A 144,179-nucleotide genomic window follows, 5' to 3' on the forward strand; every position below is an offset into this window, starting at 1 on the left:
CCCATTCAGGCCCTGCTTTGTCAATCACATTCACACTGTCCTAGCTGCCTGTGAAGTAATACAGGAATAACCTCAACTGAACCTTTTTTGTGAGTATCTGTGTGCGTGCTTGCGTGTGTGCGTGCTTGCGTGCCTGCGTGTATGTGGAGCTCAGACAGGAAGACAATCGGGACACTCTCAGTCGGTAGTTTCAAAGAAATGCGTGGAATGCTTTTGTGTGTGTGTCTGCTCGTTTCTGTGTGAATTTGTGTGTGCTCTCTAGAATATATAGGTATTGTGCAAAATGCAACCAAGTAAGAACAGTATGACAGTAAGAAGCTGCAAATCTTGCAAAACAAGGAAAGATTAACATATTGTGTTTGGCCTTCATTTTCTGTAATTAATTAACACGTGTTGTTATATTGAAACATTACTCACATGTTTTGATATGTCCTGCATCTGGTGTAGAACCCATTATTAATACTGCTATTCTAAAGTCTCTCTTGTTCTGAGGCACACTGAATTTTAGCCTGACTAGTGCTGTTGATGATTTGCATACGTTTAAACGCTCCTTCTATTATGATTAAGGGCCTGTTCCCAGCAGATCTTCCACAACCCTCTATTAGCACATCCAGATGTTAATCTGCAGATTAGGGTGACCAACTGGCATTGGTGCAAATTCAGGACGGTGAGTGTAAAAATTCAGGACAAAGGGTCAAAATTCAGGACACAAATTCAGGACAGGAGGTCAAAATTCAGGACAAAACTTCAGGACAATTGGATACGTTTTACAGACACATCAGAGGTCACGCAATAGTATATAAGTAAGCCCAGCCATATCTAGACATATTCAGCCATTTGCAAACTTATCCATCATGTATCCTTCCATCTATCATTTCACTCATCTATCCCTTCATCCATCCTTTCACTCATCCATCCATTATCCATCTATCCACCCTTTCACCCTATCCATCTGTACCCTCATCCATCCACTCTTCTACCCATCCATCCATTCACTCATCCATCCAGCCATTTACCCTTTCACCCATCCAGCCATCCTTTCACTTACTCATCCATCCACCCAGTCACTCATTCTTCCACCCATCCACCCTTTCAGTCATCCATCATCCTCCCTTTCTCTCTCCATCGACTCTTTCACTTAGCAATCCTTCCTTCCATCCATCCACCCACCCACCCATTCATCCATCTGCTCATCCGCTCATGAATCCATCCATTGACCCTATCACTCATCCATCCTTTCTCTTATCCATTTATCCTTTCACTCCTTCACTCATCTATTCATCATTTTGTCCATCTACCCTCCCTTTCACTCACTCATCCATCCAATCTTTCACTCATCCGTCCATCCATTCACCCTTGCACTTATCAATTCATCAATCCATCCATCATTTCACTCATCCATCCACCCACTCATCATCCACCTTTTCACTCATCCATCCTTTCACTCATTCATCCGCCCTTTTACCCATCCAGCTACCCTTCCACCCATACATCCAGCTATTTCCCTTTTCTCTCTTCCATCCTTCCACTCACTCATCAATCCATCCATCCTCTCCCATTATCCATCTATTCAATCTTTCATTCATCCATTTACCCTTTCACTAATTTATTCAGCCACCCCTTCACTTACTCACTGGCCCACCTTTTCATATTAATTTTAAGCTGAGCCTTTTTGAGAAGAGGCCCATCAAGAACTTCCCCCTCGCTGCAGGGGCCGTTCCAGGAATGGGACAGAAGCCACCCAGGGCAGAGACAGGATCCATCGCAGTGGGGGGGGGGGGGGGGGCTGGGGTCACCACATGGGGGAAACAGCATCCACCAGGGTGGGCACAGGGGTGGGCATGCAGTATTCTAGTATCATCTTGGTCTCTTCCAGGGTGGGGGAGGGCTCCTCACCCCCTCCTGGACAAGACAATGAAAAGACAGGCTGCGTTTCCAAAATGTTAATTTTGCCCCCCCCCCCCCCACACACACATGCTGATATACAGTACTGAAAGGAGATACTCCAAGAGAACTGATTTAACTGATTGTCCTCCATACTATGTTAATCAGTGTGGGTGCGATTGTGCCATTTCTTTATTTCATTACAAATTTACAATATAGACTGCATATTTGAAGAATCAGGTTTGTTTACAAGTTAGTGACTAATTAAGCTCTGTGAAGGGAACCACGTGCTGCCTCGGCCGGTTCTAAGATGTTTGGGGCCCTGGGCAGAAAGGGGGAATGTCTCACACCAATTGCAGATACAAGACGCATTCAGGGCTGTTTGCATCTGAATAGATGCCCCTGCTCCTGAAGCTGCAGTCCCCCCCACCCCCCTCACGCCTCTCAGTCACATTCAAGCACCTCTTAACAGCTTATCAAGGGCTGGAGGTGTGAAGGCTGCCATCCCGCTGTGCCTCTCCAGTGCTGCCAGGTAGCTGAGCTTTGGTGCAGCATCAGAGTCTGTCACACCCGACCTCAGCAGCATTAGTCAAGAAGGGAGGTGGGGGCCAGCTGTGTGACCAGTTAAAATTACGGACAAATGGCGTCCGTTAAAGAATCCTTCACGGACAACGGACAGACGGCCAAAATTACGGACTGTCCGTGAAATTTACGGACGGTTGTTCACCCTACTGCAGATATGGGAAGCTTAAAACTAATAACGGAAATATGGATACTCGATGGAAATGTCGATCACCATGTTTCGCCCCGCCTCTAGCCCCGCCCTCTAGCCACGCCCCTAGGCCAATTTAATGAGTACCTGCACTTATTTTTCCCCATTTAAAGCACTGGCTGAAATGTAGACTTCCGTTTTTCTCCCCTTCTTAATGCTGATTCTACCTTTCACACACTGTCTCCTCTCCTCCGCTTTTCTCTATACCATCATGCCACATCCATTTCTCTCGCTTTGTCTTTGTGCTCACTACTGATTTTGCTTCCCTCCCTCTTTCTCTTTCCACTCTCTCTTTATCGCTCATTCTCTTTTTCCACTTCGATCAATTGATCGCTTTTTCTCGTTCCCATTGTGTCTCTAATTTCTTCTCTTGTCCATTCTCTGCTGTCTTAATCTTCACTATAACTGCTCTTCCTAAATAATTTCTCTTACTCTATCCTTTTTCTGCCCCGTCTATCTTTACCTATTTTTTCTCAATCTCGGTTTTCTTTATTCCCTCTTTCCACTTACCTTTTTCTTCCTTCTGTTTTGCTCTCTCCCTTCCTTTACTCCTATTTCACATCCATCCTCATCTGTTTTCTTTCTATCTTATTATCTCCAACTTTCTCTCCCATTATAACTTTCCTCTGTTTTTCTCTCTCACTTTATCTCGTGCCTGTCTGCGGCTTTTCAACACCTTTTGGTATTTTTTCCACTCTAAGAAGCAACAAAGCATGCCGGCATTCCATTTTACAGAATCCCCATCACCTGGAAATCTAGAAGCATGCGCCTTTCTTCCCAGCGCCAGCCTTCGTGAGCCCCTCACAGATCGACAGATGACGAGTCCGTGTGAGATCTGAAGTCCCCTCAACCCAATTAGCGAAGTTGCTGGGGAGACAGGTCAATAATTTCAAGAGGTTAAAAAAAAAAGTGTGCAGACAGCATAGTGGGAAAGCAAGCAATGCTATGATCACAGAAACACATTTAGAGCCTTATTTAAAAGGTCTTTGTGCCACAGCACTTTAAAAAAAAAAACATGTTTATTGGCATTTTTCATCTGCAAATCAAACATCAAGCATGTCATTGTCGAGCAACACACCCATCCCCCCGCCCCCCAACCCGCTTTCCTTGTCTCCTGGTCTGGTCTGATGTTCACAATGTCCAATAGTGCATTTACGCATCCCATTCTAGTCCCTCCATCAAGCGCCCTGACCCCCTGTTTCATTTGGTTTCATGGCGGTAAAGAGCCCACCCTCCCCATGTGGCACACAACCCTCCATCCAGCCCATGATAGCGCCTCCACTTACCCCACACCCTGCCAACTTTCTTGGGACATCCCCTTGCCTTATATGTAGTTCGCTCAGCAGCCATATAGAGGTCCATCCCCCTTCTCCTTTCATCTAGCTGAGGCGTGTCTGGCGCCCCCCACTTCCTGGCCACATCTCTCTTAGCCACCACTAAGGCCAACATCAGAAAGATCAACAATGGTCGAGCCAGATCCACATCGTTCGTCATTCCTAGCAGGACCAGTTTGGGATCCAAGGGTATGATGGTCTCTAACACTTCCCCCAGCTCTGCCAGGACCGCCCCCCCCAAAAAATTGAATATGTGGGCATGTCCAGATGGTATGATAGAAGTCCCCTACACCCGTGGTACATCTCAAACAACTCGGATCTGGTATCTTCCCTATCTTGTATATATCGTGCCCTGTCAAAATAGGTCCTCTGGAGGACCTTAAATTGAATCAACCGCAGCCGAGATTTGACCACTACCTCCCTGGGATGCATCAACACCACCCCCCAGTCATCTTCATCCATATCCCCCACTTCTCGTTCCCATGTGGCTCATAGGCTCCCTAGTTTATCTGTCCGATTATTCATTATTTTTTTATAGGTAAGGGACACTGCCTTGCTAGCAATCCTTTCTTGTAGTAGGCGGCCCTTTAGAGGAGCATATTCTGGAAGCGCCTCCGTTAGGGCTCCCTCCGCCATCCAAGCGCGTCTTAGTTATATATACAGCATTTTGTAAAGTGCGAACAGCTACCTCGCGAGGAGGTGTCCCGGCGCTAGGAAGAACACAGTTAACCCAGAGAACTGAAGTGAAGGAGTTTAGCGTGGTTGGGCAAAAAGCCAAGTCTTTAGCAACCGCTTGAAGCAGTTTTCAGAGGGGGCCTGCTGAATTGCTGGGGGCAGGGTGTTCCATAGTGTCGCAACATTAGCCGAGAAAGTACGACCCCCCAACCGAGCCCTTTTAGCTCGTGGGACGGCCAGTTGAACGCGGCAGTTGGAACGAAGCGCACGGACTTTCAAATACTTAGGACAGGTGCCAAACAGAGATCTAAAGGCCAGCGTGAGTGCCTTAAATTTGATTCTGCTGGCAACTGGTAGCCAGTGCAGTTGTCGAAGATACGGAGAGACTGAATGCTTAAAAGGGATCCGCATTAACAGTCTCGCAGCCGCATTTTGGACCAGCTGAAGTTTTTGAGTACGGTATTTAGGTAAGCCAAGATAGAGGCCGTTGGCGTAATCCGCCTAGATGTTACTGTGGCATGGATTACTGTTTTCCAACAACTCTCAGGGAGAAGTCTCAGAATCTTGCGGAGATTCCTCAGCTTACTCAAGCAGCTGCCGACTACTTGTTGAATATGCGAGGTGAAGGACAGGCTGTCATCCCACCGCACTCCCAGACTTTTTGCCGTTAGGCTGGGTGAGGGGGCTTGACCCATCTCCGCTGGCCACCATAGCTCTGAAGGTGGAGGAGGGCCCTTACCAAAAAAGATCACTTCCGTTTTATTAGCGTTTAATTTTAATTTATTCGTATTCATCCAACAGGCCACATCTTGGAGACAGCCCTTGAAGCTCGAAAAGGACTCCTGCGACACCTCTGAATACGGAAATACCAATTGGGTGTCATCGGCGTATGAAATTGCCTTGACACCCCAATTGGCAATCAACGTAAAGAGAGGAGCGAGGTAGATGTTAAACAAAAGGGGGCTGAGTGCCGACCCTTGCGGGACGCCACAGCTGAGGACTTTGGGTGTTGAGGAGACAGTCCCTAGTGCCACCTTCTGTGTTCTCTGGGACAGATACGAATGTATCCACCCCAGAGCCTGGTCACGGATGCCTATATCAGCCAGTCGCATCAAGAGTCGGCAGTTGCATGTATTTGAAGTATTGTGTGTGGTGGAGCCCATAGTCTTTGCGCAGTGAGGGGAAGGATTTCAATACCCCATTTTTCATCACATCTCCCAAGGTCGACATGCCGATAGCATCCCAACTTCGGAACCCCTTCAATTTATTAATCTCCTTGAGCCAGGCACACTTCCACAATGGAGTCTGTTTGGTTAATCTATGATCCCACCCTATTGCTTGTATCGCCCTCATCCATATCCCAAGTGTAAGTCTCATGGCTGGTAGCAGTCTGGCCCTTCCTTTACCCCCATACAAGTAATGTAGGCAAGTGTGTGCTTCCATGGTGTGTCTCTCCAGTGCATATGTGGGGTGGGTGGCCGGGGCATGCATCCATTCATTAATGGCGACCAGATGTTCCGCCCAATAGTAGGCCTCCAGGTCAGGTAAGGAGATACCCCCATTATATTGATGCCGTTGTAGGGTCGAGAGCGCCACTCTAGATTGCTTCCCGAGCCATAAAAAGGTCCGGAGCTCCGCCTGGATATCCTTGAACACCCTGCCCTGTAGGGGAAAATATTCATTCTGGAAGGCATACAGAAACCGGGGGAGCGTGATCATTTTAAACATTGCCGCCCGGCCCAGGAGCGTCAGGGGCAACAGCTTCGATCGTGCCGCATCCTCAGTAAAGTTGCGCAGCACGCGCCGAATATTTCTCTCAAAAGAGAGCTCCCTATTTGTCGTGATGAACACCCCAAGGTACTTGAACCCCTCCGACGTCTTTTCCAGCCTCTCCGGGAGTATGTATCTCCCCTCCCATCTCTGGGGGTCATAGAGAATGGATTTATGCCAATTGATCTGATACCCTGCACGTGACCCATAGCGATCACGTTCGAGGAACAGTTCCGGTATGGTAGTCTCCGGTTCTGTGATATACAACAGAAGTTTTTCCGTAGAAATGCCTGTCGTCTGTATGCTAAATCCCCTGATAGCCATGTTCTGTTGAACCGCGCAAGCCATTACCTCTATGGAGAGCGTGAACAGCAGTGGGGACAGGGGGCAACCTTGTCTGGTACCCCGCCGTATGGGGAAGTCCCCCGTAGAGTGTGCCATTGACCCGGACTCTCGCCCTAGGATTGGTGTAGAGCAGTCCTATCTTTTTTCTGAATTTTGGGCCAAAGCCGAATCGATCGAGCACCCCTTCCAGAAATGGCCAGTGGACCGCGTCAAACACCTTTTCGGCATCGAGGGAGAGGAACCAGTGGGGGTCTTCTCTACTGCATACTTTCATTAGCCAATTATGGGTTCTCCTCAAGTTGTACCTAGTCGCCCTCTCATGGAGGAACCCTGTTTGGTCAAGATGTATTAGACTTGAGATCACCCTCCGGAGGCGAAGGGCTAGGATCGTAGCGAAGAGTTTCGCCTCCACATTAAGGAGGGAAATGGGGCGGTAAGAGGAGCAGTCATCAGGCGGCTTGCCTTCTTTAAAGATTGGGATAATCGTAGCCTGACGAAGATCCAACGGGAATATCCCCTCTGACTCCGCGTCCACAAACAGTCCTAATAAATGGCGGGTCAGGAGATCCGCCGTTTTCTTGAAGAATTCTGCCGGGAAGCCATTTGGTCCCGACGCCTTCCCCGCCCTGAGTTTAGCCATGGCCACTCTAATCTCCTCTACCGTAATGTCAGCTTCCAGATCCTGTCGATCTGCATCATCTAGGGCCGGTGAATCTATATTCGCCATGTAGTGCAGGACCTCTTCCTTTGTCCCCAACGCCCTTGCCTCATAGAAGGTTTCATAATAATATGCAAAGGCATTGGCTATCTGGTCATCCGCACTAGACCAGTTCCCCTGTCCATCTCTCACCTTCTCCACCCACCGCGCATCCATTTCCTTCTTGCTCAGCCACGCAAGGAGCCATCTGGACTTATCGCCCACATCATAGAGCCGGTGCAGGGTCGCCAGGGCCGGCATCCTCACCGCTCCTGTTAGGAGGTGTTTATAGTGGACTCGTATGTCCGACAGTCGTCTCAGTGTTCCTGGGTCTCTGGTGGTTAGATGCTCCTGCTCTAGAGCAAGCATCTGCGTTTCCAGGGCTAGCACTTCCGCTTGGTTCCTCCTTTTGCCTTCGGCTAGTCGCGCATGAGCCCTGTCTCGCATTTCCACTTTTATTGCTTCCCACAACGTCACCCTGGAGGCCACCAACCCCTCGTTTTTGGCTATACAGACCTTCAGATCTGCCCGTAGGCCTTTCAGTACGTCTGCATTTTGGAGGTCCCATGCCGTCAGTCGCAGCACCGTGGGTCGGCGATCTCTCAGGCCTCCCACCCTGAGTAACAAAGGCGAGTGATCCGAGATGCCCCAGGCCTGGTACTCTGCCACATCTGTGTGACACAGTGCGTGTCTAGCCATAAATATATAGTCAAGGCGGGAGTACACTTTGTGTGCCCCGGAAAAAAAGGAGTATTCTCTACTGACTGGATGTAGCCATCTCCAGGCATCGACCAATCCCACCGTTTCCATAGTGGAAAACAGCGAGGTCGGGATAGCAGGCATATCCCTGTCTCCTGTTCTGTCTGCCCTGTGGTCGAGCACGTCATTAAAGTCCCCTCCCAGGACCTGGATCGTGTCAGACGTGTGGAGGAGTATATCTACAATCCCCCTAAGCGTGGCTGCCTGGAGTTTGGGTGGGGCATATGCTGATATGAGCGTATATTCCTTCCTTTTCCAGTGGCCTCGCACCCCAACGTAAGTCCCTTGTGGATCGATCCAAGTCTGTGCTATGTGCATGGGTGGGTACTTTTTAATCAGGATTGCTACCCCTCGTGAGCCAGATGTGAAGCCTGCATGGGCCAGTACTTTATATCGGCCTCTCGCCAAGAAGGCGCAATTCGTGCCCTTCAGGTGCGTTTCTTGTAGGAGCAACACCTCTGCCTCAGACCTCTTCACATTATTGCTCACCAACCCTCGTTTGACTTTACATCCCAGGCCATTGACATTCCAAGTGAGGACCCGTAGTTCATCTAAAGACCCTTCCATCCCCTCAGGGTTACCGCTGCACATGTCTTGTAGTAAAGGTGTTTTGTGGCCAGTGTCCCGCAGACTGGGTTATCAGGTCTCGCGAGCGTGTGTTCAACATGACAAGCTTAAACAGACTCCCTCCACACCAACCCCTCCACCCCCACCCCGTACCTACCTCCCCCCTCCCTGAACCATCAACCAAATAACTGCATGTAATCCCCTCTCCTCCCCTCTCCCCACCTCCCCCTGCCGCCAGCCCTTCTCTGCTGCTAACATAGCTAGGGACTTTCGGGTAGAGAAGGTCTATCGCCCACCCTCAATAAACCGCTAACACCCTATCTCCCGGACAGTAGTCCAAGAGCAAACAGAACTCCCTTCCAGCTGAAAATCAGGAAAAGCAACAAAACACATCAAACAGTCGTGAAAAGAAAGTTTGTAGGGGGTGTATCAACTTGCGTGCACTCCTGCCAAGCCAAAGAGTTCTCGTCCATAGTACCCCACAATCACGAATGGGAGTCCTGGGTAGCGTCCTGGGAGGCCCCACTCTCCCAAGTTGCATCTTGTTCCATCTCTTGGATCTCTGCCACCAACGGGTGCACAGACTGCGTTTCAGTGTCCTCTTCCCCAGAGGTATTTCCGGTCGCGTTTTCTTCGTCCTCCGATCAGGCTTTCCGCTCTAGGCAGCGATACCTGGACCCCGCCGCGCCCCCAGTTTCAGGGGAGGCCGATTGTCTCTTCATGTGGGTGGTCTGATTCAGATTCGGAGAGGAGGTCGCCGTCAGCCTCCTGCGGCCCCGCGAGCCCCGCGGCCTCCGCGTCTTCGGTAGCTCCCACGAGGTCTCCATGTTCCGGGGCCTGTAGGGCGTCTCCCGTCTCTCCCTCATCTGTCCCTGCCATGGAGGCCGCTCCTCCAGCCACTGCCATGCATCATCAAGGTGCGTGAAGAAATATGACTTTTAACATTGCTGGGAAGAGCAACATGTACTGTATTTGTAAGTCCCTCAGTTTCGCCTTCACCGAGTCAAAGGAGCGTCTTTGTTTCTGGACTTCTTGACTGTAATCCGGGAAGATCATGATCACTGCATTCTCAAACCTTATTTCACCTTGTTTCCGGGCCTCCCTCAGAATAAGATCATGGTCTGCAAAGTTCAGGAAGCGGGCAATAATCGGTCGGGGTCTGGCCCCCTCCGGGGGCTTCGCAAGTAGAGCCCTATGCGCCCTCTCTATAATGAAGCAGGTGGAAAAGTGCGCCTCCTCCGGGAGGGTCTTCTGCAGCCACGTGTGAAGGAAGGCCGCCACGTTATTCCCTTCGATCCCATCTTTAAATCTCACAAAGCGCAGGTTGCTGCGGCGTGCCCTGTTTTCGGCATCATCCACCTTCCATTGGAGTTGTTTATGCAACGCCTGAAGGTTAGCCATGTCTCTCTTAAGTGTGGTGAGCGCATCCTCCGTTTCTCCCAGCCGGTTCTCTGTCGCGGTTACCCTCTCCGGTAGATTGCGAAAATCCTGTCGTAATAGGGTAACTTCCGATCCCACTTCGCCAATCTTCACCTCAAGGGTGGCCCTGGATGCCTTTATGTCATCTCGCAACGCCTGGATGACTTCCATCAGGAGCGCCGTATCTGAGCGTGGTCCCTGGGGTTCCGGCCCTGCGGCGGGAGGCACCGACGCATATCGATCCAAGATACCCTGTCTCGGGGTCCGGGCGGCCACCTCCTTCTTTCTCATGGCGTATCTGCCTGTCTCCTGCTGGGCTCAGGCCTCCCACTGGTTACTGTTATGGTTCCCAGCTTCAGGCCTCGTCTCAGGCCTCAACTGCGGAGCAATGTACTTCCCACCAGTCACTCACCGTCCTGGTGCGGGGTCTCGGCCCCGGGACACTCTTGTCGAGAAGAGGGGGTGTGGGTCTCTCCTGTTGTCGTTACCCCCCCCCTTGGTGCAGGCCTGTCACTGGCGACGGGATCAAGGGAGGCCGCAGGCGTGTCGAAAGCGCCCCGGGGATCCGCAGCGGGCTCTCCTCAGCAAATCCTGTGTCTGTATGAGGCGAGGGTAGCTGCGACCACCAGGATGGTACGTCTGGCCCCCGGCCCCCGCTGTGAGAATCACCGTCCTGTCCTCCCGGCCATGGGGCCCTTCTGGTAAATTGGTTGCGGGTCCCGCAGGCGAGCAGATCGCCCCCCCGGTGCCAAGGTGGTGGAGGCAGTATGACGGGGTTCCGCCGATCCCGCAGCCAAGGCCCCCTTCAATGGTGACACTCCGGGTGCATTCCAACCTCTGGCTCCCGCTGCGGCATGGGCAGTCCTGCTCCCTATCTGGATGTCCTTGTGGCGGAATTGCTCCGGGTCTCCCAGCTACTTGTGGCGCCCCGCAGGACCGGGACGGCGGGGGCTGCGCACCCGGGCTCCGAAGGCTCCGCGGCAGGATCGCGGGGCCGAACCTCACCACCACCAGCCGCACCTCGGCAGCCCCCTCCGCCACCGCCACCATTCTTTGGCCAGGGGCGGCGGGGCCAACGGGTCCCCAGGGTCGGGCACCCCTGCAGGCGACGGGATCTCCCCCGTCGGTCTCCTCTCTGCCCCGCCGATTACGGCGCGCCGCGTCGTCCACCTCTTCGGCCCGAGGGCCCGGTGCCGGAACTCGTGGTGCAGGGATTCGCCCTCCGGGCGGGCGGGTGACGGGAAGGCAAGTCCGATGCCCCGGCCGCCCACAGTGGCTCTCCGGTCGTTTCCCCCGGCGGCTGTTCTGCACTGGGCTGATCTCTATGAGCCGCGGCTCAGGGCGCAGCCATTTTGTGAGCCCTGGGGCGGTCTCCACGCTGCAGCACAGCGCTCCGTATTTTGCAGAGCTGCGCCTGTTCCCGGTCAATTTCGTGTTCATGAGGCGCTCCCAGCCTCACCATACCCAGGAGACTTCCCGATGCAGCAAATCAGGGTCTATGGACATCATTAAACGGCGGATCAAGGGTAGCTCGGCGGAGCTCACCGGAGGCACAACCTAGTCGGCCATGTTGCTGACCACGCCCCTCCACAGCACTTATTTTGACATACCATCGGCACATGTATAAGGCCACGTAAAGTCACCCTGCATGGACCCTATGCATTAGTCTGCGTAAAAAGGGAAGTTCCATGGGTGTTGCCGTGTGTTCCCACGCGACATCCATGGAACCTGACACATTCCCAGTGGCGCAACAAAAAGAAATACTTTTATTTTTCCTCGTGTGCTGTATTCTGCAGCAAACATAGAAAGAGTAAAATGCCATCAATTATTGTTTTTGTGCAGAAAGTTGTCCCTTCCTGCACAAAACAATAATCTCCATAATGCAGACACCTTGGAACATGACACAAGGGTGGCCACACTGGCGCATGGCTGCCAATTGTGCGCCAGCTCAGGGGAAAGCACACAGATGCATCATATTTTTGTTAATACAATGCATCCCTGTGCTTTTAAACTGCAGCTCGGCACAACAAAATGGCTTGCGGTGACACCCTGCTTCATTTTTGGGTAAATTGGGTCCCCAATATCAAGAGAGTTTCATGTTGGAGACCAAGTGAGAATAAGCTTAGCTTGTTTCATGGAGAAAGGGAAGTGTTGGTGAGCGGCAAGCAAATCTGTGGCTACTGCTAACTGTACGATTGTACAGAAAGGTAGATATTTGAACATTAGGTAGGATTAGGAAGCAATGTAAGATGATGGAAGAGGATGTGTCAGCTAAGTATTAGCATGGCAGGGGTGAAGTCCTTGTACTTTCAGGTGTGGATGGCAGCACAACATGACAGGGTCCTGACTTGCATCTGCAAGGCATACCTGAATGAAGCAGAGAATGGAAATGGATGTAGGTCTGCAGTGTGAATACTGTGGTACCCTGGTCAGAGGTCTTGATGACTGCAGTGTGTGACCAGGACTGTTCTCTGATAATAGCTGGAGAAGTTGAAGGTTTGAGCTTGGCTGTGTGAGGTCACGTAGGTGGTATGGTTACTTTATTGATACAACTGAAATCCATATTTGTTTTTATTTAATTTGCTTTGCCAAATGAGTCAGGCGGCAAATGTGTTGTGTTGGTGCTGTGTGCTGAGTAGGCGTTCTTTGTGTTTTGTCCCGTTAGCTATAAACATGGAGTCTTGTCTAATGATGCTGGTTGTATCTCTATGAAAAATGACTTTGTGCTGTTGAGAAAGAGGGTACCCAAGGAAATGGTGGCAGGTGGTGAGAGGATGTTCACTATTCAGCAGAACAATAATATACAGCCTTTGCTACAGTGCGGCAATATGAACGGTTCATTAGTTGAGTTACAGTTCATAAGAGCTAGTGCATTCCAGTAAGTGTAGTAAATGAGTCAAGTAACTGTTGTTATATTAACAAAGTAATTTCAGGGCAAAAACAACTCTTGTAGTTATTGACTCATTTTTAGTTTCTAATCATCGCATTTGAGGATTTCTAAGGCAGCTTTTACTTTCTTTGGTATGGAATGTTGTCTGTGTTCAGGTTTACCAGAATTAAAAAGGGTATGCACTGTGTTCTCACAGTATTGAGCATCAAATTGCTGCTTTTCAGATTCCTCCTGCTGCCAACATCCATGTCATGTTGAACCAAACAGGGGGAAGATTCCCCGAGCCACAAATGATGTGAGAGAGCAAGCTGAGACTCAACTGCATGTATCTAAATGGGGGTATGCTAAACATCTGGCATGGATCCAGCCCTCTAGGACTAACTTTGGAGAACCCTGGTTTTCAGCCAACCATGTATGCTGAACTGTGTTTTGAGACTCCCCTCGTATGTTTATGTTTATGTTTGGGGAGTTTTATATAGCGCTCTATCGCTCCGAGGAGCATCTTGGCGCTAGGTTCAATTTGTGTGGTTAGTAGGCAGAAGGGAGATGTAATAGCCCTTAGAGTAGATATTAGACCAGGGTTTTGCAGGTGGAGGCAGTTAGGTTATAAATCCAGGTTTTAATGGTTTTCCTGAATTTGCTCTCGCAGGAGATTTCGCGAATTTGAGGTGGCAGTGAGTTCCAGGCTCTAGAGCCTTTGACCGCCAGGGACTTTCCCCCTCTAGTGGCCAATCGAAACTTTGGAATGGTCATTAGGTTGGCCGTAGCAGATCTTAGTTGACGTCCGGGGTGGTAGCGATTGAATTTGTTAGTCAGGTAGGTAGGGCCTCTTTTGTGGAATGCTCTGAAAGAGATGATCAATAGTTTGAATAGAATTCTCTTTTGAATAGGGAGCCAGTGGAGGGTGTCAAGTGCTGCGGATGCTGAGGATTTTCTTGGCATTTTTAGCACCAGCCTTGCTGCAGTATTTTGCACCATCTGCAGCTTATGTAGGAGGGCCTTGTTGGCACCCACATACAGTCCGTTACAATAGTCCAACCTAGATGTGATCAATGCCACCGCTACCGTTTTCCTTGCTGGTAGGGGGAGGAAGTCAAAGAATTTCCGAAGGCTTTTTATGATATTAAAACAGGAGCCAGCCACTTCACTGGTCTGTTGTTTGAAGGATAGTGCCTCGTCAATTTTAATTCCTAAATTTCGGGCGCTCTTTATGGTACTAGGAGGGGCTTCAGCATTAGGTGGCCAGCAGGTTTGAGGAGAAAACAGATTATTCTTCCCAAAGGGTAAAATTTCCGTCTTTGCAGTGTTGCATCTCAGGTGGTTTGTGTTCATCCACTCGAAAGTGGCCTTCAGACAATCTCTGAGGGAACGTTCAGCAATTGCCGCGTCCTCATCTAGGATTACAACTAGTTGAGTATCATCGGCATAGGCTATTGAGCTGATAGCAAAAGAGGAGATAAGTTTCATTAGGGGGACCATATATAGGTTAAACAATATAGGGCTTAAGCTAGAGCCCTGAGGTACCCCAGATTGGACTTCTCTTGCCTCAGAGTAATGCGGACCTAGGAGAACAGTCTGTTTTCTTTGTCTGAGGAAGTTGGTAAACCATTTCAACACGGTGCCCCCTATGCCTGCACTGCTCAGGCGATGAAGTAAAATATCATGGGACACCGTGTCGAACGCCGCAGACAGATCTAGTAGGATCAGGACGGCTCTTTTGCCCTGATCCAAAGCGGCCCTGATAGTTTCCGTTGAGAAAATTAGGGCGGATTCAGTTGAGTGGTGAGAGCGAAAACCTGCTTGATTGGGATGTAACAAATTGCTGTTCTCTAGATATGCTGTGAGTTGTTTATTTACACATGTCTCTGTGAGTTTGCATAGTGCTGGGAGAAGTGATATAGGTCGGAGGTTTGAGAGTGTCGTAGGGTCCTGAATAGTTTTTTTCTGAAGGGGTTTGACTACCGCAACCTTCCAGCATGCGGGGATATCTCCTGTTTGTAGGGAGGAGTTCAGGATTGAATTTATGATTGGGTTGACCTCATCTTTTATAGCCTTGAGCAGTAGGGGTGGACAGGGATCAAGAGGGGAGCCTGAGTTCAATTTAGAGATAGCTTGAGCAGACTCGGTTGAATTAATCAGAGTAAAATTATCCCATGTGGTAGTACAAGGTGAGTCTATTTGGATGGTAGGGTCAGCTATGTTTAATGCTGGTTGACTGATCTGTGGAAACTCTTTTGTAAAGTTTGTAATTTTCTGTTCGAAATATTCCGCTATTTTGTCACAGAGGGCTTGGGACGGTGGAATTTCCTGTGATAGTATTTTGGGTTTTCTGAAGCCATTGACTATTTGGAATATTTCTTTTTGATTGTTGTTGGTCGATTCTATCAAGTTGGTGTAATAGTTAGTTTTTGCCAGCTTGATCGAAGTATGGTAATTCCTCCTAACATTCTTATAGTTTTCCCTATCTTCCTTTTTATAATGGCGTCGCCATTTTCTTTCCAGGAGTTTCACTTCTCTTAACGTGGCTTTTAGGGATGTAGTGAACCAGGGAGCGGACTTTTTCCTTTGTATTTTGTTTGATTTGGCTCGTACAATTGCCTTTAAAGCAATCCCTCATGAAATCTGATTTCAAGAATGAGACGAAAGTCACAATGAGTCTCACTTACCAGTGACTGGGACTGTGGCACCCCCAAGTGGTCTTAGAACCTTTGCTCCACAACAAGTTGTTGATTCAAGGCTAACGTAAGAAGGAACACCCAAGGGAAGCCAGAATCATAGCCCTGAGGTGTAGAAAAGCCGACATCAGGAGCAGTAAGTGTGAAAAGGTTGGGCCCACGATGCAGAAAGTGATAAGGGGAATCATACACCCTATCTGGAAGAAAGCTCCGTAAAGGCAAAAGCAGCCTTATGGAACCCTATAGGTTGTAACTGAGACAAGGACACTTGAGGCAGAGGCAGTTTAGAAGGATATGCACAGAATCTCTTCAGGCCACCGTATTTCTCTCCACAATCTCATCACAGAGAACTCAATGCACAACTATTATGAAGCATTAGGTGAGCCCAAAGCAATTGAGGATGCTTCAAGGAGTGCAACATTCCCACATGGACTCAATAAAGGGAGGAGCAAAATTACCTAAGATAAGTTCTTCAAAAAGCTTGGGATTGCTGCAGTAAATTGGGAAGCCACTGGTGCACAAGAAAATGAACAGGATTTTCTCTGCTACTTATACATTTAGATGAAACCGAAAGGCTTAAACAAAATCATCTTGGTAGAATTAAATATACATATGTATGCAGGAAAGACAGCACACGTGCTCGGGACTATTGTCTCAACCAGCATCAATATCAACACAAGAAGTAATTCCGTTGCTGCCTCTACACCAGCCATTCTTAAGCTATACTCCATAACACCTACTCAGGGGTTTTGCAACTGTCTAGGAAATTAAATATTAGTAAATTAATGAAGAACACACACATAAAAAAGCAAAATGTAAAAATACTAATTTTAAAACGCTCTCTAAATGTGAATGACTTTTCATCAGAAGCTAATAATTAAGTAGATATTAGTTTGGTTCATGGGAGCAGAGCAAGTGCAGCTAAAAGTATATAATATAGACAATGGTGGTATTAAGCAAAGCACTGGAATGCACCCAAAAAAATAAGCATGCACTTGGAGCAAAAAATTCAAAGGTATATGCTAGAGCAGGGGTCCGACACCCCTTAAGTAGCTTGTGCCGGTAGCATCTCAAGTTAGTAGCAGAGTAACATCTTTAAAATATTTAGGCTTTTTTTTATAGGCGGCGTTTGAGGGATGAAAATTAGGTTTTCTCATATATACCGGAGTGTTAGACATGTATATTGTGTTAGCATGATGTATCTATATCCTCTGTGCTTCATATGTATATAACATAATCCACATATGATTTATTTGGTAGCAAAAGTGTTATCCTTCTTCAGTTTGTCCCATTAATGGAGTAGGCCGGGAACTAGACAGACGCCATCTTACTGTGATCACCTGTTACTCTCCAGCAGCTGTCAGGTCCCAGTACATGTGAGTTATTGAGAGCAGCTGAAAGTAAACTGTTCTCCTGCTCTCCGGAGACTCAAGGTTGCATCTGGCTTTGGGTGCGATAAGCACATTCCTGGAGGCACCGTGCCTACACTTCCGGGTACAGAGACAAAAGGGAGTCACCCTTCCTGCCCTCCCCAGTAATAGATAGCTATGCCTTTGTTCCTATCCAAGCTGTGCCATAGATGGTCCCTTCCTGGAGCTAAGGGGCCAAGTGGTGTTTTTCCATTTACGGTGACTTCATGTGTTGATCTGAAAGTATATCTGCTCTGTTCTGACTGTAAGTCTTCAGTCTTCTCTGCGCACCGGATGGGTGAGGAAAGAGAGGCTCCTATATAGAGTATTTTTGCTTAATAAATGATTGAACTTTCTTCAATGCTTTCCCCGACATTGTTGGCCCTTTGGTCGCAGACTGTGCCAACTTCTCCATCATGGGTGATTTAAATCTGCATTTCGACACCCTCTCAGGTCTCACAGTGCGATCCGTTATCTCTGACCTAGAGGCCTTTCAACTTTCCCAGTTGGTCTCCCAGCCGACCCATACGGGGGGGCATATTTTAGATCCCTTTTTTACTAATTTACCGGAGATTAAAATTACCTCTATCTTACCGGTAGAATGGACAGACCATTTTTTGGTGTCCATTCTTTGTCCTGTCTCAGCCACCTCTTCCATCTCTTCGGCTAGGCGGGTACCGAGGAGAGCTTGGCATAAACTCAGGTTAGAAGACTTTCATCTTCTTCTACTAGAGGAGCCGCTGGGTCCTTTGACGGCTGTAGAAAAGGGGTATGACCTCTTTTATTCCTGGATTACCAGGGCTCTTGACTCTCTGATACCTACTGTATCGTCTAAAGTTAACTCTAGAGAGTCAAGTCCCTGGTACGATGGCGCCCTTCGTGCCCTGAAGGGAGCCTGCAGACGGGCGGAGAGGGCTTGGAGGAAGACCTATGGGGCTGATTTAAAAGCTGAATATGCCAGGTCCGTAAAGCTCTACCATCGGGCTATTTGTCGAGCCCGTGCGGCTTTTTATGCCGCAGAATTCAGGAACAGTGCCAATCCGGCTAAGGCCATTTTTAAGGCCGTGAAAGATCTTATGGCAAAGCGGACGACCCCCTTGACTGTAACCTCCCTTTCCCACTGTGAATCCCTTGCTTCATACTTCTTGGGGAAAGTCCAAGCTATATATCGGACATTCCCTAGCATAGGGTCCGGCTGGGAAAGTACCAGTGGGCCACCTCATCAGACTACTCTGCTTGCCTTCCCCCCTCTTACCATGGATGGGTTTGACAAACTTGCGTTGCAGATCAAATCTGGATCTCCTTCTGATCCAGTAAGGCCCGCTCTCTTTCGAGATCAGGCTTTTATGGGACGCTCAGCTGTGCGGTCCCTTGTCAACCTTTCCTTGGAATCGGGTGTAGTTCCAGCTAGGTGGAAGCAAGCTGTGGTGTCCCCAATCATTAAAAAGCCCTCACTGGACCCGTCTAAGCCTGAAAGTTACCGTCCCATCTCGTTGCTACCCTGGCCGGCAAAGATCACAGAGGCCCATATCAACTTGGCCCTGTCTGAACATCTTGTCCAGACCAATGCCCTCGACCCCACACAAAACGGCTTCCGTGCTGGTCACAGCACGGAGACCGCGTTACTTGTGATGGTGGAACATCTCCGTGCAAGGTTGGATGCTGGTCAAACGGCGGCGCTTATATTGTTAGACCTTAGCGCCGCCTTTGACACGGTATCTCACAGCATCCTCCTGCATCGGCTTGAGGAGTATGGCATTGGCGGCCTGGCGTTGCAATGGTTCCGCTCCTTTCTTGATGACCGCTCCTTTTGTGTTGCCATTCCTCCCTTCAAGTCCAAAATCCAACCGCTGGCCATGGGGGTTCCGCAGGGGTCCTCGCTGAGTCCCACGTTGTTCAATCTTTACGTGAGACCGCTGGCTGATGTCGCTAGGCAGTGGGGCCTAACTTTGGTCTCATATGCCGACGACACACAGCTGGCGGTTACTCTCAGCGGGGACGCGGAGACTGAGGCCCCTAGGTTTCAGTCTGGACTGAAGGCGGTGGCCAGCTGGTTGACAGGTAACTGTCTCCAGCTAAACGCCACTAAAACAGAGGTGATGGTTGTCGGTAAGGGAGTGGAGCTGTGAGGCGACCAATGGTGGCCTTCAGAGCTGGGACCCACTCCGACCCCGGTGTCGGAGGTGAAAAATCTGGGGGTCTGGCTGGATGCGGGCCTCACCTTTGTAGGGCACACCAAAAAAACTGCTGCCTGCTGCTTTGGTCTGTTAAGAGGCTTGAGACCCGTTCTCAAGTTCTTCGACGCCCCGACCAGGCAGCTGATGATCCAGGCAACTATCATCTCTCGCCTGGATTATGCTAGCTCTCTTCTGGCCGGGGCCAACCAGGCCGAGTTAACTCGCCTGCAGCGGGTTCAGAATGCTGCGGCCAGGGCGATTGTCGGCCTGCCCAGATTCTGTTCGGTGACAAATGTTCTGCGCTCCCTACATTGGCTTCCTGTAAGGAAGCGTATCCTCTTTAAGGTTCTGTGTCTTGCTTTCAAGATCTTGAGAGGTATTGGCCCGGGAATTTTATCCAGCTGTCTTTCCTTTTATGTTCCCACCCGTACCCTCCGTTCCCAGGGTTTGGCCCTTGCTGTGGTCCCCAGATTCAGACTTAGCCGTATGGGTGGCCGCTCTTTTAGTGTAAAAGCTGCAGCAGCTTGGAACTCCCTCCCTGTGGAAATTCGCCTGTTGGAGGACCTTTTGACCTTCCGGAGGGCTATAAAAACATTCCTGTTTTAAGGTGTTTTTTTCTGTATCTTCATTTTCTTGTTGTGTTATGTACTACCTTGTCTCTGCGCCGGGACGCTCCTTGGCTGGAGTATCTGCGCGCAAAATAAATCAATATAACATAACATAACATAACTGCCAACTGACTGATTATTTAGTAATGGGATTTGGGCTGTTGGTAGGTAAAGCCCTTTATGTTATTTTTGCAGTACTTCACGTTGGCTTCCCTCACCCAAACCAGCTGCTCAGATTGGCTTAACTGAGCTTAGCTGGGGCCAAAGAGGATGACGTTGTTCCTTCCTGTGCCACCTGCCTTTCACACCCTGGAACCACGTGTTTCATCCTGTGCGACAAGTGCCGGTGCGGAGCAGCAGGTGTCTCAGAGTGGAGTAACTGGTGCAGGAAAGCGTGCAGGTGCCACAAGTAGTATTGAATTCTATGGCAGTCCAGGGAGGCTTCGGATTATGCTTCTCTCTCTTTACTGAATAATAACAGCAGCCAATAAACTTTAAATGGCATGACCCCAGAAGGACAACCCCCTCCATTGTATGCACAAATCACATAATCCACACAGGTATAAATGTCTCTTCACACAATACTACTTCCTCTTTCTTTGCTGCTGCAGCAGGGAGGTAAGTCATTTTCTAATTTTATTCATTGTGAAAGTTTATTGATATGCTGATCGGTTGATTGTATTTATTGAAAATACTTTGGGAATTGACACACGTTAATGATTGTTGGCACTTTGGCGTGCATTGTGGCAGCGTAAATGTGTGGAGCGGGAGCGGGACAGATGCGCAGTCCTATTTTTGTTGCCACAAGGTTCGCGTGTGCACAAACAAACGGATCGGGTTTTCATTATCAATCAGCTGCCTGCACATATGCGAGTCTGTCTATATGATCCTCGGTCCCTCCTGAACGCCTGACGGGGCGAATAAGCGTTTTAAGACACTGCCTTAGGAGAGAGTAGGGGTGGCTCTAACCACTGCATATAGGGCCTGAATTTTGACATTTTGACTCCTTTTTGAGCAATTTTAAGTCAGTGGCAGGGCAAGTGGCTGCTTTGCTAAAGTTAGGGACAAACTAGTGAGGGCATCAGGATTACATAGTAATACTAATTAACCCTTATTGTTCAATTTGGCCTCAGGGACACCCCTGGGCTTCTCTCCGCCCTGAATCTCCTCCACACCTCCATTAACAAGATGGCGTATTACACTGAGGAGGTTGACCAGTGGGCAGATTACGATGGTTATGCTAATTTGAAGAGGTGCCCTATGAACACCAAATAGAGGAGCAGCTGGTGGAAGCCCTGGATACCAATGTTCAGAGTTCTGTGAACAGAGCGCTGATCAGGGCTCTACAGCCATTTACAAAGCCCCTGCAAAAGTATGGAAAGCACACATTTAAGGCATCACTGGGTGAGTCATCACTACACTCCTCTGCAGAGGTCCTTTCACAAGTGGTGTCCAGTGTTATCAGGGACCATGGGTGTGGCGGCTCCCTCCCTTCTGGAAATTCATCCCTTTTGACTCCAGGGAAGATGGAGGAATCTTCTCCGGCCGATCCGGACACCTCGGACTCAGAGCAGGATACAGAAGAGCCAAAAAAGGTCACTAAAAGAAAGCGCAAAATGCATAATGTGAGCAGTGTCTCAACAAATAAAAACCTGCTCTTTGACCCCAGAAATGTCAAACACCCGAGGTCTACTGAATGGGTCCCATTTGTGAGAGTTGCACACTATGTACAGGAAAATCTCCGCAAGGCTTTGAGCGTGAGGTGCGCGCTACTTTGAGGTCTGAATGTCCTAGATCAGCCTTATTGGGCCAAGACCCTAATATGGCAACATTTCTAAAAGAGTTTTCCAAGAACCCAAAAAAGGGGTAGGACAGGGCCTGGAGAGGGTGCCAGGATAAACTACTAGATGTCTCCGGCCCTCTCTCGAAAATCTTCGATGCCGTCGTACAAGCCAAAGATTCCAATACCCCACTAGACACAACAGGGATATTGGCATGGGCGCAGAGGGCACTCTGTTTTCTGGGCAATGCCAATTGCGCACTATCGACTGAGAGGAGACGATTTTTTCGAATGAGGATCAATCTGCAACTTGTGGACATGGCCACGACCGAAGCTAGAACTCTGGCAAATGGGTTATTATTCGGTGACAAATTTGTAAAAGAGTTGGGGAAGTATGTGGTGACATTCTCGGCACTGAACAAGGCCCAAAGCAATATCAAGAAGGTTTTCCACACTGGCCTTTTTACCAGGGCCGGATGCTTTAGGGGTCGAGCTACCGGCCGTGGATTCAATCAGACTTCCAGAGGCTTCAATCAACGAGGACATGGGGGATCCCAGTGGTCCAATTTCTATCCCATCAGAAACTGCGGTGGAAGAGGCAGACATCAGAAGGGAGGCTATTGAGGACAGAGTAATGACAGAGATGCCTCCTATTCAGTCAAACCTGTTTCAGTGTAGGGATGTCAAAGTGGGGGGTCCGATTGCCTGATTTATACACGGGGGAGAACCTGACGCGTGACCCTTGGGTACTTCAGACAGTACAGGGGTTTTAAATAGACTTTTACGCAACCCAAAACAGACTCACAGACCGCATCCACTACATTTTTCTGATGTAGAGAGGTCTTTCATTGACAACGAAGTGGCATCTCTGGTGAAGAAGGAGCAATTGTAGAGACAGAGCCTGACAATCTCAGCTTTATCAGCACTGTGTTTTTATTTCCGAGAAGGATCAGGGTTTCCGACTGGTGTTAAATCTCAGGGAGTTCAACTTTTGAGTAGTGTATCACCCCTTCAAGATGGAGGGCATACCTCTACTTCGAAATTTGCTCTTAGAAAGGGATAGGATGGTGCATCTAGATTTAAAAGACGGTACCTATTTTCCCTCCCCACCGGAGATTCCTACAGTTCCAATGGGGAACCAAATGGTACGAATTCTCCCGAGGCCAGTTCCGGTCCCAAGGACCCTATCCCCTGGGGCCTGGCCTCACCGTTGGGGACTGTGGGGGGGCACCCCAATGCCCCCACAGTCCCGCAGGCTCCCGCGTCATGTGGGAGCCGGCATTGCTTTTCCAAACAGGGAGCTGCTGACATGCACATCCCCATGTGGAAAACCAATCAGCTTTGGATTTTGGAAGCGAGAGCAGGTTTCCCAGCTCCCGCCCTATCAAAGCAAACAGCAGTGTCCCGGGGGTGGGCACCCTGGGACACTGCAGGAGCCAGCCCTGGGGGGTGGCGGTCCCCAGGGCCATCACTGACTCCAGGAGGGGGACCACGCAGGCATCCCTCCCAACATGAGTGAAGCCCCAAGGAGGTGATGGTCCCCGGAGAAATGTCCCCTGGGACCTAGCCCACATGGGGTCCTCATTAAAATAAAACAGGGGAACCAGCGCTTCATTGTTTTTAAACAATTTTGGCAGAATTTGCAACCTCAGCGCGTATCGCGGCAATAAATTAATTTTTGTATTCTTTGTTTGGTCCTGGGGGCCCTTCTGGGACTCCATAAGCAGGCCTAGGGCTTCAGGGTGTTTCTACCCTGCCCCCTTCTCTTGTTTTACATCTTTATTTCTAAGTTTTCTGGTGACTCACGTCTATCGAGTCACAAGATGGCTGCCAACACTTCCTGGTTTGGAGTATTGGCAGCCAATCACAGTGTAGCTCGTGCTCGGAAGTTAGGCTCTGCCCAGATATCAAAACTTTTATTTTTTTAGGCTTTCATGAAATCGGACCCTGATGTTGCAGCTCTAGACAATCCAGTCAGTGTTTTTATTTGAGCTACTGAAACTTGCAATAACAGCAGACTTCCCTACGAAATGAATAGCGCTCATGGCCCTGTCTGATTATTGTCATCCAGGGTCGATATTTTGTGGTAAATTTGGAACTGAGGTACTGCATTAACATGAGACACCAAGGTTTGAATGATTTATGTTTCACATACTACTAGTGCTTGAAATAGTAGAACGGTCTAAATTGGGATGAACTGCTGGAGTGATGATGTGCATTTTCTATGTTTATTGTTTTACATATTTAAATTGAGCACCAAAATGGCGTTTTGTAGATTGATAAAGGAAGATGATCTACCGAAACATGTCTCTCTTAGTTGCCCGGTCGAGGGAGGCCAAACACATTAAACAAAAGCTTGATTCTGCAGTCTTCATGTGCATGCTCTCTTCTTTCCAGGAAGTTGGGAGTTGTGTGGATGGTTAGCAGGTGTTGCGGTTGAAGCTATTACAACCACCACCAGTTCAACATGGGATCTGTGCACACGTCAATTATTACAATATACAGTATTGATAGGCAAATCATGCACAATATAAAACCAAGTCAATAACGTTGACATGATCTTGATTGTTGTAATCTTCAGTTCAGATTTTATTTGCAACGCCCAGCCAACACGTGTTTCGTCAGGGTAGTAAACCCACGACTTCCTCAGGGCTCCAAATGGGCAGTGGTGTTTCAGTATACGTTGCGAGATCTCTACGCTCTCCGCCGGTTGTGTGAGGACGCGAGCCGGCAGCGGTACTGGAGCTGCGGCGTCTACTTTGGATATTGGTCGTGTACACACGAACGGTGCCTTACAACATAAGGACACCAAACAGAACGTGAGCTGCTGGAATTACGCAGTGTTGATTTTTACTCAGTTTGAACCCGACAGCCGGGACGGAAGTACAACCGGCGGAGAGCGTAGAGATCTCGCAACGTATACTGAGCCCTGAGGAAGTCGTGGGTTTACTACCCTGCCGAAACATGTGTTGGCTGGGCGTTGCAAATAAAATCTGAACTGAAGATTACAACAATCAAGATCATATCAACGTTATTGACTTGGTGTTATATTGTGCATGATTTGCCTATCAATACTGTATATTGTAATAATTGACGTGTGCACAGATCCCATGTTGTATTGTATCTAAGGGCCTAGGTCCACGTGGGGGTTTCAGGCTATTCCTCCTTTCTGGGGCACCGTCGTGAATTGAGTGCTAATAACTAAAATACGTGACACACGGCAGCCGCCATAGCTGGTCGGTCACTTCAATTAGCCTTGTCGCTTGTTGCAACCACCACCAGTTGTTTGGGTCATCGATGGTAACCTCAAAAATGGGGGTGGCATAACAAGTGCTAGATTGACGAGACCCCAGACTGTGCATTGGGAAGAGGCAGCAACGGCAAGGTCTAGGGTGGAGGTGAGGACTCGGCACGGGGAAGTCTGCTGATTTTCAGCATGGGGACCACGTCACTCCACTATGGACCTACAGCCTCACTCAGAATGCCGGAGGAGATCTGGTGACTGGGCACCGTATAAGCATTGCTTATGGGAAGGCCTCCCCAACTTCGCAAACTACAATCGCTGTGCTGCTATGTGTGGAGGAGACTAATTACCCATGTGGACCTCAATGAGGCATTATGGGACGGGTAGTCCTGTAAATTGTTCATGAAGCGCTCATTGGAGCTGAATGTGAAAATACGTTATATTCTCCTGTGCTGCCTGATATTGAATTTTGAGAAACACTGTGAAAACTTTGAGTTTCTGGGTTGAACAGAGGCCCTTGATTGAAAGGCAGCACCAGCTGCTGAATACAAGCCCTTGTTGAGTCATTTTGTATCAAAACAACCCACTGGAGTAGTCTCAATTGTTGTCAGCAACCACTTTTTTCAGTTCATTTTGAAAAAGCTTGCATACATTTTACCTAAAACATTTAACAAATGAGTGAACAAGACTCCTGTCTAGAAGGAAGACATGAGAATGCATGCTCCTGTTACAGAGAAATGATTTAATGACAAATATCACCATTCCGAAAAAAAAATGAAATCTCATTGTTGCACTCAGAAATGAAATCATGTTACTTTGCATGTTTTTAGGAACTAGCCATGTTGCTTTTCCTTTCCAGCCTTTGAAACCTTTACAGTGAAAATAAAAGGAAAGCTGGCCTCAAGGGGATTCGTTTACCAGCTCGCATAAACAAATGACTGAATGATGCCGAGGAAGCAGTTATCAATTATCTGCTACCTGAAAAGTGTGTGCGCTGTAAATCCCTCTGTGCACGGCATCAAGAATGGAGACGAGCAGCTGCACGAGCGTGCCTCCGAGTATATCCACTCCCAGGTGTTTGAATGAAAGAAAATCACATTTGAATGTTGAGATTTCACAATCTGCGTGGGTTAATATTGGACTTGGCCTTCTCAGCAGGGTCAGCCACAACGTTTTTTCCATAACCCTTCTGTATTCTGAACCTGATTTTGTGGACTTTTAGGGCTCTGCACTCTTTATTACTGCTAATCAGTGCTAAAGTGCCTTCTTTAAAAATGGTGAAATTGTATTACACCCAATTGGAACATTTAATTTACTTGTAAGTCCCTAGTAAAGTGGTACTACATGTACCCAGGTCCTATAAATCAGATGGTACTAGTGGGCCTGCATCACTTATTGTGCCACCCATTTAAGTAGCCTTTCCAAACATATTTCAAGCCAGCCTTTGCAGCCCATATGTAGTTTTAAACTGCCACTTCGACCTGACAAAATAAACATTTTGCCAGGCCTAAACCTTCCTTTTTAAAACATATGTCACCCCTATAGTTTGCCCTAAATAGCCCAAAGGGCAGGGTGCATTTTATTTAAAACGTTGGACATGTGCATTTAAGTTTTACATGTCCTGGTAGTGAAAAACTCCTAAATGTGTGTTTTACTATTATGAGGCCTACCTCTCCCATTGGATAATATTGGGTCACCTTATTGCATTAAATAAGTGATATATTTCGTTTGGGAGCAGGTGGGAATGTTGTGCTTAACCATGATTGGTGTCTTAGGGACTGCAATTTAAACGCTCTTTAATGATAAAGTCATATTTTAAGTCACTACCCTGAAAATGCCACTTTTAGAAAGTTGCCATTTACTTGACCTAACCATTTGGTGCCTGTAGGAAAGTAGAGTATTATGTGGTGATGCTGGTTAGGCTTCACCATGCATTACTATCACAAACCCCAAAGATGGTCCTTGGTTTCACAATAATAAATCCTTAAGTCAGTCCTGGTAGAGTGGCAAAGAGCATTTAGGCTTAACTAGAGGAACGTGCATTAAGCATTTCATAGTACCAACATGGACGATAATGAATTGAAATGACTCAAAGGATATCCAACGCCAATGTATAAAAATAAACAGATTTTTATATTAATTTAGACACCGAAAAGAACACTCTCAGATACATATAACCAGAGTTATGGATTTTAGAAGGAAACAAAAATCACAGCAATTCAATACTGCAGAACATTTGCATTGCGGTCAATTGGGAAAAGTGGTAGTGACAATCAGTCACCTGCAGGTCGAGTTGTGTGGAACCAAAGGAGGGAAAAGGTGATGCGGGTTCCCAGGACTAAGTCACTGCAGTCAGTTTGATTTTACCTGGCTTGAGAAGCCTGGGTGCAGAGTTGTCCTGACTATCCTTGGTGCTGTGGTAGGAGCTGCAGGAGAGCTGATTTTACCACTAACACAGTGCTGGTGGGGAACAGGGTGCAAAAGTCAAAAACAAAGCTACTGCTGATGTCAGAGGAAGGTTTTGGGGTGTTCCCTCGATGTGCAACATTGAGTAACGGGGGTTGATGCTGGACTGGTGCCCAACAAGCCTTTACAGAAGTAAGCACAGCACTAAATGATTTTGACTTCTAGAGGTCCTAGGGAAAGACAGTAGCTGCCTGAAACTTCATGGTGGTCAGGACTACGTTTCTCACAATGTACTGGACCATCTACTACTGGGCAATCCCTTGGAGGGCCCAATGGCCAGCAATTCTTCGTATCCGGTACACTGTTTTTACCTGCGGTTACAGAGGACAAGTGACACTAGTCCAGGGGAGTCTGGTGATGACTTTGACTCTCAAAGGGCTCCCTCTGTCTGGGGAACGAAACTTTGGTCCATGACGGGCAGTGCCTGTGCAGTTCCAGGAAGATTATCACAGGTGGAATGTATCATGCCTTTGGTTTGTGCAGCTCCTGTGGTCACAGACGTTTTGGACTTTTTGTGACCAGGAATGGGCCAGTTCATGTCAAAATCTTGCCGCTCAAGCTGCTCGCCAATGCAAAGCTCTGATGAATCAGACTCTTCATGTTACAGCAACAGCCAGTGACAACGGTCAACCCAGATCTTCACTTCACGCTAAGCGGCAACTGCCCATGATGACCGCCAATGAAAATCTCTTGCACCTACAGTCCGTGATGCTCAACAGGATCTGTACACCACAGTGAGACCATCAGCGATGTTCTGCCCGCTCTTCACCCTACAGTGATGACCATCCATGACACTATACCTGCTCCTCGCAGCTTCTTCCACCTCAAACTAGACACTTTGTGCTAGCCTTTAGAAGGTAACTTTTTCAGTTGGACTGACCTGGTCCCTGTGTCTGGCTCATGCTCCATCACAGTAGATCTGAATTTGGGACTTTCACCCTGTCTTGCATGACCAGATAATTGTGAGTGGCGTTTTGTGGTTTTAGGCACAATACGTACCTTAAATCTTCAAAATTGCATATCTCCTGTTCTACTGATTGGATTTTTGTTATTTTGGTGTCAAATAATTTATTGCTGTTAGAAATTGGATTTCTGGTTTACTGGGGTGCAAACTCTGGCCAAGCAGTGAACACAATCCTGGTCAGTGTAAAGCACAAGCAAACCCCAAATGAACCTGTGCTCACCCTCTGGTAGCTTGGCACAGAGCAGTCAGGCTTAACTTGAAGGCAATGTGTAAAGTATGTGTGCAACACTTCAATCAGTAAAACAGTGAAAACACCACACAAAAAGATCCCACATCAGGTTTAGAAAAATGATGCTTAAGTTTTATTGCGTTGTCATCGAGGATCTCGTCAACGGGCTTGTGATGCGAAGTCCTAGCGTCGGGGATGCAGCTTGCAGCTGGAGATGCGTTGTACCTAAGAGCTCAATTGCTGCGATGAGGAGTGCAGCATCATTGCTGAGGCTACCTTTGACAAAAGGTGCGAGAACGCAGGCCGGAGGTGCGCTTCACCTTCGGCAAGTCGTCGGTTCTGAGGACTTCCAGAGCAATGCAGGACTTATGCTCCGGGTCCAATCCATGCAGCAGCAAAGATACGTTGGTTCTGCTTGTGGATGAGTCCCTCAGCCGAAGGGATGCGTTGGTTCAGCTTGGGCAGGCACCGGTCACCAGGGAAGATACGTCTGGTCTGTGGGCACCTTAGGTCAACTTCCAAGGGTCCAGGACTAAGGTGGCACCACTTGGCAGTGTAGACTCGCAGATGGCAGAGTCCAGGTGCAGATGCAAGGTTGTTGAAAGCCAGACCAGAAGGCCCGCCAACTAGCCCTTGGAGTTACTCTGTGTTCTGGGTTCAAGAGATGCAAGTCCAATCCTACTCACCCAGGCAGGTGAGCAGCAGGCCTGCACAGCAGAGCAGGAGCCCAGCAGAGTGGAAGTCTTTTCAGCAGGCACAGGAGTCCTTCCTGTCAGAGTATCCACTGGTCCAGAAGTATACTAAAATGCTGTTGTCTGAGATCCAGTTCTTATATCCAGTAGTGCCTTTGAAGTTGGGGAGACTTCAAAGAAATGTCTTTGAAGTGCACAGATGTCCTCCCTTCCTGCCCCAGCTCCAGACTCAATACAGGGGGGTATGCAGCCCTTTGTGTGTATACAGGACACATTCAGGTGTAAGTAAGGCTGTGCCAGCTCCTCCCTCCTATCCTGCCAGAGATTATGACACAGCTAAGCCTTCATCGTGTGTGGCTGTCAAGGAGGAATACACAAAGCCCAACTGTCAGCTACACCCTTTCATGTGATCAGAGATAGGATAGAGGCACCAAATGTCGAAAGCAAGAAAATGACAACTTTCTAAAAGTCACTGTATTGAGATTGACCTGCACTCCTTTGATAAACCAATTGCACGTGTGTGCTCTTGTTAAAACTATTTTTAGGAGCAACCCGGTGATGAGTTGTGCCCACAACTCTCGAAAACTAGCCCTGTCGAGGCCTGGCAGCAACCAGGTCTATCCGGGAGCTCACCCTAAGTCCCTAAGGTTTCAAAGCATATAAATCAACTTCTACATAAATGGTCTCAAATCATTATCAAAGATAAATTACATTATTCCATACATTTCCGCATGTGTTTCAAAAATTTATTGACTGTTATTCAGTATTAGTTATTCAAGCTGTACTCAATATATAAACAAAAAGGCAAACAGTGGTAAATTCCGCACTGTACATAACATTGAAACAATTAAATCATTCACAAAGCAAATTCCCAATGCATTTCGGGTCACTTTGACCCTTCTTCAGGGGCATATAACTCAATCTTGAAAATAATATTCATTCCGATGACATGTACGTCAGTTCCTTGTCAGGGCACTACAAAAGTAATATAATATGATATCACCATCAATGCTCTCATAATGTACATGTTGAAAATTTAGGTTTAACTACAATTTCTCCGTGCGTCTAGAAATGACATTATGTGCTGAGCAAACGGCTAACATCCAATGGACATCTAAGGCTCATGGACCTATACCAGTGTTCAAAAGATTAAGTATAAACGTGAGTAAACAAAACTCCCAAATCTAAACCATCAATATGTTGTCTTAGCAAACACCCAAGTGACTCCCCACGTACACCACAAGTGTCTAAACTCCAAACAGTACCCATTATATAGATGTATAAATGGTCATCAGACCACTCACCATGCCCGTCTAGTTCGAAAAATAAGTGAAACGCTATCCACGTCAGTCGTATGCTGCAAATGGCCAGAAACGAAGTAGATACAACTGTTAGTACCTAAATCATCATTTAGTGGGGAATGTTCAATGCATCAACCTCAAAAACGCTTACCCCAATGCTGGCGGTTCAACCTCTGTGCTGTTATTCAAATGTATGCATCTCAAAGGGGATGCCTCCAAAAAGCCGTCTGAACCAACTGCAAACCAATGGGTCCGCAAAAATCAGGTTAGTGTGCGCGTTATCGTTGTTTAAGTTGGGACAATAAACGACTCTGAAATGCTAAAGCAGTAGTTACCTAGCGGTCGCGTACTGGCGTGCCTGCAGCCCTGGAACGAGTGTCGGCGTCTGCGTCCGGTCCGTCACCGGTTTCTACTATCGGCAACCTAAAAGCTCCAGCTCTCATGGAGCTAGAGATGGGACTAATCGAGTTACGCGGAAAGCCCATAAACGTGTGCTTCCCTATGGACCCCGTGTAAAACCAAAATGTGTTCGACAATGATGTGAAACATTGTAATACGTGCATCGTCATTAATACCATTCAACTGTGCAACAAATAATTTAAACCATAAGACTCGAAAATCCTATGTTGATCTCTTCATGATAACATATCTATATTTGGGGCACCCTCAATGTCAAATTGCGAGCAAAGAAATTGTAGTTAATCCTGTACAAAAGGGCATTAATATCATATTTACAACAATGGCTATTTCTCACAATCATTAGGAGGTAATCAGTTATTGGAATGACCTATAAAGGGATGAGAAAATGCTATAATTGTGGTCAATGCAACAACGTTACAGTAGGCAAAACGTTTCATCATCCAAGTACAGGAAAAGACATAGCGCTTAAACATAATGCTGATTGTAACACTACAGGTGTGATCTATGCGATCACATGTCCATGCAGTTTAACTTATGTGGGAAGGACGTCGCGAAAAATAAAAACACGTATCATCGAGCACAAGAGCACTATTCGCAATAGGTCATCCACTTCCAGTCTAGCAACGCACTGGACCAGGTCCAATCACACAATTCCACAAATAAGATTCACAGTATTAGAAGTAGTTGAGAAACACACAGGCAAAGATCACAACACAGCATTAGCCCGACGAGAAACATTTTGGATTAAAAAATTGGGGACCATGACACCTGGTGGGCTCAATGATCAGTATGAGATGCTATGTTTCCTTTAAATGTAGTGACATTAAGTAACATGATGGGGTAGCATGTTGACCTCTAGTGATAATCCCTGGTAATTTATGTGAATGTTTTGTGTACTTAAAACCTAGAGTAAACACTTTGTAATGCATGAGATCATTGTTTTACACTTAATTATTATTTTGTGTAGAGTGTTTGGTTCGCAAATTTAGGATCCTTAACCTTGATTGATCGATAGCTGTTCATCACACAGGAGATTGGAATAATCTCCTGGTACAACAGTTGAGACTATGCATGCAACAACAGAAGATAATGACGCATGTCGATAACCTATTTTTTTTGATGGTGTTTACAAGACCAATAACTGATTACCTCCTAATGATTGTGAGAAATAGCCATTGTTGTAAATATGATATTAATGCCCTTTTGTACAGGATTAACTACAATTTCTTTGCTCGCAATTTGACATTGAGGGTGCCCCAAATATAGATATGTTATCATGAAGAGATCAACATAGGATTTTCGAGTCTTATGGTTTAAATTATTTGTTGCACAGTTGAATGGTATTAATGACGATGCACGTATTACAATGTTTCACATCATTGTCGAACACATTTTGGTTTTACACGGGGTCCATAGGGAAGCACACGTTTATGGGCTTTCCGCGTAACTCGATTAGTCCCATCTCTAGCTCCATGAGAGCTGGAGCTTTTAGGTTGCCGATAGTAGAAACCGGTGACGGACCGGACGCAGACGCCGACACTCGTTCCAGGGCTGCAGGCACGCCAGTACGCGACCGCTAGGTAACTACTGCTTTAGCATTTCAGAGTCGTTTATTGTCCCAACTTAAACAACGATAACGCGCACACTAACCTGATTTTTGCGGACCCATTGGTTTGCAGTTGGTTCAGACGGCTTTTTGGAGGCATCCCCTTTGAGATGCATACATTTGAATAACAGCACAGAGGTTGAACCGCCAGCATTGGGGTAAGCGTTTTTGAGGTTGATGCATTGAACATTCCCCACTAAATGATGATTTAGGTACTAACAGTTGTATCTACTTCGTTTCTGGCCATTTGCAGCATACGACTGACGTGGATAGCGTTTCACTTATTTTTCGAACTAGACGGGCATGGTGAGTGGTCTGATGACCATTTATACATCTATATAATGGGTACTGTTTGGAGTTTAGACACTTGTGGTGTACGTGGGGAGTCACTTGGGTGTTTGCTAAGACAACATATTGATGGTTTAGATTTGGGAGTTTTGTTTACTCACGTTTATACTTAATCTTTTGAACACTGGTATAGGTCCATGAGCCTTAGATGTCCATTGGATGTTAGCCGTTTGCTCAGCACATAATGTCATTTCTAGACGCACGGAGAAATTGTAGTTAAACCTAAATTTTCAACATGTACATTATGAGAGCATTGATGGTGATATCATATTATATTACTTGTGTAGTGCCCTGACAAGGAACTGACGTACATGTCATCGGAATGAATATTATTTTCAAGATTGAGTTATATGCCCCTGAAGAAGGGTCAAAGTGACCCGAAATGCATTGGGAATTTGCTTTGTGAATGATTTAATTGTTTCAATGTTATGTACAGTGCGGAATTTACCACTGTTTGCCTTTTTGTTTATATATTGAGTACAGCTTGAATAACTAATACTGAATAACAGTCAATAAATTTTTGAAACACATGCGGAAATGTATGGAATAATGTAATTTATCTTTGATAATGATTTGAGACCATTTATGTAGAAGTTGATTTATATGCTTTGAAACCTTAGGGACTTAGGGTGAGCTCCCGGATAGACCTGGTTGCTGCCAGGCCTCGACAGGGCTAACTTTCTAAAAGTTGCATTTTCAGAATTGTAATTTAAAATCCAACTTCACCAAAAAGTTAGGAATTTAAATTAGGATTTCAGAGACACCAAACATGAACATATCTTCCCATTTGGGAATTACACGTATAAGATGTAATAAGGTAATTCCAATGCTATATTATGGGAGCTCTAGGTCTTGCAGTTGCGAAAAACAAATGTAGGAATTGTTTTACTACCAGGACAAAACTTATAAGGATATGTTCAACTTTATAAATACACTGCATGCTGCCCTTAGGGCTGTCTTGGGTCTACCTTAGGGGTGATTTGTATGTATAAAAAAGGAAGGTTTGGGCCTTGCGAAATAACTATTTATCCAGATTAACATGGCAGTTTAAAACTGCACACACAGGCTCTGCAGTGGTAGGACAGAGACATGTTTAAAGGGCTACCTATGAGGGTGGCACAACTAGTGCTGATCAACTGTGTGTCTTTTGCTTTCTCTCCCTAAGTGCGCCGGGTATGCCCAGACGTGGGTCCTGGGCTCGCTGGCTCACTGGCTCACTGTGTCACCAGATTCAAGCTATCCTGGCTTATGAGGGGTGAAACCCTGAAACCGGTCCTAGGATGCTTGTTTCCGGGCCAGGGAGGACCTGGCTTGGCAGTTCGGTCTAGAATGTTCCCATGAGGCACAGGGTCAAGACTGATTTGCATACGGCCAGGTCTAAACTGGTGCGGCATGGTGAGCAAAAGAATGATGGAAATAACCCATATTTCTTGATTGGGGGTGAATGTTTGGATTTTTTCTGCATTCTGTCCATCAATTGTGTTTCTTTTGCAAGTCCATTAGCAGCATTTAACATACAGGCCCTGTGCACATGTAGGGCACTTTACTGGTGACTTGTAAGTAAATTAAATATGCCATTTCAGTATAACCCAATATTACCATGTTTTATTTTAAGTGCACTAGCACTTTAGCGCTGTTTAGCAGTGGTAAAATGCAGAGTCTGAAGGCCAACATACACCAATTCTTCAAAACGTAGAGGAGGAAGGCAAAAAGTATGGCGGTGCACCTGCAGAGAGGGCCATTTCCAAAAATTGCATTTCGCTCTATTTTCATATTAGCATCTAATGTCAGTTGTATGAAACTATTTTAGTTACACGAGATATAACGAAGTCACCAGGGATGGGTTACCCATTTCTGGATCTTTAAAAAAAGAAAATTACATCCATGAGCGCAAACACATCAAACCTGTTAACTCACCTTCATGAGCACCAACCTTTATTCTTTTTTAAACACAGCATATTATGAGACTCAGACACCCCCTTCTCGCTGCTTCCGTAGCCGCAGCATCACCCTCTGCCTCTAAGGTGCTACTAACCTCTGCGCCCTATGTGACAAACATTTCTCACTCAGTCTCACACAAAACAGAAAGCTGGTCTGACTGACTGACAGCGACTTGACTTTAATTTACCACCTGTTGAGTTCACGTTGCTGATCAATGTGTTACGCTCTGTTGACAGCGACGCCACTAGCCCTAATCATCAAAATGTAGCAAGGTCGTGGAGGACAAACCTTCGCGTCTTCCATCACTGTCAGAAAGTCCTGATTCAATCATCCTACAACTATTACTCAATGTGTGATGAAACCATGCTTTAGAAACAGAAGGCATAAGACCTGAAAGCGTATTTAGAAACGGAAAGCTGCTGGTGTTCATTTGTATTCCAATAGATATGGTTCAGTACTGCATAGGTTATAGAAAATGGGTATGTTAGTTCAATCATTCTGTCTAAAAATAAACGTAAAAAATTATTATAGCGTGTCACGCGTCTAAAAAGGAAGGTAAAAAAACAACTCATTTTTAGACAATGCAAGACTTGTGTACATTGTCACAGTTGACAGATCAAGCATGAAACACTCGTCAGCTAAATTCTAAAACTATATTGATTGAGGTGCTTAGCTATAATATAAATCTTGGAATACCGACATGTTCCATATTCAACAAAGCAGTAAACGTTGTCAGATTCAATGAAAAAGGGCGGGCGAGCTATCCTTTCAGCATAGAGCACAGAACACAGTTAGATATTCAGATTCTGCCTTATTTAAAGACAGGTTGTGTGTGAACATACAACATGATTGTCAGCTTCTTAGAATAGCAGCAGGTGCAGTCTTTCAGCCGATCAAAACCTTTGGTCGAAAGACAATAAAATGACAAAATCCGAGAAAGAGATTTAGTACTTGGATCAATGCTACCATTTACACATTCTCTCACTGGTGATTCATGTCATTACTTAAGACATCAGACCAATATTGAATGATTGATTCTTTAATTCTGTAGCCAGTAGTTCTGGAGCTCTCCCACTATAAAGAAAAAATGGAAAAAGCTACATCAAAAGACATGAGATGCAGGCAATAATTATTCAAATCAGGACGTTGCTCAGTATCTGGTCGGATATATGTGAACACAAAGCATGTCTTTACCTCGCCTGGTAAGTAGTATTTTTAAGGCAAGTGATATATATATAAATATATATATATATATTTCATTTTCTTCTTTTCTTTTTTTGGGGGGCAACACCCCAAGCACTCCCTTTAATTTTATCCAAGCCACCCCATAGCCCTTAATTTACCCTTATCACCCTTTACGACTAACCACCCTTAAACCAGTAGATTACGTTTACAACCTTTTCCACTACTCACCCCTAAACCCTAAAAAAAATTACCAGCGCAAACACTTAAATTACCATTACCACCGTTTAAGACTACCCACCTCTAAACCCATCTATATTAAATATAAAATCAATACTTACCATCAATGTTCCCTCTAATTTTTATTCTCTATGTGTGGCAGTGTTGGGTCTCTGTGCGCTGCGGCCAATGCTGTGTGCGCCAGGAACAAGAACGCACTTATGGGTGCAGTGACAAATATCAGTGCAAACATCACTCCAAACTTTTGTTTAAAAAATGAAAAGACGGGGCGTGGCTTGGCGGCGGCTAAGATGGCCGAGTAGTCTCGAGGCTCGTCCGAGGGTCGGCGAAACACCCCCAAAATCCGGCCATTATCCTGCCACCACTCTTCCTTCTGCCACGGATCCTGACAGCGGGAGAGCTCCTACGCCAGGAGGGACTGCTCTGGTCCCTCTCCGCCCCCGCATAGCGTTGCGGTGTGGCCCAACGGCAGCGGCCTAGCCTGGGCCTGGCTCTGGACTGTGGATAAAGGAAAGCCCCGGCCTAGAGTGCGGGCGAGGCCGGTTTTCAGCAGGCCGCCCGCAAGAGACGGAGAGCGGGCCCCCTCCCCTCTTGGGTCGCCCCCCCGCTGAGGCCCCGGAGGATTGCTGGGCATTGAGGGAGACTCAACTGGGTGTGGCGCGGAGGGAGGACGGCTGGAGGCACCAGTGGGCTCCGACCAGGGGAGCTGCTTGGATCCTGGGCCACAGATTAGCGGACTCGGGGACAGGGTTGGACGCTGACCCCAACCAACAGACGGCTGAGGCAGATTGAGCGGCTGGGTCCAGGGAGTTACAACAACATATATATTGGAGGGTCTCAAACACAAACCACGCTCGGTATTCCCCAAAAAAAAAAAAAACTAGAATAAACTCAAACCAATGTATCTAACAAGGGTCATCCCTACAGTGGTCATGGAAGGATGCCCATCAGTCACCACACGGAACCGCCCTTCATCATTTGGGATTCCATCAAGACCATGCCAGAGACGGCCATTCAACTGTCACGGTCGGGGGTCCAGATGTTAAAAAGGAGCTCCTCCGCCGGTCGGTAAGGTCCAACTACGGTCTTGCCACTCATGTTTTGAGGATTTTAATATAAAAACCAGGGGGGGACTGATGTTTGCAGTGCTCAAAAAAGTGAAAACTAAAAAATGATACTATGAAAAGTGATGCTAAAACAGGATGGAGAGGTTACTTATAACTTTATTCTAGTGTTCCCTGACCTCCTGATCTAAAAGAGTAGTCAATGACAGTCACAGATTATAGACTGTCTGAATGTTTAAGGTGGTCGACATGTTTCAGCAATATAGCGACAGACTCGTCATTGCTTTCTTTAGGACCAATCAACTAACGGCTACTGCAAATGTGATGTGAGAAAACAAATAAGTGCTCAAATCAAAATAAGATACAGAGATCACCTGATTTCACTAGGTGTTCATCTCCCTCTTATTCAAGTTCTGTTGAAAGAAGGAAACAAAAAAATATAAAGCTTAAACCAGGAAGTATCATGAGATAAACCAGCGCTTTTCATTATGTTCATATTTATGGATAATAACTGGAATCCTAAATGTCTCCATGCATCACTACATATTAAGTGCTCTTGTGTTATCATCGGGCCCATACCTATGACTCACAATGAAAGAAACGAAAAAGCCCATCTTACCATGCTAGTAAGAGGTATAGACCTCACCCCACCTGGCCACGGCTCAGGGAAAGGGGAAGCACCGCTCTATGGTGGAGAGACAAAAAACATATACCAACAGGTTATTATTGTCAAATCCATCATCCACTTGTACATATCGCCACAGCCTACCAGACCGAAGCATCTCTCACCACAAAAACACGGCAACACCAAACCATGTTTATAGGAAATCAAACGGAATCTACGATGTAATCCCAATAGAAGGCTTCCCGAAATGACACCAACTCGTGTCGCACATGTTATAAAAGAGACCATCATTCGAAAAAAAGCGCGTCGGGCTGTTGTTAGTTAGAGTTTTAGCAGCATAAGAAGTATTAACGGCAGTTAAAGTTAGATACAGCCGTTCAATATTTTGCTTACACTGTCATGCTCGTCCGCGCATAGAAATCCTCACATCCAAACAGTATGCCCACACAGAGCGCTCAGATCTAATGAGTGTGCCCGCGAAACAAAATCTCTCTTACCTATCCGTCGGTACCTCAAAACCGGCGTCCGAGCCGATCGGGGAGGTACCGACGGATGGAGAGACTGCCAAATATAAAGCGCCGCGTGAGTGGCCAACCTAACTCACGTGACGCTGCGAAGTTCCGTGCTCTCTGATAGGCTGCAGCAAGCCAGACTCCAGCCAATCAGGGCGCATCGTTCGTAAAACGATACTGCGTCTTTTTTACTCCACAAGAACCGGTCTATGAGAGCTTGCAACTTTATTAGTTACATATACTTAGAACACAACTGGCAAAACGAGCGAATGCAAAAAAATGATGTTTAGCAAATCGTCAAGCACCAGATGTTCAAAGTTTTTTTAAACATTAGAGACTATATTAGAGTGCTCAGGGTTCACTGTAAATTGTCACAGGCACACTACTAGAAAACATATAAGGGTGTTTAAAAATTATTGAAATCTTGAAATATTAGGGTGTATGACAATATTAAACTCTATCACCACTATCATTATCCGTGTAATGGCTCATCTATATTGAGGAACAGAGTTCCATGACGGAATGATAATGCCCAAAATGGTACTAGGATGTAGTGTGTTGATATTTAGCCCATTACGTGGTGAGGACATAATCATATGACCAGTCACATTTAATCATAGGGTCGACCAGGGTATATCGTCGTTCAGACCCACTCGATTCCAGGGAGTGCCAGCAGGAGTGCAGAAGGCCCACACAGTGGCTCCAGTGACGCTGCAGATCGGCGGTAAGGGCTGGGAATGATGGCGCCGGGAGCGCGTGGCCGAATTAATGGCGGTGAGACCGAGGGCTCTGGCAAATGGGGTGGCTCCATAAAGTACACCATAAAGTGGGGTAAGATTTAATGCCGAGGTGGTCTAGGTCTTGTTTGTGAATATATAATTATAATTGAGTGGAGGGCGAACTATGACTATTGATTTCCCTCTTTGCTCCTTGTTGTTAATTACAGTGTGAACGGCGGCTCAGCCGTGAGAGCTTCATTCTTTTGCCCAGTTGACTTCCTTCCCATGGTTTGATTTGTCATCTTTCCTTATTGTTTGAGTATCCTCCCACATTCAGCACCCATTTTTGGTTGATTTAGACTATGGACAAAAACTGTCTTGCATTCACTGACGAACAGATAGCCGCAATCCTTGCAGGACCCTCACTCCTCTCTGATTCCCCACTACTAGGGAATACATCAATCAGAGAGGAATGGGAAAAACTCAGTAACCTAAAAAAGAAACAAGTTAGGATTGCCCTTCATGGGGCATTAATGTCTGAATATTATACATCAGGAGCTTCACCAGCGAGTCTCCTGGTAAGAATAGAACCAAGGATTTTTTTGGATGACAAAAAGTTCAGGCTTTACTGGAGCTATATAGCCAACAAATGCACCAGGGATTGGTTAATTCTTCTTATTAGCACAGCGCAACGACTGAGCGAGGACCTTCTGAAGGAAATCTTAGAATTGGAGGAAAGTATCAGCCGTGATAACACCCTAACTAATGCTAAAGAACATCTGAGTGAGATACAAGATGACCTGAACGAGTATAAGACCTACATGATTAACCAAAAAAAAGAAGAAAAAAAAAAGAAAAATTAAGGGACTCCAAAGAAATCTTCAAAGATACACACATGAATGGGCTTTTCCCTATGTTACTGACACACACTACCAGTCAGGGCCAGAACAAGCTAACCAAAGTGGCCAACGTAGAGGGTGGGGTGGCAGACAACATCAAAAACGCACCCCCGCGAACTGGACATTTGACAACACGTCCAGCGAGGACGAACAAGACAGGCCCCAAGCTAATAGAGCGAGGTTCAACCCCCAGGAACAAAACAACGCAGACCTGGGTGTTTTATTACGCTCTTTTTTAGGTCAGGGACAGGGGAACAACAGAGGGACAGGACAAGCAGGAAAGGGAAGAGGGCGTGGTAATCGACAGCCACCACAATGGCAAGCATTCTCCCCACGGCAAACCCGGAGCAGGGGCAGACAACCCCTATAAATACATAGTGGTAAACTTGTCCAATCATACCTTGTCTGAGAACGAACTAAGAGTGCTGAATAAAGGGCTAGGCTTCGTCCCAACTCCCACCCATGACTCTTTTAAGTGCAGAGTAGAATTCTTTGAGACTATGCGGAAGATTAAATTAAAAAGATTTTTTGCTGGTCAACCGCAGGAAAGTCAGAAAGGGTTCAACACCAACTTAAGGAAACCTTCCACATTTGTACCAACAGGTGGGTCCTTGGGTCCTGAGATTGCGGTCTTTGAATCTAAAGTGCTAAATGACATTGAATCATTAGAGACCAGAGAATTGCACAATATTCACAAAAACATGTCTAGGTCAGATTGGGAAGCCGTTAAAAGCTTGCAGAACAACTGTGATCTGACCATAAAAAGTGCAGACAAAGGGGAAGCAGTAGTTGTCCTTAACACCTGTGACTATGAAACTGAGATCTACCGTTTACTCAATGTCCGTGCTAATTACCAGCCACTAAACGAAGATCCCAACCCTGAATTGCTCACCATCATAAAAGGGCTGGTGGGGGAGGCCAGGGAAAAGAATTAGATTTCTGGGAAGGAAGCAGAGTTCTTGGTCAATACCAGCCCTAGAACTCCTGCGTTCTATATCCTCCCAAAAATACATAAGCCAGCTAGGCCCCCCCCCGGGCAGGCCTATCGTGTCCGGGATACAGGCGGTCCTTGAACCACTATCGCAATTCGCGGATTACTTCCTGCGCGAATCGGTAGTCACACAGAAATCCTTTGTTAAGGATACTATGGACATTTTAAACACCATCAATTACATGTCATTCGATCCTTCTGCAGAGATTCTGGTAACAATTGACATTGAGTCTTTGTATTCTTGTATACCCCAGGACGCTACGCTGGTGGCAGCAGCACGCGCCCTGGGTTCACAGAAATGGTTTTACGATGCACCACAAACTTTCGTGTTACAGTGCATTGAATTAGCCTTGACCAGGAACTTTTTCAGCTACAAGGACAAGCTGTTCTTACAAACCACGGGGACATCAATGGGGGCCACTATGGCTGCTAGCCTAGCATGTATATACGTGGGCCAGTTTGAGGAGCACGTCGTCTACCCCACCACCAATCCCTTCAGAGGCCATTTGCGCCTCTGGAGGAGATATATAGACGACGTGCTCTGCATCTGGACTGGGGATGAACCAACTCTTCTGGAATTTTTCAACTGGCTAAATGCGCCACCAGAAATATGCCTACAAATACAAATGTGAGCCCTCGAAAAGAGCAGTGTGAAAAGCTTTGTGCTCTAAGTGTACACTGTGTGTGATACTTTGCTCAAACGAACAACATTTTTTTTTACATTTTTTATTTCGGGGGTTGAAATCACCATCAGCGATATGCCTTCAAATGTAAATGTGAGTCGCTTATGACTGCGTTGGGATACCAGAATTGAAGGGGCATTAACACCCTCCTCTCCCCTTTCCCTTCAGGGCATATAGGCTTACTATGGGGTGTTGGTATTATGTAGTAGATCAGAGGTAACCACACAGAGAACATAATTGAAATATAAACATTTTGTTTTGCAGTAACTATACAGAAAGACAAGTAACTCACGTTTGGTGTTACACTGAAACCTACCAGGGGTTGAACCTCTCGACTGGTATGCGACATGGTGGTCGATTGAGGGTAAATAATGGATGTTGTCTGTGGTGCGAGTGCTCTTACTTTCTAAAGCAGCCTGTTTGGGCTTTGTTTACAAGGAAGGATGACAATGACACATACAATTTGGTGTGTGTTTTTATTTGTTTTTTTACAGTTGTGAAGACAAAGCATGTCCTAATGCAGTGGCCTAACCTTTGATGCCCTGAAGAAATTGCCTGAATTTGGATTGGCAATGAAACATGTCGGCAAGTAGAGTAGGGCTAGATAGGTATTAGCCTTCCTCTCCTTTTTAGCTTCCCGCAACCAACACTTAACTAACAGAATAAAATTAAACTTTGTGTTGTTTGTGTGGCTTTTATATGTTTTATGTTTGACACATTCCTCTGTGTTTTTGTCTGTTCTCACACACTGCATTCTTTTACAAGCACCGTTTTGTTTGTTTTTTGGACACAAGTTTTTTCTTTTGAGCTTGATGGTGCCAATGATGAGAACAGGGCAATCCTGGTGAGTACCTGCCATGTTCCCGTTGGTGGTTCGCCCGTGAGGCGCCATCTTGCTCACACACACTTTTTTCTATCCATCTTAATTTGACACCTAAGTGTGTGTTTTGTTTGTCTCACAACTGTTGTTCACCTTTTCCATGGGACTGGGCAGATGTTTTAAATAAGGCATAACCTGGATGTACCTCCTACCTCATTTACCAAAAAAAGAGGAGTGGTTTGCAAATGATTTGCATATGATGGTACACCATAAAGTGGGTTAAGATTTAATGCCGAGGTGGTCTAGGTCTTGTTTGTGAATATGTGGCTCCATTGGCGCCTTGGGTCTCCCTTCTAAGACTGTTTTCAAACCCAAAACCTCCACTGTCACTCAGGCCAACACCATTGACACGTACACGGCCCGACGGGTGGAGGGGGTGATGCTCACGCAGGAAAGGTGGCGGAGGGGTCTGAGCCGTCTCTGGCTGCCATTATGCAAGGCATACAGTCACTGGGCACGACGCTGGAGACGAAAGTCGATAAGGTGGCCATCGAGCTGGCATTACAGCGAGCAGACCTCAATAAAACATCAGAGACAGCCACTCAGAATGTTGCAGACATTGGCGACCTCCAGCGCACCACCAAACAGTTGCAGCAGCAGGTCCAGCATCTGACCCACCAGCATAAACTGACTACGGCACGGCTGGAAGACCAGGAAAGAAGGGCCCGAAGGAACAACATTTGGGTGGTAGGTGTAGAGGAGAAAATTGAAGGGCCCAGCATGGATCTGCTCTTGGAGGACCACATTTTGAAACACCTTCAGCCCAAGGGACTTTCCAAGTTCTTTATCATCGAACATGCACATCAGGTTCCGGTCCCACTGCCTCGCCCGGGGGTCCCTCCAAGGACTATCATCACCCGGATTCTCAATTTCCGAGACCGGGACGCCATTTTGCAGGCGGCACGTCAACATGGTGACCTCCGGATATACAATGCGGTGATAAGGTTTTTTCCTGACTTTACGTTCAAGGTCCAGCAAGAGCACCGCTCGTTTGACGGAGTTCAAAAGGAACTCCGAGCACTGGGTCTCAAGTACATGGTGTTCTTTCCGGCGCACCTCAAGATCTTGGCAGAGGGCAAATCCTTCTTCTTTACAGCCCCTGAGGAGGCCATGGCATGAATTGAAGAAACGGAGCGGCCCTCGCAGGGTCCACGCCAGGAGGGAGGATGGCGGAATACAGGGGCCCAGTCCCCAGCATCTTCGCTGGTCTCCGTGGGAGGTGAATCACGGAGGCAGGGCGCTCCTCGGACGCGGGACAGAGATGGGACACGCAGCTTGTCGGCCTCACCGGACTTGGGCTGACTCGGGTGGGAGAGGACTGGTGCGAGAATATACTTAGGAAACGTGCCCTCCTGGCGGACTCCCGTGTGGGTCTGATTGCTGCATTGTGATGGACATGGGGTGACCTACCGCGAACAAGAACTGAGGGGGGGCATCCTGCCCCGGGCGGACATGTGGTAAAGTACTGTGTGTATGGGGGGAGGGGGAGATAATTGATGATGGGAGATGTATGTGATGCTAGGTTTTCAACCGGACACAGAGGGGTGGTTTGAGCTTGTGGAATGGGGTCGGGCAGCAACCTCGGGCTGGCCTTCTGGTTGCCACTCTTACCCCTAAGTGTTTCGTTGATTGGGCGACAGGCGCTCTGCTTGTTGGGGTATGCTGGGCCCGTTTGGCCTGCGAAGCAGGGTAGCAGGGTTGGGGGAGGGATCCGGGGGTTGGGGAGGGAAGGTTGCACGTTTGTTGATGATATTAATGTTGGTTTTTTACCAAGTTTCATTGGCTCCAGAGGCACGGTTGGTGGGCAGGTGGGTGGTGGGAGGTAGCAGAGTTCTGAATATCCCTTTACAGTTTGTACTGATTTACATTTCTGATGCATATGGCGAAGGCACAGTCCGTCACGGTACTATCCTGGAATGTTAACGGCTTGCAGAACTAGATTAAACGCACCATGGTCCTTCAATACTTGCATAGGCACGGCCCGAATATAGTTTTGCTTCAAGAAACGCATCTGATAGGGAATCACTATAAGGCCCTCAATAGATTTGGTTTTACGCTTAGGGCGCACGCCGGCTTTACTACTGGCTCAAGGGGCCCCGGGATCCTGATTAAAAATTCCCTCCCTCTGGTAATTGGGCAACAGTGGTTGGATCCCGTGGGGAGGTACGCAGCTATCACTGGACAGTGGGAGGGTTTGACCCTAAATATTTGCTCACTTTACGTCCCTCCAAGGTTGCATGGCACCACCCTTCCTGACATAGGGAAACTGCTCCTAGACATGCCGACTGGGGTCCTGCTCCTAGGAGAAGACATGAACAATGTTATGGCAGGGGACATTGATAGGTCACCGGGCCCATCCCCTAGAGGGAGGGTGAGCCACCTCCGGGATTTCGTGCAGGCACTGGGCTTGGTAGACCTCTGGAGGGCCCATAACCCCCACACCCGGCAATACACACATATATCTGCTGCACATGGGTCGGGGTCCAGACTGGATTACATATTCACACAAGTGGGTGGCATGAACTCCTTCCATAGTGGGTGTCATAAGGCAGGGGGCATCTCGGACCATTCTCCGGTGGAGGTGCAGCTGCGGGGCCCCGGGAGGGACTGGAGTGCTCCCCTAGGCTGGACACTTTCCTGTTTCAAGACCAGGAGTTTCAAGCACAGTTTAGGGAGCGTGTAGACCAATACTTTATGGACAACGTCGGTTCGGTTCGGTCGCACAGCATAGTATGGGAGGCCTACATGACTGTAGTTAGGGATTTGTGCAAGCGGAGGTGGGTAAACGGAGAAAGGAGAAAAGAGAAAAGTGTCCAGATAGATAGACTTGAATTGGAGTTCCAGGAATTAGAGAAAGAAAGAGAGGAAACGCAAGAGCAACAGCAGGATAGGCGACATAAACTCCGACTCCTGGAGAAAGAAATGTGTGATGTGCTTTGTCAGCAGGCAAGATCACGAGCACTAGCTACCCAGAGGCGTGTGTAAGATCTGGGGGATAAGGCCAACAAGATGATAGCCTGGCTGGCGAGGAGGGATAGGGATCGTAATTGGGTGCCTGGGATTCGAACACAGACGGGGACGATGCAGACCTCGAGTGTGGACATAGCGGAAGAGTTCGCTTGTTATTACGAAACGGTCTATTGGTCCCAAACTCAGCGGAGCGAAAGAGAATGCGAGCAATTCTTGGCCCCTCTACAGATGCCTGCGTTGGAGCCAGCAGATAGGGACATTCTGGACTCCGACATCACAGTGTCAGAGATAGAACACGCCATGGGCGACTTACAGGCGGGGAAAGCGCCGGGGCCCAACGGATTCCTGGCGGAGGCGTTTAAGTGTGTCTCCAACAAAATCGCACCCCATATGCTGAATATGTACAAGGAGGCTCAACAGGTAGGGCGGCTCCCGAAAGATCTCAGATCAGCTACGATTGTAGTGATTCATTAATCCGGTAAGCTGCTGGACATGTGCAGCTCCTACAGGCCAATATCCCTCCTAAACTTCCAAACGAAAGTCCTGGGCAAGATTTTAGACACCAGACTTGGGAGCGGTAGTACCATCTCCGATTCACCCGGACCAGTCCAGTTTTATGCCAAAAGAAGCATGCGGCATAATTTGAGGCGTCTGTATGGGGTGCTACAGATGACATCAGCCCGACCGAACACACTGGCGGCCCTGCTCTCACTGGACACTCGTATGGCTTTCGACAGCACGGAGTGGCATTACATCTAAGCAGTCTTGGCCAAGATGGAGTTTGGTGACAAATTTCGAGCGTGGGTGAAACTGCTATACTCCGACCCACTGGCTAGAGTTAGGGTTAACGGTGCACTATCTAGGGAGTTTCAACTAGGGCGGAGCACGAGGCAGGGCTGCCTGCTCTCTCCGACCCTGTTCGCCTTAGCCATGGAACCATTGGCAACGTGGGTGCGGGCGGACCCCCGAGTGTGGGGTATAGATCTAGGGGGAAGCTGGGAGGAGCGCATTTCATTATACGCCGATGATGTCCTCCTGTACGTTCAACGACCAGCGGCTTCCATACAGAGACTGCTGGAGATTCTCCATAGGTTTGGTACCTTCTCGGGGTATTGCATCAACTGGGATAAATCCCTGGGTCATGTGTTAGCGGGCCCGGCCCCTTGCCTGACGCGTGAGTGCGGAGGACTGGTGTGATAAGGAGGTCTTTCGTGACCTGGGGATCCGGATAGCGAAGACGGAGTCAGAATACATGCGTCTAAATGTATCGGCTCAGCTGGAGCACCTATGTGGTGACGTCGAGCACTGGAGGACTCTTCCTCTGTCCCTAATGAGGCAGACGGTCCTATTTAAAATGATGGCCCTCCCCCGTCTGCTATATGTGCTACAGAGCGCACCGTTCATGGTAATGGAGCAATTCTTTCGAGCGATTGAATCGGAGCAGCGCTCTTTGTTATGGGTCGGGGGTTGCCCGAGGATCACTCTTAAGAAATTACAGAAGGGGATGTACGAAGGCGGGATTGCATTCCCAGATGTCCATCTGTATTACTGGGTGACCCAGCTGGTCAACGTTAATGGTTGGGTGTTTGCTCCTTTGGAGGAGCCGGCGTACAGGGTGGACCGGATGGTGTTCGGGGCTGGCACCTATCTGGCAGCCCTCTACAACAGAGGCAGATGCAACAGGTCTCTCCCGCCTCAAACGGCTGCAGTGGTGGGGGTGTGGAAACGAGCAACAAAGTTGTTGGGGTGGGGGGCGAAACTCACAGCACAGACCCCATTGTGGGCCGGGAATTTCTTCGGGCGGTGGAAAAGTTAAAAGACCTCCACGCATGGAGCCTTATAGGCATTGACAGACTAGGGGACTTCTGGAGAAGGGGGGATGTGGTGGACTTCACGTCCCTACAGGCAGAATTCCAAATGAGGAACGGGGAGTTCCTACACTATCAACAGCTTAGGCACGCGATTCATGAACATCTGCTGGCCGGGGAACGACTCACGGAATATGCCCCACTGGAGGACAGACTGTTAATGGACCCAATGATGGACAAAGCAATCTCCCTGACGTTCAAAAAACTTATCAATAACCTGGCTGATCCCCTGGGCCCCTGGAGAAATGGGAAACGGACGTAGGGCTATTGGAGGACGACGACTGGAGGGAGGCACTGCAAGGCCCGCGAGAGGTGGCTATTCGAGCTAGGTTTAGGCTAATCCAACTCCGTATTCTACATCGCTCCTACACCCCACACATGACACAGTATAGGATAGGTTATGTGGATGTGAAATTCTGCCTGAGAGGTTGTGGGGAGGAGGGCACGTTTTTCCATATATTGTGGGATTGCACCAAGATCAGGGCCTATTGGTCCAGATTATCTGATATCATGGCGGAGTTAGTGGGGTCAGAGGTCCCCCTGGAATCTCGATGGCACATCTTAGGGGTTACGAGCGATATCACATGGCCAAAAGGAGACAAGATCTGGTTGGCACTAGCCAGCAGGGTTGCAAAGCGGAACATAGCGAGACTGTGGGGGAGTGAGGTTGTACCAACAGTGGAGGACTGGGAGAGGGACCTGGATTGGTGCCAAAGGGTCATTTATAAAAGTAGAGGGTGCCCCAAAAAGGGGGAGAAAGTGTGGGCGGCATGGAGACAATATAGAGGGGAGCTGGTGAATACTCAGGAAATATCATAAGGAGCAAAGCAAGTTTTCCCTCAATGGCCACACAACTTTTATCACATTTGTATTGCTAATTAATCACATAATATTGGTGACAAAAATACAAATATTCTTTTTTATTTCATTCAAAAGGTATCGTTTTTATTTCATTTTCTCTAAGTTATCATTACTCTTTTATGCAGGAATATCTTTCCTTATTTTTTCACAAGTAAAAAATTACCATTTTTTGCAGAAGAAAGTTTTTTTTAAAAGTGTAATTTTTTTTAGATTTAAGCAGAGATAGACAAACATAAATACATACAATATAAGACTATACACAAAAAAACTATATACTGTTGTACACTACATTTAAATCAATATACCCCTGGTTGAAAACAGTCTATCGCAGTATTCTAACACATACACACCCTACTACATTCATCACCACGCCATCTGAGGGGGAGAACCTGAATCATAGAAGGCAGGGATATTCTGCCAACATTTATAGGTCTCAGAACTAAGCCTAAGACCCCGCACTTGGTCGACGCGCGTTTCGGCGGCACGGAGCCACCTTCTTCAGGACCTCTTTCAGATCAACACTCCAAATTTCCAGGGGACCTACAATTTATAATAACAGATTGTCACCAAAAACACAAAAGACTTTTTAATTTATATAAAATCACCACATAGTTACTTTATTGGAATCATCACTAAATACTCCACGTGACAGAGCAACATATCAGTGTTAAAGAAAGAAAGAGAAGAGAATACAGAGGTATAGAAGATGTGACATTGGCATGACAGCCATACTTTACACTGCCCCTATTTGGGGCATAAGGTACACTCATAAATAGGGCTAATTAGTAAGTATATTACAAATCCAAATTCGATTTTTATAAGAGAGCCGTAAAGAAATATATATACTTACATTGGTTATAGTGCATCTATAGGTTTAGGGCTTCTGTGATTGTACCTCACATATGTTCAGAATTTCTTGAATTCTGCAGCCTTAAAATTGATTTACTGAAATAAAAGGACCAAATACTAAACTATAATGTATGTCCTCTCATCTTATTTAAGAAAAGGGTACATATATAGAAATCTTTCTTACCCCTAGAAAGGATGCTGTAACGTGTAACACAGTATCTTCACCAGATTATGTCTTTGTGATATCCTCAACTAAAGATAAGGAATTAGAATTAAATAATGAAAAAACCACCTGTGATGGTAAAAACCTGTATCATGTCTGGGTATCTAATCAATTGTACCCACCTATTCATATGGATCAAAGTATTTGTGGGCCTGATGTTTTCTGTTCGCAACTTCTTATCCACTATTCCGAACATATGTGAGGTACAATCACAGAAGCCCTAAACCTATAGATGCACTATAACCAATGTAAGTATATATATTTCTTTAAGGCTCTCTTATAAAAATCGAATTAATTAGCCCTATTTATGAGTGTACCTTATGCACCAAATAGGGGCAGTGTAAAGTATGGCTGTCATGCCAATGTCACATCTTCTTTGGACTTAGGTTCATGTACAAGTGTCTTCTATACCTCTGTATTCTCTTCTCTTTCTTTCTTTAACACTGATATGTTGCTCTGTCACGTGGAGTATTTAGTGATGTTTCCAATAAAGTAACTATGTGGTGATTTTATATAAATTAAAAAATCTTTTGTGTTTTTGGTGACAATCTGTTATTATAAATTGTCGGTCCCCTGGAAATTTGGAGTGTTGATCTGAAAGAGGTCCTGAAGAAGGTGGCTCCGTGCTGCCGAAACGCGCGTCGACCAAGTGCGGGGTCTTAGGCTTAGTTCTGAGACCTATAACTGTTGGCAGAATATCCCTGCCTTCTATGATTCAGGTTCTCCCCCTCAGATGGTGTGGTGATGAATGTAGTAGGGTGTGTATGTGTTAGAATGTTGCGATAGACTGTTTTCAATCAGGGGTATATTGATTTAAATGTAGTGTACAACAGTATATAGTTTTTTGTGTATAGTCTTATATTGTATGTATTTATTTTTGTCTTTCTCTGCTTAAATCTAAAAAATGTTTACACTTTTAAAAAAAACCTTCTTCTGCAAAAAATAGTAATTTTATACTTGTGAAAAAATAAGGAAAGATATTCCTGCATAAAAGAGTAATGATAACTTAGAGAAAATGAAATAAAAACGATACCTTTTGAATGAAATAAAAAAGGATATTTGTATTTTTGTCACCAATATTATGTGATTAATTAGCAATACAAATGTGATAAAAGTTGTGTGGCCATTGAGGGAAAACTTGCTTTGCTCCTTATGATATTCCTTTCCCCTCTTTTCCCTGGCCTGATCAAATTTTGAGGGGGTCCCATCATATTTGCTGCGGATACTCAGGAAATGTCTGAGTCTGATTAGCGGCGGAAAAGCGTCTGAATGATGTTCCATACCCCGAGGAGTAGGGGAGATGGGCGGGGTGTGTGATGGGGGTGGGGCGAAAGTGGTTGTGGTGCCGTAACTGTGCCAGCCGGAATATCCGACGACTGAAGTTTTGCAGTAGTGGATTCCAGCGGGATCACTGCCAGCGCTGGGATGTATACTTGGGGTTTGATCTTTCAATGCAAGCCGAATTATTGACATGAAAAAGTATGTGGCATTGTCTTTTCTGTATTACAATCCTACTGCTGCTGACTAGTGCGCGAATGTATGGAGCTTGTTTATACAATAAAAATATTTTTTTTTTTAAATGAAAAGACAGTGCATTCCACACATACAGCGCCACATGATGGCTCTTTAGGCCGGTTTACAATTTACATACACACACCATGACATGAATTGGTTACATTGGCAAGTACACTTCTGCTTTAGAAAAGCACAGGACTCCAACAGTGGTACCAATATAAGATTTCACTAAAGATTCTCAACTAGAGCTCTGTTCATAGGTCGGGGAAATGTCTGGTAGAGTGAAATATGAAGTAGTTTGAGTGGCGGATATGATATTCAGTTATTTGGATAGAGAAGGGTAGGTGGCGGGATAGAAGAGGGAAAGAGGTTTGTATTTATATAGCGCTTGCTACCCCTGATGGTGTTTTGAAACGCTTTTTTGGCAAGTAACACGCTACTCTGAGACCCATAAGGATTAGTGTTGAATTAGTATGGTGAAACATGAAATTAATTTGAGTGGTGGATATGTTAGTCAGTTATTTGGATTGAGAAGGGTTGGGGAGGGTTGGAATAGGGAAAAAAGGTTTTCATTTATATAGCGCTCGTAACCCTGATGGGGTGTTGAAACGCTTTATTGGCGAGTAGCACACTACTCTGGAACCCATAAAGGTTTAGTGGTGATTTAGTATAGTTGAATATGGAATTTGAGAAGTGTACATGTTAGACTGTTATTTTGATTGAAAATGATGTTGGAGGGATAGAAGAGTGAAAGATTCCTTTTTTTTAGGTCATAGTAGTAAGAGGAGGCTTTTGGATGAGTAAAAAGGGTTTTGGGAGGGGAAGAGTTTAGAGAGGTTTGTTTTGGGGGATCGGTATAGTAAAAAAGAGGTGTCAGATGATGCAAGGAGGGGTAGAGTAGGAGAGAGTCTAGAAAGGGTTATTTTGGGCATCATAGTAGTGGTACTGGGTTTGGGATACATGAGAGTGTGGATGCAGAGGATATATTGATAGATGTATAGGGTGAGAGATAGGGAAGTGCATTGGAAAGGGTAGTAGAAAGTAGTTTGAGAGGAGTCAGAAAGTTGGGCTAGCAGATATATTGAGAGAAGTATAGGCTGAGAAATAGGGTAACGCATTGGAAATGCCAAATTAGAAGAAAGTGATACATATATAGATCCATAAGTACATTGAAAGTATATAGATGCATAAAGCGGTAAGTATATGAAGATTAAAGATATTGAGGTACAGGATGAGAAATATGGTAGTGCATTGGATATGCTTTTTCAGGTGAAAAGTAACAGACATACAGATCCAAGTACATGGAGGTACATAGATGCACAATGGAAGCAAGTACATGTAGACCAAAAATGATTTTTTTTAAATTTTTTTTTAAATCAACATAATATTCAACATGTTTATACAAAGCAATACACAAAGATAGGTACATATCTATAGTGAAAATAAATGCCTATGTACAGAGGAATATGCTGTAAATTTCTGTTTGCGTATGGTGCTTATGTGGGGAAGAGCCAATTCTTGAGTAGTTTTCTGAAGTTAAGGTGGTTGTCGGTGAATCTTATGTTGGGGGGTAAAGAGTTCCATAGTTTGGCTTCTTAAACAGAGAAGGACATGCCATCCATGGTTTTTTTCTTGTATCTTAAGATTTTGAGGCGACACCTGCAGGAGCACTGGTTTGAAGTTCACGGATCCAGACTGACATCTGGGGAATTTTCACAAGATGAGGCATCTGTGGTTAGAAGTATCAGTCAGAAGTACCTTCTCTGGGATGTCAGCTAGGTGTGCTGAAATGGCGAAAAAGTGGCAAAAGAGCTGTGACCACTACCTCCTGTAGATTTTTTATTATTTGCCTTTTGCTGACACTGTACTACCCGCTTCCATTTTCTTGCTAGCACTAAACTTGACACCAGACTGCTCCACTTATGATTGGTACATCCCCACTATAATGTCTGGCATTGCAAGAAATTCCCAAGTAACCTGCACAGCTACGAAAGTTTACATTTTTTGCATCCGTTCAATGGTCGAATGTGCATTTTCTGTCCCTGCACCACCTAATGCCGTCTTTATTTTTATTTTGACTATGTGATCACCATAGATGCTCTGGGAGTAAAAATCAAGACATTCAGAGTGTGTATTTTAGTATTTATGCTCTACGGGTGCTAAAGGGTCTGTCGTAAACATCATGACAGGGCCCGTTTAAATATTTTCTATTTTTCATCATCAAAATACTTTATTTAGTATTTTCCAACCATAAACTTACAAAGATAGCAACATAAAGGTCATCAATCCATGGAGATGAAAACACATAAATAATACAAACAAATTTCATCAACGGTAGCAGAGCAAGCTTAGGCCAAAAAGTGCACATATATCTAATATTGTGTGAAAAAGAAATTATGCATTCTGGCATCCATAAGACAGGTATAGGGAGGAAGATAAAAAGTGTAAAAAAAAATGATGTGCATAAAAGAGGTTTAAAATATAGTAGCACTATCATATGCAAACGTTTCATAAAAAGTGAATGAAAGTAAAAGCTCCCAGATTATTCAAATACTTAAAGCTTAGGCCACCACTTTGGATCCGATAGATCAATTCCCGAGAAAGTATTTAGATGCTGTGCAGAAAATCATCTTTGTTGACTCTGGGCACAAGAGCCGTAAAGCATCCAGGAGTTGTATACAGCCAAGTGGTTTGCATGGCGGAATGATCCATGCTATTCTGAGCCAAGCGTATAAAGGACAAAAAACAATTAAATGAGCCAAGGTTTCCTCCACTTGCTGACATGTTGAACATATAGTGCTCATAAGGCTACAGGGATTCCGCTTTGCTTTCAGAGACAATAGGAGTATGATGATCTAGCGACATTTAAGGCATAGCATCCTTGCAGCTGTGGATGATGAAATATAATCTAAAAAAAGGGCTCAAAGACCACCTCAGGCTTAGAATCTAAGAACTTACAAATTAGAGAACCTTGTATGGCATTCCTCAATTCAACATCATGGATGTGCGCTCAGTGTGCATTCTTAAGGGTATCCCTAGAGAGAGAATTCATATTGGGAGGGAAGGATCACAGTTCACATGGGCCTACTTTAGATAAAAGATTTTTAACCTTACATATCCATATAATTTTGCATGAGTTGTCACAGCCACATCCTGGAAAGAACTATAGTAGTCCACGAGGTCCAGCGAATACTTCACCCTTTCACAGAACAGTAGTGGTTTTAGTCGTGGATTCTATGGCCAAGTCTTGTTGAATCGGTATTAGAGGTTTTTGGGGGAGAGATTAGGTAATGCTCGTTAGAAACAGCCAGGGCCTGTGGAGGGAGTTTCGGTGGGGCGGAGAGGCGGGGTGAGGGAGGGCAGGGTGGGGGATGTTAAAAACCGGAGTATGGATAATTGAAGGTAAGTAAACAATTTAATAAATAAAATGAATTTCGTAGCGCGCCCTGCATCGTAAACTGTGATGCAGGGTGCGCTACGAAATTAGTTTTATTTATTAAATTGTTTACTTACCTTCAATTATCCCTACTCCGGTTTTTAGCACCCCCCACCCTGCCCCTCCCCCACCTCTCTGCCCCACCGAAACTCCCTCCATGGGCCGTGGCTGGTTAGAACCCATTCTCTGCCACCCCCAGCGAAGTCACTTCAGCATTGCCCCACACTACGCTCAGCCTTGACCCTATCGACCTGCAGAGCTGGGATAATCACCTTGTTTGTTATGACCTATAGAATCTGAAACTAGCAGCAGACTTCTAATAGAGGTTCAAACTACTCATCTCAAACTGGGGCAGCCAAGACATGGATCAAGTTAGCTTGATTTCCAGATAAATGAATTCAGAAACGTTGTCCAACAGACTACACTTCAACAGTATCAAGCCCCTGAAAGACTTGTGGGATCTGATGGCCATGAACTTTGCTTAGGAATGGGTAATCACCAGCCCCCGATCAGAGCAAAGAGCTACACACATATCCACTAGGAGTTGGAGGCAACTTGGAGTCTTTGACAACAAAGGAGTGTCATCAGCAAATAACAGGAGGGGGATCATGTGACCAGCCATTTGGGGGGCATCGTTTTGGGTGTCCTCTAAGTAGGTGGCCACATTGCTGAGGCATAAAGAAGAATAGGGTTGGTGCGAGGACGCACCCTTGGCACACTCTCTTTTGCATAGTGATTTGTTCAGTGAGCTCCCGTTCCCATTTGACTTGGGTGTATGTATTGTCAGTAAGGTGAATCAAGACATCCAGGAGTTCATGGGGAACCCCCCCTATTCTTGAGGACCTCCCACAGCTTTTTGTGCAGTGCAAGTTCAAAAGCAGATTTAAGGTCTACCAAAAACAGGTAAAGATGCGCCTTTTATGAAAGAACTGTCTTTCAGTTAATAAAAACCTGATCAATTGTAATAATCCTTTTTGGAACCCTGCCTGCTGGGGGGAGAGGGCAGAGTGGTCCTCAATCCACCCTTCCAGGTTCCCAAGAATTTGCCTAGCAAAACCCTTTTGAGCAACATCAATAAGGCGGATCAGGCTATAATTTAGGGGAGAGATCTGCACACATTTGTAAAAATTTGAATAATTTCAGTACCCTTCCAGCTAGATGGAATACTAGCCCCCCTAAGAATAAGGTTTGATAGTACATTGAAGTACGCAGCCCAACCATCAATATCTGCAAGAAAAAGATCACCTGGGACACCATCCGGGCCAGCCGCTTTAGCCACCGCTATAGCTCCAATTACACTGGTGGAATCACTCAATTCTATCTTAAGATACACAGGTGGGAAAATGGTTTACTCCTGTAAAAGGAGATCTCCACCAACATCCTCCCTGGGTCGCTGCTTGTAAAGACTCTATTTTAATTGTGTGCTTGCCTGTAGAATGTTATCTCATTGTATTAGAAAGATTGAAGTTTTAACATGCACCGACGTGTTAGCTTCATGTGTGCCTCCTATTATAGCTGACATATTTTGTTGTTTATGTTATGGTCACTGCCACATTTATATGGACGTTTACAGTGGAGAGTCTCATGTCTACATGTGAATTGAGATGACATACTTATTTTATCTTGGGACTTTAATGTCTCCAAACTTATGAACATGAGATAAAATCGGTGATCAGATACTCTTAAAACTCAGGTATCTGACCATTAATTGGAGAGGTTTTGCAACAGAACTATCAAGCCAGAGGTCATGCGGGTTTGCTGCAAAAAATTAGCCCCAGTCTACTCAGGAGCTCTGAGAAGGGGAATATAGTGGCCTTAAGCCCAGCACTGCTTATGATTCCAGGGTAAGGGCTGTGAAAGAGAACATCTATTTCCCACTGAGAAAAGGTGTGCTATGTAATCCATCTTAAGAAACTCGATGTATAGGCTCTCTATTTTATGCTTCTACTGAGTTTTAGAATAGCACTTTGAAGCAGCAATAGGGTGCCTTGAGGTGTCTACCCATGTTAGGAATGTTAATATTGTTTTCTCATTCTTTGTGGTTACCATTTATATTTTATGCCCTAAAACTAGGTTTTAGAAATAAACATTTTAAGGTTTTATCCCATCTCTTAGTGCTATTTAGAATGTGTTATTCATTTATGAAAGTCGGTCTGGAATTATGCTGTGTCCCTGAACCTAGAGGGGCTAATTAGTCCCTCATCTAAAGGAGCTAATGATGACGAGAAAACATCAAGTGCACAGCACTGCATCGTGGGTTGTTTATGGGTCTCAGTCCAACTGGATTTACAAATCAAGTTGGTACATTTAACTAATTTCTTGAACTACACAGTTTGAAATTTGACCCCTGCGGTCTACGGGCAGGGCCCAGATCGTGAAAGATCCTCTTATTGCCTGTTCCTGTGATTTACAGGTTGATTTTTCCTTTTGCTAATCAACATTTTCAAACTTTATATAGGTATGTAAGCAGATTTCTTTGACACTCCTATTGACTGCTAGGTAGAAGCCCCAGTACTGACAGAGTCCTTTGGAAGGGCATGCAAATGCAGCCGAGTTGATCACGCTCATAGGTGCAATTTCGGACCAACCTGTGATAGGTCCCTATGTATCCTAAGGTGGCTTCATTCTGTGTCTTACTGTGCTGGGGTCACAGCGATCTCTCAGTTCCATGAGGCACCATCCTGCTGGGTGTGGGTAGGGCCCTGCTAGAGGGCACCAGACTCTACTGACATGGTGTGGGCCGGGAAGGCAAAGCCGGACCCATGAGGGGCCCACGATGAATGCCTCCCTCAGGTTGGAGCACCAGGATTCTGGTATGCCCACGGAAAGGTGCTGAAAGTCAGCGGAAATATTAGCAGGGGATTGGGCAGCATGGATAGAACCTCCCAATCGGAGCAAAGTGCTTGGCGAATGGGGGGGGGGGGGCGGTTGGTAGCTGGACCACACGTCATAGTCCGTAGATGGCCGGGCTTCCTGTTGAGTGTTCTCCCCAGCCACAATGCTTCTCGTGTTTGGCCGCTAGTCTCCTGTAGGTCCCACCTAACCTCCTCACATCAGGATGTCCCCGCAATGTTCCGCTTCCTCCGCAGCCCAACTCGTGAAGCTGACAGACCCCTCTGCCACCCTATGTGCTCAGACCTCTGGGGCTGCATGTGGGTGTGCGGTAAAGGTGAGGGTGTCTATTCTGATGAGTCAGTGGACTTGGAGTTCTTCAACCACACTGCGGTGCCATCTTGGACTTCTTAAAGGTCTTGCTGCTGCTCTCGGTCTCAACAGCTAGGATACGGCTCTTCCGAGGACAGTCCCCAGCGCTTCGCCACAGCACCCAGTGGGCGATACTAGGGGCAATAATCCCAAGGTGGAGAGGTCAAGGTATGCCCAGGTGCTGCCCTTGGCCTTTTTTAATCTCTGATCTTCTCAAAGCACCTTACTTTGATTGGAGGGTTCATAACATGCCACCCAATTGCCTGCTACCATTTTCGCAGGCTTACGGCAAACACTGAGCGCACAGCATTGCTTGTTGGGTGTGTATGGGTCTCAGTCCAGTTGGATTTCTAATTCAAGTTGGTGCATTCAACTAAGTTCTTGTACCACACAGTTTGAAATTTGAGCACTGCAGTCTAGGGGCAGGGCCCAGACCAGGAAAGATTCTCTTGTTGCCTGTTTCTGTGATTAACAGACTGATTTTTCATTTTGCTAATCCATATTTTCAAATGCATAGGCATGTGGGCAGATTTATTTAATTCTCCCATTGGCTGCTAGGCAGAAGCCCAAGTAGTGACAGGGTCCTTTGGAGGGGCTGTGCATAAGCAGCCAAGTCAGTCACGCTCATGGGTGCAATTTCTGACCAACCTCTGCAAGGGCCCCGCGTATACGAAGGTGGTTTCATTCTGTGTCTTGCTGTGACGGGGTCAAATCGATCTCTTAGCTCCATGAGGCACCATCCTGCTGGGCGTGGGTAGGACCCTACTAGAGGGCACCAGACTCTACGTTGGGATTGTTGCCATCACAGGGTGCTGCGGGGAGCACTGCGGACCCTCGTTGCAACAGCCGTATCCTTGCTGATGAGATCGGGAGCAGCAACATGACCTGTGAGAATTCCAAGATGGCACCATGGTATGGTTGGGGAGCTGAGTCCACCAATTCATCAGAATTGATGCTCTCACCTTTACCGCACAGCCATATGCAGCTCCAAGAGGTTTGATCACACAGTGTGGAGAGGGGTCTGTCGGCTTCACTAGTTGAACCGCGGAGGAAGGGGAAATCCTGCTGTGAGGAGATTAGGCAGGCCTATGGGAAATTAGGAACCACACACAAGCGATAGCGCGGCTGGGGGAGAACACCGAGTGGTGAGCCCAGCCATCTATGGACCAGGACGTGCGGTCAGGTTTCCACCCAACCCACCACCCTCCTCCACCACCAAAGGAGAATGTCGAGCAAGGGCAGAGAGGCACGGGAGCACCATCGGCCCGCCCGGTACTGGGAGGAACAAGAAAGAGGTCAGGGGGAGGTCGCAGCCCAGCCTGAAGAACTCCAGAGGGTTCATGACCGAGGGGGGCGGGGATCCCTAACTAAATGAGGATCTGGAGGTATTGTTAACCAAGGTGCGAAAACTGGCGGCAAGCCGGGGGCACAAGTAGGTGAGCCAGCAGGTGATCACCTAAGCTGGGAGGCGGGCATGCAAGACGCCCAGCCTCATTAAGGCCTCCCAGCTACAGGTCACAGAAGAGCACAGAACCCTGGTTGCAGGACCAAGTCGGAGGAGGCGTGCAGCCAGAACAGTGGCCTCCCCCAAAGCCACGGAAGACAAATTTAGAAAGGTGGCGGACAACATGGGGGAGCCCAAAGGAAAGGCAGTGAGTTGGACAAGACCAGAAACAGAGGACATTGTAGAACAGTAACTCCCTCTAGAAATGGGTCCAGCAACTTTGAGGGCAGCTCGGATGAAAGCAAGGAGGAGGATAAGAGGGTGCAAGGAGCCTGTGTGATGATGTCTGAGAAGCAAAGAAAGTCGGGTGAGGCTGAAAATGGAAGAGCAAATGGTGAGCAACAGGCCCCAACGGTACAAAGGGGTCATCTGGGCATGTAGAGAATATGCAGCAGTGCCACGGGGTGCAACAAATATTCCAAATTATGGAAAACATGTGGGGTTCTGGAACTTCGCAACACAGTCCTAGTCCGCTTACAACCAGTCACATATAGGGTCTCCACAGGGATCCTTCAGAAGAGCAGGAGGCCACTGGATCACAGGTGCAGTATCCAGCACCCTTTATAGGCTCACCCATGGGCCCACCTTGGTGGCCTTGGGCCAGGAACCCCTTTGCCCCCAGATTACCGAGCATACTGCTGGGTGGGCATGTATTTATGGCAGGGCTACGGTGCAGGGGGGACCCAGAGGTAGGTTCAATTATCAAGGCTGTGGGAGGGAGGGAGGGCAGATGTGGGTGGGGCAGCACCCAATCTGCAGTAATGGCCACAGAACTTCGCAGGGGCTGAGAACACAGGCGGGGCAACAGGTATAGGGGCAGCATCACAAAATGATAGCGTCAAAGGTTGCAATGAAAAAAAACAAGGAGGTCAGGAGGAGGTCGCAGCCCAGCCTGAAGAACTCCAGAGGGTTCATGACCGAGGGGGGCGGGGATCCCTAACTAAATGAGGATCTGGAGGTATTGTTAACCAAAAAAGAGAAAAGATGGAGCAAGGAGGCAGGTTAGGCAAGTAGCGCCATGGCTGCGGCTGGGGAGACTGATCCCACCGAGGCCGGGACCAGGGGGGCATCACAGGGGATGAGTGGGGGGAAAACCCGCCAGCGAGCATATACAGCCTTCCCGGGGGATCCGCCCATCACAGCGGGGGGACGGGATTAGCCAGTCTTATTCCCCTAGCGGTTAAAGAGAGGATTTGGTTCAAGGAGTACATCAATACCTTTTCACTCCCGGAAGTGCGCCAGGCTGGTTTAGTTCTGAGCACACAGGATGAAAAAGATGAGGACAGGAAGGCTAGGTGGAGCGATCAGTTGAACAGTTTCAAAATCCTAGCAAGTGTTTTCATAGAAAAATTCCCACAAAGCTGCTGCTTTGTTCCTACATGAGCAGAAGGTACATGATGCCCAGCAAAAGTACCAAGTGGATTCTTGGCTCGGTTACGATGAGGGCTTTAGGGAAAAACTGCCAACCTGGCGCATGATTGAAGGGGACCATCAGGATGTAGAAGGCTCTACTAATCATATGGTAACAGCAAGGGAGGGGATAAGCACACGGGAACACCTTTTTTAGAACACGCACAATAAAGGGAGATATGAGGGGCCTCTTCAAGGGAGCAAGGCCAAAGGGAACGACGGGCCAGGAACAGGAAGACCCATCCTGCAGCCTGCTGGAAATATAATAAGGACAAGTGTAAATGTTGCAAGCTTGCAAAGTTAGGCATGCCTGTGGTAACTGTGGCAGGGCTCACCCAGCAATCAATTGCAGAAAGGTCAAGGGTTCGGGGGAGAACAAGGACAACAACAACAAAAAATAACAGGTTGGGCGGGGGCCCGGGGAGGAACTAGTCCTGGCCCCTTCAGCCCTCCTCCCCACCCCCATTAGGATTGGAGTATTATTCTGACTGCTTAGTGCCAATACAGCGATTAGAGCAATGCATGTTTCGGGTTGTGATAATTCCATAGCTGATGCTGTATCATGTTTTCAATAGCAGAGATTCAGAGAGCTAGCCTGGCACTGCACACAGATTAGTGCTTGACGCCCGTGCCCGAGCAGATGTGGGGCCTGGTGGATCTGACCTAAAGATATTGTTGAAGAATGCATTGGACCCAAGACGGCGCAAAAATATTGTAAGTGCTGGGAAGTCTTCCAACAGATCATTAGTGTAGCCGGGCACAGTTCAGTAACAACTAGGGATATGACTGAATTCATCCATTGGGCATTTAAAGGGGGTAGATGTAAGGCTTGGGCACGGGCCCACCTCATCGCAATATCACATTACGCAAAGCTGCTCACAGAGGTGGACGCAGCAAATTCATTCTACTGCAAGACAGCAATGAAGGGTGGGGGGAGGTTGCAACCCAGGCACAGACACCACAAATGACCCATTGAATTCTCTATGCTTACAAAACTGCTGGGGGTGCTCCCTGACATTTACGGGCAGAAGCACAAGGTGGGGTTGTTGAGACCAGCATTCACCCTAGCCTTCTTTGGGGCCTACAGGGTGAGTGAGCTGGTAGCCCCCTCCTGATACAGGCCAGGAACAGTTTGAATGCGGGGGAAGATGTGCGCATGAGCAGCAGTTACATGGCAGTTTATTTGCATCAGTCTAAGATGGATCAGGAGGGGAAAAGCAAACGTCTGGAGTGCCTTCATGACAGTGCATGCTGCCCGGTGTGTCCCATGCATGAATACATAACACGAAGGGCACACGAAGGCATCCACCAGGATGGTTCTTACCTAAGTAGTTTCCAATTCTCTGCTGTAATACGAATGGCAATAAGCAAGGCGGACTTGCCACCCAAGGAATTTGGATCATATTAATTTTGCATTGGGGCTGCAACCACAGTGACGGGTATCAAGCTAAGTGAAGAATGCATCAAGCATCTAGGACGCTGGGCCTCAGGAGCCTTTAAAGGTTACATATGTCGCACCGTCGACTAAGACTTTGTTTTTTCACCGCTGGGCTCTCCGGCGGCAGGCGCTGAGTTTGGATCCTGGGGTATTCTTACATCGCAAGGGAGCAACAGTGGGTGGAGGCACATAAGGACTACAAGGGAATTTTGTTGCGAAACACGTTGGTGACTGGGTTGGGGCGTCCAGGCATGCGATGGACACAATTGCTAACCACCGTCCAGGGAGCTCTATTACACAAAGATAGGCCAGACGCTGTTCTAGTGCACCTTGGGGTTAATGCGCTGGCAATCAAGGTGAAAAAAGATGTATTGGGAGCCATGATGTCTGGTTTGACGGCAGTCGCAAGGTTAGTTTGCCCTGCGGGCGTCATATGGTTTGAAGTAATAGCACAGCACGAATGGAGAGGGGCACAGAATCACACAGCACTAGAAAGATCTAGAAGGAAACTGAACATCTCGATGGCAAAAGTATGCCGGGAAATGGTTGGGGTTTCATGAGGCTTGGGCTCATCAACTTCGAAGTGCTGTAATAAGTTTATTGACCAACTAATCAGACTGTTGATCATTTTATAGATGTGATGCAGTATTGAAACATGTAACATAAAAATGACCATAAAAGAAATGCAATGTTTATGATCCATTCTTAAAACAAATTGCAGCCGTTATGCACCAACAATGTCTCCAACTGGGATTATCTGAAGGGACTATGTAAGGGTGCATGAGTATGGCCGGGAACGAAGAGTGGTCACTCGCACATCTGTCAGGGTTATGACTCTGCTGCCCGATTGCGGTGATTGAGCCCTGAAACCCCAGTGCACCTGATTTGAGTACAGAGTTGTGTTCCTTGCACTGCTGGAGGTCGGAGTCACGAGGGGTACTTCTCTAGTCTGGATGCTGCTGAGGCTAGCCACATTTGGGGAAAAAGTGATTATGCTTCCTGCCATTTGGGGCTTTTTGCTTGCTGCCAGTCTGTCGGTAAGAGGGGTGGGGTGGGCACTGCAATTAGAGTGGGGAGGAGGTCTCGCACCAGGGGCTGTGGTTGATGTGACAAGAGCCCTGAGTGACTATTTGGTGGCTAACCCTGGATGTTTGTTGTAGAGGAATCCTGGTTGTGATCGAGGGCTCACAAGGACCCTATTTGTTTTTCAAAACTTTATTACTTTCCTGCTGCCAGCTCCACTTTCGTCTCATTATTAGCCCTGTGCCATAAGTTAGGCATTTAAAAAAGACTCCCTCTAACTGATATATTGCAATCGCAGTCACCACTTTACCTCTGAGGTCACCATTTGTGTTGGCAGGTGCCTCAATGTCTGCACTCCAGCCTGCTTATTGACATCATTTTAGGGCCTTTATAATTGGCTTGGTTTGTGTGATAACCTGCTGCTTTACTTACACTGCAGAGAGGCATCATTTTTGCCTTAGAGCCAGCCATGGTGAGCTTTACCGGCTGTAAAAGAAGGTCCGCTCCAAGCAAGGGCTTTAACAAGGGAGCAGGTCTTAAATGGCCGGTAGAGAGAGCCTGCCACGGAGGTCTCTAAGGCTATTAGAACATTTAGCCCCTAGAGGTCAGAATGTTCTAATTTGTAAAAGAGCTGTGAACAAACATTGGAATGTTGGAGCCCCAGGCTTCTATCGGCCATTAGAAGTTTGGAGCACTCAATTGTTTTCAATGGAGCTCCCAACATTCCAATGTTCTAATTAAAGTTATAGCAATTGCACTGCTGCTTGCTCTGGACTTAACATCCTGCAGACTTGCAGTTACACTGCGTGGGCACCTTGGAGAAGAAGGACCAAAAGATAAGAAAACTCTTCTTTGATTCTAGCAGAGTCACCAGTGTAACAGAAAAAGAGCAGAAATTGGACCTTGGCACAGTACTGAACAAACGGACAGGGCTGTTGTTACTATTTTTCTTTCAAATAATCTCTATTCGTTTTTTTAAAGTAAGAAAGTACAGTAATTATAACATTCCAGCTTATTCATAGACCAGCCCGAAAAAGGAACAGACTTGAGCGTTATCCGAGTGTACTTTTAAAAATTGAAAAGGGAGATCTTAAACGCCAAGTTGTCAACAGTCAAAATATATCTAACTGTACAGAGTATCTCACAAATGGAAAAAAAATCAACGGACCTAACTTTTGTAACTAATCTACAACATAGGTACATCCTGGTGAGATTCCGTCTAAACTATATCAGGAGGGCCGAGTGTCGTCTCTGATGTGCTTGATATTATATGCTAACCTAGAGCCTGCAGAATGTCCCCCAAGTTGCATGGGATCGGCAGCCCACATTGAAGACTTCTGTTTTTTCTCTCTGTGGAAGGTGGTGCTCTCGGCCATCACTCAAAGCTCAAGCTCTCTCCTCCATTCAGAGAGCAAAGGTGGGCGGAGGACCTCCACCAACTTGTCATAGGTAGTTGGCCTACAATAAGGCCGAGTCTATGAACTTTGATGTAACTCGCCTCAGCTTTGGCCGAGGAAAGAGACAGAGGTAACCCCCCTGTAGGATGTCAATGCCCCTACGCTCAGTCATTTGTGTGATGTCTTCCACTACATTTGCCCAGAAGGATGTCAGACAAGGATGGGCTCAAAACATGTGTATCACATGAGTCGGGTGTCTTGGCATCTTGGGCAAGTATCAGGCACTTCAGAGAACATAACATGAAGCCGATGTGGTGTGAGGTATGACCTTAGAGCCAGCCGTAGCGAGCTTTACTGGCTATGAAAGGTCCGCTCCAAGCAAGGGCTTTAACAAGGGAGCAGGTCTTTAATGGCCCGTAGAGAGAGCCTGCCATGGAGGTCTCTAAGGCTATTAGAAAATTCAGTCCATAGAGGGCAGAATGTTCTAATTTGTAAAAGAGCTGTCAACAAACACTGGAATGTTGGAGCTCCGGGCTTCTATCAGCCATTAGAAGCTTGGAGCACTCAATTGTTTTCAAAGGAGCTCCCAACATTCCAATGTTCTAATTAAAGTTAGAGCAGTTGCACTGCTGCTTGCTCTGGACTTAACATCTTGCAGCCTTGCAGCTACACTGCATGGGCACCTTGGAGAAGAAGGACCAAAAGACAAGAAAACTCTACTTTGATTATAGCAGAGTCACCAGTGTAACAGAATAAGAGCAGAAATTGGACCTTGGCACAGAGCTGAACAAACGGACAGCGCTGTTGTTACTATTTTTCTTTCAAATAATTTCTATTCTTTTTTTAACGTAAGAAAGTACAGTAATTATAACACTCCGGCTTATTCATATTCCAGCCGGAAAAAGGAACAGACGTGAGCATTATCTGAAGGTCTCATGGTGCTCAGGTTGCTAAGCAATATAGCAATGCAGTATTAACTGTACAAATGTGAAATTCAGTAATCAATACAAAGAACCACTTATATCCACAAAAGAGGATAAAACTATGAACAGTTCAGCCCCCAGTAAGCTATGCCACTCACAGAAAAGTACACCTTTAGAAAAGAGTGACGTGTCATGAAATACTAGTAGTATGAGAAAATCCAACCTGGTAAATAACCTTATAAGGGTCGGGCGGAAGAGGGGCTGTAGTGAGCATGGTATTGAGATGCAGAGGTCCAATATGACTGGTGAAGGGGGCCCTCTTAGTTTTAGACTAGAGGAAGTGAAGTATGCTCTAAGTCAGTGTAAACGGGCAAAAGCACCAGGACCGGACGGAGTGCCCACTGATCTGTTTCTGGAGAACCAAGATTTATGGGCCCCACTCTTAACAAATTTTTTAAATAAAATTGCCCAAACATGTGCCCCTCTGTCATGAAAAACAACAGTAATCGTCCCCATTTATAAGAATGGAGATAGGTCAACTCCGAATAACTATAGACCTATCTCACTGATAGATTCGACTGCTAAGTTAATGGGTCGCCTTCTTTTAAATAGGCTGAAAGAATGGGCCTTGGACAAGAATATTATAATCTCCTGTCAGTTTGGATTTAGAAGAGGGAAAGGCACTGTTGATCAGTGCCTGAATCTGAGCCTATTTATAGCGAAATATAATGTAGCTAAAAAAGGCCACCTCTATCTTGCCTTCATGGATCTGTCCGCAGCCTTTGACTGTGTGGCACAGTCTAGGCTGTGACAGATCATGGGGGCAATGGGGATTGACGAGAATATTATTAACATCATTTGTGATCTATACACAGGAGCTTCTGCTTGTGTTCGTTATGGAAGGGATGGTGAATGCACCAGACATTTTAAAATCTTGAGAGGTGTTAGGCAGGGGTGCATTTTAGCCCCTTTCCTATTTGCACTTTACACCAATAATGTAGAAGCTGCTCTGAGGGAGCCGCCCCAGATGTCCCTTATATAAACTCCAAACCGATACCTATACTACTTTATGCGGATGACGCAGGACATACTAGTAATGCACTGCATCACTTAGTGCTGGATTACACGCAATATATGAACTCCCTGGATATGAAAGTTAATTATTCCAAGTCCTTTATCATTGTGGCCGGTCCGAAATTGCGGAAACAACCCCAAATTGTCACTGAACAGGGGAAAATGGGAGTCGTTGTTATTTAGGGATCATGTTTGATAGGCAAATTAATTGGCAAAACATGATTGTAAATAGAGTGACATTGATGGAAAAGAATATTGGAGCTTTAACTAAGTTTATAAAAAAAAATAGTCTAAAACCTCTGGATGTTATAAAAACAAATTCTGAAGCAAAGACGGTGTCTGCTGCCACTTATGGAGCGGCCATCTAGGGAGTCAGAGAATTGTCAAAACTCCAATCAATTGAAGATAATTTCTTTAAAAAATTACTCTCGTTACCAAAGTCTTGCGCCAATTTTAAATGCCATATGGAAATGATAGCCCCCTACATTTCTGATAAAATCTCTTTGGCGCCAATATTACTGTGGCACTCAATATGGCGAAAGGAGACCGTCCCACTGACAAGAGACATTACAAGTGATGTCTTGAAATTTGATGGGGTGATAATCTAGTTACGATATGTTGAATCTACTTTAAAAGCTAATGGGCTACATCACCACATCACCTTTTTTTAGATCCTACATGCTGCTGTTCTATTTCTAAGAACGATCTGAAAGCCCAGCTATTATCCAATATGCAGATTGGAAGGGGGATCTTAAACGCCAAGTTGTCAACAGTCAAAATATATCTAACTGTACAGAGTATCTCACAAATGGAAAAAAAATCAACGTACCTAACTTTTGTAACTAATCTACAACATAGGTACATCCTGGTGAGATTCGTCTAAACTATATCAGGAGGGCCGAGTGTCGTCTCTGATGTGCTGGATATTATATGCTAACCTACAGCCTTCAGAAAGTCCTCAAAGTTGCATGAGATCGGCATCCCACATTGAAGACTTCTGTTGTTTCTCTCTGTGGAAGGAGGTGCTCTCGGGCCATCGCTCAAACCTCAAGCTCTCTCCTCCATTCAGAGAGCAAAGGTGGGCGAAGGACCTCCACCAACTTGCTTTAGGTAGTTTGCCTACAATAAGTGCCGAGTCTAAGAACCTTGATGTAACTCGCCTCAGCTTTGGCCAAGGAAAGGACAGAGGTAGCTCCCCTGTAGGATGTCAATGCCCCTACGCACAGTCATTTGTGTGATATCTTCCACTACATTTGCCCAGAAGGATGTCAGTGAAGGACAGGCCCAAAACATGTGTATCACATGAGCCGGGTGTCTTGGCATCTTGGGCAAGTATCAGGCGCTGCAGGGTACATAGCATGAAGCCGATGTGGTGTGAAGTATGACCTATGTAAAATATGAAACTATAAGCATTTACATTTGGTATTTTGGGAGTTCTTATGGGGATACTCCATAATTCTCTGCCGGTTTTTTGTCATGAAAGGGTGACCAATATCTTGCTCTCATCTATCTCCCAGCACGAGGTGTAATAGCGAATGGTTTGTATAGCCAGGTGATGGACTTCCTGCCATGTCCAATGGTGTATAGCGTTTGGAGGAGTGTGTTCATCTTGGGTTCAGTGTGCTGAATATCTCAGTACCTTTTTAGCACCCTCTGTATGGTATCATAAAGTAGGAAGCTATTGCATATCACATTGTATTGGATCATGAGCTCCTGAAAGCTGTACAGGTCACCGTCTAAAAATAAATTCCCAATCATCTCCAGGCCCGTCTCACCCTACAAGCACAAGACTCGGAACATAAGAGTGCCTCGTTGAGTTGGCAATCCCAGTGGCAAGCAACAAAGGGAGGTCTTTAGAAGATTTGGGGCTGGATTGAAGCAGACCGTCAAGAACGCAGTCTTAGATGTGTGCCTGAGAGAAGTCAGTTTCGTATATGGGGTTACCAGCTAGCCAATATGCTGGTGGGAGATATGCAAAGAAATCAGAGGCACCCAACCCACCCTCAGACGCTGACAGCCTGGACTTTCAAAGAATCACTTGTCTGTGCCCCACCCTGATGGGAGCGAAGAAAGAACTGCCTTCATTTTGCTGAATATTTTAGAAGAGAATTTGTAGTGAGATTTTGAGAAAATAATGGAGGAGCTGCAGCAGCATTGCCATTTTAGCCACTGCTACTTGTCCTGCAAGAGAGAGAGGCAGGGTAGACCACAACGTTATCTGTGATCTCAAGGACCTTAATGGCCTTTTCTAAGTTAACATCCAAGATGTTTCTATGTGCGTGTGAGGCCTTAATACAAACATATTGGAAGGTGCATGCACACCGGAATGGGTATTTTACCATCAAATTGGATTTGATGGTAAAATACCGATTCTGTAAGGCCTCTGGGACTCTGAAGAGTCCCACCTACATCTCGGTGCCTCAGAATCGGTAAATTTACCGATTGTTTATTTTACCGAATCGGTAAAATTACCGAATCGGTAATTTTACCGATTCGTTAAAATAATGCCCCCTACATACCTGTCACCCATATACCGGTCGGTAACGGCCGAAAATACCGATTTTCGGCCGTTACTGACCGACCTACATCTGGCCCTCAGTCTTGACTCTGTTCCTTATGGGAACAGTCCAGTCCGAACTGCCAAGCCAGATCTTCCCTGTACTGGAAACAAGCATCCAGGGACAGGTTTCAGGGGTAACACACCTCATCAGCCAGGCTAGCTGGAATCCAGAGGCAAAGTGAACAAGGGACCCACATCTGGGCATACCCTGCAAACTTAGAGCGAACAAAGCAAACACAAGGTGATAATGGAGAGAGTGACGAAATATTTCAGACACTCACCCCCAGTCACAGATCTGGGCTGAATCCATCATCGTTCTTTAGCTCACTTCGCCACTCCAGTTCAACCCCAGCTATATGCAAATCAGTCTTAGCCCTGTGCCTCGTGGGAAGAGTCCAGCCCGAACTGCCATGTCATGTCTTCCCTGGACCGGAAACAAGCATCCTGGGACTGGTTTCAGGGTAACACCCAACATTAGCCAGGCTAGCTTGAATCAAGTGGCAAAGTGAGCAAGGGACCCACGTCTGGGCATAATCTGCCAACTTAGGGCGAACGAAGCAAACACAAGGAGATGATGGTTGTCTCCTTGGGTTTGCTTTGTTTGCCCTAAGTTGGCAAAAAAGTATCAGCACTCCATCCATCATCTCCTTGTGTTTGTGCGGTATATTGTGATAATCAAGTGAGATGAGCTGTGGCAGGAATCCTAATAGTAAAGAGGGGTTGAGCTGCAGCAGGAATCCTGAGGAAGATCTTATTGCTCGTTCACCCTGAGAATTATCCATAGGGTGGGTCATTCACAGCAATCATGGTATAATTTCTAAATTGCGTAGATTGATTACCACCCTAGGCCTAACATATGAGAAAGGTGATCCGACCTAAAGTGGCAAAATGGTGTTGATATATACCTGGACTTAATGATGGTGGTGCCTGGAATCAAGAAGGTTTTGTGGCAACTAACAAGAAAAACCAACTACATGGCACTGAATATAATAATGCTGTAACCTGCCAGATGCAAGATTAGCCATGGAATAATATTCCCAATTGTTCCCTACCTTCAGGCTACTCTGACCTATATCAGGTTGCATATTAAGGCGGTCAGAATAGACCAGAAGATTTTTTTGAGGCAGTGTCCTATTTTAGTGACAATGGACGAGTGAATGCTTACACAGTACCCTTTATTCTATTCTATACTATTCGGTGGGTTCTCTTGTTACCCTAGGCAGGACTTCATGAAGATATTGATGTAGGTTTTCTCATATTTACATGTATATTCTAATGCTGGACCTCAGTCATTTGGAAAGACTCCAATATCAAATCCTAGTATTGTCTATGAGATTCTGCTATTTATCCCCCACTTTACCTATGCCTGCTCTTTTATACTTTGGAGTGATTGTTTTTTTAAGATGGGGGTATGGCAGCCCTTCTTTGTTAGATGAAAATAGAGCTATATACACAGGTTTTGGGGATCAAAGACATGTTGGACCCACTAAACCTGGGTGTCGGGTCCACTTGGATCATCATCGAGTGGTCACAGAGGGATACTTATCACTGGTTACACCGACTTAGAAGAGTGGGCGGCTGGCACCTGGTAATTTCATATGTTCACCACAGTGGAAAGACACTTATTGTTGGCATATTAGTTTTTAGTGGTTCCTATTACTTTAGATTGGGGTCTTCAGTGTGAGTGGTGACATGGCCCCCTTCGCCGCCATCGTCCGACAGCATGGGCTTAGCATCTTATCTTGCGCCGTCGATACCCAGCTCATCCTCTCCCTCATGAAGAACACAGAATACACCAGACTCTGCTTCCAGGAAGGAATGAAGAACATTGCAGCCTGGATGAAAAATAGCTGCCTGAAGCTCAACTCTGACTAGACTGAAGTCCTCATCCTCGGACCCTCCACCTCCGCCTGGGACAACACCTGGTGGCCCTCCACCCTCGGGAGCCCACCCACTCCGACAGACCACGCACGGAACCTCGCCATCAAATGCCGAAAGACCATCACCCACGCAGTCCTAACCAGCAGACTGGACTACGGCAACACCCTCTACGCCGTTATCAACAGAACTCTCCTACACAAGCTCCAAACCATCCAGAACTCCGCAGCCAGACTCATCCTCGGGACCCCACGGCACAAACACATGACCCAACACCTACGAGACATCCACTGGCTCCCCGTTAAGAAGAAAGTAACCTTCAAACTACTCACCCACGCCTACAAATCCCTCCACAACATCGGACCCAAATAACTCAATGAAAGAGTCTCCTTCCACATACCCAAAAGGAACCTCCGCTCAGCCGACCTCGACCTGGCAGAGACCCCCACATTCGCAGAAACAGAGCAGGCAGAAGAGCCTTCTCTTACATTGCAGGCAAGACCTGGAACGAGCTCCCAGTCAATATCAGATGCTCCCCTACCCTGGACACCTTCAGGAAGAACCTCAAGACCTGGCTTTTTGACTTAATAATGGCTGCACTCCCTCCCCCTCCCCCAGCGCCTTGAGACCCTCACGAGTGAGTAGTGCGCTTTATAAACCCCTGATTGATTGATTAATTGATTGATTGATAGGAAGTTACAGAGTTGTTGATTCTTCAGTTTATTTGCACAAGATGATTATGAGGCCAAAGTCAGCCACCAAGTGCAACACCTTGGAAGTCACATCCTCTTTCATACCCTTGAAGTTGATACGTGTGTCTAAAGAACGACAATGTACATACATGGCTTAAACAGTGCACACTATGCTAGGATGGTCCTAGCAAACATGGAAGATTAACAAAACTGGGTAGTGTTTTTACAAGAAACACTACAGTCTTCATTTGAGGCTACTCTTTTTGCCTGTAAAGGGGCTTAAATAGATATTATGCTTCCTGCAACATTCATAGCCGAGTGTTTGCCATGCCTATGCATAAGGTTGTCTACTTTGGCATATTAACAGTATGTTTGAAATGCATGACCGCTGTGGGGACTTTTTCAGGACTACCAGAGCATTCAAGGGTTCCTGGGCTCAAATTGTGACAAACAGAGCTCTTTACCACTGGTGTACTGGGGTTTAACCTTACTACTGATCTCAAAATTGAGAACCAATTACTCTTCTTTTGCACCTGACCCTCAGGGTAGCAGAGTGAAGCAGTCTAAGGTTTTCTCAGGGAGGAAGAGTGGGGTTCGAAACTCCACATTCAATAAAGCCAGTTATTTAGTTTGTAAAAGAAAACTACTTTGTAACTGACACATAATGCAATTAACATACATAGTCATGAAAAGGGAATCCCACGTAATATACCTTGCAAATTTGTATCTATAGTAATCTGCAGGATAAACTGTTCCTTATAAGCGGCTCTTATTTGACGATACTCGTTGACCTTCAAGGAACTTATCTGAGTGGGAGTACCTGGAGCTCCAGTAATCCTTCTGCTATTAGTGTTATCAGTCTCCAAAAATGTAAGATCATCCATGCCACTTTCTGGGGTCACAGTCACACAGTACTTCCTTTCCCTGGTTGTAGTTCACACAGGCAGGGCCTGTAGTTAAACATAGATCGGAGGACTTACAACTCCAGGGCAGGTGCAATGCAAAAAGCCCACCAAGTGGAACTTGCTTGCTCTTCCCCACAGCTGAGCAGACATTAGTTGCAGACCACAGTAGATGTGCCAACATACACGCAGTCAGGGGAGCGTAGGCAGTCCCAGCACTTGAAGTGAAGCAGCTTTGTGGTAGTCGTGCTGCCTGCAATGGGGAAGTCCTTCTCTACAGGTTCTTTCACGGACCCCGATAAAAAGCTCCTCACCCAAACAAAGCTAGGTGCCCAATCCCAATTTTAATGAAGAGTCAGATGTGTGAAGCCCTTATCTTTGAATAGGTGCTGCTTTCCATTTTGCCAAAGCCCAGCTCGGAACAACCTCCAACTGCAGTGGTAAGTTGATGTGTGCCTCACAGTTCTAAGCGCTAGCTTCCAGTAGTGGAATAGGCCACTAAGCACTTAGTGGATCTTCAGGAAGGCCCCTTGATGGCAGCCACTTGCACGTCACAACACATGCTGTAAGTACACTTCAATCACCTGGACCTCAATAGCAGGGCAGGTCCACCCCGGGCTACAGCAGCCATCACAGTTTGTCAACTCCTCATTTCCATCGATGTTCCCCTATTCTAGTCAGTGTCTTCCTCGTGTAAGGGCACCTTCAATGTCCCACTTTATGAGGTTGATCAACCTCCTTCCTTCAAGGCAAGATCAAAGGCAGTTTCTCCTGGCAGGCTGTTGCACTTCTCCAGGTCAGGTCCCAAATCTGACAAGCAGAGTTAGTGGTAGGCACCTCATTTATGGAGACAAAAGATTTTTCCAGTCACCATTGGTGTGCTATCCCGGATTCTGGTATACAAATCTTGGCACACTGGCTGCTAGTTTTTGCTCTATCGTTATTTTAAAGTTGAAAACAGTTGTTGTGTATTTCAGCAGTCAGCCTAGACGGATGTTGGGCAGTTCTACCGATTTTAATAATTTCACTCAGAAGCTGGGAGCCTTCATTTAGGAAAGACCTAAAACAAGAGCACAATAAGGAAGAAGGCTGTCTCTCACAACTACTTGTTAACCTGTGGGGGTAGCCCTTCTATTGTACAATGGGCCATCAAACAGCAGAGGAAATTGCATAAGCTGTAAGGGGTCTTTCTATCTCCTCCTGAACACCCTAAAGTCTGGCCCACATAAAAAGATCCATGGAATGTCCTGGAGGAGCCTTGTAATTCACATCTACTGCCGGGGCTCTCTTCAACCCTCTATTTCAGATAGCCCATGCGAGAAAGGTTTGTAGACATCTATAAGCAGGGTCATCTAGATAGGCCCCCCCGGCACACTATAATCTTTTTGTACCACCACTGTCAATTCTCTACAGCCTCGCAAGCTGCCAGAAGTCAAGCTAAGCGAGGGGGATGGAAATTATGTACCCCTCAAGACCACAGAATCCCACTCAGGGTCGCAAATCTCCCTGGCTCACCTTCATGATCATGATGTGGGCTGAGGTGAGGGGTCACAAGTCTACTTTTTACCATGATAAACTTAAGGCCGGGGCACACACTATCCAGAGGCATGCACGGTGCCCCCCCTTACACTCTAATTGCCCAGGACTTACTCCATCTTTAAAGAAGCTTGTTCATCAGATTGAAAAAAACAGTAAGCAAGACCATCTACAGTTCTGTGCTGGAACCCTGCCTTGAGCTGCACAGTGAAGTATAGTCCCTGTAAAAAGATTGACACTCCCCCCATCCCCCTCTGGCGACTTAGCTCTCCCTACACAGTCATCAGCCACTTGAACACTTTGTGATCAGTCTGGAACACAAACTTCAAAGCAAACAAGTCCTGAACCTGCGGTGAGCCCACACTAAAACAAAGCCCTCTTTCTGTCAATAGCCACCCATTTCTGATCTACTGGCAGCAACCTGTGGCTGATGAAGGCATCTGGATGATCCCTGCCTTTGTCATTGAATTGAGTGAGAACTCAACCAACTTCCATGTTGAAAACACTGTTCTGCCAATTTAAACGTTGACTGTAGTCAGGTGCCTTAAAAAATGATGCATTGCACAATGTATCCTTCAGCTCATCAAAACCCTTCTGAACGTTCCTCAGTGTGCATCATTTTTCAGGGCTTATTCTTGAAGGTCAGGGCTGTCAAAGGGGCAACTATCATTCCATAATGAGAAACAAAGTTCCTGTAATATCTGGTGATGCCTATGAAAGCTCTGCCTTGAGTCTGAGATTGGGAAACCTCACAATCGAGTGAAGCTCATACTTTTACCCTAAATGCTTTTATCTTCCCATCCTCCACTGGATATCCAAGACATACCACAGAGGACTGACCAACATGTCATTCCGCAGCCTTAATAATCAGCGTGGTGCTCACCATCCTCACCGACATCTGTGAAAGGTGCTTTAGGTGGTCCTCCCACAAACTGCTAAAGACAGCAATGTTGCCCAGGTAGGCCACAGAAATCTTCCTGGCTAGAAAACACATAGTTGCCTATATTCTGAAAATGTTGTGGAGCACTCTTACACCAGAGGGCATAACCTTGAACTGACCGAGGCCTTCAAGTGTGGAGAAGGCAGTATTATCTGGCACCAGGTGCCAGTACAATCTGCCAATAGCTGCTGTTCAGATCAAAAGTACTGAGATACTTTACTGCACTAAATCTGTCTACCAGCCTGTCAGAACAGGGCATAGACTGTGTAACCATCTTAATGACGGTATTGAGGGCTCTATAGTCTGTGAAAAACCTGTAGGTCCATCAACCCTTGTTTAGGAACGAATACCACTGGACTAGCCCAAGGACTACAGTACCAGTGAATCACTCCGAGGTCTAATGGCCTACTTATCTTTTACTTGATGTTCCCCGGACCGGATAATGGACAGCATGGAGTTAACCCTGAGATGCATGAGAAGAGGTAGCAAAGCCATCCCAACACCTATCCATGCTAAGTCTGTTATTTAGACTTAGGTCAAAGGCAACCTCTATCTCATCTACTGAGCCATCCTTCTCATCACTGTGCAATAGGTTTGGTAGCGACTCACTCTCCTCATCAGTCACTTCTGCCATTGGCACGTTGTTCATGGTGTAGGGTAGGGTTTCAAGTGGTTCATATGGAACACACTATGGGGTTCTGAGTGGTACCTGTGTAAGCTAGGTAGTTAACCACTAAAATGTTTCTTACCACCTTGTAAGATAAACTTAATTTGTTTTTAAAAGTCTGAGGGCAAAATGCTTAAGCACCAATATCTCCTGATCTTTGCGGTATCCAGTCAGTATCGCCGTCAGGTCATACCCCTCCTTCATCAGCTCTTGGCTAGCCTGAAGGTTCTTCTTCACCTTACTTGTCAACCGAGCCATCTGCATCCTGGAGCCCATGAGACAGTGGATCACAAAATGCCAAGGAAACTTATGGGTACTTTTCCAGACCTGCCCCCCCCCCCACACACACACACTTGATTGTCAGTGAACCGCAGAGAGGATGCCAAACCAGAAACTCCGAAGGGCTAAATCCTACTCCCTTCGTTTGGTTTTCTCTGTAGGGTAACAAGAGACATGGCGGAAGGAGATCTCATTCTCCCCAAGGTTCCCAGGTAGCTTTCCCATTATCCTTTTAGAGTTTTGCTGAAGCTTTACACAAATCCACTGGCTTGTGTGTAATACACAGAGAAGTGGTATGTTGCACCAGCTTACTCCAAGATCACGCTCATGTATGAGAAGACGAAGGTCATTCCTTGGTAGGGGACAACAATGTTGGGGGAAACTAAACTTAGAGAAGATCACCACCACCTTGCAAGTCAAGTTCCTTTAGGCACCTCCACTGGATACCTATTGGCATGAATCAATACAAGCAAGAGATACTAGTTGCCCAAAGAAGAGGGGGGTTAAATAAATGGACTATGTCTATGTGCACCCTCTCAAAGGAGACATCAACTATGGTTAGAGGTACCAATGGTGTCTTGGGCTCCAGACTTGCAACTCACTTGAAAAGTTGGGCAGTTTCTGCAGAACCTCTTCACTTCTTGGCCCATTCCGGGTCAGTAGAACAAATGTTCTAGCCCGTTGTTGGTCTTATTGATCCCAAGTGCATAGGCACTTCACGGTCTACAGAAAACAGTAAATTACGGTGCACCTGTGAATCTACCAGGTGTCTTGCTCCCTCAAGGTTTTCAGCTAACAAGTTCACTGTACAGTAGCTGCTCCTTTCAGACAATGCACTGCTTGCCAACTACTATGATGGCAGCTTTTTTCTTGGGCCATGGTGAGTAAGATTAGTAGAGATCCTTTCCATCACTCTTACTATGTTGGAAGAACTTTTTCCAGTAAGGCCCTCAAGCAACCTGCAGCACTGGGAGCGACCCAGACTCTAAAACACAGTTTGCCTTGAGGGTCTCATCCTTTTCTCAGTCTGGAGCGGGGGTGATGTGCACTATGATGATGATGATGATGATGATGATGATGTCTGAGTCTGCCCTGGTCTGCACTACACTACTCTCTCCCTGTTCTTAAACTCTAGGCATGACCACAGCCCCTTCACAAGGCTGATGTGTAGTTATATCCCTGGATAGCACAGCTGAGGTTGTTTAGACCTCTGTCCCTGGGTCTAGATGGATTGAAGTTTGGTCATTACCCAGCAGGCACCCAGTACCAGTATTTCTTGCACCTCTACATCAATCAGGATTGTCTTATGATTAGATTCTACTTCCACATGTCTTCCTATATTTCTACCAGACTATTGACAATGGTCCCAGGGGGAATACCTTCTGATTTGAGATACCCCTTCTTACCTATATTCTGGCAGGTGCCAATATCCATCAAAGCAGGAACCTTCTTTCCATTGATACCCACCTGTAGGAAAGTGTCCCTTTTTGAATGGTCACCCCCCACTTTTTGCCCCAAATGCCGAGGGTTAGGCACTGGAGTCTGCTGTCCAGAGCACAGAACCTGTGCGCTCTCCAAGAACTATTATGTTCGACTTGGTAATCCCAAATTGGCAAAGACTTTGCCTCCTTATAAGTCCCTAGTATAAGGTATGGAGGGCGTAGGTGGTAAAGGGGTCCCTAGCACTGCGGCATGGCTTTATATCACCATGGGTGACCCAAGCAAACTACTGTCGGCATGCCTGCCATTGCAGACTGCAAGAGCAGTGCAAACTGCTCAAACTCCACTGTGACCTCTCAATGTGGGGCACAGTCTAGTATATGTCAGGCAACCCTAAGGAAGGCCTCCTCAACCTAGGAGGCATGGTGTATTACCTTAAAGGTGTGGACATATAAGTGCGAGACTATATGTTCCTATAGTGTCGTTCCAAAATGAAAACTACTATATGTGTTAGCTGTCAATAGGATAACATGGGCTGCCAACAGGGCACTCTCGAGATTGACAGCTCCATTATGAAACCATTACAATGTGTCATGTTTGGTATCAAACAACATTTTCTCCCACCCCAGACATGATTCTCATGCCCTGGGTGACATGGTATGCACCCAGGTGGTAAGAATTCTGGATAGAGAAGCACTCCTGCTTAATTAATAAACTGAAGAAATTGCTCCAGGATTTGTGGGCTATGTTTAGACTATGCTTATATTTAGAAGCGTGCAGCTGTGGTAGCACGGTTGTCCTAACTCCGTGCCTTAAATGCAAACCTACCTAGCTCGAGTCCATAGGACCCGACCACTGTGCACAATAGCTCTGGGAGTTCCTTGTTTGATACTTAACATTTTAACTCAATCCACATATAATTATCTGAGTCTTGATGTTTTTATTCGACACCAAGGCATAAGTTTTTCATTGATTGATCATTGTGAATACAACAAAAAGTAAACTCATTCATAAATGCAAATACATTTCACATTAAATGTTTCAATCATTTCATTTTGTTTTGTTCATCTGTACTTTTTCTTTTGCTCAATGCATTTCGGGTCTTTGCTCGACCCTTCATCAGGAGGCTGAATATTATCTACAAAAAACAATGTATAAACAGCCATCAGCAACGTATTCAACTTGAGGACCAAGATCAATGAATAAGTGTTTTCATATAACCCCAAATGTAAAAAGGTAATGTACCGTCACCACACCCATTCGTGAGAAGTGAAAATGATATAACATGAAAGAAAAACGTGCTCACATTGTCCGACGCGTACGTGGGTCTGCATCCATCTGTGGATGTGAAAAACTGATTGAATGCCTAAGAACGACCAACAAGACTTTCTAGTAACCATCAAAGCATAAGGTTACTTTCTTACCTAAATTCAAACAATCCCGAGGGAATGTCAACGTGCTTCTTCAGAACACTGCCACTGTTCACGGTCATGTATTCACTGCGTGTAAAAAACACAAACGTATCCCGTCATTCTTAACCTTCCGCACACCAAAATGGTGAAACCAAAGAAAACCGCCACTAAACTATGAATGTTGGGCCAGTGTCCTCACCTTTCCGCTCGTTCGTGTCCGTGCTACAATGTAGGAACAACTAGGATGTCTCGGCGTCTGCCAGTTCGTTACCTCGAACGCGGGCTGAGCACTCCTCTAAATGAGTAGTCGGCATCAAAATAGGACTATTCTTCGGCTCCATCTTGGAATGGTAAATAACTAGCAAGAACAAAGATCGCGGACTTACTCATCTCTCCAGCCACTAACCATAACAAAACTAAACAAGAACATCTAAAACTCAGAAACCCGTGAGAATTCTCAAAAAATCTTTTGCGAAAATCGCCGGATAGAAAAAAAACAAAAAACTAAAAAGTGCTCAAAGGTGAATAAAGCATTATTGAAAAAAACCTAGGTGGGTACAAGTGAAGGAGTATATTGAACTATGTACTCAAAATGTATAAAATGAACATACATGAAGTGTTATACTGAAACAGCATATCCATGAATCAAAGAATATCTTAAATCAATACTTTAAAAACGTCGCACATATCAACAGGTACAGTTTATTGATGTAAGCAATTTACATTATAGGAAACAAGCAAAATCAAAAATAATAATAATCATTTAGCCCCTTCGGTTCTTGGGTCCCCAACTTTTTGATCCAGAAGGTCTCTCTTTGAAAGCGGGATCTGGTGCGATCCATACCTTCAGAGAGCAGAACTTGTTCAAGCACTGAAAATTGTATTTGTGCTATACTGTGTCTCTCTTGGGTCCAGTGCATAGCAAGATTACTTTTGATGTTTTTATTCCGGATTGTACTTTTATGCTCTGAAATCCTTATTTTCAACTTTCTCTCAGTTTTCCCTACATATAATTTCCCGCAGGGGCATTTGATGTAATAAATTAAGTTCATTGAATTACAGTCAGAATTGTGGTACAATTTGATTTCTTTACCCGTTTGTGGGTGATGTAAACTTGATCCCGTAATTACATTATTGCAATGTACGCGATTGGAGAATTTCCTCATACCTTTATATGAAGAGTGTTGTTTCTGTTTTGATGAAAATTTGAAGATCTCTTTCAAGTTTTTGGACCTAGTAAATGCAAATAGTGGTCTTAATCGGCAGATCCCTTGAAAATCAGGTTAATTTTCCAGCAGCCCCCAGTGGCGGTTAATGATATTTTTAATTTTCCGAGTACTCGTGCTATATGTAGATACAAACACATGTCTCTCTGCTTTAACCTTTGGTCTTTGTATCAGGATATTTTTACGGTCCTGTGCGTGGATCCGACTTCTGGCTTGATCAATTAGTTCTTTAGGAGAACCTCTCTCTTTATATTTCTGTACCTGTATGGTCAGTTGTTTTTCTAAATAAGATGCATCTGAACAAATTCTTTTCAATCTCATGAATTGAGAGAAGGGAAGATTATTTTTCAAACTCGGTGAGTGAAAACTTTGAAACTGGAGGGCGTTGTTGACATCTGTTTGTTTCCTGAAAACCGATGTATAAATTTGGGACTCATTTATTGCGATGTGAACATCTAAAAATGCAATCTGAGAGTCACTGATGGTATGTGTAAATTGAATATTTTCATCATAACTGTTCAATTGGAACAATTTCTCTTCAAGTTTTTGTCTGCTCTCTGTCCATAATATAAAAATGTCGTCAATGAACCTGCAAGATTTTCGTGTGCATTTTCCAATCCTCGTCATTATAAATGTGATCTGCTTCAAATTTCGCCATATAGGTGTTGGCGTACGCTGGCGCCCCAGCGAACCCCATAGATGTTCCTTTCTGTTGTAGGAAATACTGGCCATCCCATTCAAAATAACTATGATAGAGACAAAAATGGAGGATCTCCAATATGAATATTTTATCAGCTCTAATAGTGGTCTGTTGCAATAATGCCCATTCCACAGCTTCAATCCCCGCTTGGTGGGGAATGGACGTATACAATGCTTTAACGTCAACTGTACAGAGTAGCATATTGTCGGTGAAAGAAATAGCTCCAAGTTTATTGAGAAAATCTGTGGTATCTTTGACATATGATGGCCAAAGTTGAACAAATGGTTGTAGAAATGTGTCGATATACTGGCCGAGGGGCTAAAAAATGGTTCCACATCCTGTTACTATTGGTCGCATCGGTGGGTTTTGTAAATGCTTGTGAATTTTTGGAAGCATATATAATCGTGGTTGTCTGGGAAAGTCTACAAATAGGAATTGTCGAGTTGATGTTGAAATGTAACCTTTATCAAAAGCGTCATCCAGAATGGATTTAAGCATTGATTTCAAATCACTGATGGGATCATTCTACGAACATAAGTAAGTTGATTCTTCATGGACATGCTCTGAAACGCTTTTCTTATAGAAAGAAGCGTCCATCACTACAATCGCTCCTCCTTTGTCTGCTTTTTGAATCATCAATTGTTCGTTATTTTGTAACGCCATTAAAGTTTGCTTATCTTGAAATGACAGATTCTTCCTCAAAGATCTGTGTAAATTCAGACTTTGGAAATCTCGCAGTACTGAACTCTCAAAAGCATCCAAAACTTTATGTGATATGGGAGCTTGAAACTTGGATTTAGGTCGAAATTCAAGAAACTCTGTTGGTTGTTTTTCTTGTTCACCGGGTGCCACATTGTTGAAAAAATGCTTAAGACGGAGAATCCGCATGAATTTATAGAAAGCAACTTCCATTTCTAGAATGTTGGTGTCATAAGTGGGTACGAAGCCTAAACCTTTGTTTAACACTTTGATCTGATTTGTAGTTAAAGTTGTTTTGGAAATGTTGACAACTAGGTTTGCTTCTGACTCCTTAATCGTTCTTTTACGGTTGTTTCTTCTGGTTTTCCTTCTACTTGGACGTGCCCGGTATTTGACTGGCATCTGTGCCCATAGCTAAAAAATCTTTTGAACCAGTTGATCCTTCTCTACTTTTAGCTGTGGGTTGTTTTATTGATGATTTATCACCAATCTGTGTTTGCGCTGAGGGTCTACTTGTACTGATATCCGTATCTGAAACGCTGCTCTCTTCAGATGTTGTTGCTGTAAATTTCTTCTTTGAATACTGTCGTCTCTGGGCATAAACTTCTGCCCACGTATAAACTTAGTTGAGTTTATAATCCAGCGTGTCCCTTTTATATTTGCGTAACTTGCCTTCTTGAATTTCTTTGGTGTATTTCTCAAGGCGAGTATTAATCTCTTCCAATTCCTTATCCCAATCGTTTTTATCCATCCTGCCTTCCAAATTCTGTTTGATTTCTTCTATCTCCACTGATAGTTCTTGAATCACTCTTGCCAGTTTTTCAACCAGTAGCAGAATAAGGTCGAGAGAACACTTATTCAGTATGAAATACAATTTTTTCATAAAGCCCTTATTTAAGTGAAATATATATAACATGGGCTTAATTGACAATCTCAGTCCGCGTGGTATCCTTTTTGCTCTGTGGTACTGTATCAATGTGCTGGCGTGTAATTTTTGACTTAGTTCACGTTTGACTAGGAACTCCAGTTGTTTTAGCTGCTGAATAACCGTGTTACCTTGTACGTTAGAAGCCCTCACTTCATGAATGAGGGCGTAGATATCTGTCGCTTGTTCAGATGTGTATGCAAGTGTATTAGCCCTGTTGTCTGTTAAACTTGTGATGGCATCGAATGCCATGATTGGGTGCTTTCTCTTGTGAAGACAAACACACTGAAAAGAATTCTGGATAGAGAAGCACTCCTGCTTAATTAGTAAACTGAAGTAATTGCTCCAGGATTTGTGGGCTCTGTTTAGACTATGCTTATGTTTAGAAGTGTGCAGCTGTGGTAGCACGGTTGTCCTAACTCCGTGCCTTAAATGCAAACCTACCTAGCTCGAGTCCATAGGACCCGACCACTGTGCACAATAGCTCTGGGAGATCCTTGTTTGATACTTAAAATTTAAACTCAATCCACATATAATTATCTGAGTCTTGATGTTTTTATTCGACACCAAGGCATAAGTTTTTCATTGATTGATCATTGTGAATACAGCAAAAAGTAAACTCATACATAAATGCAAATACATTTCACATTAAATGTTTCAATCATTTCATTTTGTTTTGTTCATCTGTACTTTTTCTTTTGCTCAATGCATTTCGGTCTTTGCTCGAACCTTCATCAGGAGCCTGAATATTATCTACAAAAAAACAATGTATAAACAGCCATCAGCAACGTATTCAACTTGAGGACCAAGATCAATGATTAAAGTGTTTTTATATAACCCCAAATGTAAAAAGGTAATCTACCGTCACCACACCCATTCGTGAGAAGTGAAAATGATATAACATGAAAGAAAAACGTGCTCACATTGTCCGACGCGTACGTGGGTCTGCAACTATCTGTGGATGTGAAAAACTGATTGAATGCCTAAGAACGACCAATAAGACTTTCTAGTAACCATCAAAGCATAAGGTTACTTTCTTACCTAAATTCAAACAATCCCGAGGAAATGTCAACGTGCTTCTTCAGAACACTGCCACTGTTCACGGTCATGTATTCACTGCGTGTAAAGAACACAAACGTATCCCGTCATTCTTAACCTTCCGCACACCAAAATGCTGAAACCAAAGAAAACCGCTACTAAACTATGAATGTTGGGCCAGTGTCCTCACCTTTCCGCTCGTTCGTGTCCGTGCTACACTGTAGGAACAACTACGATGTCTCGGCGTCTGCCTTGGTGTCGAATAAAAACATCAAGACTCAGATAATTATATGTGGATTGAGTTTAAATTTTAAGTATCAAACAAGGATCTCCCAGAGCTATTGTGCACAGTGGTCGGGTCCTATGGACTCGAGCTAGGTAGGTATGCACCCAGGTGGTACCTTAGACGTTGCCCACTTAGTTGTCCCCGCTACATTGTGATCTGGCTGACCAACCCATGCTTTCCTCCGCCTGCTGCCACTAAGACAGGATTCTGATCTCATGCCAGGCGGTGTGATTACTCCCAGGAGTCAGAAACAAAGGCTTGGGCAGGAAGGAGGTTCCACCTCCCTCCTCCCAAGCAGGCTAGTGAATTGGCACATCAAGACAGTGAGCTTCAAAGGTTGCAACGCTTCTGGTAAACATCTAGGCTGTCCCCTTGAGGAGTACACAGCCCTTCCTTTGCCCCAGGCATGCTTGCACCTGGGCAAAGTGGTAAATTAGATATGCAGAAGGTGTACATATCCAGGAAGGCTGGACACACCTCTAGGGTGGGAAGCCTGAGCTGTACATCTAAAAATAGAATTCTGCCATCTTTAGGAGGGCAGACATAGTGGGTTTTGTGTAAACAAAGTGACCTACTCAACCTGGTGTGGTTACTTTAGGGGTGGATTAGCTGTAGGGCCTAGCTGCCCATTGGTTACTAGCTCCCATATACTCTCCTAAATCTAGAATTTTAGGGACCCTCCCCTTAACACCTGCATCTCAATCCGAACAACTTACTTCAAAGAAGTACCAAGAGGAGACCTGTGTCACCGACAACAGGTCTCCTCTTGGCCCACAGCACCAAAGCAAAATAGGGATACTTTGTCCCAGAGGCAATAGACTTGTAACTGAGTGAACGACCCTCGTCCTTGGCTAGAATTCGACTCTCCTCCAAAGAGGGAACCTTGTGGAAGCCAGAAGCACCCTCAGTCTACCCTGGACTAGTGGCACTAGTCCAATGCAGTGGGAGTTGTAGTGGTGCCTACCCCGAAGTTTCAGACCACTATGTTACTCGACCCAAGCTAGTGAGATTCCTCAAGCTTTCTCGCAGTGTTAACAGCCGCTGAGGCTTATTGGTCACCAATTCGATAACCAACGCCCACACTTGATGCTGCATCTACAGGGAACATCATGCAACCATCATCAGATGTCAGCAGCTGTGTATCTTTTGTGTTTTTGCATTCTGTTTCTTGCAGCACCATGTAAGCTGTAAAATCAGCACCACCCACGGCTCCCGTTCAGCACCGCGGACAGCCAGACAACTTTCCACCCAGATTCCACGGGCTAGGTAACATTGATCTGACTATTGTGGCCTGGTCCTGGGGCCAATATGACTTTAACCCTATAAATGTTTCACGTAACTCAACCTGCATGTAACCAGCTGTCACTAGAGGCTTTTGCCATTGACCGCAACGTTATTTTGTCTATGTATTTTACTGTACTGATTTATTATTGCTTCAAAAATCTATATCTCCGGTTATATGTATGCTATAACGTTCATTTTGGTGTCTAAATTAAGATTAAAATACACTATTTTTATAAATTGGTGTTGGATTTTTCTCGAGTCGGGTCAATTACTTATAGTCCATGTTAGTATTCTGAAATGCTTAATATATTTTCCTCTAGAAAGCCTGGCTGCTACTTGCCGCTCTACAAGGACTGAGCTAAGAATTTATTCGTGTGAATCCAAGGACCACCTTTCGGGTATTATGATGATACTCAGCCATACTACATAATATTCCACTTTCCTACACCACCCCCCTGACAAACCCCATGGTGTTTGGATGGATGTGCTTTAAGGCACCTGGATCTCTCCCCCAGATTTTCACAGTGACAAGGTTGAGTGTCACTGGGTCCTTACATCTATCCACCCCTACTTCTACCATACTGCAATCAAAGGTGCTGGCAGAGGCTCCCTTAATTGGACAATTTTACCTGTAATGACCTTCCTTCTGGCATCTAAAACAGATTAGAATTTGGGCAGAGAGGTTTCTCTTTCCCTCCATTCACCTACTGGTTCGAACTAAAAACCTAGGACCCCTTATGTGTCTGTCCTGTACGGGACCCTTGTAAACAAATTTGGCCCTGTCGTTCCATTCTTGAACAATGCAATTTGAGAGCTCTTCCCCCTTTGTGGCTTAGAACCATGCTGCTCCAGCACCTTGTTCTCCCGGTTTGCTAACCACTTATCAGCCACTACAGAGTCCTTTAGTGGAACCTTCACATAAGTTCAGACAAGTATTGTCTGACTGGGTTAGAGCACTCTTCCTTGCTTTCAGTAACTGGTTTAGGGACTGGCAATCTTAGCTGCCATTCCTCTAACCCATGCGTTCCAATCACGTACTATGCCATGGATCCAAATCTCAAACAGAAATTCATTACCTTCTTACTGTCATGGAATCTCTTCAAGTACTCAGGTAGCTTTAGCCTAAACCCCCTAATCAAAGCATCCTTCATGCACTTGTGAGTCAAATTGTGATTATAGGATATCCTTACAATGACATCTGTCCCTTCAAAAGGGAAATGGCTCGCAAGAGTTGTTGAGTTGGACATCTAATTTAGACTTTCTGCTTTACATGCATTCTCTAAACTATCAAAACACTCTAAAATGTATATAACTGGAATATACATATGTTTCAAGTTCAGTGGCACTTTAATTGTGGATCTGTTGCACTTAGAATCACTATCCTTTGGGCTAACCACTTTTTCTTCTGCTAATCTGAGATTGTCTTTTTCCAGGGCTGTCCACTCCTTGTCTAATTCCCTATCTCTCTCTTTTTCCTGCCTCTTCTATACCATCTTCCTAAACCTATTAATTATATAGCTGCACCTCTCCTCTACTTCCTGGTGAGCTAACTTGAGTTTCTCCCTCTGAAACTCCCTAGACAGCTCCTGCTGCTCTTTCCTAATGTTATGGACGACTAGTTTGAGTTTCAGGGTCTCAGCAAAAATTAACATACACAAGGGTAGGACAGCTTGGACTGAGAACATAGGCCCCTGGGAATGGAAGGGAGAGTCCATCTAGCTCCAACGGTAACACATGATCTATGGGATACTGTGTCTAGGGGAAGTGTATAACTTCTGGACGTCAAAAGTCTGTACCCACAGCAGGTGTCCCCTGAGGTGCCTTCAACCGAACCGGCACCTAAATTCTTCCAAGCCTCTCTTTTATTTCCTGTTTCTCTCATTGAGCCGCCATCATGAAATTTATAAGGCTCTCCCTATTCTTGGAACGAGAAGCCATTAACCTCCATCCCAAAACATATCCTTCAATTCATCTAGAAACAGGGTTTTCTTCTTCACATGTGTATTCTGCCATTCTTGTGTGTAGGTTGTGTGTAAAAAAGCTGTACTTCTCAATTGCTATTAGTCTCTATTGGAACTGGAATGTAATAATACTTCACCACATGCCTTCAATTGTGGGTTCTTTATCATCATCCCCATTGCAATCAGTAGTTAACTGGGCAAAACGTTTGACAACTGGAGCCTTTACCTGCAGGCGCACTGGGTCCTAAACTTGAAACTGAATCTAAAACTGAGCACCAGGTAGCCAACTTCAGCACCTGAACCTCAGGTTAGCAGCATCGAGCAGCCCAAAGCTTACTCATGAATTCAGTGTGGGGTTAAGAGACTCAAATCTCAATAAAACATCTGAGAAGAATTAATGAATCACTGCTCAGGCAGTACTTTATTTTGTAAAAGAAAATAAGCGTATTTCTATCACTGTGTTACTGTTACTGTACTTAGTCATCACAGGGCATTGTACGCATTATAGCAATCGTAATTTAGTAACTATGTTAATCTACAGGACAGTCTACAATTTTCCCTAAGGACAGGCCTTGGTATGGAAATATTCACTGGCTCTTGGCTCTGAGGGAAATCTCAGGGGAATTGTTTGGGGCGGGGCTCCAGCAGCTCACTTCACCCTTATAAATAATAGTTATTGTTTCAAGTCCCCCCAAAAAACATGCTCGCACCTCTCTCCTCTTTTGGGAGTCATAATGACACAGTACTTTTTTCTGTCTTTGGTTGTAGTTCATGAAGGGTTCTCTTCAAAGTTGTCATGAGTAGATGCCCTTGCTGCTTCAGGGAGTGTAATGTGCACTCGACCTATCAAGTGTGATTCACCTGCTCTTTTCACCGGACCACCCGATGTTGATTCTGAACCGATACACATACTGGTGTAGGCTCATTCAAGGTAGTGCCCGTACCAGTGGCAGAAGAGGTGTGTGGCAGCTGGATTTCTTGTGGTAGGATGACCTACTCCCTGGCTCTTCCTTTTACCCAAATAAAGCTAGGAGCTCAGCCCTGTTGCAAAGGTGAGTATGGTGATATCCAACGTCCTCATATGTGAATAGGGGCAGCCCTCCTCCTAGGTACAGCTCAGTTGGGTGCAACCGTGGACTGCAGTTGTAAGTTCACAAGTGCCTCATGTTTCTAGGCAATAGCTGTTAGTAGTTGAATGACCAACTTTAGCACTTTGCAGGTCTTGAAGAACGCCCCTAGATCCCAGGCAGCTTTCTAAGATCACACACGCTCAAGGTGCACTCAGTGATACATTTTCTAGATTCTCTAGAACATTGGCCAGGATTTGGCTGTCTAGATCCTCTGGCATGTAGGACTTAGTCAATCTGCCATCCCGAGACAGAAAGCCAGTTGGATTGCAACCATCGCACAACCCACTGTGCACTATTCCATTGTGCACCAATTGATTGAGATTCTGGTAATGATCAATCCTATGAGAAATCAAAGGGATGGTTAGTGGAACTCCAAACTCTCTCTCATAAGGAAAAGCACACTCAAGAACACAAGGAAACCAAGGATGCATTTTAAACATTTCTTTTCAAAATCAAAATCCTATCCTCTTGCACAAATTGACACAAACAGAATGGTAACTGCAACATTTACTGAAAGCCTGAAGAGCAAGAAATATTCCATCATATTATTAGCATTGAATTTTTTATCAATCCCACCTTTATTTCTTTACTTACTAAGCTAATCTAAAGTAGTGCACACTCCCATATGTTTAGACAATAAGGCTCAATGCCTTATGATATATTTGATAAAAAGGCATGCTTTGTCACTATAACATTCTCTCGGCCATCACCGCTAGTCCTCTACAACCCAGCGGGGGTGACTGCAGGCTCGCTTGGTAAGGACAGTGCAGACGGTGTGTTTTTTTAGACCACATACCTCAACTCTGTGTTTCATTCAGAGCCACAAATGACCCCAGTACACAATCATGATTGCTGCATTGGGTGAGGTGGGGTTCAAAAATCTACAGCTTGCTCTGGTGAGTTTGAGGCAATGGTGGATACTCTCCTGAGCCATGTAGTGGGGACCTTTATCTGCCTCACCACCTGCTATCACATTGTACTGGATATACTTGGGACACAGATTACCTTGTTAAACTCACATGGCCTCAATCGAGACGGTCTATAATTTTTTGAAAGATGGCATGTGCCTTCAGTTCAATCTACGCATTATACTTACCGGTGGGGACTTTAATACTAACCTGGATTTAGCTCTCAATAAATTAAACAATCTCCCAGAGCACTGTCACTAACAATTAAGCAACTACACCACATTCTGGATTAGAAAGGTTTGTTAGTTGTCTGGCATTGTAAGTATATCAGGGACAAGATGTGGCAGGAGGTAAAATTAGTTGATGTGCAGCCCAAGACTTTATCAGACATTTCTGAGTTATCTTGTTGCTGTCCATCCTGGCAAGCATAACACAACATTGGGGATGACAATTCCCCAAAGTACTCTTACTTGATGCTGGGTTTCAGTTGGACAGTCTGCCACAGCAAGTACTTTCAAATTAAAAAAATATCAGTGTTTGGTTGTAGCACCATTCTGGAAGCCTTTAAGGCCTACTTCAAAAGGGTATGCATCTCCAAATTAGTGGGGCTTCTTAACTGTTCCAAAGGAAGAGATGCCGAATTTATTGAACTTGAGGGAGTGTATGTGACTATAAATTGTAGAGCAACGCTGGCCGATATGAATTTATTGTTATACTTTGTGATAAGAGCTAACAAATAGCCAAGTTTTCATTAAGTACTCATTTGGGAGATGATGTGGTGAAGGTTATCGGCCCGACAGAAGTCTTGCTCATCACACAACACTTCCGTGCATAAGACAGAATTCTACCTGTGGCTAATGAGGCGGAACCAATGAGCTATGAAAGTGAGCAGTTTTGCAAAGTATTATCTGGAATGTTACATCTCTTGACTAGCAGCCACTCGGGCAGATATTATGGGCAATTTTGATGAGGTCATAGAGGCCTAGATAGACAGCAGAAACTAGAGGCGGTTGGTGTAGCCCATGATTATTGGCGAGATTAAAGTGGACCTAAAAACATTCTTTGGGGAGGGGGGGTGGAAGCTCCAGCTTACAGCTGGTAGTCAGTAACCTTTTATCATACATGCCGGGACGGTCCAGCCATTTTAGGCAGTCAATGTACCTAGAGGGTCAACATCCCACAATTTGCACATCAGTTCTCTATAGTGCACAAATTGCCACCTGTTTCAAAGGTAACCATAGCATTTTTGGATGTGGAAAAACACTTGACTCCTTGGAGTCACTGAGAAAAGTTAAGATGAAGAACAATTTTCTAAGGTGAGTGTCTTTGCTACACACCAACCCAGTAGCCTGGGTATGGGCTAGTAGCACACTTTTCGGCCCTACTGCAGTTTCCTGGGGTATTATTTTCACTGGTGAAGCTGGTGCCTGTAACTTGTGCACTCGGAACATCACTTTCACAAATGCATTAGGTTCTAGGAACACGATTCTTTACTCACTCGATGAAGATGATATTTGTCTTTATATTTGGACCTACACTGAAAGTAGCCTAGGATTATATGCTAAATGGTTACATTTGGTTGTGCAGCTGACCTTTTCCTCCAACCCGTTGGGCGATCAGCGTAGACCTCAGGTCAAAGTTGCAATTATGTAATTCTTCGTTTCGCTATTTGGAGATCTAGATTCACAAGGTGAGTGAAAATGTGACAATTACAGCCCTACTCTGGAGTCATTGTCATGTCGGATAGACCCATGGGTAGCCTGTCCATTATCTATGGCAGGGCACACCGGACTGATTGAGATGGTGGACCTTCCATGGTTCTGATAGTGCTTTTTGAATATCTAAATTCTATCACCACGATTTACTGACGGTGACCTGCACTAAACTAGCGTGGGCCAGTGGCTAGCCCCGAATAAACTGGGATGTACTCAAGCCACGCGTGAGAGGAAGCATGGTGGTACCTGTACTGGAAAATCATGGTTATCCTGCACAAGGCCATTTTGAGGCCTTTCTTGTACAATCCTACCCTAAACCTCCATCAGCTATGGAACATAAAAGACCTGAAAGATTCTAGCTTACTAGCCACCATCCTAGAAGCACAGATCGCTAGATACACAAACTGTATACACACACAGTTGCATGCAATAACAGGGTCTGGTACAGAATTTGATATTTTACTGTTCTGAACATCCTAAACAGTCCATCTGTCCAGGCAAAATCTGGTTGTCTTCACGAAATTCTGTTCATAGCTAAAGAGATATCCAAATAGTGAGGCAATCTGTTCCTAAACTTCCATACCATTCCCTGGATTGCTCGGATAAATAGGCATGTTACCCATGTATGGATGAATTCAGTGCAATTTGCAACTACAATTAGTTTTGGAACCATTCTGTTATGTAGCGCCATCATTTCATCATGCCAGTCCTTTAGATTTCTTCATTAACTTCCTGGCCTGGCTTAATTCATTCTCATATTAAAGACACTTGTATCCTGTCCAAGTCATCAAAGCTCTATTAGTGCTCATCAAATTTGTAAAGCTCCAGAGGATGTGCTATCGATCTACAGAATACCAGGGTCGAAATACCATTGACAATCACATGGACCTTTGAGTTTTCAATACTCTACCACTATGCTTATTTTTTTGGGCTTTAATAGCCCCAAATGTCGGTCTCGCCACATTTAATATCCCACATGCAACTTGTTTACCTTGTATCAGTTTTCATCAGCACTAACACCGCTCTGCATCACATTTTGTAACAAGTTGATGAAATTTCTCATTTAAAGTAGAAGACTTGATACTTTGAGTAGCTCTGTAGCAGTCAATCTTTATGTTTAAGCATTTGCTTGCCTTTCTTAACCCCTTGCATGCGGATGACGGTCCCCATCCGTTATGCACTACGGCGCTCGTGTGCTGATGACGGATGGGAGCCGTCATAAACCCGCCCACTCGCGATTTTGCCGCACAGGCGCAGAATCAGGGCAGCATGCAAGGGGTTAAACTATACACTGCTTTGTATAAATATGAACATTTACTTAAATAATACTGATGAAACCATTATTAGACATCATCTGATATCCATCCTTATTCTTTACTGATTCACAGGGTAGTCCTAGGTTTTGTATTTGAAATTTAATAAGGGAACAGACGGAACAGATTTTTTCTTTTAACTTTGACGGCATCATATTGGGTTGAAAAGAAGATGTCACTGAGGCAAATCAAAGGTATTGGTATTCCTGGGATAGGCCCATGTAGCGAGGCAGCTTATTCCTTACGTTGTCCTAGAAAAACAACATTTTAGTGGGGACCTTTTGCACACATTTGCATGCATGACAATGTTGGATTAGTTTCTCTGAAACTACTTTGTTCCTACATCCAGCTTCGCCCAATATTATCATGATGCCCTGAACATCATGTCCTAGGCCTCTCCACGCAATAGGTACAAAAGTCATCCTATCTTCATCCACGGGACGACAGCGCTATCTACATAGCCACAACACCACTAATCTAGCGCTCACATTGCGAAGGCTGATTTTTATTATAAATAATAGGAATCCTGATAGATTGGGAGAGGAGGCACTTCTGCTCACATCGAACGTCCCTGCATGCTGAGAAATCACCAGGCACCTGTCTGACATTCCGTGAGGGGTGTCTAAGTTGAGACCAAGACAGGGTCCTTCACTCTATCCGCTCAAGTAATGGGGTTGGATCGTCTCTTGAGGGGATTCTTGACTTTACATCTAAACACACTCTAGGCACACTTATAGTAGGTTCCGCATCATAGGAATACTTTAGATTAGCATTTTGCATTTATTCGTTGCTTCAGCAACATGGTAGAAATGTATCTACTGTTTACTCTCTTGGTGCTTGTAATCTCCTTTATTTGCTACTGTCTCCCAATCATTGCAGCACACGTATTTTATGCAAGTATAACGTTGGTTCAATAAATATTATTGAAAACGTCCCACTGTGTATTCGCTGTATATTTCTCTGAGAACAAATGAGCATCTGTGACTGAGCGAAAGGTTCTGTACTGTTTCCACGATTTCTGAGGAATCAGGGTAGTCATGTTCAGTAGTTGCCAAAAACTGCTTGCTCCCTGGTAAGTTAGGGGGGCTTACAGCGGCACTGTGAACTACCTGGTCAACAGGCCAAGAGATCCTGCGGGTAGTGCGGAACCGGTCTAGGCACTAAGCCCTTAGTTTATGTTGTCCAAACAATGTGCAGGTCCTACGGATTAGTAGGAACTATACAACAGTATCAATCAAGCCAGTCTAAAAGCTATTATTAGAGGCACCTTAGACAACTGTGACTTTTTTAAAGCTATACTCTTAGGAAAAGTCCAAAATGGTAAGAGACAAATTGATGACACATTCGAAACACATGCATTATGGGGTAGTACGTTTTGGGAATATTATTCTTTTATATTGGGGGAACATATATGATGCTAATGGTACAGAAGTAGCACACTCAAACCGTATTCCCACGGTGCTCCTGTATGATAGGTTATGGCTCACTTTGTCACAGGAACTCAAATCCTGGAAGGCACCAAGAACTGAATGGGGATTTTTTTAACTTCGCCTTCTAATAGAGCCCCTTAATTTTGGCTCAACCTGCACTGCGCGGATCACTTATATAGGCTTGGTTTTGAAAGACTCTCACCTGGATCTTTCGCAGGTGTGAAATGGATCACAATGAAGGTTCCCAACCTCCCCATAGGCAAAAAGAGATGCAGGCCAGGCAAAGGTCAGGATTGGTCCACCGAGAAGGGAGGATGAGGGAGTATGATATCACCACTGGGTCTTTTCTCTGGTCTGTTGATTTCCCTCATACCTTTTCTCTGATCCAGAAGGAAAAAAAAAACATATATAAGAATCGGCATTAACAATCTATGACAACCCTATCTATATATATAAAAAGGAATGTCTGTCTGTCTGTTTGTCTGTCTGTTTGTCCTGCATTACTACACCATTCATCCGATCGCCATGAAACTTTGGGAAGTTGTTGAGTACACTCGCGCGAAGGTTTCTGTCATAAATTATTTTTAAATATCGCCCCCCCCAGGGCCCTCATAATCTTTCGAATACTGAATTTTTCCATTTATTTATTTTCAGGGAATTTGCGAGCATCGTCAACAGTTATGCACCCCAGCTCACGCGTCGGAAAACCTTCTGATTTATTCGTGTACGCACCAGACGGAAAAACCAAAAATATCGTGTATCCACAAGAACTCGAATTAATAAATAGAATTAAAATGACACTTTGAAATGTTTTCCATATTAAAATGAATAAGTTTCAATAAAAATGACACAATGTAAATTGAATGTTATCATAACGAGTTTCCTTGAATTTCCTTTCTTCTGAGATCGCAGCAACGCGTGACGGGTAAGCTAGTTACCTATATAATGCAATAAATGTATATATATGAAATATGTATGTCTACACTGTTCTAACCACCTTATGTCATCTCCTCCATTTGCCCAGTGTAGTTAGACGCTCAAAAGGTTCTATTGTTGAATCAATAAAAGACAAGAATCTTGTCATTCTGTTAACTTTTACCCAATCCGCAATTATATGTTATGAAAAAATGACCCCCCTTAATTACTTAATGTGTGCGCCTGAGAGACAGTCAACTCTAGTAAACTTGCAGATATCCGCACTGGCACAAGAAATGCATGTCCAACTCCTCGATATTCAGGAATTCTCCTCATATAGTAGATGTAACAAATACCATTTAATTTAGCACTGTGGTCCCAACAAGGCTTATAACTTAGTGTACTTCTTCTTAGAAAGCGAATGTAAAAAATTATAAAGCCAACTCAGCCTAAACTCATTGTTCTTTTTGTTCCAGGCATCAATTCCCTGTAAGAAAAAGAAATCCTCATAAGCATTCCTGATAATAGTTAACAAGCAAAACAGAGTGTCACTCCATGTAACAGTTGCAGGCTTAATCGCTCTTATATTGTTTTTGTTCGTCGGGATACCGCTGCGACGATTCTCACAAGGACGCGACGGAGACGATCTCTGGAAGCCGGGGCCCACAACAGACGAGCGTAGACCAAGGAATTCAGAAGGCCGAAGACACGACGAAAACAGGAAGTCAGGTCAGTTTCAAAGGCTATGTGCTCCACATTTTAAAGGAACTGCACCTTCCACTTCAGCGTTTGGGCAATTCCGACAGGTCTAACGTTTTAAAACTGGATTTACTTTCAACTGAACAAGGTTGGTACGCTGTAATAGCTCAGGAGTAGGATCGAATCACTAGCTAAACTTTTTTTTTTTTACTGTTCTGCATTGCTGAAGCTGATAATTAGGCCGCCAGACAGATCCTTTAAGTTGATCAAAAAATCACAGCAGTTGCATGTGACAAGCCATAAAGGCCAAAAACAAAAAAGCTATGTGATAACCTAATGTCCTTCATCTGTGGCATTAATTAAAGTGCTGTAGTCGAACTTGCAACAAGCCTATTTTCCATTAGTGCTGCCTTGTATATATTTCGGATATACAATTTTCGCTTTATTTGTAATTACGCTACTGCCTATTCATTCTTGTGTAGTCCACATGATTACCTGTTTTTCACTTTATCGATCGCCGTACTACCCCTTTCTAACATGGCCGCTAATACTCCACTCATTTTAGTCCTTTATTGATATCTACCCTTCTTGAAACTCGCAAGACTACCCGGTTCACCTTAACTTGTTATACACACGCCTAACACTCTTGCGTTTCACCCTGAACAGAACGTCACGAACCCATAGCAACGATTCTTCACAACTTATCCTAGTAAGTCGGCATAACGCCACGACGTTACGGTATATTTTCTGAACCTTTCATGCGCTTCATTTTATTTATTTATTTATTTATTTTTACAATTTATACAGCGCGAACAAATGCCCATAGGCGTCTCGGCGCTAGAAGCAATGCGTAGAGTTCCCACAGAGGCTAAGTCGCCAACTATTCTTGACCAAACAGCCAGGTCTTTATTTTTCTGCGAAATTGCATCAGGGACGGGCTTTCTCTGATGGCTACTGGCAGTGAATTCCATAATCTGGGAGCAGCCACCAAGAAACGCCTGTCGCCCCAAGTGACTGTTTTTGTTCGCGGTACCAGCAGAAGATTGAGGTTATTAGATCTGAGCAATCTTGTGGATGGGTGAAGCCTAAGATGGGCTTCAGAAAATGCGGACCATGATTATGCAGAGCTTTGTATACTGTGCAAAGGGTTTTGAACTTAATCCTGTTCCGGATCTTAAGCCAATGGAGATTATAGAATATGATTATAGATCATAGAATATGAATACACGTATGTTTTGCGTTTTATTCCACAGAACTCCATAGACGAGCTCAGAGCTCTCCATGTCGTAAGTACTTATGTACTTCATTACCTTTATCGTTCTCCGACAAGTTGGCCACCATAATAACCTCAACGGTTATAAGCGCATGTTAGTCGTTTTTAGCCACTTTAACTGATTCGACATCACATCTCCAGCCATTTTCGTCACGATAAATCTCACATCACCTTCTGGTATCTTGGCCACCCCAGCAATCTAATTGACTACTAACCACGTTATTTTTGACACGGCCGTTTTAGCACTCTTAATTCATTCGACTACGCACCACACCCTCCGCTCCTTTAGCCACGATTAATTTCACAAATCATGTTGTCCGCCTCACCCGGTTTTTTTTCCGGTTGACTATACACTCATGCTCACTAAATCACTATATACGATTGTAGAATTTTGTTACGTTGCCTTTTAGTACGTTGTCTTTTGATATGCTTATAGTTATATTTTTACATTGTAGAGCTCCCTGATGAAGGGCTTTTCCAGCCCGAAATGCATTGGAGCATTCATGAACAGTGACATACTATTGCGAGAGGGATAAATACCATGGAATTTATGTGAAATTGAACATTTATATTATGAAGAAATTTTTGTTGATCCATCAATAAATTTACAAACTGTTTTCATAGCAACAACTACAATTTATGAGGAGTCTTACTTCCTTCTAAGAACCAAAGGTGTGCCCACATCAGGGATGCATCCATTCGTTCATGGTTGCACTTACTTTTGACTTTGATCTCCTCCATTTGCCCAGTGTAGTTAGACGCTCAAAAGGTTCTATTGATGAATCAATAAAAGACAAGAATCTTGTCATTCTGTTAACTTTTACCCAATCCGCAATTATATGTTATGAAATAATGACCCCCCTTAATTACTTAATGTGTGCGCCTGAGAGACAGTCAACTCTAGTAAACTTGCAGATATCCACACTGGCACAAGATATCCGCTAAGTGGAGAAGTGTGGCTCACTGGTTAGAAGCGGCAGACCCTGAAGCAGAGGTCGGCCCGGGACCAGGGTTCAATTCCCGACGCGGCAGGGTCTTGGGTCAATGTCCGCGGACTCGATAATTCTCGCTTAGGTGCCTACGCTAACCATGGGTCCCACTCTGCAACTCTGGGCAATAGCTTGCTTAATCTCCACAACAGCCCCAGCAACGCCGGGGATGCCTGGCTTCACCTTGTGGTGCCCTCTCACAGGGAAAGCCAGGACGGGTTCCCCAGCGGTATACAGCGCCAGGACGCCACGTAACGAGATAACAGTGCGCTTTACATGTATACATACATATACATGTCCAACTCCTTGATATTCAGGAATTCTCCTCATATAGCAGATGTAACAAATACCATTTAATTTAGCATTGTGGTCCCAACAAGGCTTATAACTTAGTGTACTTCTCCTTAGAAAGCGAATGTCAAAAATTATAAAGCCAACTCAGCCTAAACTCATTGTTCTTTTTGTTTTAGGCATCAATTCCCTGTAAGAAAAAGAAATCCTCAGAAGCATTCCTGATAATAGTTAACAAGCACAACAGAGTGTCACTCCATGTAACAGTTGCAGGCTTAATCGCTCTTATATTGTTTTTGTTCGTCGGGATACCGCTGCGACGATTCTCACAAGGACGCGACGGAGACGATCTCTGGAAGCCGAGGCCCACAACGGACAAGCGTAGACCAAGGAATTCAGAAGGCCGAAGACACGACGAAAACAGGAAGTCAGGTCAGTTTCAAAGGCTATGTGCTCCACATTTTAAAGGAACTGCACCTTCCACTTCAGCGTTTGGGCAATTCCGACAGGTCTGACGTTTTAAAACTGGATTTACTTTCAACTGAACAAGGTTGGTACGCTGTAATAGCTCAGGAGTAGGATCGAATCACACCCGTCAGTGTGTATAAGACACTGAGCTAAACTTTTTTTTTTTTTACTGTTCTGCATTGCTGAAGCTGATAATTAGGCCAGACAGATCCTTTAAGTTGATCAAAAAATCACAGCAGTTGCATGTGACAAGCCATGAAGGCCAAAAACATAAAAGCTATGTGATAACCTAATGTCCTTCATCTGTGTCATTAATTAAAGTACTGTAGTCGAACTTGCAACAAGCTTAAGAAAGCCAGTGCCCTAACAAATTGCCAAACTCAATCTAAGAAAACTCTGCTCTAGCCTTTGTAGCTTCATAACTCGCAGGAGGCAGTTCCCAAGGGAAATGTTTATTAAGTTCAAGCACTACCAACAATTTTATCACAACATTAAGAACATTAAACAATAATATTCAATAATCAATTTACAAACAGACAAAAAAGTAATACATAAAAAGACACCAAAACAGTACCTTGAAAAGGTAAAACCCTTTTGGAAAAAAAAACTGTTTGTGGTTCAACGGGGCCTAGGGATGATTACATGCCGACCACGATGGAGCAGAAAAAGGGGGTCAATTTCTTACCTTCTCACCCAGTCTTTATCTAGCGGTCACAGTCTTCTTGTGTAACAAGTTCAAAGGCTAAAGCTGCAAAAGTCATCTATTTAGGTCAAAAGCTCCAAGCAGCTTTGTGGGTCTCGGAAGCAGGCAAAACGAGAGGTCAACCACTTAACGATTGAAGACCAGTAACAATCCCTGGGTGTCAGCAGGAGTCCTTCAGTCATTTTTTTCGAGCAGAGTCTTCTTTTTTCTTGTAGTGTCCTCTGAATGTTCTGATGAGGTGGTGGTGAGGAGCTAGTTTTATCCTGTAACCTAGCCAGTGTTTGAAGAATTTTTACAACCTTAGTCTACTTTCTCATCCCATGGTCACCTCTTTTTATAGGGCTTTACGGCAAAAGTCTCCGGATGCACTAAATCCAAGATGGCTAACCCCTTCTTCCCCTAGAATGTTCTCTGGCTGTCGTTAAACCACTTCCTTATTAGGTGAGCTAACCTTCCCTTTGCCAGGGTCAAAACCGAATCCTCCTCATAAAGTCGAAGACTGAGCCTCGGCGGGCTCTGGGAATGAAAGTGGGTAGACCCTGTCAGCCGCATGTATCACCTCCAAGTCAAAAGAGAAAGTTTTGATGATGCCACTGTTTGAGTATTCCACATAGATTGTAATCGATTTTGAACAACTAGTTGTTGTCAACCCCCAACCTTCCTGGACCGAGTGGATAAGTCATTGTCCTCTGGAGAATCGGGTTGTTGACTTTATCCAGAAATGTGTATTGAACCTCCACAGGAGAAATTACTGGCATGACTGGTTTTCAGCAAGTGATGGCCCAGGCAGCCCATACTACATTTTTATAAAGTTAATTTTCCACTGACGTCTGATTTCACCATTAAATTATATTTTGAAAACTGAGTGGCAACTCAGTAACCGAGTCACAATAAAACAGAAGATAAAAGGTTAAAAAACAAGAAAAGTGGTCGGGGTAGAAACACCCTGACCCCGTAGGCGCTGGGTGCGTGAATCCAGATGAGAAAGATGTATAAACCCCCGGGTGGGCCAGGTCCCAGGGGCAATGCGCAGTTAATTAGTGGGGACCCAGGCAGGCCCCCGAAGCCTGCCACCTCCCCGGGGCTTTATTCACTATGTGCTGGGGACCACCACCTCCCCGGGGCTTCTAACAAAATGTGTGGTGAGGCTCCTGCCCCCGCCCACACTGCCCCGGGGACCACCACCTCCCTTGAACACAAATATTTAAATATGGGGGGGCTGTTGCGGACCCCTGGGCCCCGTGGACCTCCACTTCTCAAGGGGATTTTAAAATGTTGGGGGGGGGCGCACGCCCCCCCCCCTCCTGGAGCCCTCAATGCCCTGGGGACCGCCACCCCCAAGGGCAAGCTCCTCCAATGTCCCCGGGTGCCCACCCCCGGGGCATTGCTGTTTGCTATGACAGAGCGGGAGCACGGCTCCCGCCCTGTCATAGCAAACTCCTGCTTTGCTTCATTGAAGCAAAAGCAGCAAACCTGCCCTTGCTTCAACAAAGCAAAGCAGATTGCTTTTGGGCAAGGGGAGCTGCATGTCAGCAGCTCGCCTTGCCCAAAAGCAATGCCGGCTCCTGCAGAAGACAGGGAGCCAGCAGGGACTGTGGGGGCATTGGGGCTCCCCCCACGGTCTCCATCAAGGAGGTCAGGCCGGGGGATGGGGTCCCCGGGGCCGGAGCTGGCCCAGGGGAGGGAGGCCACGCGGCTCCCCTCCAGAATACAAAAATAAACAAAATAAAAAAAGAGGCAATGCCCCGGGGGAAGGGGTCCCCGGGCAGATAAATGCCTCAGAAGGCGGGCCACACGGTCCCCCTCCATTAAAAAAAATGCATTTGTGGCTATGCCCCGAGGGATGGGGTCCCTGGGGCCGAAATTGGCCTCGGGAGGGGGGCCGTGCGGCCCTCTCCCCGTTTTTGTGTGTGTGTTTTTTAATGTGGCTGGCCCTGAGAGATGGGGTCCCCAGGGCCCCAAATAGACTGGCAAAAAGGGGCCCACACAGCCCCCCTTCTAAAAGGATATACAGATAAAAAGCCAGCATCTCGCCAGAGGCCTCACCCCCTCCCTGCACCACTCTGCAAACGCTCCCCCTGGTGCGTTCTAAGTTGGGAAATTAAGTCCCCTTCAATACGGAGGGTCCCTGAGGGCCAGCTAGCCCACCAGGTACCTCCAGTAAATGCCACATAGCTGGATTGCAGAGAGGTGGTCGGAGGCCACACCCCATTTTACACCACTCTGCAAACGTGACACTTGGCGCACTGCTGGTGGGCGATGAGGTCCTCTTGTGTCCTGAGTACCTTAAGACACAAGTGGACTTCATCCCCCGAGCAGCAGTGTGCCAGGAGCCGTGTTTGCAGAGTGGTGTACAAAGGGGGCATGGCCTCAGAACAACCTCAGCAATCCAGCTGTGTGGGGCTTAATGGAGGTACCTGGTGGGCTAGGTTGCCCCCAGGGACCCTCAGGAATGAAGGGAACTTAATATCCCAACTTAGAAAATGCCAGGAAGCACGTTTGCAGAGTGGTGGAGAAAGGGGGCGGGGTCTGTGTCCACCTCTCAGCAATCCCACTGTGTGGGGCTTACTGGAGGTAAGAGGTAGGCTAGTCGGCCCCTAAGGACTCCCAGCAGTGAAGGGGACTTCAATCCCCATCCAAGAACATGCCAGGGAGCGCATTTGCAGAGTGGTGGGCAAAGAGGGCGCGGCCTGCTATGAGAACTTAGCAATCCTGCTGTGTGGGACTTACTGGATGTAATAGGAGGGGTAGTTGGCCCCAAGGTAGTCCCTGGGGACCAACTACCCCTCCTGTTACCTCCAGTAAGTCCCACACAGTGGGATTGCTAAAATGTCTATGAAGGCCACGCCCCTCTTTCTCCACCACTCTGCAAATGGATCTCCTAGCAGACTATGGGATTGGGGATGAAGTCCACTTTACTCCTAAGGGACTTTGGGGGCCAAGAAGCCCTCCTGGTACCTCCTTTAAGTCCTATGCAGTGGAATTACTGAGCGCTGGTCAGAGGACCACCACCCTTTCTCCACCACTTTGCAAACACGTCTACTAGTTAAAGAAGTGTTTGCAATGCCATAGGGTTCGAATTTGCGAGAGTTAGAGCTATTGGTGTTGTAAATGTAAAAGTTTTTTACTAACGTTTTTTGGAGTGGAGTGGATGTACGTTGTGTGAGGTAGAATTATGTGATAAGTTGTGCAGTGAAATTATGTGGATAGATAGTATGTGGTATTTAGTGTATAGGTATTATGTGTTATGGAGAGTAATTATGTGGTATGGTAGTCTTTGTTGTGGAGTGGTAACCTCAGGTTTAGTCTTCCTCATTTCCATAGAAGCTTAACTATGAACTCAGTGAAACAAAAAAAGAAGGAATCACTGAGGAGCACTTGTGGACCTAGTCAGAGGTATGAGCAGGGCCACTGGAATTATGCAACTGTTTGGCTGCACCGGCTTTCGCACAATTATACATTTTCCGCATTAGCCACATAATCCATCATCTTCTCCCTATTCTACAGATTTGAACAAAAAAAGCCTTGCTTCTAGCTCAAACGCTACCAAAAATGCAGCAACAAGTGTTACAGCATGGTGGAAGGCCTTTTGCAAACCTAGAATTTATTGCTAAATGTGGGTGTTAAAGTGTTACTAATGGTATGCCAACCACTCTTGCTTCCTTCTGCGCCTCTCTTGCCTCTTTCTGCATTTCTGGTGCTTATTTCTGCACATTTATTTTTTTCTGCACTTCTCTTGCCTCTTTCTGCAAATCTTTACTACTTTCTGCACCTCTTGACTCTTTCTGCACCTCTTGACTCTTTCTGTACCCCTCTTCCCACTTTCTGCACCCCTCTTGCCTCGTTCTGTACCCCTCTACCCTCTTTCTGCACCTCTCTTGCCTCTGTCTGCACACCTGTTCAATCTTTTTGCACCCCTTTTGCCTGTTTCTGAAACTCTCTTGCCTGTTTCTGCAACTCTCTTGCCTCTTTCTGCAGTTCTCTTGCCTGCTTCTGCACCTCACTTGCTTCTTTCTGCACTTCTCTCTCCTCTTTCTGTACCAGTCTTCCCTCTTTCTGCACCTCGGTTGCATCTTTCTATATTTCTGTTGCTTCTTTTTGTACACCTGTTGTCTCTTTCTGCAGTCGTCTTCCTTCTTTCTGCACCCCTCTTGCCTCTTTCTGCACCACTTTTGCTTCTTTCTGCGCCTCTTTTGCATCTTTCTGCACTTCTCTCTCCTCTTTCTGTACCAGTCTTGCTCTTTCTGCACCTCTGTTGCTTCTTTCTGTACCCCTGTTGTCTCTTTCTGCAGTCATCTTCCTTCTTTCTGCACCAGTCTTGCTTCTTTCTGCACCCTTCTTCCCTTTCTTTTTTGTATCCCTCTTGTCTCTTTCTGCTGTTCTTGTCATTTTCAGCACCACTCTTGCCTCTTTCTGCACCTCAGTTGCTACTTTCTGTACTTCTTTTGCTTCTTTCCACACCTCTGTTGCCCCTTTCTGTACTTCTCTTGCTTCTTTCCACATCCCTGTTGCTATTTTCTGCACTTCTCTTCCTTCTTTCTGCATCCCTCCTACCTCTTTCTGTACCTCTCTTGTATCTTTGAGCACCTCTCCTACCTTTTTCTGCACCACTCTTGCCTCTTTTTGTACCTCTGTTGGTTCTTTCTGCACTGCTCCTGCTTCTTTCTACATCTCACGTGGCTCTTTCGGCACTTCTCTTGCTTCTTTCTACACCCCAGAATGGCCTCTTTCAGCAATTCTCTTGCCTCTTTCAGCACTTCTCTTCATTCTTTCGGCACCCTCCTGCCTCTTTCTGTACCTCTCTTGCCTCTGTGACCTCTCCCACCTTTTTCTGCACCACTCTTGCCTCTTTTTGTACCTCTGTTGGTTCTTTCTGCACTGCGCTTGCTTCTTTCTGCACCTCACTTGGCTATTTCTGCACTTCTCATGCTTCTTTCAGCAATTCTCTTGCCTCTTTCAGAACTTCTCTTCCTTCTTTCTGCACCTTTGTTGCCTCTTTCTGCACTTCTATTGCCTCTTTCCACACCTCTCTTGCTTCTTTCTGCACCCCTGTGGTCTCTCCCTGCACTCCTGTTGTCTCTTTCTGCACCAGTCTTCCCTCTTTCTGCACCTCTCTTGCTTCTTTCAGCACTTATCTTGCTTCTTTCTGTACCCCATCTACCTCTTTCTGTACATCTCTTGCATCTTTGTACCTCTGTTGGTTCTTTCTGCGCTGCTCTTGCTTCTTTCTGCACCTCACCTGGTAATTTGTGTGCACTTCTCTTGCTTCTTTCTACACCTCGGTGGTTTCTTCTGGCAATTATATTGCCTCTTTCAGCACTTCTCTTCCTTCTTTGTGCACCCCTCCTGCCTCTTCTTTCTGTACCTCTCTTGCCTCTTTGTGTTCCTCTTCTACCTCTTCCTGCACCCCTCTTGCTTCTTTTTAGACCTCTGTTGGTTCTTTCTGCACTGCTCTTGCTTCTTTCTACACTCACTTACCTCTTTCTGCACTTCTCTTGCTTCTTTCTACACGTCTGTTGTTTCTTTCAGCAATTCTCTTGCCTCTTTCTACACTTCTTTATTCTTTCTGTACCCCTCGTGTCTCTTTCTGTAACTCTCTTGCCTCTTTGTACACCTCTCTTACCTCTTTCTGTATCCCTCTTGCCTCTTTCGGCACCACTGTTGCTTTTTTCTGTACTTCTTTTGCTTCTTTCTGAACCTCTGACTTAGAGATAGTTTTAATCCCCCTGCCCTATTATTTACTAAGGCCTTACAGGGGAGGTCATGGCAATCACAGGGGTACCCCAACCCATAGCGTACCCTAGTGTATGTAGGTGTTTTCACTGTATTCTGAGTGTCCTTCAGCATAGCACTGGCTCCGGGCCTGGTTAGTCAGCGTCCGTTACCACCAGTACTAGCCAGCAAAAAGTTAAGTGCACAGAATGACTTTGCAACAAGGCCTCTTTCTGCACCTCAGTTGGTTCTTTCTATATATCTTTCTTTTTACACCTTTCTTTGTCTTTCTTGACTTCTATTACCTTTTTCTGCATAGCTCTTGCTTCTTTCTGCAGATGTTCTACCTATGCAGGCATAGTTAGAAATTAGCATTTAAAAACCTTTGAAATTCACTGGAAAAAACCATAGGTTTCAGGGACGTTATATTTCGAAATTAGCATTTAAAAAACCTTTGAAATTCACTGAAAAAAACACATATATATTTTTTTAAAGATTCTGCTGTATGGCAAAGAAAGAACTTTTCCTTTCTCTGAGACACTGGAGTGTTTTAAACAGAAGCGCAGACAGAGCAGAGTGGTACTCCTGGCAGCCATGTTATTGACACCATTGTGGGTGGCCTATATACAAAGTGCAGCCCACATATGAAATTTAACTGCAAAACTTCTGTTGAATTATCAATGTAATTTACTACAGTCTTACTTGAAATATAAATAAGCCAAACTAGGCAATCCAATAGAAACAATTTTTTTATGAACAATGCACAAGCACTTTATTGTTTATCAGTGGCAAACCATATAGTTGATTCATGCTCTACCTACAGAAAACCGCATCAAGATGTACAAATATGCTGATAATATACAACTCTACTTGAAAGTCTCCTCTGCTTCATGCATCCAACGCTTCAGATAATGCCTGCACATTATCCAGACCTGAATGTCCAGCGCCTACCTGAAGCTTGAAACAACCAAGACAGAACAACTGTTATTTGCCAAGAACACCAAATAAGATAAAGAACAAATCTGGCTTGATGACATGAACCTTGATGGATGTGAACCCCAGCATTCACTGAATGCCAACCTCACCATCAAGGGACATATCACCAAAAAAACAAAAAGAAGGCATGGTACCATTTCAGTCTTCTAAAGAAAGTGAAAATGTTTTATCCAGAAAGTGACTTCTGAACTGCTGTTCAAGGCCTCACACTTGCACATCCAAATGATGGTAACACCATGCTCCATGACACTCCACAATGGAATCGCTTAGGGTATCCTATATGCTGCAACATTTCTCATTCAAAGAATGATATGATAGCCACCACCCTGATGGAACTCCTTTGGTCCCCTTACCGGCCTGAGCCATCTTCAAAACCAGATCCACCATTAACAAAGCCATTACAACCAGCACTGCGGCATATCTTGCAGACAAGCTCGCTATATCTGCTTTTTTCTGGTACACTCTTAGCCAGGACACCATTAGACTGCAGAAGGAATGCATTACTTACCTGTAACTGCAGTTATCCAGTATTGGTATCTTTCATAGATTCACATGCCTGAATCATTCCCTGTCGTCAGGATGGGAGTCCCCGGTACATAAATAAAGTAATGTCTCATAAGACATATAGAGTAATAGGCCAAAGAGCCTTACCTTAGTAACATATCCATGTCCTTTTGTAAAAAGGACCAAACTTTGGAGTAGAGCCAATCAGCTACCACCACCCTCTGGAACCTTCCTGGAAGGAGCTCTAGTCCCTCAGATTTTCGTAAGCACAGTGCTAAGTAGTTGTATCACTGAGTGACCCAGGAGAGCCCTTCCAGGGGAGGTGGGTGGGTTGCATGTGAATCTATGAAAGATACCAATACTGGATAACTGCAGTTACAGGTAAGTAACGCATTCCTTATCCAGTATTAGGGTATCTTTCATAGATTCACATGCCTGAATCAAAGTAGTAAGCAATGATAAGCACATTTCGAATGGTACAGTATAAATGAATTCACCAGATAACAACAGATCAATGTGAAAATAGAAAGTACCAAAATGCAATGAAAAAGAATAGTAAGAAACACAATAGAGAAATGTGTGTATAGAAGAAAGGATGGTGGGATGAAGGGAAGGGCTCACCTCTAATGAAATAGATGACGGAGCACCGCTTGTCCCACTGCAGCATCTTTCATGAGTTCCATATCCAGGCAGTAATGCTTGGTAAATGTATGCGGTGTCTTCCATGTTGCCGCTATGCAAATGTCTGTAATGGGCACACCTGCAAAAAGTGCCATTGAGGTAGAAATTGGCCTCGTGGAATGGGCTCGAACTTTGGAATGCAGGGGTTGCCCCGCTTGCTGGTGACAAAAAGTAATAGCTTCAGAGATCCACTGAGAGATACTTCGTTTAGTGAGTGGAAGACCTTTCCTAGGTCGACTGTTAGCCACAAAGAGTTGGTTGGATTTGTGGAATGGCTTTGTCTTGTCAATGTAAAGTTTTAGGCAGCATTTAAGATCCTGAGAATGCAGGGTTCTTTCTGCCACCGTTTGAGGATTTGGAAAAAAGGATTGTAATACTATAGGCTCATTGAGATGGAAGTCTGACGGGACCTTGGGTACAAATGTTGGATTTGTGTGTAGTATAACCCTGTCGTGTTTGAATTGAAGGAAAGGGTCTTGAATTGAAAAAGCATGAAGTTCACTCACTCGCCTTGCCGAGGTAAGGGCTAGAAGGAGCGCTGTTTTCCAGGAGAGATACTTAAGATCAGTTCTGTGTATCGGCTCAAAGGGGTGTTTCATAAGCTGAGCCAGAACTGTGTTAAGTTGCCAAGTAGGAGGTAAAGTCTTTACAGGAGGGAATGTCCTAAATAGGCCTTTAAGAAATTGTTTAATCAACCTATTAGAACACAGAGAAGGGCCTGCAAAGGATCTCCTGAAACAGGATATTGCTGCCAGATGGACTTTAATGGAGGCATAGGCGAGACCAGAATTTGCCTGATGGAGAAGGTAAGGCAGTATTTGCTCTGGTAGAGGATGAAAGAGGGTGTATTTCCTTTGCCATGCACCAGATACAGAACCACTTCCATTTTAAGGAATATGTTTTGTTAGTACTGTCTGTTCGAGCCTGAGCCAGAACTGCTCTACAGTCTGGAAGTATGTCTAGGCCATGGGATTCTCTGAACTCAGGAGCCAAGCTGATAATCTGAGAGATGCTGGATCCGGATGTTGGACTTGTTGGTGGTTCATTGTGAGAAGAGAAGGAAACGGTTTCAGCGGGACCGGCGGTTCCAGGGAGAAAAGTTGAAGCTCTGTAAACCAATGTTGGCGTGGCCAAGCTGGAGCTATCAGGATGAGCGTGCAAGGTTCCGCTTTTAATTTTCTGAGGACCCTGGGAATCCGGGGAATCAGTGGAAAAGCGTATGAAAAGACGTTGCACCATGCGATCGAAAATGCATTCGCTAGATACCCCTTCTGGGGATGCCAGCTTGCGAAGTGTTGGCATTTGGCATTCTGCTTGGTAGCGAATAGGTCCAGGAGAGGAGTGCCCCATTGAGAGAATATGCAGTGAGAGTCCGCTGATTCAATTCCCAGTCGTGACACGTTGCATGTTGTCTGCTCAAAGAGTCAGCCAGAACGTTGTCTGTTCCTGGGACGCCCTAAAAGAAATGTTGTGATGGAGCAACCAGTGCCAGATTTTTTGTGACTCGTGAGAGAGTGTTAGAGAGCGAGTCCCCCCCTGCTTGTTTGGATAGTGCATTGTCGTTGTATTGTCCGTCTGCACAAACACTAGAGAATTTCTGATTCTTGGCAGGAATGCCAGAAGAGCGAGATAGACAGCTGGCAGATCGAGGAGATTTATGTGAAGTTTCCTTTCGGAAAGGGACCACTTTCCGCTGATCTGGAGTTCTTTGAGGAAAGCTCCCTAACCTTCCAGGGACGCATCTGTTGTGATGGTATGTGGAGAAACTGGAAGCAAGAAAGGCAAGCGTTGAGAAAGGTTCTGAGGGCGAATCCACCACCTTAGAGCGTTGACCATCTGAGGGGTCACCCGGATGAAATTGTCAAATGATCCTGTACATTGGACCCATTGAGCCGATAGCGCCTCTTGAAGAGGCCACGTGTGAAGGCGACAGAGTGGAACTAGTAGAATGCAGGAAGACATCATCCCGAGCAGGGATTTGAAAAGGCGCACTGTAAGAGACTTTTTGGATCTTTTGCGATTTGCCATGGAAAGAAGCTCGTCTCGTCGCCCTTGTGAGGGAAATGCTTTCTTCTGGGTCATGTCGAGAGTAGCACCCAGGAAGGTTATACGCTGGGAAGGCCGGAGGACGGACTTGTTCTGATTGAGAGTGAGCCCCAAGCGATCGAAAAGCTGTAGACAGGCGTTGGAAGACCTGGACGCGCCTTCTAGAGAGGGTGCTTTGACGAGCCAGTCGTCCAGATATGGAAAGACCTGATGGTGTTGTTGTCCGAGATATTCTGCTACCAAAGAGAGGCATTTTGTAAAAATGCGTGGCGCCGATTTGAGTCCGAACGGTAGAACACGGAATTGGTAATGTCTGCCCTCTACTGCGAATCTCAGAAATTTCCTGTGATTCCGGTGGATAGGGATGTGAAAATAGGCATCCTGAAGATCCAGAGACACCATGTAGTCGTCTGCGTTGAGAAGTTGCAGTACTTCCTGGATGGTAACCATACAAAATTTGTTGAGACTTCTCAAGTCTAAGATTGGTCGCAATTTCTTCTCTTTTTTACGCACCAGGAAAAAACGGGAGTAAAATCCCTTCCTTTTTTTATTTAAAACAGTTCTTTATTGAGATTTTAACATGTTATCCCACTACCGCCACCCTCCAATACAGGCAAATAATTTTATAAATATATACATAGTCCGATATACGCATAGTTTGAACATGTAACATATATATATATTTTTTTTTCCCCTTTTTTCTTCCCCTTCCCTTCTTAAACTGAACATAGCGAGTAATTATTTGGGACCAGATAAACAAGACAATTAATAATCACAGTAATACATTAGATAAACAATTTAAGCAGTCTATCATAGACCATCCATCCAATGAGTACCAAATTTTTAAACCCCTCTTTTTTTTTTTTTTAAACCTTTCCTGCCATAAATTGCTTTCTCCAGACTATAAGTCGAGAGTAGTCGAGCCCGCCACTGTTGAAAGGATGGTGGAACCTTATCTAACCACCCAGATGTTAGGCAAATTCGAAACACGGCCATAGAAACAAACAAAAAACCCTTTATGTTATCCGGATGGTTCTCGTTATCTAGCCCCAGAATTATTTCTGCAGTTGTAATTTCTATTTTAGTCTCCATTACTTCAGAGAGAAAGATAGATATCTCTTTTCTAATAGCGCATAATGCCACACAAGTGGCAAACATATGGATTAAGTCTACGTCTGGCATCAAACATTTGGGGCAGAAGGTCCCTTTACCGGTGCTCCATTTAGCTAGTTGATAAGGAGTATGATATAATGAAAAAAAGGTTTTATAAAATTGGGCATATAACTTTGAGGACATTAATAGCGATTGGGACATTTGAAATGAATTCTGTATAGCTAAACTTGATAGCCCGAGTTTACCCTGCCATTTTAGTATATTTTTATCCATATCATCCGGAACGCCAGTCATTAGATTATTAAATAGTACCCCAATTTTAACATTACTACATTGTACAACTATTTCTATTAAATCATTTTCAAGCATAGCCATACCTCCTCCCCCCTTTTTCATGATAAAATCCCTCACCAGTAGATATTTAAAAAAGTCCCTGTGTTCCAGGCCATATTTATTTTTAAGAGATTCAAATGACATAAAGCCAGCTGGCTCATAAAGACAGCCGACTTGTACTATACCAAGTCTAATCCACCGTGTCATACATGAATCCGAGAAAATCTCTGGGAGATTTTGATTAGTTATAAAAGTTGTGTAATACAAAAATCGGCCTAGCCCTAAATGTTTACGAATCTGGCTCCAGGCAGCGTAAATTCCCGATAAAGTTTTAAACCGCACTTTCTTAAAGTGGCAGTCATACGTCAGTCGCCACAAATGTGCGCCTGCCAAACTACCCAGAATAAGTTCCTGAGGCGATGGGACTGATCTCTCTGTAGTATCCTCACGGTTAATCTTAAGCAATAAATTACTGTATTTAAGAATTTTTGCCCACCAGTAAATTTTTAAGTTGGGGAGTGCCAGACCACCTCTATCTATCGGTAGGGTAATAAATGTATTAGTTCTATGAGTTTTCCCATAGTTCCAAATACAGTGGGAGAAAATTCTATCAATTTCCTTAAATAATAATGGTTCAAAATTCAAACAAATAGTGCGGAAAAAGTATGCAAATTTGGGAAGATATAACATTTTTATTACATTACACCTTCCTATGATTGTTAGATGCAAATTATGTAATTTTTTTAAGCCTTTTTCGGTTTGTTGGATTAGGGGATCCATATTAAGTTTAACCAAGTTATTTAGATTAGCAGTGAGATTGACACCTAAATATATTGCTTTGTCCGTTACTCTATCATCCACAAAATTACATTTATTATTGATTATAATTTGGGTTTTAGATTGGTTTCGTTTATACCCCGAGATTTCCCCAAATTTATTTGCCTCTTTTTCCATTTCCTCCACAGATTTATTCGGATCGGCTGTCACGATAGCAATATCATCAGCATACGCTAAAGACTTAGTATCACCATTAGATGTCTTTATGGGAGTTATAGATGTATTTTCTTCCAGTCTGTGGATGAACGGATCAATAAAAATGGCAAATAACAGCGGGGAACACGGACAACCCTGCCTTGTACCTCTTGTTACTTCAATTGAAGCGGAATTTTCACCATTAATCGAGACCACGGTTTTTGGGTTGACATACATCTTACGAGTAAAATCCCTTCCACCATTGACGAGGAGGAACCCTTTCTATAGCTCCCTTCTGGAGCATAAGTGAAAGTTCCAGGAGTAGAGCACGTAGATTTTTGTGAAGCATACGTCAGGGAGGGGTTTGGGGAGGAATTTGAATGAACTCTAGTGAATGACTGAATTTAACTAGTTGCAGAACCCAACGGTCCGTTGCTATTTGTTGCAATTGTGCAGGAAATGGGAAATTTTTCCTCCAACTCTTGAGGGTGGAGAGGAAATGGAGACCAGCAGTAGTGGAAAGTCATTGTCGCCGAGCAGCGTCCTTCTGTCGACCTTCTTTGCCACGAAAGGAGGACTTAGTGTAAGATGATTGTTGCTGTTGACGCTGCTGGTATTGTGGCCGATACTGCTGATTGGAAGAGTAGGGGGATCGGTGTTGGTAATCACCTCTCGTAGGGGACTGTCCTCTTCCTCTTGAGCCATGAAAAGGCGGGTTCTTGAATTGAAGGGTACCCAAAGCTCTAGCCGTGTCGGTATCCTTTTTTATTCCCTGAAGAGATTCATCAATGTGCGTTCCGAAAAGAAGCTGACCATCGTAGGGCATATCCAAAATTTTTGTTTGCACTTCCGGTCGGAATGAAGTTGCATTCAGCCTACTTTGGCTCGTAGTACAGCTGCACCAGCCAGTTGGCGAAATCCAGTAGAGGCGATATCCATCGCGCAATCTATTATCTCGGACGCAGAACATTTGCCCTCCAGTAAGATCTTTTTTGCTTCTTCCTTTGAATCGTCTGGCACGGCCCCAAGATATGGAGCGATGTCTGCCCACATCTGCCTGTTATAGCGTCCTAACAGTGCCAAGGAATTGGATGCACGCACTGTTAATGCTGACATTGACGAGAAACATTTCCCAATATTATTAAGCCGTCTACCTTCTTTGTCCGGAGGAGAGGCCAGTGGAGCGGAAGGATTTTTTGATTTCCGCTGAGCAGCTTGTGTGATGATTGAGTCTGGTTTGGGATGTCTGGTTAGGCAAGCTGGAGCACTATCTGGAGCTCTGTATTTTTTATCCAGACGAGCCAATACTGTGGGTACCGAGGAATGGTTATGCATTATTTTTACACCCTGATCCCATATATAATCTATAATAGGTATAGATCGGACAGATTTTAAAGGCTCCTTAAAATCGTAGAGGAAGCAATCCTGTTGGTGTGAAGGCATAGGTATTTGGAAACGCTGCGCAGCTCTTTCCACTATGTTGTGAAATCCCCCAATGTATGCAGGAGGCGAGTCAGCTTGAGCAGGCACGGGGGATGCTGGACAGGGGATTACATAATCGTGCCACTCATTATGAGTAGGTTGGGAATCATGAAGTTCTCCCTCCTCATGTGGTTCCTCCTCCTTATCGTCCATGGAAGGCGGAGGTGGTAAAGTGACAGACCCAGGCTGTAAATTTAAAGGTGGAGGCTGCGGTCTTGGCGGCGGAGACACAGCTGGAGGCGGAGACGTTGCAGAAGTTGGAAATCTCTGCTTATAGTCAGTAAGGAGGTTTGCAGATCGGAAACCAAAGATGCAGGTAGACAAACCATGGGAGGTTGAGGCGGATGGTATTCTTCAGGATAATCCGCCTGATCCTCTGGTTCTTGGTCCTCATTGTCCGAACTGTCCTGATACTTTACGTTAAGCTCAGATGGGCTTGTCGCCATCCTAAACACACTGCCATCATCAGAATCTTCTTCCTCCAAAAGGTGAGCTGGAGGCAATGGCTGGACCCTACTAGGGGAAGTCAGGACCGGCGTCAGCGTACATTTTGTGATCTTGAGATGGACGTACGTACTTTTTAGATTGTAATCCGTTGTTGTCGACGAGCCTGTCGACAGTGTAGTCGTCGACGGTGAAGCGCCGATGGGCACCATGGTAGACGGAGTTCCCGACGACAGACTGCTCCGTCATTGTCGATGGAGTTTTCGCGATGGAGCCTTCGTCGACGATGGAGTAGATATCGACAGGACAATCTTCGTCGACAGGGTCTTCGTCGACAGGGTCGTCGTCGACACGGTCTCAGCGATCGCAGCGTTGACGGTTGAATGGACGTCGACGATGATTTCTTTATTTTTATCGCCGACGAGACAGACCTACCAGCTGTCGACGATGGAGTCGTCATCGTCGTTGACGTGGATAATGAAGAAGATGCGACAGAAGTTAAAACAGTCGTCGACGACAAGGTCACACACAAGGCTGTAGACGGAGATTTCCTCGTCGTCGAGGCCACCGTTGACAAGACCGCTGTTGACTGGGTGGGAGAAGGCTTTTTAAAGGTGTGAAGAACCTCCTGAGGAGAAACCTTTGCTGATAGAAATTTGGGTTGTACCTCTGAAGACTTTTTGTGTGTCTTCTTTTGAGGTGGCTGCGACGAAGGGCCTGGAGAATCCACTCTTGGTCTTTTCTGAGAGGACTGTTAAGATATAGAAGAGCCCTCACTCTCCTCAGAAGACACGGTTTGGTCTTTGTCTTTAAGCCTCTGCAGCCAAATTAAGAGGCGTCCCTCCCGATCTTTGAGGGTCTTTGAAGAAAAGGTACGACATACCTTACAGTCCTTTGAGGAGTGATCCGGGTAAAGGCAGTAGAGACAATCCTTGTGCTGGTCATCCACATAAAGTCTCTTTTTACCACAGGAAGCACAGGGCCTAAAAAGGCCTTTCTTAGGAGTTTCTGCCATGAAGAACTTGAGAACTTCACCCAGAAAATTGAATTTTGAAGTAAGAAACACTGGAAATCCAGAAATGAGGAAAGGTGAGCAGAGCTCAGAGGCGACTCCCTTAGCACGACCTGCGGTAGAAAATCTGAGGCACTAGAGCTCCTTCGAGGAAGGTTCCAGAGGGTGGTGATAGCTGATTGGCTCTACTCCAAACTTTGGTCCTTTTTCCAAAGGACATGGATATGTTACTAAGGTGAGGCCCTTTGGCCTTTTACTCTGTGTCTAATGAGACATTACTTTATTTATGTCCAGGGACTCCCATCCCGACGACGAGAATGATTCAGGCATGTGAATCTATGAAAGATACCCTAATACTGGATAATAAGAAGTATAAAAAACAAAATAAAACAAGGAGGCAGGACTTTTCTGCCCATGCACCCAAGACCTGGAACATTATCCCTGTATCTATACCAACCACCCTAACACTGCCTCAATTTAGGAAAGAGCTGATGATGCACCTCTTTAAAGAAAACTACATCAAATTACTTCATATTTCACCATACTAATTCACCACTAATCCTTCATGGGTTTCCAGAGTAGCGTGCTACTGGCTGAAAAAAGTGCTTCAACACTCCGTCAGGGGTAACAAACGCTATATAAATACAAATCTTTTGTCCTCTGCTATCCTTCTGAATCCAAATAACTGACTAACCTATCCACCACTCAAATTTCACATTTCACTATACTAATTCAACACTAATCCTTTGTGTGTCCCGGAGTAGCGTGCTACTCGCCAAAAAAGCTCTTCGATACCTCGTCAGGGATAGTTATGTTATGTTAGGTAGTTTTATAGAGCGTGAGCTGCCCCAGCAAAGGGGCGTCCCAGCGCTGAAAGCGGAGTCAGAAGGACTAGCCCGTTGGAAACAGATGAGTTTTTATGGCCTTATGGAAAGGAAGTAGGTCATCCAAGCAACGGGTCTGAACGGGAAGAGAATTCCACAGCTTAGCGGCCAGGTAACGGAAAGACCGGCCCCCGGCTCTGATGCGTTTCACCCGGGGAACCGCAGCCAAATATTGCTCGGCAGAGCGTAACTGGCGCGTGGGGACATAAGGGACCAGTAGGTTAGATAGAATCTCAGGGGACGAGAGTTTAAGGATTTTAAAGGTAAGACAGAGTACTTTGAATTCAATCCTCTTCGGGACAGGTAGCCAGTGGAGATGCTGCACGGCGCCCGACGTGGAACAGGTTCCAGGGAGCCTGAGCAGGGCACGTGCGGCAGCATTTTGGACTCGCTGAAGGCGATTGACCTCCGCCTTGTTAGCGCCTAACATCAAGGAGTTGGCTTAGTCAAATCACGACAGAATAGTCGCCTGGATAATCAGTTGGCGTGTGGCTGGGTCAAAGAACCCCAGGATGGGCCTCAGACCCCGTATGATTCCAAAACAGGTACCTGCCACCTTTTTGGTATGCTTCTGAAACCCAAGAGTGGAGTCGAACCAGATCCCTAGGTTCTTTACCACCGACTTAGGGGTTGGGGCACTACCAATGGCGTAGGCCACCACTGTGTGCTTCATCTCTCTTTGTTGTGCCCCACCAGCAGCACTTCTGATTTACTAGAGTTAAGTTGAAGGCAATTGGTGGTCATCCAGCGTGCTACCGCCTCCAGCCCATTTCTGAACTGCGTGGGGCCCCGGTCAAGGTCATCTGAGAGGGCCACCACCAGTTGTGTGTCGTTCGCATAGGAAACCATGGTCAAGCCATGGTCATGTGCTACTCTTGCCAGGGGCTGGACGTAGAGGTTGAACAGGCCTGGACTTAATGCTGATCCCTGAGGAACCCCCTGCTTGATGGGATGGACGGGGGAGAGAAAACAGGGGGCTGCGACCTGGAAAGGTCTATCCGAGAGGAAAGAACGGAACCAGTTCAGGGCCAGACCAACTACCCCCGCCTCCTCTAAGCGACGCAGAAGAATCTGGTGAGAGACAGTATCAAACGCATCGCAGAGATCGAGCACAATCAGCGCTGCAGTCTGTCCCTCATCCAGAATGGTCCGCAGATGTTCGCACACCGCTAGAAGCGCGGTCTCGGTACCATGACCGGGACAAAAACCATTCTGTGAGCGGTCAAAGATACCATTGCTGCTCAAGAAGCCCGAAAGGATGTTGTTGGTATGGGCCTCCTCAATTTTGGCGACCCAGGGCAGCAGGGATATTGGTCGGAAATGTTCCGGCTTAGTAGGGTCCAGAGACGGTTTCTTCAACAGGGGGGCCACCCTTGCTTGCTTCCATGACAATGGCACCACTGCCGTGGTGAAAGAGGAATGAATCTTTTGACATGGAGGTGCAAGAAGGACTGGAAAACAGTCTTTAAATTGGGCAGGCCGCATTGGATCTAATGGGGACCCTGATTTGACCTTCATACTTAGAGCAAGGAGCTCATCCAGAGTGATACATGGTATAGCTGTCAAGGTGGCCGTAGGGGAAGGGGCATAAGGAGCTACCGGTTCCGAGGGGCAACTGGGGAAAGATCTATAAATGGCTTCCACTTTCTGGACAAATAAATTGGCCAGTTCCTCACATTGCTGACCTGACGTAATTGTGTGAATAGGGTTTTTTTTCCTGTTTTTAAAATTGTTAAGTATTTTAAAAATACATTTAGCAGGGTTTTTGCTAGACTTAATGTCATTGGTGAGGTAGGTTGCGCGTGCCAAATGTTTGGCCTTGTGGTAGCATTTAATCTCGTCCTGGTACAACTTTTTTTCCCCAGGGTCATATTTGTATCTCCATGCCCGTTCTAATTTTTTACATGCACCACGCGAGGCAGCTAGAGAGTCGTTATACCAGGGGTTGGAGCTAGAGCAGCGACCAATGGACTGTTTTGCTGGAATCAGGGTATCTAGAGCACGAATAAGCCAATCGCAAAGTGCTTTATACGATTGTATGATAGTAAGCGCTATATAAATGCAATTACAATACAATACAATACATTCCTTTTTTTTTTATAAATTATTTTTATTCAGGCATAATAAGTGGGACATCATTACAACAGTACATCAATTCAAATTTCAATCAAATAATACAGTGTTATAAATAAATGAATTAATGAATTGCAGGGTTTGTAATCAACATAAATACAATTTAAGATAATTATACATTATACAATAATATAAACACATTCTAAATCAATTATAAATATGGTCAGTAATCACCCAATACCACCAGGGACGAAGTTATTTTTCCAATCAGTTATTGGGCACCAAAGCGCATCTCCTCGCAATTTGGATCGTATCCCTCTTGTTTTAAATATTGCAGATTCATATCTATACACTGCCAAAAGGCGTGCTAACCACATCTGAAAGCTGGGGGGCTCTGCGTCTTTCCATCTCGCAGATAGGATTATCCTGAAAACAGCCATGCCAATAAAAACTACTCTTTCTTCAGCTTTTTCTAGTTTTAAGGTAAGGTCATAACCAAAAAGAAATAGGGTTTCCGATACTGGAATTATGTGTCCAAAAATTTCCTCCCAAAAGGATTTTATCATAGTTTTCACTAATGTCAAGCTAGGACACGTATACATCATATGAGTAAGAGTTGCCGGTCCTTGAGTACACCTTGGGCATAAATCATTGTCTCGTTTACCCCATGTGAATAGTTTAGCGGGAGTGAAGTAAAGGTCAAAAATGGTTTTGTACAATTGTGCCTTAAGATTACTTGCCATCAATAACTTTTGACTCATATTTAACACCTGGTCTAAATCCACATTAGGGTTATTCAATTTTAAAGACCACTTTTTTTCCGTTTTATCGAGATCATCTTTCTTCATACTTAGAAGAGTATTATATAAAGTTCCAATTCTAATATTTTCCCTAAAAATTACATCCATAATTTCATACTTATCTAAGCAGATTAGTGATTCCTTGGCTTTTAGTGTGGCAAATATTTGTGCGAACTTCAAAAAATCCCCATTCGGTAAATTATATTTAATTTTTAAATCCAAAAAAGTTGTGTCGTAGTCTTTTATTAGAAAATCACCAATTGTCTTAATTCCTATCTTTGCCCAATGTTTCAAAAAGACGGTTGAATCCCGTACCTGAATAAAATTAGTATAGAGAAGTGGTGTATAACGATTAATTTTCCCAACTTTACTATATTTAGCAATTTGACACCAAATTTTCCAAACATTGATCATAATTTCCCCTTTAAAAGCTTTATAATTTCTTGTCTCAGTTTTTCGGAGTAACAAGCTATTTGCCTCCCGTCCAACTATAAGTTCATATATTGGCGGTATTTCGACATGCCCCTCCAAATTCTGTTCACTGTAGCCTCTAAGTAATGGCATAAGTTGTTTTAGTTGTGCTGCCCAATAATATAGTTCCATATTAGGTATAGTAAGACCCCCTTTCTCGATAGGCAAAGACAATAGTTCAATAGACCTCCTTATTTTTCCATTCTGCCACACAAACTTAGATATAAGTGAGTTAATCGCTGCTAAAACCTCCTTTTTAATAGCTAGCGGTATTGCTCTAAATAAATAGAGACATCTGGGTAACGTGTTCATTTTAACATAATTAACTCTCCCTATTATAGACAGATGAAGGCTATTGATCCTTTTAAAGTCGTTCTCAATTTTTTTCAGTAATGGATCAAAGTTAATTTGTGATATTATTTTAGTGTTTCCGCAAAGTTCAATACCCAAATAAGTAGCTTTTTCAACTCTTCGAGGATCAATACAAACTGTGTCGGGTGTGCTTATTATAATCGTCTTTCCTTTGTTAAGAGAATACCCAGAGTAAGTCCCAAATTCCGACGTAATTACCTCTATTTCCTGAATAGCTTCTGTAGGATCAGATGTGACTATCGCGATATCATCAGCATATGCCAGTACTTTCGTTTCAAGCTGATAACTAACAATTGGTTTAATAATAGTGCTCTCTAATAATTTCAGAATAAGAGGGTTGATATATAAAGCAAATAACAGGGGTGAGCATGGACAGCCCTGCCTAGTACCTCTTGTTATATCAATAGATTCAGAGAATAATCCGGCCGCGAGGACTTTCGCTTTGGGGCGGTGATACATTGATTTTATTGAGTTAATAAATTTGGGGCCAAAATTATTGCGTGCCATAACTTCCCATAGAAATTTCCAGGTAACACGATCGAAAGCTTTCTCAGCATCCAGTAAAATCATAGACATTCGCTCCCCCTTAGCTGTCATGACGTCAAATAAAGCAATTGCCCTGCGGATGTGTTCAGTGGTTCCCTTTCCAGGGATAAAACCATGTTGCCATGGGGAAGCGAGCTGTTCTATGACCCCACTGAGCCTGAGTGCTAAGACTTTTGCGTATAATTTAGAGTCCGAATTAATAAGGGATATAGGGCGATATGATGTAAGGAGCTCTGGGGATTTTCCCTTTTTTGGAAAGACAATTATATTAGCTTCCTCCCAGGAAGTTGGAGGTACACCATTGTATTGTATTCCAAGAAACAGATCATGTAGGATCGGTAATAGCTGATTGCTAAGTATCTTAAATAGCTCAATCGGTATTTTATCTGGGCCTGCTGCTTTACCCGAGGCTAACAATGATAATGCGGTCCTTACTTCTGCAATTGTTATTTCTTTTTCAAGGTCCTCCCTTGAATCAGTGTCCAGTGTTTCTATAGCCTCGGAGTTGCTGAGAAAATTATTTAGAAAAGCTTCTATTTCTTTATCTGATTTATTAATATCCTCTGTGTATAATTTCTGGTAATACCCTTGAAACTGGGAATTGATTCCAGCTGGATGAGTAAATGTCTGTCCGTTTTCTATTACAGTAGCTATATCCCTTTTTGTGATCTTCTGTCGCGTACTAAGTGCCAGCTGTCTGCCCACTTTCTCTCCGCTTTCATACACTTGTTTCCTATGTGATTGATATGTCTCAGCAGCCTTCTGACTGAGTTTAGAGTTTAAGTCTGACTTTAGTATAGCTATCTGCGTCATCACCTGGCTTATATCTTGTCTTAACCTGATTTTTCTGATATGCTCTTCTTCAGCTTTAGCTAGAGTAGTTATTTTCACTCCAAATTCTTGTTTCTCCCCATTTCTAATTTTAGCTTGGTACCTAATAGTTTCCCCCCTTAGAGCAGCTTTGTAAGTATCCCAAACAGTATTCCTTGAAGCACTAAATCGATTCATGCTAAAAAATTCTTCAGTCCAAGCTTTAATAAAATCAATATATTCTTGGTTGCATAGTAATTTCCTATCGAAGGACCATGTAGTTTTTTGACTATAATTAGTTTGGTAATTAATTGATAATACTAAGGGGTTATGATCCGATAATGTTTTCGGAAGTTTCTTTATTTGCGAAGAGGGAGTTAAATCTTTTGATGTAAAAATGTAATCTATCCGCACATATTTTTGATGGGGATGTGAGTAGTACGTGTAGCCAGAGTCTGTTGGGTTATTTAGCATCCAAATATCAGTCAGCCCTAGGCTACCAATTAAATTACTAATAGCCTGATAAACCTTTGGTTTCCGACCACTATATTTTAATCCAGTTGCCTGCGACGGCAAGGATGGTATTAAGGAAATGTTCAGATCACCGCAAAAAATGAATGGCCCTTGCCAAACGGCTAATTCGGTTTCCAATTTTTCAAAAGTTGTCGGATCATCCTGGTTGGATCCATAAACAGTACATATCGTAATACCATTAGCTAATTTGGCAATTGCCCATCTTCCGTATGGATCTGATGCGCAGCGTATTCCTTGTCCATAACAACTCTTGGCCAATATTGCAACCCCCCTTATATTGGTCGTTTGAGTTGAAGCTACTATCAGATGGTATCCCCTCAGTCTTAATAATGCTCTTTTGTTCCATGGAATATGGGTTTCCTGTAGACATAAAATGTCTACGGGGTATAGTTTTAATAATTCTTCAAGTCGCATTCTTTTATCTCCCGTCAGTAATCCTCCTATATTCCAGGTTTGTATATTAAGTTTACCCATTATCGATATGGTAGCTTTGTTGATTAGTGTTGCTCAAATCATACTTCATATACAAACCCTGCTTTGTGTTTTCCAAAATTAACTCTATTCCTGCTATTATGCCTGATTTTTTTCCCCCTTTTTTCCATTTTCCCCTTCCCTCCCCCTCTCCCTCCGTGTCGTCCCTCCCTCTTACCCACCCCTTCTCCGCTTCCTCCCTTCTTGCTGAGGCTTTCAGACTCACCCAGAGTCTGTGTGATGAAGTTGCTGCACTTCTACTGAGCTACCAGTGTAACATAAAGAAAAGAAATAAAACTAAGTATTCTTACGAGGATTCTACATCACATTGAAATATATCATATTATATCATATTATTTCTCAAAAAAACAAAGAAAACCCTTATATACAGTCTATATCATACATCCTTGGATTTAAACATTTCCTACTTTATATACCATCTCCCCTAGGAGAAGCGTCTTTAATTCACCCAAAAAAAAAAAAAAAGAAAATAATGTCAGAGCATGTCAGAGCATGAAGATGGAGACATTCTCCCTATCAATTGTTCAAGTGTTATAGTCCAGATGAATTATATTCTACGACATCTCATCTAAATATGTTTTTGCCTTTATCTCTGACTGAAAAAACTTAGTCTGCCCATGATGGACAACCTTGAGAGTCGCCGGGTTGTTCAAATAGGCCTGAGCACCTTTCTCTTGAAATGATTTAATAAGCATTCGCAACCTCCATCGTCTTTCGACGGTTGCATGACAAAAGTCAGGTCTCACAAAGAAAGAAAAACCATTACAAGCTATCTTTCGGTCTGGTCTTGCTTTATCCGCTATCGCCTGCCTTAGTAAAAAATTACCAAAGTACACTAGAACGGCTCTTGGATATGGTCCTGGTTTCGGTGGAAGATTAAAAGGGAAACGATGTACCCTTTGGATTTCAGCTTTCCAATTCCAACTCTGTAGTTCAGGCATTGCTTCGCTAAAAAGTTTAATAATGAAAGCTCGTATGTTCTCTCCCTCAACTTTCTCTGGAATTCCCAGAATTCGAAGATTATTGCGGCGTTGCCTATTTTCAAATTCCTCGAGCTTCCATTTGATATCCACCAGCTCTGCTTCCTGTAATTTAATTTTCTCACAGTTTTCGGAAGAATCTTTCTCTGCTGCCATTACCCTTTGTTCCATCTCAGTTACCCGCTCTCCAATCCTTGTGCATGTCTTGGATAATTTCTTTACAGCCCCCTGCATCTTGCGGAAAGCTATACGAGATCTTTTGCTATCCTGGGCCGTCTCTTCTCTGTGGGCTGCTATAGCCTGGAGGATGGTCTCTAGTGCAGAGGGGGTTACTTCTGAATCACCTGGGGTATCTGATGCAGGAGCCTTATTATATTCCAGTTGGCCGACTGTTACTTTCTTTAACATAGGTTTTGTATTGCCTTTGGTCTTAGTTTTCACAGTGTTTGATATCTGTCTCCCCTCATCAAAACTGTCTTCTGAGGAATATATATTTATTTCTGATTCATCTTCAGACAATTCATAGCTCTCAGACCATTCTCCTAAATTGTCAGCTCCAGCCTCTTCAGTCTCATCGGAAAAAGAATAGAACTCCGTGAGGTCTTTTTCCCCATCTTGCACCTGTCCCGGTTGTGTGAGCAATTGTAAAGTGTTATTTAAAGTCGGTTCATTGATCTCTTTACTTGCACTTGGTGCACTAGATATCTCCTCCGCAGTAGCAGTTGTTTTGCCTAGAGCTGGAGTTGTCACTATTACGTTAGGAGCAATCCGGTTGTTATTTATTATAGGAAGAGACTCCTCAGGCAGAGAACTAGTCAGTTCATTTCGTATTTCTGGAATATTACCTCCAGGCCCCGAGAGTGACACTGTCCGGTCAGCTTCAACCTGTTTTTCTTCCTCCAATATTATTACTTTAGGCTGATCAGTTAAGTTAATTTCTAGAACCTCGTCATTTGTAATACTTATTATATTGGGAATCTCCACATTCTGAGCGTCATTAATTGCTATATTCTCAGAATTTTCAGGATTTTCAGGGTTAGAAAGAGTATTGGATGTTCCCTCCTCAGGGTCAGAAGTGGCAGTCTGCTGTCCCTCAATTGTAAGACTCTGACCCCCATTCAGTATTGGAGTAAATACAGTCTCGGTTTCAAGATCAGTCTCTAGTTGCGAATTATTCTGATTTGGGGTCTTTCTAAACATTAAGTCGTGCACAGTTTTCCCTCCTACGCTGTTTATTCTTCTACGGGTCGCTAAGATTTCCTGTCTTGATGACCCCGAGGGAGAGTCAGTTGCAATTGCTTGTTTTTTAAATTTTGCCATCTTTACCTGTAGCTGGTCTTCATCCTCCATCAGCCCTTCTCGCTGCTGTCTCTCTGCCTCCTTTCGCAACACCCTCGCCGCTTTTGCAATCCTGGCTCTGGTGGCTGCAGCTGTAGCATTTTTTGGCGGTGGCATCTCTGTGTCTTTCCCCCCTCGCGTCTCGCTTCGCAAAACCTTCCCCAAACACCAAGGAGAACCGCCCAGAGAGGAGCTGGCGTTTTGCCACGTTAATTCCTGGAGCTGACTCGGCTTCCGTAGAGCTGCTGCTGCTGTCTGTGTACACACTGTTTCCCTGGAAACGCCACCGCGCATAGGAGCCGGGTTCCACCAAAGGGTGAGTGTGTCGGGTATTCCGCAGCACTTGAAAGTGTTCAGTACGTTGTAGCAGTATCTCATTATTAATGTGTTTAACCAAAGGAAGCTGCAACAGTATCTTACTATTGAAGTGTCAATTGTGAGTTAGACATCGGCGCTTTCCTTCTCACGGCGTCGCGCGCTTTCCCGCTACAGCTACCAACTTGCATCCAGCGGCGCTTTCCCTTTTCACGGCGGCCAGAGTTCCCACTAGATCTTGCAACTGTATCCTTCAAATGTATCACACTTTGGGCTGTAGACTTTCCCACTAGAGCTTCCAGCTCGCACTGTATCTACGAAAGGAAGCTGCAAAAGGTGTCAATTATAAGTTATAAGACGGCGCTTTCCTTTTCACGCTAAAAAGTGTCAGTTGCATTTCATTTCAGCAAGCGGCGCTTTTCCTTTTCACGGCGCCCAGAATTCCAGCTAGATTTTGCCACTGTATCTTTCAACTGTATCTCGTTCACAGCTTTCCATTCAGAAGTGTCAGTTACAATTCAGCTGGCAGCTTTCTTTTCATGACGCTCAGGGTTTCTCCACTATTAACTAGTGAGGATATCGACAACCTTCTCCTCCTCCTCTGCTGTGGTGACTTTTACCTCTCCTGCTTCAGCCCCTCTCTCTGATATCGTGTTAGCATTTCTTGCGCTCCATGTAGAACCCTCCGCAGAGCGTTTCAATTAATCCTCGGAGCTCAGTAGAGTGCTGCAGTCAGCCTAGCGTCTAGGCCGCCATCTTGCCGTCAACCACAATACAATACATTCCAATGCATTAATAGTCCACAAACCAGCTACACCTCTTCTATCACTGGTTGATTTGTAGCCTGTGTTTGCTCTGCTGTCTACTGTCTAGGTTCGCGCTATAGAAATACCACACACATATATACATGTACACTGCACAGTGTCCTACAGTCAGCAAAAACAGAAAGGAAAAAATAGCGAGGCCATTACAAAAATGACATTCTTTCATACAATGAGCCAATCTATTGCAGAGTTCTTCAGACTCAAACATTTTAAAGGACACCATCAGAAGTATCATCAACAAATTAAAACCATTTTATTCAAACCCAGATCATAGCAAGTGAAGAAATGATCTAATGAAACCAAACCGCATTACATTGACAATAACAAGATTTGTCAATGCTTCCGCCTCATGCCCATGGTAGTTCACCATAAACCAACATAAATACGTCAAAATAACTTCATGAAGAAACCATCCACGTAATGATGTCACAATATAGCTCTGAAAAGGCTAAAATTATTAAACAAAGCAACATCTTGGACTGTATATTGTTGGTGATTTATTAGAGATGCAGGACCGGGTAAGGAAAACAATTTTTTCACTTCTGACCCAGTGACCCAGTGACCCAAAAGCCCTGCAAATTACAGGCACATCTGTAGCCTACCACATAGTACAAAGATAACGGAAATAATAGTCACCTTTCACTTATCTGTTTATCTGGAATCAAATAAAATCCTAGGTGACATTCAGTTAAGCTTTTCACCACATCGTGGAATAGATTCAACCAAAATGACCATCTGGGAAGAACTACGTCCACCAAATGTCAGAGCTGTGCATTGTTCGTCTTTTTTTTTTTTGAAATATATTTTTATTGCAGAATCAGGAATAAACACAGCCAACAAACCAACCCAAGTACCAGCGGGTCCCATCATGCAGCAGTATAGCAACGTAATACACAGCCGATTAGCCCACATCCCGGAGGCTGGGCGGCGCGTCAATGAAGCAGTTCGCTGGAGGCACCATGGTACATGCCCAATGCAGGACACGGGTCAAGTGCAGCACTTCGTTCCTGCTTTTATCCCAACACAACCAACCACCTTCTCCCCACCCAATCCCAGGTCACTTCAATGTCACATCACAAAATCAACCCGACTATGTTCCTGGGCCATCCGGTTCCGGGAAGTCGCTGGCAACCCACCCCACCCCACAACTCCTACTCTAAGCCCCCCCCCCCAACTGCTGCTAACGCGGGTATCTCCAGGCCCCTCCTGCTCTAGGGTGACAGCTATCAGGAAGTTGTAACGAACAAGCGGTCACATGGAATCCTCGTTCATAACTGATCAGTCTCGTCGCTGTCAGTTAAGTGGTCCCTCAATGCCTGCACCATCATCTCCCATGACCGTGCCAAATCCAAGCTCCTCTCATTACCCGTTCTAGTCGCCTGGCGCATCCGTGACACACTCTCACAGCCCGACCACTTCACCAACTCATTCCTCCACCTCCGTACAGACGGCCCCTCTTTAGACTTCCAATGCCAAGTGAGTTCTCGCTGCGCCAATATCAGACCCAACCCAATGAATTTACTCGTCACCTTGGTCTTTTTGGTATGCGGGAACCACAGAAGCAGGCACGTGGCCATGTCAAAGTCCACCTCCCGATCCGTGACAGCATTCAAGAGGTCCCCTACCTCGGCCCAGTAGTCTCCTAACCTCGGGCAGCCCCACAGCATGTGATCAAAATCTGCCCCGGGCTCCAAACATCTCGGGCACATGGCGTCATGCACCTGGAAGTGGCGACGTAATCTCTCCGGGGTCAAATACGCCCTATGGAGCACAAAATAATGCACCTGTTGGAATCTCGCATTCCTTGTCTCTTTCCAGGCCCTGTGTAGCACCTGACCCCAAACAGAGTCCGGAAGAGGCTTACCGATGCTGGCTTCCCAACGCGACTTCAACTCGATCAACGGAGCTAGACCCTCGTTCAGCATCCTATTGTGAAGGCAGGTCACCGCCTTGACGGTGCCCGCAGCCATCACCACATATTGGCACACCTCCGACACCTCTGGTTCAGCCAATCGGCCCCCCCAGTGCCTCCGTAGAGCCGCGACCACCGCCGCATGCAGCAAGAAGGAACCATTCGGCAGGCCGAACTGCTCCTGCAACGTCTGGAACGGGGCCAACGTCCCATCCACATACAGGTCACCTACCATCTGCAAGCCCAGGTCCTCCCACTCCAACAATCTGGACCAATCACCCCCGTGCGGCAAGACAGTGAGCATACCTAGCGGGATCTCCGGGGCGTACGGCCGGCGCTTCCCAGCCCTTTTCATATATCTATTCCAACACAATCTGAGGGTCCACTCCTCCATCGTGACTTCCCTACTGGCCAGTCTCTGTTGCATCACGATGGACGACAAGACCTGCCGCTGAACGCCGACCCCCCGGCCAACCTCGGGCCCCCTGAATTCTCTGGCCACATTCTGCGTCAGGACCTGGAGCTGCGCCGCCAAATAGTATAACTCGTAGTCGGGGACGGCCATCCCTCCCTCACACTTGGGTCTCAGCAGGGTGGTCAGTGCTACCCGTCTGCGACCGTGGCCCCAGAGAAAACCAGTCACCATCGTCCTCAGCTCCCTAAAGATGCCCTGCGGGATCCACACCGGCAACGTTCTAAAATAGTAGAGCAGTCTCGGGAGTACTACCATTTTCAACAGCGCCACTCGGCCCAATACAGATAACTGCATTGTTCGTCTTTAACATGCATCTAACAATTCATACATTGAACCACAACATTCTTATCACACAACAGGACACATTGAGTGGAAATTAGGGACCTGTGATACAGTAGTTGAGATTTTACCCTGAGATCACAACCAGAAGATAAAATTGAAATTGCCCTTCTGACTGGCTATAACCCATTTATTATTCACACTGCACGTTAACAATATGACCAAAGTGCTATTTCATGCATGTTGCCTTTATGGGATCCTCCATTAACTGCTGACTCATCCGTCAGGTAGCCTTTGCTGAGGTCCTATCATGGACTGCCTACTGCAGCAGCTTGATTGGGGATCTATCATGAAAAACAAACTTCAGATATTTCTGAACTTTTTGACAAAAAACATTATTGGTCTAACATGAATTCATCACATCGCACCTGCATAGATTCTATTTGACCAGCTACATATTAAACAACGGGCAAATCAAAGATGTTTGGCATTTCTATGGACATGCACAAGCTGAACAAACTTCAAACCTATTACACTAAAGTAAAGACAAAAACACCAGGAAAATGGATGCTACAGAAAAAAATGGAGGCGGAAGGACACACCCCAAATGCCTGTAGAAAAATGGTTAGACTAAAACACATCTGTAAGTTGATCTAAGATGGGACTGACAATGTCTCAAGACAGGGACTGAAGGATTTGCGCAAAAGAAAACAATGGCTTAAGCAGGCTGATCCAAAGCCCCTTTAATTAAGAATGAGTCATATCTAAAAAAAAAAAGTCTCATTTAAAACGTATCTGCCAGGTTTATAATATCCAGCATAACATTATTCCACAATAACTTTCCAAGTTGTTTATCTCTTACCACCGGTCAGGTGTCTCACCTCAGCTGCCAAACACTGCGGTTCGATCATACCACTGAAAAAAAACAAGTGTGGGGAGGGTACCTGCATTTTCAATCGAGTACCATTTGGAACTTCTTGCCTTTGTTTCTGTGCCTTGAACCAAACCTCAGTAAAGTCTGTTATAGTGAAACGTTTTTGGATAAAACTAGTCTGCTCCAATTTGTAACAAAAACAAATACTAAACATCTATCCTGTGGTTGGGAAGGCGCCAAGGGGAGAATGCTTCTCCAGCTCTTCTCTCCGTTCTACATACACACATCTCAATTTCTTTCCACAGGACATCTCTCTTTGTGGCCCAAATTTGTCTCATCCTCCCTTAATTGTAATGTAATGTAAGTTGGTCTTTGTAAAGCACTGACTTCGCAAGGAGTATACTGGTGCTGGTTGGTTGGAGGTGGGAGGGGACCCCAAGGGTACTAAATAAGAGAGAGGCATAATTTGTCTGGGGCGCTAAATACCCATGTCTTCAAAGCCTTCCTGAATTGAGTTTCTGTTTTTAGTAATCTTAGATGAGGTGGTAACAGGTTCCAGGCTTTGGTCCCCAGGACGGCCACTGTTTTACCAGAGCGCCAAGATGCTCCTTGGAGCGATAGTAGCGCTATATAAGTGTGAGTTTACATTACATTACATTACCACCTTTCATTTTACATCTGAAGATGGGTGGTTTGAGGAGGTTGGCAGATGAGGACCTGGGTCCTGGTTGTGATGTAGGGAATGAACCATGCCGCAAGGTACTTAGGTCCCAATTTAAGCCTGGCTCTATAGGTGATTAGGAGGATTTTGAAGAGAATTCTCTTGTGCAGCGGAAGCCAATGAAGAGCTTTTTTTTTATTTCAAAATTTTTTATTGAAGATATTTGTAATACAGTACAGTGGTAATGCGGGGGCACATACAGATGGTTACAGGCATCTTGTGGTTACATTCAGCATTTGGCCTGGCAGTTGATATTGGTGGACTGCGTATCTGTAGGCCCCTATAGAAAGGATAGAAAGTGAGAAAGGAGGGATAGAGGGGAGTGGTGGGGGGGGACAGACCTTATCCAGTGGGTCCTCTCTGGTCTGCGGCTGGTTGCCCCAACGGAGCTGGGCGGTTCTCTGTCTACGGGGGTTTGTGTGACCCTAAGTGTGCGTCTAGGGAGGCCCACATCTCGGTTCTTGCTGTGTGACAGGTTGAGGACCTTGCCGTGATGTTGCCCGCCCCCCTAAGGAAGGTTACCCAGTTGACCCATCTCTTGAATGTCTCCTTGCCTGTGCTCTTCCAGTTCGCTAAGATTGTTTTAACTGCTGCTGTGAGTAGTAGGTCAACTAGGTCTCTATCCTCCTTAGATTCTAGTTCTGGGGCCCTGAATGCGGTGGCTAGTCCATCGAGACCTTTTTAATGCTGCAGATGCGAGGATCTTAGTGGGAGTTTTAGAACTAAACGTGCCGCAGCGAGTTGGACCACTTGTAGCTTCTTTAGTGTGGATTTGTTTGCTCCTGCAAAAAGGCTGTTGCAGTAGTCTAAGTGTGAGAGAATCAAGGCCACTGCCACTGATTTCCTTGCGGCAAGTGGAATTGGATCTAATAATTTTTGTAATTCACACCTTAGCACTATTATCATCCACTTGGGCCCAGTCCAGGCTCCAGCAGCCAGCACCGTCCCTTCACTAGACACCAACTTTCTGCACATAGCCTTGTGTTCAAGACGATGAGAAAATGCCCCTATTATGCCTCTGCAATGTGGGTTCTGAGCAATCCTTGTGTTCTTGTCCTTTGATGCCATGCTCTTCTCTCCCATCTTGACAAGATGAACAATTATTTTGCGGATGCACCCATAGTTTTTTTTGGTGCAAGATTCAAACCTCACGGAGCACTATATCTCTGGTAGTGCAACATACATTGGTGGCTGGTGGATTTTGAAAGAGTAAGGCATACATTTTGTACCCGAGTATAATGAGCATGCGAAATGAGTGAGTCTGAAGTGCAAAAGATGAGTGTGGGGGGTTCTCCCCTGCGAGAACATTTTGAAAAAAATTGGTTCAAATGGTCGATTTTACACTACTGCAAATTGTTGAGAAAGAGGGATCCATAAATAACATTTTAAAGCTCAAGTGTGTACAAAACATTAGAAACAAATCAAAAATGTGCCCAATCCTCAAACTGATCTGTTTGCCAAATAAACCCAAAACCATCCAACCAACGGAAATGGCCACTTACCTGTAACACATCTCTGCCCTGCCTCTTTACTTTATTTCTTGATCAAGTCATCAAGGGCCAGATCGTAGGTAACATTGTTGCACCATCACACATTCCTCACAGTCATAGCGGTGTTTTTGCATTACTTTCAACACACACACACAAATACTGAAAATATGCTGTAAACCAGTTCTTCAACAGATTTTACATTTAGCCTGCATCAGCCCTGTCTCTGACTGAGGTTCCTCATTATATAGGGTGACCAGGCGTCCCCATTTTGCCAGGACGGCCCCCGTTTTTAAGCAGCTGTCCCAGCAAATTTCAAGAAATTTAGCTCATGTCCCGGTTTTTAGAGAGGGTCAACTGAAAACGGTGGGAGGTGTGTTTTATGTTTTACAAAGCAGGGAAAGTTGGCAGTTGTTTCAAGAAAGAAATGTAATTAACAGGCAAGCTACTGGGGTTAAAAATGACATTTTTTGTATGTTCTTAATGCGTGTTCTGTAATTTTCTGCTGAGGAGCGCTCTCATCGCTTGAAGTAAAATGTTAGTCCTTCTTCTATTTTTGTGAAATGTCCCGGTTTTTGGCTTTAAAATTATGGTCACCCTATCATTATATGCACAGGGGACTGGGACGGCACTTCACAGAAAGACTGAGGCCTTGCCAGCATGCCAAAGTGCAGTGAACTGCCAGCCCAGGTTCTACAATAACAGAACCATGCACTGCTAGATGACGTGTGAGGCAGCTACTCTAAGAAGCCCTGTGCACCCATCTGGACGCTAACTCACAGCACACACAGTTATGTGTTGGAAGATGGGGAGAGGCGAGTCAAGGAGCGTTGTGAGACTCGAGGCACTTCATGGAGACGAGACATCCTGGGAAGAAGAGGGCTGGGCATGCTGGGACCCACTGCTGTGTCTACACTTTACCATTTGCGATAGTGGAAGCACAACTCGGGCTCTTGGGAGAAGAATCTCCCAGTTATACAAAGGGATTGGTACACAAATATATGAGCACACACAGATCTGCACATACAGACACACAGGCGCGCAACACCCATTGGGCTCACGGGGCTTCAGCCCCCCGCATCGTGTGTCAGCCCGGTCGGAGACAGCTTCGCGGGCTGGCGAGCATTTAATTGCAGCCGCACCCGAGTACTTAACAGGTCTTTAATAGACCATTTACTTGTAAATGAGGCTTTTGTTGTGTGTTCACCCCTTCTTACTGGCTGTAAGAAGGGTTGAACACACAACAAAAGCCTCTCTGTCTATGGTTGGAAGAATTAGCCCCCCCGAAATATTTTTCAGCCCCCCCCCCACCGAAATTTGGCTCTAGTTGCCCGCCTGCAGACACACATACATATAAGCGCTCACACAGACATGAGCACAGACACAGGCAGCAGCACACAGAGAGACACTCCAATAGCTGTTGTGTGCTATACAAATGCCAACACCCTAGCACAACACAAAGACAAACCTGCATTCTTGCGTCTGCAGTGCACTTGGACAGAGTGGATAGGAGTCCGTGTGGTGGCACAGAATTAATTATATAAATAGCTGCAGCAGATACCGGTGGGCTGCGAGTGCTGGCGGCATCCTGCCACGGCTATAGAAAGCCCCCTGCTGCCTCCGCTCCATTTCAACAAACCTTTCCAGGTGTCACAAAGCCCAGTGAGAACAGCGCAGAGCTTACCTGCAGTAAAGAGTAGAGACACCCCCCCCCCCCCCCCCCCCCGCCCCCCCGGAAGGAAACACATTTCAGGCAGAAATGAAAGCGGGGCTACTATCAAGTGTCTAGAGCGTGAGTCGGATACATGTGGCGTTAGCAGGAGCCATACGTGTAACTAAAGTGTATCCAGAGGTTTCCCCAGGGAGCCGCATCCCAACAAACTTCAACAGCAGTGTAAAGGGCTTTGTGAGATCCGTATATAGTGTTTTCAGTCCTGCTGTTCCTGTTAACAAATCATTGTTTTGAGGTGTGGTAGTCACATAAGTAACCAACCAAAAACTACAAGTCCCAGAATGCACTGCTCTAGTATATAACAGAGCCAGACTTGGAACTGATATCGAGTGATCTGGTAAGCATAAATATGGTCATAAGTAGATTGAATACATCTAATTCATCACTACTTAAAATCTATTCTCTATTATAATTTTACTTTAATTTGAGTGGGGGTTTATAGCACAGCAGGATAATAAAACAGAACCACGCCCGTTTCAGAAAAGAAAACTCTTATTGGCTAAAATCTTTAGGCAGGTCCCACGCTGAGCTTTTATTTACTTGATGAGAACGTTTGTAACAAGCTGTATGTAGTGTTGCAGTTTTTTTAAATGAGTGAATAAATGTATCGCTTCAATTAATACAAATTATTACAAAAGGCAGGGTGTGGTGTGTCCATCCATGTACCTTCTTCGATTATTGATAAAAACAACATTGTATCATTTAATTTGACAAATATCGAACAATTACCCAAAGTGTAAAAAATTAAGAGACCATAAAATTTGATACGTATTCGCTAGTTTGAAACTGTGATCAGCCTTTAGGCCATTGCTTGATCTTATAAATTCTTTAAGCTGGGGTGCAAATCTCGCTACTCTGGCCAACTCCATGGGGATCTCCATATTAAAAAGAAGTTTTTTGCATCTGCACAGGTACGAGTGCCATATTTTAAAAACAAAGGTTTTAATAAAGTTCTGCGTGTGTGGTTCAATCCTGGCAGATGCAAACTAGGTGAGCCAAAGACTCCTCATACTGATGACACAGCCTGTAAGTGGTGACCGCCTCTAGGGATTTCCAGTGAATATTTATGTCTTTTATTGGCAGTACCATGAATCTGACTGACAGAATTTGCTTTAACATTGATTTGTTCAGAGCTGAGTCAAAATATGGCTGTCTCAATTTATCCAAGCCCTACATCGCAGCCAAGACCTGGAACGAGCTCCCAGCAAACATCAGACGCTGCCCGAACCTGCACACCTCCAGGAAGAATCTCAAGACCTGGCTCTTCGACTAAACCAGAGCTGCACCCCCAGCACCTTGAGACCCTCACAGTTGAGTAGCACGCTTTATAAACCCCTGATTGATCCTTAAAGGAGCTGACTAAGAGCCCATTATTACTGCTGGAGGACTCTATTATCCTCACATCTTCTTGCTTGGATAGTAGTCTTACTTGTTTCTTTAAACTAGTTTTTAAAATTCCTGGTTGTTAAATGAGATCCTGCCAGTTGGACAAGTTCAGGTGCAATTCATTGCAGACAGTAAGTGCCACTCGGTGATGAACGAAGCAGATTCTCCCCAGATATCCTCAAGCACTGCTTGGCGTTAGTCGCCTCTAGTTCAATCGTAGTTATCAAATAAAGAGGCGGGCGCTGGATTTGGAAAGCAGGAAACTGATTTATTCTTCGAAGGAAAACACGTCGGGACTGACGAACATGGCGTTGTTTCGAGGTGCTCTAATTGCATCTCTGTGTCCTGGCATTTTATACACAGTTTTATCTCTTTATTGCAGTGTAACACATTCCTGACATTACTTAGATGCATTATAAACCATCTTTGGAATCCCCGCTTTAGGCCCGTTCCCACACATATCAACAGTACTGTACCCCACCCCCGGTCTCAGTAGGTGATTGCTATCGCGCAGCTGGGCATTCCGACAGGAGCTGAAATACGCGCAATCAGTCGGATCTCATGGGGTTGTGGCATTGAATAATTCCGGCTCCTTTGATGAGAGGCGGAATCCTACTGTACGGGGGCAATAAACTGTATCCGCAGGGGTTGGTTATGGCCTGGGATCGGATCGAACAGCCAGTTGCAGGGGAGGAGATTATCGAAGGGCCTGTTCGAGCACAAGGGATGAAAGGGCATGTGGGCTCGGCACGGGAAGTGGCTCCAGGGCAGGGTCGCGCAGAGGATACTTTATGACTCTAGCATGTGTGCTTGGGGGCTGTCAGCGCGTGGGGGATGATTGCGAGGTTGGGGAGACGTGCAGGCGATCGGCAATGTTACAAACCGGCCACAGTGTCTAAAATGGCTGCCGCTTACTCGCTCGCAAAGGCCTAAGTGGGACAAGATGGCGCCGGTAATGTTCACATCGCAATCTAATATTTAACAGTCCTTCCTTTGAACATGCATCGTCATCTTGTCAATCTATGTCAATGTTCATAATACTGTGTATTTCTTTGTCATACAATGCTTTCATATTTTCAAATTTTGTGTCCAAAGTCCTAGGGCATATCAAATTCATTAAAAGAGAGCATAAAGGCGGTATGCATTGTATTCCCAAGCAGCAATCACAAAAACTGGCACCAATATTATTATCAACAGTTTCCAGCCCCAGTCTTTCAAAATGCTCCAAAACCAGCTTCCGAGTGTCCAACCTTCTTGTTCCTGATGGATCTCCAATGTTAGTTTATGAAGGTGTTCCATTGCTTTGTAGACGGATGGTGAATAGTCTGGGACGAAGGTGCAACAGCTGGCACCGATGATGGGGCATGCTCCTCCACGATCCGCCGGTACCATGTCAAGTACAAGGCGGTTCTGCAAAGCCACAAGGCGGACCGCCTGCAGCTCAGCTGTGTTGTTGGTGAGGATGCCTGCCGTGATGTTCAAAGCTGTTTCGACTGCTTGGGTCAGATGCCGTATGGCTCGACTGTTTGCCATCGGACCCCAGAAAGGGATGAGTCCTTCTGCTGCATCAAGGAACTGTGATGAGGTGGAGTTTCTGTCTGTGATAGGCTGCTGGTGCTACGTACGTTGGAGGAAGGACAAAGGCGATGTAGCATGTGCCCCCCCCAGCCTTTTGGGAGCCAGGTGTAAGCCTTTGTACCGCAGACAAAGTACATATTTGGTGATGCAACAAATGAAGGGGGGTCGACAGTGTTCAGAGTCCTTTTTATGGGGCAGGAGCTGTGGCCTACGATTTTCGTCCCACGGCCCTCAATGCAAACAAGGCCTGAGACGTTCACCACAGATAGGGCCACAGTCAGAGTTGCTGCAGTCCGTTTTCGTAGATATGAGAAGGTGGGTCTGGCTGGGTTGTTGAACACTTGCATTTCGATTTGTTCTTTTTGCGGAATGTTCATTTGAAAGGTAGTGTTTGAGGTCAGAGGGCAAAAGGGAGCAGAGATTTTTCCAGTTTTGTTCAGCCAGAACATGTTGTAGAACTGTGTTATTGTTCCGTCGGATGTAGCATTGTCTTTCTAGCTCTCTTGCAGGAGCATTAGCCAGGCAAGGCAGGACCCATGAACAGAGAAGGGTGAAGGGATGAAGGGAATGGAATGTTCGGTTGCATGTGGTAGCAGTCCACAGATCCAACAGTTCGTGGTATTAGCAGCAAGGTTGTGTTGATGCAGCAGTTGTACAAAGGAGTTGTTCCAAAATTCTTTGCGTCGTTCTCGGAGATGGGGCGATAGTAAGACCAGATAATGTTCTTTCTTGGTGGTGGGCTGCATAGTGGGTGAAATTGTCTGGTGAGCAGGAGTGCTCTCTTCTATGATCCAGACGGTGACCATTAGCAAGAGGCAGATGAGGGATACGATGAAAAGTACAATTGTCTTTGTGCTATGCAGTTAGGCAGTCTTGGGGTCTTTGCGGTGGGTCTTCGGTCATCCGGGATCTTCCATCACCTTCAAGAGGCTCGGTGACTGGCAGGACCACATACTTTGTCTGGCGTCTCTCCTGGTAGCCTTTGTAGTGTTAGCTACCGCTCTGAGATTTTTGACTCAGTTAGTGGTCTGCGTTGTCGAGGCACTCTCCTTTCGTCACAAGTTGTACCCTTTTCTGGATGACACAGTGGGATCAGGAAATTCCGCCAATTCTAGTGTCTCTGATTCTGGGTAACAACTCAGGGCCGGTCTGTCTTTCTTCAGGAGCTCTTCTTGGGTGTCCACGTTTTCGTTCGTCGTCAGGGTCGGGGATATTCTTTTACAATGGTGAGCGTGGAGCCAATTTTTCTTCCCTTCCACTCGAAGTGCTGTTCGGGAGGTGATCAAGACTTGCCAGGGGCCCGTCCACCTGGGTTCCTAACTCTTCGATCTCTGAAAGTTCTTGATCAGGACGTACTCGCCAGGTTCGATGTCGTGTCCGGGGCCGCTGGATGAGTCTGGTATATCTTGCTGCACCTGTTGGTGGATAACAGTTAGTTCTTTGGTGAGGTTATGCAAATAATCAGACATTAGGATGTCCGGGACATCACACATGGAGGTTGGCTTCAGCGCGGCCCAAATGTTCATTGGCCGGCCAAAGACAACTTCGTACGGAGTCAAGTGGTGTCTGGTTGGAGTGGAGCGCATTGATAGCGATGCCAGTGGGAGGGCGTCAGGCCATTTTAGTCCTGTGGTGGCAACTATCTTTGCTAGCTTTAGCTTTAGTGTAGCGTTGTGCCTTTCTACTAGGCCTGCAGATTGGGGGTGGAAAACTGTGTGGAACTTTTGTCTTACTCCCAACCCTTTCAATATGAGTTGGATAACTTCGGCTACGAAGTGGGGGCCATTGTCGCTCCATAAAATTCTGCAAAGCCCGTAGCGTGGGAAAAACTCCTTTAACAACACCTTTGTAGTAGTGGTGGCGGTGTTGTCGCGGGTGGGGTAAGCTTCTACCTATTTGCTGAATGCACATACAATGACTAGGACGTATTTCAGCCCATGGCACCTTTCTAACTGTATGTAATCCATTTGGAGGACTTCAAACGGATGGTCGGGGACTCCAAACCCTCCCCGCGGTACTACTGTCCCTTTCCCTGGATTGTGTTGTAGGCATATCATGCATTGCTGAACTAGGCGTTTTGCTGAGTCTGCTATCTTGTCATTATGCCATACTCTAGTGATCAGTTCGGTCATGGGAGCGGAACCTATGTGTGCCGGTAAGTGTGCCATGGTCAATATAGGGATCAAATATGCATTGGGTAACAACCATTTGTCTTTGTCCTTTGCCCTCCAGCAGCCTTCATCGTCTTTTAGTCCCACCTGAGCCTATTCAGTCAGTTCGTGGGGTGTACTTGTCAGTTGGCTATCCCTAATAGTGGTCCTAGCATCTGTCCATTTCTCTGCTTGTGACCTGGTCACATACATTCGTGTCGTCGTTCTGTTTTCAGCTGTGGCTCTGGCTGTGGCTCTGGCAGTGCATTTCTCTTCAGCTAGTGCATTTCCCTGTCCTATAATATCCGTTACTTTCTTATGTGCTTGGCATTTGATTACTGCTAGCTGCGTGGGGAGGAGGACTGCTTCGGTCAGGGCGAAGACTAGATCTCCGTGTAAGATCGGTGTGCCGTGTGAGGTCAGGAATCCTCTTTCCCTCCAAAGAAGCCCGAAATGATGAACTACCCCGAAGGCATACTGCCTGTCCGTGTAAATGTTTACTGTCGGCCCTGCTGCTAAGATACATGCTCGTGTGAGGGCAATAAGTTCTGCCGCCTGTGCGGATCACTGGGCAATTCGGGCTGTTTCAATAATGGTTCGGGCTGTGGTGACGACATATGCGGCTGAGGTGGTGCCATCGGGGAGTTTGATACACGAGCCATCTACCCATAGTTCTCCGTCAGGTTCTGGGAAGGCAGTGTCTCGGAGGTCTACTCTACTCTTTGTCTGTTCGTCGGTGAGGGTTACGCAGTCATGTAGGGAAGTTACATTAAGGTCGTTTTCAGGCAGTGGTAACAATGTAGCTGGGTTCAGAGTGGTGCATCGTTTCAGAGTAATGTGTGGTGCCAATAGGGTCAACTTGTATCCGGTCAATCGTGCACTAGTCAGGTGCTGGGTCTTGGTTTGGTTCAGGAGGGTGTCAACAGCATGGGGTACTAACACTGTAAGGGAGTTGGAAAGCACAATTCCTTCACTCTGTCGTATCAAGACTGCTGCGGCTGCAACAGCTCGTAGGCAAGCTGGTAATGCTCTGGCTACGGGGTCAAGAGTGGCTGAGAAATAGGCGCAAGGGCGCTGTTTGGGGCCGATCGATTGGGTCAGGACAGATAATGCACATCCCTCTCTTTCGTGTGTGAAAAGGGAGAATGGTTTGGAGTAGTCTGGGGTGCCTAGAACGGGTGCCGAGCAAATGTAAATGTAAATGTATTTCGATTTATATAGCGCACGAATCACCCAGGGGTCTCAAGGCGCTTGCTTAGGGAACCCGTCCTGGTATTCCCCTGTGAGATACCCCGGCAGGGTATTCACAAGGTGAAAGCCAGGCATCCCGCCGCGAGGGGCCGTAGTGGAGATTAAGCAAGCTATTGCCCAGAGTCGCAGAGTGTGACCCCGTGAGTCGAGTAGGCACCGGAGCGAGAATTGTCGAGTCCGTGGAAATTTTGAGCCCGAGACCCGCCGAGGCGGGGAATTGAACCCTGGTCCACGGCTGATCTCAGCTTCCGGGTCTGCCGCCTCTAACCACTGAGCCACGCTTCTCCACAAAGGGCGTCTCGCAATTCTTTGAACGCGGTCTGGCATTCAGGGGTCCAAGGGAGGGGAAAGGGAACATCTTTGGCTAAAAGGGAAAGTAGGGGCTTAACTATGAGACTAAAGTTCGGCAACCACTGTCGGCAGAATGAGGTGAGGCCTACCAGAGAGCGGACTTTCTTCTGGCTCTTAGGGACAGGAGTATCTAGGATAGTCTGGATTCTGTCAGGTGTGAGTTTCCTTCCTTCCTTTGATAAGAGGTGTCCTAGATATGTCACTTGGGATTTACAAAACTGCAACTTCTTTCGGGAAACTTTGTGACCATTCTCTGCAAGAAAGTGTAGGAGCTGGATGGTGGCTGTGACTGCAAGTGGAGTGGTGTCGGCTGCTAAAAGGATATCATCGATATACTGTATTAACACCACTCCGTCCGGTAACTGAACTGCGTCTAACTGTCTCTTGAGTGCCTGGCTATAGATACTCGGGCTTTCGGTGTACCCCTGGGGTGCTCGACAGAATCTATACGAGCGGGATCTTAGGGTAAAGCCGAAGAGGTAGCGGCTGTCTGGGTGAATGGGTATGGAGAAGAAGGCGTTTTTGAGATCAATTACAGTGAAGGTGGTGGCAGTGGACGGGATCAGGGTCAGGATGGTGGTGATGTCAGAGACTACGGGGTACTGTAGCACAACTATCTTGTTGACCTCTCGTAGGTCGATAATGAAGCGATACGCTTTCTTGTCTCCCTCTCCCTGTCTTTTGATGATCGGTAGAATTGGGCTGTTGCAGATGTTACTAACTACTTCTTCTACTACTCCTGCATCTACTAGCGACTGTATTATTTCAATTAGTGCTTTCTCGCCTTCTGGTGATATTTTGTACTGGGGTACTTTTGGTAGGGTTGCGTCCTGTCGTACAGTCACATGCACTGGGTCTATCATCATTCGTCCTACGTCTTAGTCAGCTTTCGCACATAATTGCGATGGTAAGGTATCAAGTAGGGATACGTTTGCGTCAGCAATGGGGTACATGTGTCGTGGAGGGCAAGATCTGAGTAGGCCAGGGTTGTCATATAGGAGGACTCGGACTCCGTTGGGCGAGCATCTAATAGTTGCTCGAAAATACTTCAGCAAGTCAAGACCCATAATAGCGTCCGGGGTATTGGAGGAGAGGAGAAATGTCGTGTCAATGATATTGTCTTCAAGATCAAAAGGGATCGGTTTGGACAAGGGGTTGGTGGAGGGCGTTCCATCAAATCCTATTGATGTCACGTGTGAGCCAGACAAGGGTGCCCTTGGAATCAGTCGTTTGGATAATGCACTACGTGTTGCTCCCGTGTCTACCAGAAATGGAGACTTTGTACCTAGGACCTTTGCGGTAACATAAGGGCCTTGCTGGTCAACATAGAGCTCGACTGGATCCCTCCCTTTCCCTTGGCAGTCCTATGCATAGTCGTATGCGTTGTCGCAGTCAGACTGTTGGTACTGATTCTGTCGGGGACGGTCAAATGTATTCGTTCTACCTGGCCTTTCATCACTAGTGTCGTTTGCGTACCCTCGTCCACGTCCTCTATTTCTCGGGCCATTTGCTAGTTCTCTTGCCTCTTTGTTCCTATTAATTTCTAACAGGACCGGACATTGAGACTTCCAATGCCTGTACTCTTTACAAAAAGCACATTGGTTCTCGCCTAAGTCTCTACGTCCAGCGTAGGGTGCGAGTGCATTGCTTCGGGGCGGTGGAGTTCTAGGGGTATTCTGTTGATAACCTCCCTTGTACTGTTCTTTCCCTATACTCACGCCTTGTAATTGGGCTATCATAACCCGTTCTTTTAAATCCTTCTTTTTCCTTTCGGAAGCTCTATCACTTTCATTCTTTTGGTGCTCATAATACTGAGCCATTTGGAGGATGGCCGTGGGCTTTGAGGCAGCCCAACTGCTTTCACTAGTTTGCAATTTCTGCAAAACTTCCGGTAACAAACCTTTAACATAATTCTGTACGAACAAGTGATGTCCGGTTGCAGTGGTCATGTCCTGTCCACTGTAGTCGGAAAACACCGTTTCGAACCAGGAGAAGTATTCGGAGACATCTTCTTGGGGTTTTTGGCAGCAAGCTGTCACTATAGACCAGTCTACCTTTTTCTCGGGGATTAGAGTCTTTACCTTTTGTACGATTTTATCTGGGAGATCTAATATTGCTTTTAGGGGTTTCTGTCCAGGGTTTCGTTGTTTATCTAGACTGTCGATTTTTTCCCAGGTATGCCGGAACAGATCAGTGTGGTCGATTTTCCGGATTTGCTTCCACACGTCAGCTGGCAGACATAGCCCAAAGAACAAGTCAATGTCGGCAAGGGTCATGATCGTTGATCCCAAGGCGGTACCTAGTTCCGTATAGAACGCGGTGGGATTCTTTCGCAAGTCCGGCAAGGATTTGCAGAACGTCAGGATGTCCTGTCTATCCCAAGACTGATATACCCAGTTGTATACTACTCTTCCTTTTGCGTCCGGGTGATTGATTTCATCGTGAGTTCCCTGTCCTCTAGGGGGAACCCAATAGGGGGCAGCTTCTTTTATGGGCATCATGTTGTCAAATCTTTCTATCGGGGGTTCAGTTATCACAGGCGTGACGCTCTTAACTATTCGTCTCTGTTCTATGAGGTGGGTGAAGACTTCTAAAGTGTAGGAGAAGAGTTCGGCTACGTTACATTCACTCTCATCCCCCGTGTCCACCTTCCTATATAGAGTCATGAGTCGGTCAGGTCCTGTTTCCCTATATTTTTCTTCGGACGCTGTGAGGGTGTGATAACAAAAACGCAAGACGAAATGTCGTTTGTAATTGCCAACGTATGAGCTACACGTGTCTGTGATATGCTCTTCGGTTTCCTTCCTATCGACTAAGGTCTTAACTACTCTGTCGATGCCGGCCCGCTCAGTTGTGCTCAAACGGGGAATTCTCGCCGGTTCTTTTTCTTGTGTTCCAATAACTTCTGAGGTGTCTTTTGTCGAGGTGTTTAGTACGAGAGGCTCGGTTGGCGCGGAGGCCGTGGGTACCGAGGCCCTGGCACTACCTTCAGTTAAGTTCTGGGGTTCTAGGTGCTGTACTAAGGGATGGGTAGGGGCATAAGGAGGAGGCATGTAGATGATTGGGGGACCTAGGAGTAAATCATCGTCCGTCCTTTGCTTTGCTGGGAGCTCAGGGTAAAGCGCTGAGGGTGTTCTAACAGGGCATTGGCCTGAGGTTTCTGATTCTCGTTCTTTTCTAGCGTTTTCTCTCTCTTTCACTTCCTCTTCCAACTTTTTACCAGCTAAATGAGCAGCTTTTCGTAGTTCTTTATCGCTCTTTGCTTTATCTCTCTTTTTATGTTGCGTTGCTTCCTTGCGCCACATGCCGAGACTATCAAGCATGGTTGGCGTGGTTCTATTTTTGCGAAGGGCTATTTCTAGCGCTTCAATTTTTGCGAGGTCAAAAGATCCTATCAGTGGCCACTGACTTTCTCGATCTTTTTTAGTATTTGTATGCCATAGTTTACTGTAAACTACGGCGACTAGTCCATATCTAACATACATGTCCTTACTAGGGGTGCCTTCCAGTGGAGCTGGATGATCTACCTCTAGTAAACGGTCCGGGTTGAACCAATTTCCAATCAGTGGGGAGAAGATAGGCATGACGTATATCGGACAAGTGAAGATCTCAAATAATGTTGGACAAAGGTCCGCACTACCTATCCTTCACTACCTGCAAAGACTAGACAGAATATTTCTATTCTTCGTTGTTTGCAAACAGAGAATATCTCAAAGAGAACCAATATGTCGAGTAGCAACGAAGGCTAAACGAACCAATAAATATAAGTAATACTAGTATTTTCCAAACAATCAGTCAATCAATCAATCAATCAAAACAGTCGTGCTGCACAACCTTACCCGGACCGTATGGACTGTTTCTCGTCTTCCACTTCCAGCGCCCGATCGTCCTTTATTCTCCGCTGTTGCCGCGGCACTCCTGTGGTATCCTAATCAGGACCGTAGATCACTCGAGAGAGGTCCGTTCAGAATCAGTGAAGGTCGGATGATCGGCTGCCAGACGAGGGTCTATCGGGCAGGAGCTCTTCCCGATCGTTGCAGTCGTTCACACTGTCGTTAGGACCTCTCTCACTGGACCCACGTGTCGCTGATGGGCCCCGCGTTGGGACGCCAATTGATGAACGAAGCAGATTTTCCCCAGATATCCTCAAGCACTGCTTGGCGTTAGTCGCCTCTAGTTCAATCGTAGTTATCAAATAAAGAGGCGGGCGCTGGGAATTGGAAAGCAGGAAATGGATTTATTCTTCGAAGGAAAACACGTCGGGACTGACGAACAGGGCGTCGTTTCGAGGTGCTCTAACTGCATCTCTGTGTCCTAGCCTTTTATATACAGTTTTATCTCTTTATTGCAGTGTAACAAATTCCTGACATTACTTTGATGCATTATAAACCATCTTTGGAATCCCCGCTTCAGGCCCGTTCCCACACATATCAACAGTACTGTACCCGGGGAGGAGCTTTGCGCGTTTCCAAGATGGACGCGTGAGCAGAGGGCTCCCGAGACCCTTTCCGCCTCCCGCATCTATCCTGTGAATAATCCTGATTTGGACGACGGGTACTTATCATTGATGCCCTGCTGATGCCCACATTCTTTTCGAAAATCGATTTGGCCGCCGGGAACCGGACTTACTGCACTTTGAACTTTGTGGCCTACATCGAAGGCCATCCGGGTGCTTGAGTCCCCGAGGTACCCAGGTGGCAATTGAACAACAACGGCTGATGCGCCACGTCCTCTGCCCTTGTGGTACTTTCGGTTTCGCTTTTGGTCATTGTGGTCAGTGACCTGCTGCCGATCGGCGCGCTGGCTCTGATACTGCTGCCAACCCTCAGCCAGCGTTGGATCCTTGCCCTCTCGCCTTGACAAGCTTGCCACAAAGGTAATCATTCTGACCAGATCCCGAGGGTTCCGTCGGGGCTTGTCGCCCATCATGGCAGGCAGGGCGGTTGTCGAGAAGCGCACCACCAGAGGCCCATCCCGAAGAGGGGTTGCCCAATCCCAGACTATCGATCGCTTTACTCGTCCTAAGGGCTCCCCAGGTGGATCGAGTGGGGCCCTCGAGGAAACCGGTGACGGTGCTCCTGAAGTTGAGGAGCCAACTTTGAAGGACGTTATGGGCGCCATTGCAAGTGTTCGGACTACCATGGACCAGCAGTATGAAACCTTGGCAGCTAAAATAGACACGGTGGCGATTGAAGTCACCCTCATCAGGGCGGACTTGGGGAAAACCAATGAACGGGTCAAGTTCCTTGATCTCAAGACTGCGAGTCTGACCACGGATGTCTCGGATCTCCAGACCACAGTCCGCAATCTCCGGACGACCAGTGACCTGTTTGCCCGTCGACTGGAAGATTTCGAGAGCCGGGCCAGACGCAACAACGTCCGCATCGTGGGTGTTCCGGAGAACTCCGCTGACTTATCCACAGACGTCCTGGTGGAGGACTTCGTCTTGAACCACCTGGCACCAAAGGGCCTTAGTAAACTTTTCGCTGTGGAGCGGGCTCACCGAGTCCCTGGTGGGAAGCCTAAGC

The sequence above is a fragment of the Lissotriton helveticus genome, chromosome 12 (assembly GCF_964261635.1).
Source record: "Lissotriton helveticus chromosome 12, aLisHel1.1, whole genome shotgun sequence".
Lineage (NCBI taxonomy): Eukaryota > Metazoa > Chordata > Amphibia > Caudata > Salamandridae > Lissotriton > Lissotriton helveticus.